At 39.1% G+C, this 101,820-nt stretch overlaps 1 protein-coding gene and 1 long non-coding RNA gene across 4 annotated transcripts; one reads left to right on the top strand and one right to left on the bottom strand.

The window, feature by feature from the left end:
- Positions 1–18,096: 18,096 nt before the first annotated feature.
- On the bottom strand, positions 18,097–93,996 carry ELOVL7 (ELOVL fatty acid elongase 7). 3 transcript variants are annotated; one of them, XM_087862133.1, is made up of 9 exons: positions 93,859–93,913; positions 62,563–62,726; positions 43,085–43,182; positions 34,211–34,401; positions 30,717–30,797; positions 29,778–29,834; positions 27,308–27,413; positions 22,641–22,777; positions 18,097–20,737 (listed from the first exon to the last, which is right to left on the bottom strand). In XM_087862133.1, exons 3-9 carry the CDS (start codon positions 43,146–43,148, stop codon positions 20,528–20,530), a joined length of 846 nt encoding a protein of 281 aa, XP_087718259.1. In that variant the 5' UTR covers positions 43,149–43,182; positions 62,563–62,726; positions 93,859–93,913; the 3' UTR covers positions 18,097–20,527. The 3 variants fall into 3 exon arrangements, with proteins under 3 accessions (XP_087718259.1, XP_045650262.1, XP_087718260.1); XM_045794306.2 differs by lacking the exon at positions 62,563–62,726 and having other exon boundaries at positions 93,859–93,996; XM_087862134.1 differs by lacking the exons at positions 43,085–43,182; positions 62,563–62,726; positions 93,859–93,913 and adding an exon at positions 40,824–43,049.
- On the top strand, positions 93,970–101,616 carry LOC148110084 (uncharacterized). The gene is made up of 2 exons (XR_015724516.1): positions 93,970–94,364; positions 99,843–101,616. It is a non-coding gene; the product is annotated as an uncharacterized LOC148110084 (long non-coding RNA).
- Positions 101,617–101,820: the final 204 nt, after the last annotated feature.

Genomic DNA, 101,820 nt, shown 5'->3' with positions numbered 1-101,820 from the left:
ATGTAAAACCATACTCTTTCATTGAAACTGTTAAATCATATTTTTATTTCAGCATTTAAAAAATAAATACCACAAAAAATAGAGATTTACATTCATTCATTCACTTATTCACTATGTCTGAGTTCCTACAATGTGCCGGGCACTGTTCCAGTCACTGGAATATTTTAGGAGAAAAGACAAAGTCCCTGTTCCTAGGAGCTAGTAGGGGAGGAGATGGCAAACCAACTATATGCATAAAAATAGATATAATTTATCAGGTGGTAATTTAGTGTCAGGAAGAAAAGTAGAAGAAAAAGGAGAGGATGGTGGAGACAGGGATGCTATTTTGGCTCAGGTGGCCAGGGGAAATGACATTTGAGTCAACAATCTGAGTCAAATAAAGAAGTAGCTGTCTGGGGGGGCGCCTGGGTGGCTCAGTCATTAAGCATCTGCCTTCGGCTCAGGGCGTGATCCTGGCGTTCTGGGATCAAGCCCCGCATCAGGCTCCTCTGCTGGGAGCCTGCTTCTTCCTCTCCCACTCCCCCTGCTTGTGTTCCCTCTCTCGCTGGCTGTCTCTCTATCCGTCAAATAAATAAATAAAATCTTAAAAAAAAAAAAAGTAGCTCTCTGGGGGAGGACCTTCTAAGCTGATGGAATAATGGCCATGTGAAAGCATGAGGTGGACACATGATTGCCACATCCAGGGAACATTGGAAGGAGGTCTGTGTTCTCTAAAGTGGAGTGAATGGGAAGGAGAGGGGAGGAGATGGGTTTGGACACAGAGAGAAGAAGAGCTCTTTAGGTCACATTATGGGTCATGGGGTTTGGATTTTACTCTGAATTGGCTGAAAATGTATTAGAAAGTTTTGAGAGTGTGTCAAGATCTCAATAGGTTTTTTAAAGCATCTCTGGCCACTGTGTGGGTAGCGGATTGGAATGGGGGTAGGTGTGGAGTGAAAGCAGGAAAACCAGTTCAGAAGCTTGCAATACTTTAGGAAAAAACAATAAATAAATGTGGTTGATACAATGCTTGGCATATGGTGTCATTCAACAAGTACTTGTTGAAGGAGTAAAAGGATGAGCAAGTAAAACTAAGCTTCGTAATTTATTCATCTCCTAAAGATTCATTCAATTCATTCTGTCTCTAAATATATCTTACATGCGTATGCTCTGCAATATAATATTTTATATTTTCAGTATGACCTATAAAATTTGCTACTAAAGCTACTATTCTGTTTTGTCTTAAAGAATTATCCACACTCGCTCCTCCCTTTTGAGTCTGAGAAGACACAATCCATATCCGGTGCTTTGTGTTATAATCACAGACACACACACACACACACACACACACCCCTTCCCTGCCACTTCACAATCAAACCATTACAGTTCTAAGATAGCATAATAAAACCTTTGCCAGAGATAGAGTTGAATTGATTCTTAGATTTGGGCGTAAGTTCAGTTTCTCGCACATCAGGATAGGGCTTCCTTGTTGCTATCGCTAAGTATACTTCTTTGTATCTAGGAAAGCCACTTGATGACAAAAAAAAATTTAACCAACATTGGTCTGGCCAAGGAGTATCGGATATATTCAGGGAAGAAGACCATGGAGACAGGAAAGCCATTTAGAAGGTAGTTGAATGAAAACAGACATGAAAATCCAAAAGCAGTGGAGTGTTATGAAAACAGCTGTGTAACCGTGGGCAAGCCTCTTCTCCTGTGTGTCAGTTTCTAATTTTTTAAAAAATGGAATTAATGGTATCTGTTTCATAGGGCTATTGAAACAAGACTTACTTAAGGAAATACACGCAGATTTGTTAGAATTCTGCTTCCCTTGTGTACTAGGCAGAATTCCAAGATGGTCTCCAAGATTCCCAGACCCGGTGTATCTACTCCTCCCATTTTTTTCAGTCAAACACGACCCCAGGTGCTGCTGTAAAGGGAATTTGCCGATGATATTAAGATTCCAAATCAGTTGACCTTGGAGTAGGGAGATAATCTAGATGAGCCTGACTTAATCACCTGAGCCCTTTAAGAGGAGAGTTTTTTCTCCAGCTGGTGGCAGAGTCAGAGATTCGATATGGTAGTGAATTCTGTCACCCTGAATGAATGTGGAAGCAGATTTTTCACCAGAGCCTCCACAGGGGAACTCAGCCTGGCTGAGGTCTTGATTTCAGGCTGCCAACACCTAATAAACTGAGCAGAGAGCACGGCCATCCCCCTCCAGACTTCTGACCTGCTGAACTGTGAGCTAATAAACCAACGTTATTTTTAAGTGTTCAGTGTATTGTAATTCCTTATATGACAATAGAAAACTGATACATCTTGTATACACAAGCTCTCAATTAATGTTTGTTCTAGCTACTGCATGGCAGGAGAGGGCATAGTAGAAATGTCAGGACTTAGCGAATGGTTAGCTAGAAGGGATGAGGGAGAAGACAAAGCCAGATGCGGCTCTAAATGTCACCTAGAAGACTGGCAGAAAGATTGCACCATTAGTCACAGTGAAACAGGCTTTGTCTGGGTAAGCAAGAAGGAACAAAGAGAAGGGACTTGGCTATTCATAAGAATCACCACAGTTGCTTGTTTAAACTTCAGTTTTATGGATTCCTCCCAGAGGTATCTATATCCCATATATCTATATGGTTTGACTCCTTAGCAGTGACTCCAGAGATCCGTGACTTGCACAGATTTCTAGTTTTGATGAGGCAAAACCTTAAAACTCCCACCTTGGAGGCTGGTATAGGAGCATGTCATCTAGCTCAGAGTGAGCCTGGGCCACCACCTAGGATTCGCCCACTCAATATGCCTCTGACATTCTCTCCCCTTCGTGTTTATGCACATTGTGGGGAAAATATTTACTGGTTTTGAGAATTCACCTGAGTCACTGGACCCGTTCCTTCTAAACGCCAAAGGCCAAAAGAAGTTGGGTTTTGGACATGCAGCATTTGACTGGCAGTGAAAGATCCAAATAGAGGTGAGGGGTGTCCCAGGATTGAAAATATTGGATTGAAAGGGCAGAGGAGATAGAATTGGGTAAGCTGGAGCCCTACAGGTACATGAGGACTTTGAGGAAGGAAGAATACAGAGAGAACAGAGGGCTTCTCCCCCGTTCCATTTCAGCCCTAGGTTTCCCTGCCCACTCCTGTCACTTCACTTACCTTATTTCCCCAGCCTGCCCTGAGCTGGCGACAGCTTGATTAGGAGCTTGTCCCATTCTCGGTCCCCTCGCTGTAGGCTTAAGTTCTGGACCTACATCAAAGACCTTCTCTTCTGTCTTACTGCCAAAGGCGCCAGATTCCAGTTCTAGGCTCAGCAGAATTACAAATCAATACATGCTTCTGAACTTTGGGGTAGCTCCCAAGTAGTCAAATGATAAACCCCAGTATTAGCAGATCAATTCTCTTGACCGGTAGCACCTAAGCTCCCTTTGAAGAAATGTCTCAAAACTAGGATGACATCATCCGCCTTTTAAAAAGATTCATCACATACAGCCCGTGAAATAGCAACTGTAGTTAATATAGCCAATAAGAACTGAAGGTACAACAACAACAACAACAATAAAAAGTAGAGGAGGGGGAGAATGTGCGGAACTTTCAGAAAACACGGCTGCCAGATCTCACCACCACACACTTGGAAGTCGTGCTCACGGCAAGGTAAGCTCTTTGACCAGGTATTTCCTGCAGCAGCAGCAGCAGCAGCAGCAGCAGCAGCAGCAGGCAATCCTGGAATGTTCACAAACGAACACACCCTTGCAACCAGCACTCCAATCAAGAAACAAATCATGGCCAGCACCTGAGCAGACATTCTAACACCCCCTCTGGTCTCCACCCCCCAAGAATAATTGTCACAGGTCTTTGGCTATGTGAGAAAAAAAAAAAAGAAAAGAAAGAAAGAGTGTACCCCAGACCAAAGAGGGAACATGAGCCATCTCACAGATTACTAAGAATTTAGTCCATCTACATGCTGATCCAAACACCAACTATGAAAGTCGAGGGGGAAGAGATCAAAGGATTTTATTTAGTGGGCAAAACACAGCATTCAGTTTCCAGCTTGACTGGATATACCATTTGTGACTTTTCATTTAAAATTAAAGAGACTTTCTAGACATTCAAACCTGTTTGACTAAATTTTCTTATCTAGCTCTCTCTGGAAAATCTCTGATTGGGTTGCACCTGGAATTAACAATGGGACAATGTTTTGATTCCAGCTCCAAGGAGGGAATAGGAGGGAGAGTGTCCACGCAGATTTCACTCTCAAGTGGCCCCCCAGCCTGTCCACACTCCGGAAACCTCAAAACTTATGAAAACACAGACTTCAGTCCTGACTCCAGGACCCCTGAACGTAGCTGTTCTGGAGAGAAGGGACAAGAGGCTCAACCACAGAAACACTACTCTCTGATCCCCTCCCACAGGCCAGCTGACCACAGCAGTAAGGTTCTGCAGGCCCTCCAAGAAGTGTCCTGAGGGCCTGGGCAGCGAGACAGGAGAGAGTGCCTCCTGTGTGTTCTATGCTGAAAGCTGAAGAAGTTACCAGAAGTAGCACCCTAAAGGAATGTTCAATAAAGGCCATAAGCAACACTGGTCAGGTCTCCAAAGTAGGCCAAGAAAAGTAAAGAACTCAAGGAGATGGGAGCAGAGGAGGTACAATGAAATAGGCTTGAGGCAGAGCCTAGAGAAACAACAGAACCGCAGTGCAAATAGCCAGAACCAAGTTTGGGCTGGGAGCTTTTTAAAGAGATAAGAACCACAATACCATGTACCAAGGATTCTTGCCTCCTGCCCCCCAAATAGAACCTAAACCTGACCACACCTCATTGTTATTATCCAGCTACCGATTTTTAGGAAATACAGAGGATGGGAGAATATGGGGGGGTTGCAACCAGCAAATCTGGAATGTGGGAGAGTCTATAATGAGCAGCTGCTTGCAATTACAAGGAAGGGGGAGAGTAGAGGATGGAGGGAGAACCCAGAAGATAAAAGACAAATGAACTCATCACAGTGTGTGGGCATGATTTGAACTATAATTCCACCAACTGTAAAAATAATAAAAACTAAAAAATTTAAAAAACAGTTATGAGACAATTGGGAGTTGGCACACTGGGCAGGTAGTTGAAGATAATCAGAAATTGCAGTTTAAAATTTTAGCTGTGATCATAGTATTGTAGTTATCTTTCCAAAGCCTCCTTAAACTCTTCTAGGGCAGTGGTTGTAGAATTTAGCATGCGCCACACCCACCTGGAGGACTCATTAGTCCACAGATTACTGGACCCTCCTCCCAGAGTTTTTATTCTGTAGGACTTTTTGGGGGCCTGAGAATTTGCATTTCTACCTAGGTAGATGATGGGTACAGGAGGATTCCTTATTACTATTCTGACTACTTTTGCTATGTTGGAAATTTCCATTTTTAAACGTTGTTTTGTTAAAATAAGGGAAAAGAAAAAAAAATTTGACCATATCCAACATCCATTCCTGATTTAAACACACACACAACCACACATACACACACCTCAATAAACCAGAGAATAGAAGGGAGGTTTCTCAACTTAATAAGAATCTATGAACATCCTACAGCTAACCTCATAATTAATGGTAAAAGAGTGAACACTTTCTCCATGAGAACAGCAACAAGACAAGGATGTCTGCTCTCATCATTTTTATTCAGTATTGTGCTCGAAATTCTAACTAGAGTAACGAGGCAGGAAAAAGAAATACAAAGCATCCATTTTAGAAAGAATAACTATAACAATTTTTATTTCTAGACAACATGATTGTCTACGCGGAAATTCCCGTAAGGTCTACCAAATAGCTGCTAAAGCTAATAAGAAAAGTTTTTCCCGGGGCGCCTGGGTGGCACAGCGGTTAAGCGTCTGGGGTCGCCTCAGGGCGTGATCCCGGCGTTATGGGATCGGCCCCCACATCAGGCTCCTCCGCTATGAGCCTGCTTCTTCCTCTCCCACTCTCCCTGCTTGTGTTCCCTCTCTCGCTGGCTGTCTCTATCTCTGTCGAATAAATAAATAAAATCTTAAAAAAAAAAAAAAGTTTTTCCCTTCTAAGCCTGTATACTACCCACAGCCTGGGGCCCCAGGTGGGTTGCTTTTCTTCTCTGACTGATGTTGGGAGTGAATACTCCAGTCCTCACTTAATCCTAGTCCCACAGAGACAGACTTCTTTAGGGTAGTGGTTCTCAAGTTGTCTGTACATTGGAGCGTCAAAGATTACTGGGGGCACCTGGGTGGCTCAGTGGGTTCAGCTCAGGTCATGATCTCAGGGTCCTGGGATTAAGCTCCGGATCGGGCTCCCTGATCAGTGGGGAGTCTGTCTGTCCCTTTGTCCCTCCCGCTTGTGCTCTCTCTCTCTCTCAAATAAATAAATAAAATCTTAGGGGCGCCTGGGTGGCACAGCGGTTAAGCGTCTGCCTTCGGCTCAGGGCGTGATCCCGGCGATCTGGGATCGAGCCCCACGTCAGGCTCCTCTGCTATGAGCCTGCTTCTTCCTCTCCCACTCCCCCTGCTTGTGTTCCCTCTCTCGCTGGCTGTCTCTATCTCTGTCAAATAAATAAATAAAATCTTTAAAAAAATAATAATAATAAATAAATAAATAAATAAATAAATAAATAAAATCTTAAACAAACAAACAAAAACTACTGATGCCTGGATTCCTTTTCCATACTTTGTGCTTTAATTGTTCTGGGAATGAACAGCCTGGGTATCAGAGTTTCAAGAGGTTCTAATGTGCAGTCTAGTTGGAGCACCATTGCCCTGGACGCATATTTCTGGCCTTGGAACTTCTCTGAACAGTGAGTTTAGGCAGTGAAACCGCAAGCATGTCTCAGACTCTGCTGGGTTTTCTTTGGGATTTGCCTGCCCGCAAAGTTGACCAAATCTGTTCAGCTACTCTGAACCATCACTTTTATAATAATGGGCCCTGTGGCAAGAGGCACAGGGAACAGAAGCTGGGAGAAGCCTGCGGTTGTCCAGGGGTGACTAGGACAAGGTGAGTCTATTTAATCTAGGGGTAAGGAAGCTTGCTTCATGAACAGGCTTAAAGCCATCTTGTCCTAACACTTACCTCCCCAACTTCTATTTGGAAATATTTCAAACCTACAGAAAAGTTCAAAGATTAGTCCAATGACACCTACATACATTCATTCATCAGATGTTAACATTGTGCTCCATTTGCCACCCCCCAGCCTCCCCTGCTGAATCCCCATAGTTCACTGGTATCTCCTAAAAACAAGGGTATGTGTCTACTTCACCGTGACACCATTTTACCCTCAAGACGTTTAACACTGATACATTAATATTACCTAATCTATAATCCATATTTAAATTTCTCCAATTATCTCAACATTACTTTTATACCTATTTTAAGGAACCCCCTCTACATTTACCTGTCTTGTCTCTTTAGTCCCATGATCTAGAATAATCTTCCTCCTTTTTACAAGACATTGACAAACGTGAAAAGGCCAGAATGTGTTGCAGAATACGCCAAACATAATGAGGCTGCCTTATGATTAGACTCATCTTCAATATTTAGCAAGAATACCATGCTGATGATGCTGGGTGCTTCCAATCACATCAGCTGATGATGCTGGTGCTTCCAATCACATCAGGAAGATCATGTCAGTTTGTCCCATTATCTCTGATGCAGAGTTTAATCACTGAATTAAGTGGCTCCCACCTGAATTCTTCATTTTAGAGGTATCTTTTTCCTTCATGCTTAATAAATAAATAATCTGTAGGGTGAGTCTATGAGACCATATGAATATCCTGATCCCCTCCAAACTTATACCCAATGGTTTTAACATTCCGTTGGTGATCAGTTATTATAATGGTGGTTGCAAATAGCAATTTTCTAACGCTACCATTTCTCCTACATGTTTTAGCTGACGTTCCACTATAAATAAGAGCTTTTGTTCCCTCTACTCCACTTCTGGCGGTTTTTTGTTTGTTTGTTTTTGTTTTGTTTTTTCCCATCTGCTGCTTTTTTGAGTATCATTATGGACTCATGAATCTTCGCTTATTTAACAAATTATGATTCATTAGTTATTTGTCTTTTTGAAACCAGCACTTGTGTTCTTTCAGTATGTCCCCTTTAGTTTTTAAGTAGCTTTTATTTTTACTGCGAGATATTTCAGGCTGACTTTGTATACACTGTGCAGGGTTAAGCTAAGCACCCAGGATAAATCTGAAGCAAAACAAATGCACTTGTGGCTTTCATGGTGCTTACAGTCTAGGGCAGAGGGCAAATATGAACCAGACGATCATACAAATATTTAAAAATACTGTAAGCATGCTAAAAATAGGCACTCTATTCTAGAGTTCTAAGTGTACTACAGGGAATCTGATATACTCTGAGTAGTTGGAAAGGCTTTTAAACATATGAACTGAAAAATAGGAGTTACTCAGTTCAAGGGTAAGGGGTTTGTGTATATGCTGGGGGCTGTGGTGGTGGAAACAGAAGATAAGGGAGATAGTCAGTCAAGCAGGTTCCAGACGGAGGTTAAGAGAGGAACTTGAGAAACCAGAAGGGGGTGGAGGTCCTTATGCAGCCAGGAGCTACAGTAAGGGACTATCTGTGTGGCAGGAAGGCTGGGCAGATGCTAACTCTGTAGGGCCCTGAGGGCAAGTTAGAGGTTTTCATCTTTATCTTCCAAGTCATGGGAAGCCATTCAAGGGCTTAAGCAGGAGAGAGAGTCATAATTAGATCTGCATTTTCAAACGAATAATGGCTAATACAGAAAAGATGGACCGGGGAAAGGAGGCATGTTAGCATCCAGATAGAAGGCTCTCTGCGGTAGTGCACAGAGAGCTGCTGAGTAATGCGTTATGGGGTGGTGGCTGTGACACATCACTGTCACTTCCTGTCACTTCCTGCCACTGCAGCTAGCACACACCCATTCTGGGCTCTCTAAAGATTTCTACAGACAATCGGGCATCTAACTAGATTAACTAATGGGCTCCTCCCTAAGCTCTCCCTCCCCGCCCCCACTCTCTCTGCTCCCTGTTACTCTTTTATATCCAGTAGGAAAATACAAAGGTGAGATTAGAGTTGATCCCGGTGAGAGTTTAGGAGCAGAAAGGTACACACAGGCAAAAAACAAACACTTCAAAAGTAGGGTGGAGGTCTCTGGAGGAAGGGAAAGAGATGGGATGGGGCTAGAAATTTGGCTCTTCTGTGAGAAGGGAAGGATGGATGAGAGGTTAACAGGGGTGCTGAGCACATTTACCCAACCCTTACTCCATAGGACCTGCTCTTCTGCCACCATAAGATGTGGCATCACTCCAAACCCGGTCTGTCCCAGCTGTGGAAAAGGTTTGAAACTGAGAACAGGGGTAATGGTGAAAGAAAAGCAGGAAGGAATGGGGTCTATAGTAAGGTGGGGACAGGGAACGTGAGAGAGATGAATTCTAGCAGTGATGGCTGGGAGGAAGGGAGCCAGAGAATAACTTGAATGATTCCTTCAAACCACATACAATTCATACGCTATTTCAAAGTGTTGTAAAAGATTTTGAAAGGCTTTCCCACTCCTCTAAACACACAAACCACATATTTCTGCCTTATCTAACAACTTTTTTCTTCTTTTATTACAAACATAAGGAAAGGAGATACTGTGAAGGAGCAATACATTATTCAAACACCAGCTACTTAGAGGGAAAGAATTAAAAATGTAGCCCTCACAAAACTGAAGAATCACACCCACCTGTTCATAAGCCGTGGTAACTCTCTATCCCATCTTCTCACTTCATGTATCAGAGTAAAGAGTTATTTATCTGTATAGTCCGTGTCTTTTTCCACATTAGCCCATTTTTGTCTTTGGTTGTAAGACTGTCTTATGTAGGTCTGCCACTTGGGTATGTATAGCCATAAAAACATATTCCCTACAAGGATACATTTGAAAATTAATTTAAGAATGTTCTATGATTTAGGGCACATGGCTGCCCCCTCCCCTCCATTTGTGCGCTCTCTCTCAAATAAATAAATAATCTTAAAAAAAAAAAAAAGAGCAACTCATGGGGGTGGGGAGGGCTTCTCTGTAGGTCAGCTCCAATCTGGCTCAAACTGGCTCATATAAGGGATTACCCAGCAAAACACCCAGCAAGGGACTATCAGGTGAAACACCTAGCTGGGCATCTCCTTGGCTGGAGCTGTTGCTTCTGCAAAACAAAACACATTCCTTCCCTGCTTTGGCCCCTTCCCCTCCTCCCTTCTGCTGATAGCTTTTAGTTAGCCCTGATTTGCGTTAACTTCCCTAGTTACATCCTGGCTCACAACATCATTGTGCAATTGTTAGAATGGCATTATCAAAAAGACAAAAAAGAACAAGTGTCGGCAAAGAAGTGGAGAAAAGAGAACACTTTCACAATGTTGATGGGAATATAAATTGGTACCATCGTTATGGAAAGCAGTATGGAGTTTCCCCAAAAAATTAAAAAAACTACCACATGATCTAGCAATCTCATTTCTGAGTATATATTAGAAGGAAATGAAATCATTATTTCAAGAAGATATCTTTTGACTCCCATGTTCACTGCAGCATTATTCTCAATAGCGAAGATACAGAAACAACTTAAGTATCCACCGACGGATGAATGGGTAAAGAAAATGTAGTATGTATATATACAATGGAATATTATTGAACTTTAAAAAAGGAGCTCCTGTCATTAGTGACAACATGAATGAACCTAGAGGATATTATACAAAGTGAAATAAGCCAGACACTGAAAGATGAATACTTCATGATCTCACTTACATATGGACTCTGAAACGGTCAAACCCATAGAAGCAGAAAGTAGAACGGTGGTTGCCAGAGGCTGGGGCTGGGGATTGTGGGGAATGGGGAGATATTGGTCAAAGGGAACAAAGTTTCAATTACGCAAGACGAACAAGTTCTAGAGATTTAACGTACAGTGTGGTGACTATAGTTAACAGTACTGTATTGTATACTTGATATTTACTAAGAGCATAGATCTTAAGTATTCTTACCACAGGAAAAGAAAGAAAATGATAATTATGTGAGATAATGAATATGTTAATTAGCTTGTTTGTAGTAATCAATTCATAATATACAAACATCAAGTTGTATACCTTAAATATGTACAATTCCTATTTGTCAATTATACCTCAATGAAGCTGAAAAAAGAAATGGAAAAAATTAAACAAGCATACAATAATGAATTAAACAAAGATAAAGTTAATCGTAGTACAGGTCTCACAACCCTAAAGTATTAGAGACTATTAAGGAATGACAACAAAGACGCCATACAAAATGACAGTGTGATTCTGAATCACAGATAATGAAAGATTCTAAAAGCAGTGATTATATTCAGTTTGGAGATGTATGTGTCCCACCCTGGGAGAGAAGACCAAGAAGAGTCTGCATCATTCGTCCACAGTAGTCAGGAGTAGCCCAGAAGGAAGAAACTGGCAGTTACCAAGGTGGGGAAGGAGGCCACTAGATACAAAAAACAATCACGTATCACACCACCACCACCACCATCCAGTTGCAACAGACACTCCCCTCCTTCCTGTAGCTAGGAACAAGAAATTTAATGCTATTACCTTAAAGTAACTCTGTTTGATTTGACTAGGACAAAATATATTGCAGTTTTACGCAAAAGTGCTCTTCAGTGAATGAAGTAAATGATGCAAAGGGAATGTTGCAAAGATTTATTTATTTATTACAGAAAGAGAGAGAGAGAGAGAGCTCATCCATGAGTTGGGGCAGGAGAAAATCTTCAAGCAGACTCCCCTCGGAGCCCAACACGGGGTTGGATTTCACAACCCATGAGATCACGGCCCAAGCGAAACCAAGAGTAGGACATTCAATCAACTGAGCCACCCAGGCGCCCCCAGGGAATATTTTAAATGAGGAATTGCCACGCTAGGCTACTTTGCCTGTAGGTATGAAACTGATTCATACTCTTAAAATCAGTCTTATAGCACCTTCCCTGGCAATTGTGATTACTCTTACAATGAGTAGGGGAATTGTGGAAAGAATTTATCTTGATTCACCTGCAAAATGGTACAAGGAAGAAAGTTGGAGAATTACACGCTACACAGGTGGAGAAAAATACATGAATCAGAACCATAATGTAAGCAATCAGTCCACAGGACACTATAGGGCTATGAATTAACAGAAACCAGAAGAGACTCATTGAGCTCTCAATTAGTAGCCTCAGGTTTGAATGCTGATTCGAAGACCTCCAAGAGGTGAGACCCAGAGCAGTTTATTTCAATAAAATGCAAAAAATAAGACCAAGAATAAAATCCTCTCTGTGAGGACTAGATGTAATTTTACCTTTATATGTCAGACGTAATTCTTAGTCCACAAATTCGTGATTCCAAAAAATTAAAAAAAAATTTTTATCCAGTTTCTAACCTTGACCTTTATTCTTACTGGCTTGACCTTATTTATTTTAACAAATGAAAATATACCCTCTGTCCTTTCCAGTTTTCTCAAGGTATGGGAAGGGGGGCAGTAGGGTGGGGAGGAGGGGTGGACAGGTGCCTTTTGTCATCTGACTTTCCAGATGGTCCTTGTGATGTCTGTTGACCTTCTCTCCCTCTCCCTATGGATTCAACAGCTCCTCTCTACATTAGGACCAGTCTAAAAGCCCAGGATCTTCCTGGCCCTGTTTGACCAAATGCCCCTTGTGGCCATTTCTCCTGGAGTAGCACGTCTCCAGAAATACTATCAGAAGAAAGGTGAAGGTCCCCTCTGCTCTCAGGAGCCAAAGGTATCTCTCAGCCTTTTCAGGTTCATTCCCTATCTGTCCCTAGAAAATTAAAATACTTCAATTCCCCTGGGGATTATTAAGTGCATTCTAGGATCTTTCTGAGGGGATTATGTTATACATATACCATATATTATTCAATGTCACAGGAGGGCTCAGGCAGCATCCCACACTCAAACACATTCATGTTTCTGCAGTGAAATATATTAATAGTCACTCAGTGGATGAATAAAAAGACAAATGATCTCTCAGTACCCAAGTCAGGCCTGACCATCAAATATTTGTGCTGCCAACTTATAAGCTTTGGGTTTCGGGGACTTTGGGATTTCATAATCACAGAAGAAGATTGTGAATCTGTAACTGAGTTTGAGTGACTTGGATATGGGATGACTAACTGTGGTATAGTGCAATAGAAATTCAAAAGAGGAAGGTGTTGCTAAGAGGGCTAATAAGATCTGTAAAGATTTCATTGAGGAAAAAGCACTTGAACAAAAACTGGAGAATCTATGGAAATTGGCAAAGATCAGAAAATAAAAGGCATCCCATGTGAAGAAGAAAAAGAACTTGATTATACTAAATCATTTGTCATGGGGAAAATGTAGTAAAATAAATAAAATAAAAACAATACAAAACTATAGAGACAACACTGATGGTCACCAGAGGGGAGATGGGAGGGGCAATGGGTGAAGTAGGTGATGGGGATTAAGGAGGGCATTCGTTGTGACATATGAAGTGTCGAATCACTACTGCACACGTGAAACTAATATTACACTAAATGCTAACTAACTGGAATTTAAATAAAAACTTAAAACATTCCCATTTATATGACATTTTAGAAAAGGCACGACTATAGAGATGGTAAACAGATCAGTGGATGCCAGGGCCTCAGGATGAGGAAGGGTTGAATCAATGAAGCACAGAGGATTTTTGGGGGGGCAGTGAAACTATTCTGTACGATACTGTAATGATGAATATATGATGTCACACATTTGTCAAAACTCGAAGAGCTTTAGGGCAAAGAGTCAAACTTAAAAGATGCAAAACTTGTAAAAATCATTTAGAAGGTGAGAGAGTCCTAGGAAGGAATGTAGAACTGTAAAATAACCTAGCTGTATTATAAATATATGAAACAACCTCATTGAACAGGGTGAGGGGGAAAGGTGCTGACCTAAGTAATTTTGGAAATGAGTGGAGTCCGTAAATGAAAAACAAAAGGAACTCTAGTTCATAAAGTGTGCAAGGGGTTAACAATTCTGAAATCATTTTACATGTATATTAGAATTGAACTATTAAGTAAATTCATGGCAGATGTGAGAACCAGGTTTCTCACTACTGGAGTTACAGGCAAGCAAGGGGCAAGGGCTAGAATGATCTATGTGGTAATAGATTAGAATTGGAGATACCAACACGAACTCATGTTTACTTAAGATGTATACCGATGGTTACATATAAAAATATTTACAGGTATGTGTCTATGTACTAGTTAGTATACACACATACAATTCTGTGCTGTCAGCTAAGAGGGCCTAGAAGCAATGGCACTCCAGTAGCCATGAGCACACCTACTGCCTTACTAATACCATTCCCCAGTGAAAGGAATCAGGACCCCTTGGAGAATGGTTGATTCTAGAACTAGGGCAGGAAATATTCAAGATGAGCCTGGAGCATCTTGCAGTGCCAGAAGGTAAGAAAGAGGGAATATGTCAAAATGACACAGAAGCCATGCAGAAGAACGCTTAATGGCTAAAGGTGGAAGAATTTGAGCAATTAAATAAGTAACGTAGTATTGGATTATATTCCAAAGTAGCAAATAGATATTCATGAGTCCATATTAATGTAAACAGATCATTGAATAAATAAATGGGAGAGAACAGGCAACTAACCTAGGCAGAAGAATTCCAAATTTGTGTAGATACTTTGCGCTCAAGGAGTTATCCTTAAGTGTGACTACAGAGTGACTCCCTTCCAAAGAACAAAGCATGAAAGAAGAAAAAGAGTAACATTACCTCAACCAGGTGACCAAGGTTAACATCAACAGTGAAAACTCATATTGTTAGTATATACCCTTGATATGATGTGATAAGAATAGTACTTGACCTCTACTGTCTTCCACCTAAAAACTAATAACCCCTGTCTAATCACGAAAAAACATCAGACAAATTCTAATTGAGGGGCATTATACAAAATACTTGACCAATATTGCCCCAAACTGTCAAGGTCATCAAAAATAAGAAAAACCTGGGGTACCTGGGTGGCTCAGTTGGTGAGTGTCTGACTCTTTGATTTCGGCTCGGGTCATGATCTCAGGGTTCTAAGATGGAGCCCCACTTTGGGCTCCCTGCTGGGGATGGAGCCTAATTAAGATATTTCTTTCCCTCTTCCTCTGCCCCTCCCCCGTTCCCCTCCCTCTCTCTAAAATAAATAAGTAAATCTTAAAAAAAAAAAAAAAAAAAAAAAGGAAAGTCTGAGAAATCCTGACAGCCAAAACGAGCTTAAGGACACAGGACAACTAAATATAGTGGCATCCTGGATGGAATCCTGGAACAGAAAAAAGACATTAGGTAAAAACTGAGGAAATCTGAATGAATGGACTTTAGTTAGTAATAAAGTATCAACATTAGTGCATCAGTTGTAATAAATGTACTATATTTATGTAAGATATTAATAATAGGGAAACTGGGTATGCATATATGGCAATTCCCTGCACTAACTTCATAATTTTTTGTGAATTTGAACTATCCTAAAATTAGGTTTATTTTTAAAAAGTACTCCATTCATGCACAATCCCAGATTTTGAGTCCTGTGTCACATTGCTCTTCTCATCATTGTCACCCACTATCTTCTTGGAGATATACCCATATTCAGAGTACTTTCTCATCTAGCTCATCTTCATTCCAAGACTCTTCATCATCGAGGCTCTTCCACATTCATGTGGACATTCCATCCAACACCACACTTAATGCTTCATCCATCTGTTCAATTCCTATAACCATCATACACTTTCTGTATTAGCCACTCACTTCCAGAGCCATTACCTCTACACTTTGAATTGCTGACCAGACTATAGCCGCCACTATTCCCATTCATCTCCTTCTTCCAGAGTCATAGAATCCCTGACTTCAACTTGAGAGTCGCCTAGGATAGGTTATATTTCTCCGCTTTCTGACCCATAAGACTAAATTCTGGCCAGTGATGTATCAGGTTTTTTATAGGTCCTTAAATGTAGAGAACAGCTCCTTCTCTTATTTTCTTCCTCTTTCATACTGACCGAAATGTGTATTAATGGCTGGAGTTCCAACATCCATTTTGGATCATGAGGTGACTATGGGAATGAAAGCCACATATGGCAGAACTACGAGACAAAATCCCTGGGTCTCTGATACTATAGTACAACCGACCCAACTCTGACTCCATACCTCTGGAACCTTATATTAGAAAAAACTTCTATCTTAAGTAACTGTTATTTTTAGGTTTTCATCAATCCCAGTTAAACTTATGGAACAGTTCACTCCTTATTCCATCAACTTTTCTTGGCAGTATAGCATGATGGTTAAGAGTAAGAGCTTTGAAATCAAAACAAAGTTGGTTTGACACCCAGCTCTAACAGCTAATAACTTCTTCCTGATCTTGGTCAAAATTTATGTAAATGGTGTAAGCATCAATTTCCTTATCTGTAGCCGCCTCATTATATCTCTCTTGTAGGAATATTGTGAGGATCTCATTGCATGAGAAATATAAGGAGCTTAGTAAGCACCATTGTCCTTTGAGAGTCTCAGTCTCAGCTCCCACAGTGCATCACTGCATCCAGTCTTGCTGGTGTTCTCAACGTCCTCCCTTGTCCCGCTGCATTTTCCTTGCAAATCCCTACCTTGGTCAGTGCAAGCCTTCTCCATGCCCACATGATTATAGGCCTAACAAAATTATGCATATTGGGATCACTATAAATGTATGGTCTCCAGCCTAAACGGGGCTCTGCTAAAGGCTGGGAAATATTTGAATTGTGTCTATCCCTAAGCACATCCATCTCCCGCAGTTCATGCAACTTTTTCACTCTTCAAATCATTCCTAGAATAAATATGTTTATGCTGCTTCTTTAAAAGAAAAAAAAAATTCTCTCAATCCATTTATCCCATCCCCTCTGCAATCATCACATATCTTATTCCACCTAAAGTAGAGAGAACCATAAACTTTGTTCTCTTTTGAGCTAGGGACTCACATTTTCCTCCCCATTTAAATCTACTGAGTCTGTATTCTCTGTGCGTATGTTCATATTTTTACCAATCACTACAATGAAATACATTATTTCATTTAAGCCACAGAACAATCCAGCAAGGAAAACTTGTACTATTGTTCTCATTTTATAGATGAAGAAACAGAAGCTGAGAGAGGTTAACTGGCTTGTCCAAGGTCACCTGCCATTTAACATCCAGGCCTCATGGCTTTAGATTCAGCCCACTTTCCACAGTACCCCATGGCTTCGTTGGACACTGCTAGCCATCCTATCCATGGTCAGTCTAGATGAGAGTCTCCCTTCCAAAGCTTTCTCACATCCACCTTTCTTTCTGGGCACACATACTAGCTCTCCTTTACTCATCCTTAATCAACCAATTTAGCTCTGCCGTTAAGTGTCTAAAGCCGCCACCTCACCCCACCAGATGACTCTTAAGGTACTACTTAGATCAAACCTCACCTCCCTCAAAACCACTGAACGCTTTCAATTTCCTGCAGAATCAAGCCCAGATGCCAAAGCCACGTGCCTCCAAGGTCTGAGGCCACCTCCCCTTCTGGTCTCATCTCTCTGTATCAACTGCAGGAGGCCTTTCTCTAATTTGGTCTATTGGCCATTCCCTAAACTTTCCTTTTCCTAGACCTTGATTTGTTATCTCTTTTCACTTACACCTTGCCCACTAACCCACCACCCATTTTGAAGTTCTATACATCTTAAACACACAAGTTCTAATTCCTTCATAGAGCCTTCCCTGCTGTCTAAGTGACAGAACTTCCACTCATATGGCACCGAACTGCCCTGTTACATAACTTCCTCTGTCAGTCTGTAAGTTTCAGGAGGCCCCAATTATGTCCGAGGCATCTTTGTATCACTCTAATATCCAGCAGGGGCTCTCAATATATCAATGTTCAACAACTGTGTAAAATGCTTTGGTTAAATGAGTTTTCAGGATTAAAACCACCTACCCATGCAAACATATGCAGTTATATTCCAAAATAAAAGACACACATACACCCACACTACCACAAATTTATTATCACACACACACACACACACACACACACACACACACACACACACACTTTGACAATATCCACAGAGTTTTCCATAGTCTTTAAAAATTTAACAGAAATAAGAGATAACTGAGGAAACATAAACTCATAATTTTATAATTTAGGTAACAATGTAGTCCACTCAATTAAGAATTCAACACAATTAAGACTGTAAACTGGCAATGTTCCATAGATACTTAAAATTTTGTATTTGTATTTATTTATAGTAGACATAGGTTTCAAGGATTCATAGAACTTCATGTCATAAACCAGATTTTGTAACTGGTCTCTTTAATTGTTAGGTAAGCAACCCAAAGGCAAAAAGTCCTGAAAAGTGGATGAAACCCCAATAGAAACTCTATGTGACCCATAGATCCCTTTAATAAAATACTGTTCATGCACATCCTACATCCAGTGATATGCATTTTGATCTAATGACGTTTATATGAAGGATACTTCTGCTAGTTGTGATTTCTTTTCATGTAATATTCCAGCTCTCCACTTTTATTCACATAATTTAGAACATGGTTGCAATACACGCTGCTGTTAGTTCAGAGGCAGGTCAGACATTGTAAAGACTACAGTGAGGTTAGGAGAGGTTGTACAACGCAGGACAGAAAGTATTGAGAAAACCAAACTCTCCTGTTTCATCTTCTCTTTGTGCTTCCTTTTGGTCTTTACCCTACTTGGGTCTGTGGAAATCATGCGCATTGTGTAACAGCACCCACAACACTGTCTCCTTTTAGCGCAGGTTAGATGTGAAGAGCCAAAACAGGAAAAGAGTATAGGAACCCTGAGACCCTCGGGGAAATAAATTATGACTGCTGTTCTTTTAGCTCTTTTTGCTTTCTTTTCTTTATTTGAGAAAAATAAGATCTTTCCCCCATTTATCAACCCTCGTCTTCTCGTATTGTAAGCAAGTGAAATCAGTAAAGGTCACTTAAAAGCAAATAACCTTATAAATCTGGTGAGTGTGAGAGAAAAGGCCATGGTATAGATTAAATGCCTGAGGTGACACATCGAACTACAGGAGTTTACAGTGAGGAAAAACTCAGGCTTTGATGGACAATGCTATCACTGTGTGTTACATAACGGAGACCCATAAGTACTAATTGTTTAAAGTCATATAAGCATAAGCAGTCCTTCAAAATCAAGTAGAGATATAACAAGAAAGAAAAGGGGAAAATTCGGAAATGTCCAAATATCATTGTTTCTGGGACAAAACTCTATTGACCAGTAGTTTCAGTTTGCCAACAAGAAAATGTGAGAACAAGAGAATTTTTAGAAAGCAGTAATTGTGGAAAAACAAAAGTAGGCAAAATGAATTTCAGGTCTTCATTATATAGTTTATAGGTTTGAAAAAACGAAATCCAGGCTATTAATTAATTCATAATTCTGGGAATGTTTTTCCATGCAGTGTATCTATAATGACTATTAAATAGGTTCTCTCTCTCTCTCTTTACTAAGAGACCTTTACGTAACCAAATAGTCCCTGGAGAATTTCTGTGCCACCATTTTCCTCCAGTTGCTTCACAAACGACTCTAACACATTTCTGGAAACTGTGTATAATGGGAGGTCTGAAATCACTTATGATTCAAGGGTACCTGCAGTGAGCTAATGATATGAACATTTACATATCTAACCAATACATATTTAACAAGATAATCCTATAAGCCATGACAATATGAGAGAGTGACATTATAATACAACAGACAACAGATTTTTCCCACTGAACTAGAGTACTTTTTCCATTGACAAATTTCACCTCTTTCCAGAAATATACAAAGTTAACTGCAAAACAGTAATACCACAGTGCTCGTTAAGCCACAGAACAAATCATCTTGTTTTCAGAATAGTAACTTAACCTTAGTGTCAAGTGCATCAATGTACTAACCCCCCAAATTGTTACTTTCAGACAGTATATACGACAAAAGTATTGTAGGAAAGTCTTATCAGCAAAACTGGTGGTGGCTACACGAGAGATCCATTAAAAATTATTGTTAGTGATGTTAAATGACAACTTATCAAAAATTCACTTCATGTTCAGCATTAGCTCTTTAGAATGGGAATTTAACTTTGGAGTAAATATAGTGTCTCTGAATATATTCAACAAGCAACAAAGCCAGAACTCCCAGTTAGAGGTTTTCAGAGCTGGCAGAAGGAATCTATAGTAGTGCATGGATCTCTGTCCACGGTCAAAATATCTGATGATATTTTTCATCTGTACTGGACTTCTTTGAAAAGTACTATACTGTTTCATATCCTCCTTTCACTATAACAAAATGTATTAAATAAAACCTTAAGATTAGGTTTAAAGGCAGCTGAAAAACTGCCTGCTTTAGGCTCTAATTAGACTCTGTTATCTGGGAGCTTTGGGCTCTCAAATATCAGAAACCCCAATAACTTATCATAAAAATACAAGCTCTTGGTTTTGAAAAATATACAAAATGCACTTCACATGGAAATAGCTCTTGATTGTCAAGGAAAGTAAGATACCAGTCTCAGTCATAGATTCATGTTGTGCTTGCATTTCAGTGATCTTTGTTTTTGCAGGTTCCATTTTTCACAGTTTTGGGCAGCCGCTGGCCTTTGGTGTAAGCACGGTACCAAAAATGGAGAAAGAGCAGCAGAAAGATGCACCCATAACTCATAATGATGTATAGAAAGACCGGAAACTGGTACTTGCAATCTTCCATGAAAAAGAACTGGCCTATATGGATGGTGACAATAATGAACTGGGCCTAACAGATGAAAGAATGAGAAATATTATTCAGGTACGAAGTCACAAAGGAGCACTCATTTAATGCATTCTTTGGCTGCTTATGCTTAAACAGTCTGCAACCACAGCTAGGCTACTGTTGGGTAGGAAATTTTATCTTTCAATCTAGCCTCCGTGGGTGTGAGAGTGGGTGGGACAGTGTCAAAATCCAGACGGGAATGGGGAACCACTATTCAGTCCTGCCCAACTCTACAACTCCAGCAGCCCTACGTAAATGGCCCGGGAGCTGTGCGGTGCAACAGCTCTTTCGTCCCCAGAGAAAGAACCATCAGACCAGGTTGTCTTGGCAAGTCTCTGTCTTGAGTCCTTGACTTGATGAAATACACATGGGACCACTATCTTACGGCTTAATTTTCTAGAAGATTCTCAATTTCAAATATTCTGTCTTGTGGTTAGACGAGGTATTTCAATTTTGGGGAAACACAAACATTCTAATTAGAGCCCCAGCAATTCTGTAGGAGCCAAAGCATCCCTGAGTCCTGGTATCTGCCACTTGTCACCCACACTTAGATCAGGATAAAAATATATCCTGCCAATGGCAGCAGAGACTCTGTAAGGAGTAACACAGTACTGATGACCCTTCTCGTAATGCTCAAGGGCTCTTTGCTCCAGAACATTATACACAGTCTTAAGAGGAACACTTCCCAGGCTAATGTCCAGATTTTTTGCATATCTTTCTTCTCCTGATTAAAAGGCAACATGTGCTCTGTGGGAATGTTAGAAAAGTAAGATTCCATAAATAAAAATAAATAACAATTACCTATAATCTTCCAGTTATAACCATAGTTAAGCTTTTCACAGTTTCTTTTATGATCATCCTCAACTTCCCTTGCATTACCTTAAGAAACTTCTATGACATTCTTGTGCAGTAACTACACTTACTTCTCTCATTTTGCAGACAGGAAGATGACACCTTTGGAAGCCTCAGTGACACCTTCAATATCCGACACAGGCATGTTTGTGTATAACCAACATGTTCGAGATAATAATAAATATCTATTCTTTCTTCCATTTTAGTATTTTGCCACATTATTAAAAAGTTTTTACATTTAAGAGTAGGTAAGTGAAAAAAAGCCCAATACAAAATTGTCCGTGTGGTATAATGCAAATCATGCAACAGGTATACACATAGATGTGGAATTATGCCTATTCTTCTTTCTCTTTGCTTAATTAGATGTTCTGATTTCTTGGCGATGAGCACATGTTACTGTACGGTCAGAAAAAATACTTAAAAAGAAAGCAACTGTGAATAATTTTCTTGATTTCATAATATCACAAAGTAGGAATTAAAATAATTTATTTCACTACTTCCTTACACTTGGTTATTTAGAGCATTGTCAATTTTGCCAATATATACAATATACCGTCCCCCTACCCTTTTCATCTGCATATATATTTACCATTTGGAGGAAAAACAGACTTAGAGGCAGGCATACAGGAAGACACATAACGCCCTCAGTTACGTTCCCTCCGTCAAAGTCATTTAGATCTAGAATATGGAATTTCTAACTTCTAATTTAATATTATGCCTGCTGCAGTTCAAATAACTGTGAGATTATCTTGATCATAAATATATTTATTTTATATAAAAGCATAAAATAGTATAAAGATGGCCTAAAGATACACATTCTGGCTTAACCGTCTGAGCCTCTTGGCTACCAAATACACTTTGTTTTCAACACAGTTCTTCACAAAAGTTTAAATAACATGGAAAAGATAATGACGGGATGCAATACAGGGGCCACACACTCTATATTCCTATTGTTCTGTAGCTTTTGTTCTTTAGTTAGTATTCTGATTCATGGGAAAGAGAAATGACTCTAGTTTAGTTTTATGTCTGGTTTTAAAGAAAATGAATTACTCACAAGCTGTAATGATGTCAAATATTTTTTCCACCACAGATACTTCTGGAAGGCTGGCCCCAGTGCAGATAGCCCATAGTAGGAATACATGACTACGTGTACAGCTGTATTTAGAAAGGCGTGGAATGTTCCCAAACCACCTGGAAAATAAAATTATTGTAAAATGGGGGCAATGTTCCTTAAAATGAGATTCATTTTTGTCTGAACTGAGATTTTAGAATAATTATTTCTTTAATTTTAGTAGAAAGAAAAACATACATCACATTAATATTGTTAAACAGCTACCAAATTAGAGGGAGCTGGATAACACATTCATTCAGTAAAATATAAGATGCAAATTTCCAAAAATAAATTAGAATGCTTTTATTTATTGTTATATCTTAACCTTAAGATGGTCTTTTGGTTTGGGTTCACTTTAACAAACTAAGTTGAGTTGTTTTTTAATGGTAGATGCTTAATAATAGTGATCAGATTCCTCTTTTTAGTGAGGGTTGACATATATAAAGCACACAAATGCACTAATCTTAGGTGATGATTGTGTATGCAGGTATACACCCACATAGCCATCCATCAAAGTCATGATATAGAACATTTCCAACATCACGTATGGTTCCTACATCCCCCTTCCAAGAATATACCCCTCTCAACGTGACCTTTATGCTGACTTCTGTCATCAACTATTAGTTTGCCTGATATTAAACTTCATATAAATAGAATTATACAGGATAATCTTGTAGGCCTACTTTCTTCCAATCAACATAATGTTTTTAAAATTTATCCACGTTGCTGTATTAGTAGTTTGCTTTCTTACTACTGTTCAGTAGTACAGCATTGCACTGTATGAATGTATCACAATCCGTTCTCTTGTGCTATAAAACTTTGGCAGTAAATACTGGCTTTCATTAGTAGGCTATGCTAAGTTTGCTTTAATTATTTAAAAACAAGTATTGTTTTTCCAAAATAAACCTTTATTAATTGTTAAGCCATCTTTGTTTACGGCTTCCATTTGATTATTATCAATTGTGTCCTCCTATCTTGATTTTCCTCTTCCAGCCACTACGTCTCCTACTGATCACATTCAATTTAGAGTAGAAGCAAAGAACCCTGGGGGAACAGAAGCAAAGATCATTTCAACTGTCTTTAGCGGGACCTGTAGCACAGTGGAGGGGGTAGCAAGGTGACTAGCTGATAGCAGGGGAAAAAACCAAAACACTCTTCCTTAGCATCTTTCCTAAAAGGCACGATCTGCAAGAAGCTGCATTCTTTATGTATAGCCTGATTCAGCTTAGTGATGCTGACCTAGGATTTAAATTCTTCTCCAAAATATTCTACTTTCTTTATTCCAGTATTCTTTAATTACAGAAATAAAGTGAAACCCTGCAAATGTGGAAAAATTACCTTAGAAAAGGGACTAAATTCATAAACACTATGTATTATAGAAAGTTTAAAGCAAAATAAAAATTGTTGCATAATAGAAACTAATTACATCTTAATAATCATTCATAATTCCAGAAATTCCAGATACTTCTAGACACTACCACTGCTAAAGTACTCCTTTAAAATAACCTGTTGGAAATAATTATTTCTGAGTAATTTAAATATTCCCCCAATGCCTCATTTATGCTATACTGTGCTTCATAAACTTTCTCTCAGTAGAATAAATAAAATTGCAGCCAATTATCATAAATTTCAAGTCAGAAGAAACTGAATTAATGAAGCTTGTTAACAACCTCCCACCTTTCATTATTTACATTTGGATTAGTCTTTTTTCCCCAAAAGAAACTTGAATAAATAAATTATAGTTGTGTTAAAACACATTTTCTAGGGTGATTTAAAAATATAGTAGTTGTGTATTTCTGATAGTTTAGGAGTCAAGCTGCTTAACAGGAGCATAAGCCAAATACCTCTCATGTCCATTTGTGTCTTATGATTATATAAACACAGAGGACACAAACTACATCAGGCTTTTCTCACTAAGATACCTGTCCCATTTTTTGGTAGAAGACTATTTTTCCATCCAGAATCTTTTATTATTTAAATGTCCTAAAATGAGGATCCTATGGACAAGAATTTAACAAAGCACTAGTGTAGCTAACAGGGTTTAGTAGGGATTACTAATCAAAATCAGCTATCAAATAAAATTAACTTGCTGATTTTGTCTAGTTATGATTATTTTTTCAGATATGTTAATAAGTTCATTCATAGAACAGTCACATTTTAATTAGCAATGTTTTTCACATCTTCTTTGGAAGCCTTTCCTAATAAAGTATTTTCTAAGCTTGCTTTCTTCTTTACAACAATAGTTTTGCAAAGCTAACATCTTGGAATGAGTTGCAATTAGTGCCATTTCATTTTATTCCTTTTTAGAGAAATAAAGGAATCACCTGGGTAATTATCACAATTCTCCATATCTCTGGAAGGGAGGATGTGCATAATGAATATAAAAACCTGCCAGAGAAACATCTGCATCATATTCCAAAGAAAAGTTGGAATACTTTTTATGCCAGAGAATTGTACAACAGGCAAACAGGAAATTAAATACTAGACAGAGATCAGTTGTGCTCAAGTCTTTGAAAGAACAGTGTAAACCGGACAGTTTCATTCTAGGAATGAAAGCCAATGCCAGACCACATTTCTGGAAATATCTCAGCTCTTATTGCTGTACTTGTCACTAAATAGATATTAGGTGTACAAGTATCTACCAGATTCCACATGCAAGACTGAACAGAAATGCCAACTCATGGGACGTATAAGAGAGAAGAAAGTATTTACGCTTTGTAAAGCAGCAGGGGGATTAAGGTGTGGACAATGAACCCGCCACAATGTGTTTGATGTCCATAAACAGGGTAACATTAAAAAACCAAGGAATTTCATGTTTAAATTTTCATTATTGAAAGCAATGCTTGTTTGAAAATGGAAGCCAGATTATCAATGGGCTCAAAGATAGACATTACAAAAGTGCTCAACTTTATTCTTCAAATAAACTTCGTTTTTCCCATTGTAGAACTTATAGCTATTCAAATACAGAAAAGTTAGAAAATACAGAGAGGCTAAAGATGTAGAGAGAAGGCACTTTCTGTGTTAGTACCTCTAAATCACTGTATTTTGGGGTATTACCTCCCAATCTTTTTCCTATTTATATTTATTTTTCAGTGTTGTGATATAATATTTGGTCTCAGAGAAGAAATCTGAATAAATAAATTATAAGGGTGTGAAAGAACTTTTTCTAGCATACTTTAAAATAGAATAGACACCTATTTCTGATAATTTTGGAGTCAAACTGCTTAAAAGAGAAGATGAGCTAAATGTCTCTCAGTATCATTTGCATTTCACAATTATATATACACAAGAATTCATAACCATCTTATTAATGGATGGTTAGGTATTTTCCAATTTTTGGCCAACACAAATAAGATGTCAATGAATATCGCTATACAGAGAACTGATGTGAGAGGAAAAAAAACATATAAAGAGAAGTAAAATAATGGAGATAAATAATCGCTATCCTTAATTTATAAAATGGACACAGATGAGACTATCTTCTCATAATGTGGGTTACATTTTTACATTAACATACATTATAAGAAAAATCAATGACAATTATTTTTTAAAAATCCATGACATACAAATGCCAATCTGGGGAAAGAAAACACCTCATACTGGAAAATCTGATGCCCGTAGGCCACAGTAGGGACAGTCTTCCTGGCTCCTCCAGGTTCTGGTATCTCATGCCAATGGCTTATTCATGCCTTCTCATGCTCTGAGACATGAAGATTTTTTCCCCATGCCTAGAGACTATAAAACTCAAACAAGAGTTCCTCAATTGTGGTTTCTCTTTTTCGTCCTACAAAGTCAGAATACCTAATAGAAATGAGCTATTCACAGAAATTTTAAAGCTTTGTCTAACATGGGCTGCAGATCTACTCAGAGACTTCTTAAATTTAGAATTCTTAAACTCGATAAAAAAATTTCCCAACCAACTTCTGCTAATAAGTATATGTTCTTGGAGACATCATTTATTTAACAAGTTATGATAGGGTAAAGTTGCTTAACCTGTTTTTTCCGATTCTAGATGTTCAGAGGCATAAACCAAAACCAAACGAACAAAAGAGGCTCTCTGCCAAGCTTTTGATTTAAACCAGTTTTGACTTCAAAAAATATCAAAACAATATCCCTCAACCACAATTTGACACATCTTTAAAGACTTGGTAGGGGATGAGATATCAGTTATTGGAATTTTGAATGCAAAGATGACTGGAACTTGAGATAAACATTCTAACTTCCTGGAAAGCTGTAAGTTATAGATATCTAACTATATTTCTATAAAACTAAGGCTTCTACCATTTTATTTGTTTATTGTTTGTTTATTTAATAATATTTAATAGAACTATACAGGAAGAGAGTAAAATCCAAACCAAACAACTACAGGATATGGGTAGAAGGCTGTACCCAAAAGTCATGTGTATCTAAAGAATGAAGGGTGGGGGAGGGACCTGGGTTAAAGTCTTAACATTTATGTTTCAGGTAATAATGAAAGTCGGAAGTTCGATCAAAGTCATCCTTTGATGTTTTGAGTTTCTTCTAAATCACATTTAAGGACAGAATTTGTGTTTACAACATACAGAAATGTAATCGTTTATAACACACGATCCCAACTCTCCCTTGGCTACCTGCGGCAAATTTGACTCCAAACCACCAGGTCCATGGCATGATGGTATGATGGAAGACATGCAGGAAAGTCACTTGGCTATTTTTCTTACGCAGAACAAAAAAGATCTGAAATAATTTTAAAAAAATCAAGTTCATAGAAAATCATGCAATGATTGATCTACTGATTTATCTACAAAAATATTTGCAAAGTACAAACTATTTTACACCATAATTTGCATTGAAAGGCCTGCCTTAGAGAATGCTCATAGAAACAGCTGATTCTCCAAGCGGCAGCTAAAAAGCTAATTAGTATGAAAGAACTTAGGTATGATGACTAGTCATGGGAGAATCAATAAAAGGGTGTTAAGGAAAATGTATGCAGATTTGAAAATCAAAAATGGAAGGTGAGGAACATAGCCAAATATTGAAAGAAATGTTACTGGTAGGAAAACATCCATGTAGATTTTGAAGTATGTGGGAAAGCAGAGAGTCTCAATTCTTAGGACAGAAACTATTCTATATTGCTCTCTAAGACATCCTACTAATTTAGATGAGGGATTAAGCAAACTGAAAAAAGGACTTGCAACAAAGCAAAAGTAAGCATATTATTACTAAAAAAAGATGAAAAGGGAAAAACTTGAGGGGATATGGAAAAATAGGATGGGGGGAAAATGCAGCCTAGAAAAAGAAGAAAGGCAACAAAGGCACCATCCAGACTGAATGTACCCGTGGTTTGCAGAAACCCTACAAACAAACAAAGAGGAGAACAGGAAGGCTTTTGCAGGGAGAAATTTTTTCCAAAAAAAAATTCAAAAGCAGAATTAAGTGTTCAAAAAATATTCAAAATTCATAATACCAGTGATGAGTCAGACTTCTAAATATAGAACTAAGCAGAGCACCACAAACAAAAGTATCCATAACAGTATTTGAGAAATGTGGTTTAGGTAAGTACATAGAGGTAGCATCAGTTTCCTTGTGGAACCTGGAAATGAGAACATGCAAAGCAGAAACAATGAAGCCAAAATGCATTTGCTTATGCACATGGAAGATGGCAGCATGATGCAATGAAAAAGCCCCAAACTAACTATCTGGGGTCCCAGTCTCAGGCAGTAGTGGCATTCCTCTGGGTGAGTTACTTACCTTTCTGGCTTCAATTGTTTTGGACCAGATCAGTGGTTCACAACCCTGGCTGCATATTACAATGTCCAAGAAGCTTTATAAAAATCGCCATGCCTAGTCTCTAACTGTAGACCACCTGGTACCAAATCTCTGGAGGTGGGGCCCAGGTTTTTGGGTTTCTTCCTAATGCAGTTAATGTTCCTGCACCATGAAGGCTGAGAAGCACTGAACTACAGCAGGGGTGTCCAAGTGTGGACACTGGACCAACAGCAATAACATCACCTGAGAACTTAAAAGAAATGCAACTTCTTGAGCCCAACACACTGCATCAGAAACTTTAGGAGTGGGGTCCAGACATCTGTGTGTGTTTCACACAGGTGATTCTAAGGCAAGCCCAAGTTTGAGAACCACTGTATTCTATGCTCACTAAAGTCCTTTCCAATTCTAACATTATGCGATTATTCAGCTGAGAAGGTGAAGCATGTTGAGATTTGCTACAAGAAATATGTACTCTGTCACTGACCATTACCTCTGAAACTAGTATTATGTTATATGTTAATTGATTGAATTTAAATAAAAAAATAAAAATAAAAAAGAGAAGAAATATGTATTCTGTAATATGTAATTGCAATATGTATCCTGAAGAGAGAACACACTTGTCTTAGATCCAGAACTGGTTCCAGATAACTGAAACCTACATGCCCCAAAGATAAATACCCCTTTCCGAAGCTACTCTGAAAACAGAAGGACACAGTTGTCCCCTCTCATCAAGGATCCTAATCCATGGCACCTGCTTCTCCCAGAGCCTGTCACCCAAATTCAGAGTCGATCCTCAACAGGATCTTAGTTGGAAGAGAGAAGATGTAGTAAGTATAAACTTCAGAAAGGCAGCTAGAGATAGTTTTGATATTACGAAAACTACTGATATCCCAGGGATAATATCCTAATGTAAGTTTATGAATTTTGAAGCACTTACCCTCTTAGACAAATATGGATGACTTAGTGCTTTGGTTTATACCAAAAGAGCCCAAGGTAGAACGTTCTCTGCTCTTTGCTTCATGAACTTGCTTCCCTAAACACCTGTCACCCACCTCCATAAAGATGCACAGTTTTGCAGTGTATGTGACAGTTACATGCTTATCTTCATCAGATGGTGGGTACATAAGAAAACCTTCTGGAGTTTGCAAAAGACTGAAAAAAAATGCTTATCCTATCTACTCTCTAAAATTACTGATGATAAAAGGTAAAAGATAATAGGAGGTCTGCCTGAAGTGGAGAGATAACCAGAGTTATCAGACAACTGAACTCTAGCAGTTTATTGCTTCTACTGAAACATCAAACATTTACCAAGTGTGGTGACCACATACTCACAGTATCTAATAGCTCAATAAATTTGGAGAAGTAATAAAGCCAGCAGGTGCGTGCCATCTGCAGGAACACATAGATACAAATTTATTTTATTTTTTTATATGGAGCAATTTTTATCTTTTTAATTTTGGCAAAATATACATAACCCAATTTACCATCTTAACCATTTCTAAGCGTTCATTTGGCGGTATTTAGTACATTCACATTGTTGTGCAACCATCACCACCACCCATCCGTTGAACTCCTTTCACCTTGCAAAAGTGAGACTCTGTGCCTATTAAACAATAACTCTTGATCTCCTTTCCCACCAGCCCCTGACAACTACCATTTTACTTTCTGTCCCTGAATCTGACTATTCCAATTACCTCATGTAATAGAAGCATACAGTATTTGTCTTTTTGTGCCTGGATGATTTCACTTAGCATAATGTCCTCAAGGCTCATCCATGCTACAGCACATATCAGAATTTCCTTCCTTGCTAAGGCTGGATAATATTCCATTGTACGGATATACCACATTTTCTTTATCTGTTCATCTGTCCGTGGACATTTGGGTTGCCTCTACTTTTTGGCTATTATGAATAATGCTGCTATGAATATGGGTGTACAAGTATCTCTTTGAGTCCCTGTTTTCAATACTTCCAGGTATATATCCAGATAGAATTGCCAGATCATATAGTAATTCTATTTTTAATTTTTTGAGGAACCAGATATGAATTTATTTTTAAATCCAGGAAATTAAAAAATAAAAGCACCAATTTTCATTTAACAGAAAACTATGCACCTGACTTATTCATTCTGATAATTTTTAGCTTTTTTTCTCTCAGTCCATATAGTTTGGTAATTGAGTCATTTACTTCTTCTGAGTTCACATTAAGTGTTAATAAAACACAGTCTAAAAAGTTTTAATATTTGAGTTACAAGTTTTTCCAAAAAGACTCACCCTCAATGCTGAAGGTGACTGTGAGTAGTCAACAATTTCGCATCGAAGTGAATAACCTGTACCCCAGCCAGACATCACAAACTGTAAGAGAGCACATGTATATTAAAGAAGGAAGAATTTGCTCAACAGCTACAACAATGGTACTTTTGATTGTGTCTCTTTACCACAATCTCAGCTGATTCAGTATGCAGTGCAGAAGAAAAGGCAGGCTAGAATAATTACAAACTGGGAACTTGCTTGATAAAGCAACAAGAATTTTCAAAATCATATAGTCATATATTATTTATATCAACTGTGTTCTGACTCAAATGTCCATTCCTTAGGATGATTATTCTAATACAGTGGAGAATAAAACACTAGGAGTGTTTTGATTAAATAGCAAATACTGGCAGGTGCATGCCGGCATATATACATATATATGTATGTATGTATATATGTATATATGCTCACGAATATGTTTGTGTACTCTGAAGGGAATAACAGTCTGAAAACAGTCTTTTCTGGTAATTTCTAATCTCCATCCCTCAGTAAATGAATGCGCAAACCAAAACTCCTCACTGTACTATTAGACGGCTGCTACAACTGGGTTTTCCTGTCCTCGGCTAGTGCTTATAATGTGAAGTGGTAGTCTTTGGCTCTTAAAATCAAGATTGATTAAACACAAGACTCAGAGATTAGTTCAGTTTGGAGTCACATGACAAGTAAGAGACGAAAATGTTAACAATAAGAGTGCAATCTGGCATGCCCTAATTCCAGCACACCCACAAAGTGACCTTAGACTAGTGGTGAGAAGAAAGAGCCTATTGTTTTTATCTGAACCTTTATTCAAAGATTATATTGACATTCTTTTAGTATGATGGTGGGAAGTTCTTCTTTTAAAACAGTATTTGATTCAAATAAAAATTTCAAAAAAACTAAAAAGAAGAATAAAACAGTATCTGAAAATGAAAAGCTAAGGGTTCTAATTTTAAATTAATGTATATATTAAATGGTTGGCTTAACTGAGTGTTCTGACAATATGATCAGCTCTTCTCTGACATCCTCTTCTCACAAGTGCCAACATCTTCCTCGGAGTGTCTTCTTTCTCAGTATAATGGTTTACATCATTTTCTGCCATTAGTGCACAGTTCAAATTTCTATTTTTAATTACTATTAAAGCTAAAATGAAAACTCTACCATAAATTAATTTTAAAAGCAAAAAGTTATGGGGCTTATCAGAATGATATTTTAATGGTCAAAAACAAAAAGAAGCAAAAGAAGAAAGAACAACTGTTTAGACTGTGGTATTCAAAATCACACCATCCTTTCCTGATATTAGCTCCTAGCTTGATTCACAAGATGTTTAATCCCACTGTTAACTTGGTAAATGATGAAATCTTAAAAAAGATTATCTTAAGATTCAGAAAAGTATAAAACATATTTTATGGGTAAGAAAAATGACTTACAAAAACAAGTCAACAGATATTTCTCAAAGGAACAAGGGAATGTGGTAGAAAAACATCTAATTCTACAAAATCCTGATCTGTCAGTGAGCGCCATATTCTCTTCTATTCAGACTCTCTACTGACTGCTGCAAGTAAAACCAAAAGTCCCCTTACTTAACTGGAATGATGGGTTCTCCACTTTACCCTACCCCATTTAAGGACAGAGCTGAACAATAGAAGCTCTGTGCCATGGCCTTCTGTGAGATCTTCAAGAGTCTCTCTTCATTAATGTCTGACTAGTGTCAAGTAACTAGCCATCGCTATATGATAAGGAATGTGGGTTCCTTTAGTCTGATGTACTTCCCTTCCACCTTGTTCATATTTTCCCTAACATTCGTAAGTAGAGGTGTTTCCTCTGTATTTCTACTGCAATTGTGCTCTATCCACTAAACCATGTGATGTGTTCAGTGTCCTGGAGATGACATGCTGACTGGCTGCCAAAACTCTTTGTTTAAAGAGAGAGTGGAAATTAGTGCTTCCCCAATATTAATTTTAAGAACATTCTAATAGTCTATGAAGCTCTTAACATTCCTATATTTCAGGTTATCAAGAAGAACGAGCGATAATTTATATTTGGCAGGTAATAAACATTGGCATATAAGTAACTCTGGTATGAGTGATTAATGAGAGACAGAAACGGCTACATTCAGCATTTTCAAACTTCTTTTACATTGTATTTGCTAAAACAGGAACACAAACTTACTGGCTATAATTAAATTCCTTCCTGAGAAACATATTTGGGGACATACATTGAATGACATAATCAGACATGGAGCATAAAGGGACATGAGAAATAATTTGGTTTAATCATGACTCTATATAATGGGAGAACTAAGGCCCAGAGGTTAAGTAACCTGCTCAAAAATCAGGCAGCTGGTTAGTAGCATAACTGGCACTAATTAGCCCCTGGTCTCCCGGCTTCTAGGTCTGCACTTAACACTGTCCAACAGGCTATTTCCTCTCTGTCATAACTTGGTAAAAGCATGTATTTTTTCTGCTCCCCACCTCTGTTACTCCTTCCCTTTCAGTTACTCATGATCCAGAAGGGACAATAAGATAGCTTGTAGTTAATTTTGGTAATAAAATAGAAGAAATAGAAGGTAGCAAGGTTAGTCCAGACTTGAACGAGGCCAGTGAGACATGAGGCTATAACACATGTAAGGTGACTTATTCAGGTGGCTTTGCAGCAGGAATCAAGTTGGAGGGATGCATGTGGAAAGGTCAGAGTGTCAAGAGGGGCCAGAGGGGTCATGGTGGGCCCTCGAGAGTTCCAGTTATGAGGAAGCACAAGCTATGTTGCAAAGAAGAAAATAAGTAGTAGAAGATGAGGAAGCCAGCCAGTATTGGAAAAGAAGCAAGGAATCCCAGAAAAGCAGGTAAGTGAGGCTGGACGAAGGTTGTTAACAGTACAGTAGGTGAGAGAGAATCCATGAGTCTACTCTTGGGTCCTGGAAGATCCCCATCTCTCTTACTGACAGTTAAGGGACAGGCTCCCTCACCTACTGCTTTGTATGAGTTTAAATTCTCTGTCCCCTCAAGGCTCAGCTAAACCAAACCTGAACAATCTTACAGCTTATCTGAGGTTCCCACAATGATGATGATAACTCATTACAGAGTCAAGATAAGCTCCCAACGTCAGACAGACCTGGATTCAAAAATCAGTCCTTCAATAACCAGCTATGTTACTTTGAGTAAGTACTTAATTTCTCCGTGTATGAGTTGCCTTAAAAGTAACACTTACGGATTCATTCAATCATCTATTAACTACATGAAAGTTCCTGGACTTAATGTTAATTTTTCTCACTACTTGTGAGGTAGACTATACTGAGATCCTCTAAATAGGTCAATATCACGTCTATACATAACAATTTTTTGGCAAAAATTTAAGCTAAATTTCTAAAATTCCTTAAATTTCAGAGTTACCATTATAATCATAACAAGAAACATAATGACAGAAAAACAGGAAGATTCAGGCAAAATACTCCCATTAGGAATACTGAAGACACTTGCCTCGTAACACATATACACAGAAAAGAGAACTATGGAAAAATTGTATGTTATCATCGCTTTCTTGAGTTCAAAGGGCTTTCGATTCTCCATGAGCTTTGGTCCTAGAGAAGTGACAAAATAGACATAGAGTCCCAGGATGAAGGTTTGTGGCAGAGGTGAGGACATGAGGAACCAGTCTTCAACTCTTGGATCTAAAAACAAAAAGTAAGTGCACATCCATTTAGCCAAGAAATAACTGACAGCAACCAGCATTTCTTTAAGCAAGCACCTAGATCTTAATGTTGACAGCAGACTAGTCAGTCAATGATCTACTACCTTAAAGAAGGATCAAGGGAAATCACCAGGGATGGTGATGGGGCTAGGAAGAGTGGGGCTGTTATCACCACAGGCCTCAAAGGGCAAAGGGAGGTAGTGGTTACTAGAACCCAGGAGTCAAATGGAGAAGCTCTCCTGGAGAAGAGCGGTGACCTTCCGTGGAGGGACTGGGCCAGAGCAAGGCAATTCTGGAAATAAGTGGCTGGGGAATCAATATCTCAGTACCACCACCCCCCCAACCCCCTAGGACTCTCCATTGGCTGAACCCAACCAGAAACCAGAGGTTAGGGAAGCAAGCCCATAGTTATAATCTATACTGGTCATTCCCCAGGGTCCAGCACAGGGTGCAGGATGGATCTGGGGAACAGAAGACACATAGCAAAGTTCCACCATGCATCTATAACCACTAGTAACATTTTAGAGTTTCTCTACTCAGATCTTCTTTTAGATACAAAAATATGTCTGTGTTTGCTGTTTCTTAACTTTCTTCTTTCCCCCAAGGAAGCTAGGACATTTCCATATATGCTGTATCATAGAATCATAGAATTGAAAGGGACCATAGCATCATCTACCAAAAGTATGGGTTCTAGGTGTCCAAAATAGGTTAATCAATGTGAGCACAAAAAACAAAACAAAACACATGGCCTCACAGCCATGTAAAAAGAAATTCACCTGGTCACTACTCATTCCAGGACAGGATAATTATATCAGTTAAAAATTACAACTCAAGATAAAATGTGATTTGGAAATGAAAAGTACAACATAGGGTATAAAGTCAATAATGTTGTAATAATACTGTATGGTGACACTTATCATGGTGAGTGTTGAGTAATGTATAGAATCGCTGAATCAATATCTTGTACCCCTGAAACTAATATAACACTGTATGTTAATTATTCTTCAATAATGAATTTTTTAAAAAAGCGTTTGAGAAAAAAATATATATGCCAAATAAACAGAGGACTTGCAATTATAATAGGTATTCTCGAACAGAAGTAAAATAGAAAAGAAAAACAGAAAAATATTCAAATAGGTCATAAAATATTTTTCTGAAAAATGAAAATCAAAACTAAATCTTTGTATCAAAGTACTTATCCTGTACCAGCAAGTAAATACTAATGAATAAGCAAATCTGGCTGTATGTAGGTAAAGTTCTTGTGTTGCAAAGATAAAAATTCCATAAGCATGATGAAAGAAGCAACAAATCTCAAAATGGAAAAATGTCAGACTTATTCCAGAAGTCTCTTAAGACCACTTGACCACAAAAAAAGGATCCATGTATATAGAGACTTATAGAAAAATTGATGTAATCTAGGCATGTAATTATATTACATCTAATTGATGTAATATATTAAGAATGTTGTTCAAGTAGAAAAGGAAAAAAAATAAAGTCAAAATTGTTATTATTACTTCTAACTTGGGCTATTATTTCAGGATAAATCATCTGAGTAATTATTTTAATGCCTCAAATATAAAAAGTGACGAAGCTAGCAGTTAAAAATACTCTTATGAGATACGTGGGAAAATATGAATACTGGTTGAATTCTTGATGATCATGTTTTATTTTGGTGTGATTATAATATTATGGTTATGTTTTAATGTCTGAAAATAAATTTTTACATATTTATTTATTTGAGAGAGACAGAGAGAGAGAGAGAGCAAGCATGAGCGGGAAAGGCAGAGGGAGAGAGAATCTCGAGCAGACTCCCCACTGAGTGGGGAGCCCCACATGTAGCTTGATCTCATGAGCCTGAGATCATGACCTGAGCCAAAACCAAGAGTCAAATGCTCAACCGACTGGGCCACCCGTGAAAATATTCTTAAAATAAAGAATGACACTATTAATAAAAAAAATGTGATTAATTCTATAATCTTAAGTAGCTCAGGTGTGATTTTACTAAATTGCCTCCTGAAACCAGAGCATTACAAAGGAAGGTAAGTATGAACAGGTTTCTAAGTATATCTGACTAAAAACTGAGTCTTGACTAACCTTAGGTTGTTAAACACCATCACTTTTGTTGATTGGAAAAGAGGGGTGGGAAGAATAGAGCCCTTGCTCATTTAAACTGCTACTGATGTAGCCAATTACCAAAACACTTTGAATACCCCTTCAAGTCTGACTTCCTACCCAGTGTAAAAATTTCTTCAACAGCCTTCATGGTTGAGGACTCACCTGGCCTCAATTTTACTACTATAGAGCTCATATCTGTTACTTGGATATATGAAGGCACGGCTTTAGCTATCAAAGATGATGTGTTCTATGTTCACATGGATTTCCATCAAAAATACCAATAGATGCCCTATCTTAAAAAAATAAATTAAAAAAAACCAAATGTCAGCTCTAAAACAGACCCCAAGATATTTAGGAATTTAATATATAATAAAGAAAGACCCATAAACAAGCAGGGAAAGGAGAGATTATTCAACAAATGTTGACAGGAAAAAATGAATACTTGGAAGAAAAAGGAGTATGTTCCTTACCTCACATACTATACAACCTTGGCCCAATCTTTACAATGGAAGCAAGACATTTAAAATCCGTTCCCAGAAAAAGTAGGGTGAGGCTAATGGGAATGCTAAACAAGCAAACTGTTTTTCTGCAGGGTTTTCGTGCTTCGTGTTCATTGTGAATTGCCAAGATGAGAATGGTGGTATGCAACATTCCTCAAACTTATTTGGCCATTTCTCAAACTGATATTTTGTAGAATACCATTTAACACCTTATGGAACGAACACTGTGGAACACAGTCACGGAAAGAGCTCTCTGCTGAAATAAATCTTTAAATTCAGTCAGTCATTAAAAATAAGGCAGTGTGGGGCACCTGGGTGGCGCAGTCGTTAAGCGTCTGCCTTCAGCTCAGGGCGTGATCCCAGCGTTCTGGGATCGAGCCCCACATCAGGCTCCTCTGCTATGAGCCTGCTTCTTCCTCTCCCACTCCCCCTGCTTGTGTTCTCTCTCTCGCTGGCTGTCTCTCTCTCTGTCAGATAAATAAATAAAATCTTTTAAAAAAAAATAAGGCAGTGATTTAAAAAATTAGGTAGTGATAGGGGATTACGAGTACACTTATGATGAGCACTGAGTAATGTATAGAATTGCTGAGTCACTGTATTGTACACCTGACGCTAATATAACACTGTATGCTAATTATACTGGAATTAAAATTTTAAAAATCAGGTAGTGATGAAGATAAATATAGGATCTGATCATTTTGAGATATAGTAAGGAGGCAGAAAACAAAATTTTGTAAATGGTTAAACACAGGGAATGAGAAACAGGTGGAAGTTAAGGAAAAACTGAGATTTTTGTTTAGATAACTGTACTATTGCTGAGACTGGGAATGCAGGATATGGAGCAAGACTGGTCAGGGAGAGATGGCTTACGTTTTCGAACATCTTACATTTGGCCTACCTCTAAAATATGTCTATGGGGAACCCCAGAGGCACCTGGAGATTTGAATGTGGAAGTAGGAGAGAGATCTGGGCCAGAGATGTACTATTTGGGACCTTTATCACATAAAAGGTGAACAACAGAGCCATGAAAGTGGCTTAGGAAAGTGGGTAGAGTAAGGAGAGTAAGTGGTTCAAGTCAGAATCTTGAGGACTTAATCTTTGTAGGAGGGATGGTAGATGAGAAAACTATTAAAAAAAAAAAAAGACCAACGAGGGGCCAAAGAGGTAGAAGGAAAACCACAGAAGTGAGCTATCCTGAGGCTAATGGAAGAGTGAATCTTTGGAAGGAGTCAAAAGACAAAATGAAGCAGAGACAGAAAGTAAAATGTAGTCTGAAAAGTGACCCTGGCTTTAACAAAAGAAAGTCACTGATGCTCTTAGCAGGAACAATTTTAGTAAAGTATCCTGCATGAGATAGAAATTCAGGGGCGCCTGGGTGGCTCAGTCGTTAAGTTCTGCCTTCGGCTCAGGGCGTGATCCCAGCGTTCTGGGATCGAGCCCCACATCAGGCTCCTCCACTGGGAGCCTGCTTCTTCCTCTCCCACTCCCCCTGCTTGTGTTCCCTCTCTCACTGGCTGTCTCTATCTCTGTCAAATAAATAAATAAAATCTTTAAAAAAAAAATTTAACAAAAGTTTGCTGACAGGTATTCATAAAAACACAAAGTTCTCAAAATTAAATTTTTTCCCTCATATTAAGATTGTCACAGCTTAAAATCAGAATAAGCTTCGAAATCAGCTATCCAGGTACATGTCACTGAAGTCTTTTATTGCTTCTATTAGTTACCCTCCTTCCCTTCCACAAGTTCCCCAGGACATCTGGGCCAAACATGCAGTTTCAACGGCCACAGGTTGGTAACTCACCAGGGAAGTCACAGTAAATAAAAGTCACACAAATGGGGACTAACGGGCGGAGTCAGAACTGCTCCAACTGTCTTCTATCAGTGGGTAATCCGAAGTTTGAATATAGGAATATCATAAGCCATATGAATATGTCTAGCTTTTACCTCCAATGAAATAAGGACTTTCAGCCAGTACCAAAGAAGACCACTGGGAGGATGTTAGTTAACATGGTCACCTTTGGATGGTGACAGTATGGATGATTTTAATTTTTTTCTTCTCCTCTTTAAGTAATTTAAAATGTTTCTATGCTTAACAGACATCATAGCTATGACTGAAACCTAGTTTTTTGTATGTCCGTAAAGGAATTCCTGAATTAAAGATATATTTTATTTTACTCTTTTATTGACTCAACAGGGGGAAAAATATCAAATGATATCATCTTTCTGTTCTTCCTCTGGTAGCAGTAGAAAGAAAACAAGTCAGGAAAAGCATGCTGGGTTGGCTCAGGAAGCAGAAAAAAAAATAACTTTAAAATAAATAATTTTTTCCCGTAATTTAATATTTTACGCATACACCTTTTAAAATCTTATGTGTGACTTTCAAGTTCTATAAATTTGAAAATATCATTGTATTTTTTGGGAAAAGCTGAATAATTTCATGTTATTTTCATAAAACAGTACATCAAGTTAGTTGGTTTGTTTGTTTTTAAATATCAGCCAAGCTTTGGAGTCAGCTGGCCTGGGTTCTGATCTTGGCTCTCCCACTGACTCATGGGATCTGGGGCCACTGACGTCACTTCTCTGTGCTTACTTTCCTCACCTGTGAATTGGGCATAAAGCAGTATGTATCTCATAGGGGCTTTAATGAGTTACTATATGTAAAGAGCCCAGCACAACCTAAGGGCTCAGTAAGTATGCATTGCTACTATTACAGCAGATGTGAATTCTGTCAGTATAGCAGAATCACCTCTGTAGTATTCACAAATCAAATGGTTAAAAAAAAATGACCCTGTTCTAAGTGCATTAGAATCCTAGGGCATGGGTCCCAGGCATCCACAGATACTGAGGTAACCACGATGAACTGTCAAGAGTTAAGAACCAGGGGTTCAGTGGGGGCCTCAGCATCCCTCACCTACACTGGGGGCCTCAGCATCCCTCACTAGGTGCTCTGCAGTTGTCTTTTATGTGGTTGCCCTGCCCCTGATCCAATCTGCTACACCTTGTCTTCCATACAACTGCCAAAGTCACTTTCGAAAAGTACAGCTCTGCTCAGATCATTCCTCTGCTTACATCAGCTCTCCCTACTGAGCAAACGAAATTCAAAGTCTTCAATATGATGTTCATGACTCTGGCTATTGTTAATGACTCTGACAACTGTTCGTGCTGCCTGCCTTCTTGTTCAGTAACGGTTATACCTTTCTGAATAGGGAGCCCACTTGCATGTGAGGTAGGAGGCTCCCCCTGACAAGATGCCTAAAATTCAGATATGGAGGTGACTTGATCAGGGAAGCTGTAGGGGGGACTGCTCAATGACTTTTAAAGTCTGTGATCAGACTACACTTAAAGTCTGGATAAAGACTCACTCTGTGATGCCACAAATTACAAAAAATTCAGGGGTGAGGTGAACTCTGTTTTCCCCAGACACAACAGGCTGAGGGAAGAGTGTTTCATGTACCTTCTATTTGGCATCAGGGTTGGGTTTAAGTGTCATGAGTAGAGCCAAGATGAAATAAGAGGATGGGGAGGCAGGTTGTCTGAAGTCCATACCCCAGTCATTACCGAAGTTCTGATTTATTGCTAGCCTAATAATTCTTTTCTAAGAGAGTTCCAGAGAGAGTACAGGGAAAGTAGAAGTGCCACAAACGTAGAATTTTAATGAGCCTTTCCATCAATTCCTTGTAAGGGAGGGTTCTCTTCTTAAGTAGCATGTACTACTAGCTCAAGTACACCCTTTAAAACTCAATGCACCACCAAGATGAAGACGCTGGGAGGAAAAGCAAACACGCACCTCCAGCACTTTGTGAAGTACTAAAGGTTCAGAATGTCAGCAATCCGATTCATACTCCAGCCTCTTGTAAGAAGATCATAACTAGGTTTGAAAAGCCATTATTACTAACCAAACACAAGGAAAGTTGCTTTTAAAACATTAACAAGTTTCCATTTCTCTACAGTCCAAAATGCTACTAGAGCATGACTTCAAAATTTGACATCTCATATCCAGGAATCATAATAAAGCCTCTTATAGCTTAGATGTTAATTAAACCATATTTAAATCTGTAGCTGTGGAATTTTCCACATGAAATAATTATGCAAGACCACTACTTCTCTAGCAATCAGGAAACCAATGAATAACAGTAGGTTTCCAGAATGCTACTCAGGAATAGGGCCAAAGCCAAGAATACACTGGAAATTCTTGGCCCTTGACCATGGGTTCAGACCTTCCCAGGGTAAGCAGAGTAAAACTGGACTAAGATGGCCAGGAGTGATCTCTAATGGCTCTCTGAGATCAATACCACCCTAAGCAGAAACAAAAAAACCTCTCCTGTTATACCTGATAGTGTTCTCACAAAGCTGTAAATCTAACACAAAACATTTTAACCCTCAATTAAAATATTAATATTTTAAAAAATACAAACAAAAGTGAAAGCCATTAAAAGAAGACAAATAAACTGTTTAAATTAAATACTGAATTTATGAGAACTACTGTAAACCTTCCAAGAAGGGTGCCTCTTAAGAAATCTATATGTTCTCAAAATCATTATATAAGTTGAAAAACTAAGAAAAAAAGGAAGAAACAAGGAAATAGTCATTCTCCATTACCCTACCAGATTGGAGCTTCACTATTCACAGGATACTAAAAAAAACCCCTTGGCACTTTTCCAGGGCAAATCTGTTGAGATCTTTTTTAGTGAAATAAAATCGGTCTTTAGCAGTCTCCTGAGAAAGATGGCAACCACCATGACACAGTGTATCTTTGCTGAAATCTGCATAAATTGGAAAATAATTCCAGTTGTGTTAAATGACAAGAGGTGGCACTTTTTCTTCCTGAATTTGGAGAACATGCAATTTCTGATTGATAGGGAAGAGCTAATGTGAAGTGGTGATGCTAGTGAATATATGTAAAACAATTCAAATGTGAAATACTAGAAATCTAGTCAAAACCAGAAAACATAGGTTCTGGTCTTTCCTGGCAACAATTAACCAAATTCTCAACAAGGTCACATCTCTGAGCCTCAGTGTCTTTAATTCTAAAATGAGGAGTTAGCTTTGACGATACTACCTTTGATGAGGTCTGCCTCAGCTCTACAACATTGATTCCTTGTTTATTTAAAAATTGTTTCACCTTTGTCATATATATGTATGGGGGGAGTGGCAGTGGGGAGGGATAGAGAGAATCTTAAGCGGCCTCCTCGGGGAGCCTGGCACAGAGCCCAATGAGGGGCTCAATCTCATGACCCTGAGATCATGACCTGAGCCAAAATCAAGGGTTGGATGCTTAACTGACTAAGCCACCCAGGAGCTCCACCTTTGTTACATTTTTAAAATGTTCTGTGATGGTTATAAAAGCAATACACATTTGAGTGGTATAAGAAAATAGACATAGATAAGTAGATAAGTAAAAAGAAATTACCCATAATCCTATCACATAGAGACAATGGCTCTCACAGAAGAAATGTATGTGCTGTTTCATAACCTGCTTTTTATGTAACGTATTTAAACTTGATTTGGCATTAAATGTTTTCCTAGAACATTGATTTTTTTTTTAATGGGTACAGCAAGAAGCCAGACATTTCAGAATTACTTAGGGATGACCCTATGAAACACTCCCTGCCCTTTCTTATATACTCCTGAGGGTGCAGCCCCTCCCATTCAAGAATTATCATTGTTGGCAGTAACTGCTATTTCCCTTAGGAACATGAGGGCAGAAGCAAGCCTAAGAGCACTGTGCTTCCAAAAATCACTTTTAATGACTGCTGAGTTGGAATGTACCATCATCTATTAACCAATTTCCTTCACTGGATATTAAAGCTATTTTCATTATTATAAACATCATAATAAACATCTGTGTAGCTCTATCTTTGTACATATTTGTCATGAGAACTTTGATACTTCCCCTTTGTTAACTAGTAATAAAAATTAAGATTTGAGGTGTCTATGAGGGAGTGTTAAGTTGCAGTCTCTCATTCTGTTTCACTGAAATCCTTTTAAATATTGGAATCTGACGTAAAAAGACAAGATGTACCTTAAGTAGGAAGTTTGGTTACTTACCAGCATCTTTGATCCAATTATCATAAAGACGCACGGTTCTTGATGTAAGATCACTGAAGGCCATTTTCAACAGGATTTACTGGCTCTTACAATGGGTTCTTCAGTACAGGAAAAAAAGAAATGAGTTTATGATCTATAAATGCAAATAAAGCCAAGTTCTAATAAAACAATATGATAAATGCTAAATATTTAATAGGAATATGGCAAAACAACAAACTTGTACTGAGGGTAAATGCATTAGTGAACCACATTAAACCCTGATACAGTGGGAAACGTTCAAGATTTTTCATCATTAGAACAATGCTTACTTTGCTGAAAAAGGCTAACATTCTATGTACAAGATATAAAAGGAGTAAATGATTCCAAGAACTTTCATAAGTGCATCTCCTTTTTATAATAACAACTCAGATCAGGAAAGGACCGCCTCCCATGGCAATTCTGAAATAAAAACCCAGTAGAAGAAAGTCAAGAAGATATACAAACATTCAGATAAGTTACTCTGAACCAGGACTTATAGCTGATCTTCAGGCATAACAAGGTTTTCTGTATGCAAGTCTCTACAATTTAAGTGGAATATAGGTAGAAAGAGGGAAGGAAAGAAGATCTATAACAGCAAAGCAAAAGCAGCCTCGTTTATCTGGACAGATAGCTAAATATAGTTGGAAAAAGAAGTCTTCTGAAAAAAAACAAAAACAAACCCAGTGAAAGGAAACTAGCTCAATTATATATTAAAAGATAATCTAAATCTTCAATAATTAACACAATGTGACACTGACACCTCCGAAATCAGCATACGTCGTATGAATGTATGGTGTGTCATAAGATGAACAGTGTATTTGATTCAAAGTCATAGAGTGGGAAGATTAAAGAGCTCTGGAGATGGATGGTGGTAATGATTGCACAACAATGTAAGTATACTTAATGTCACTGAACTTCACACTTAAAAATGGTTAAAATGGTAAATTTTACATTACGTAGGTTTTATCACAATAAAAAAGAAATCCTTTAGGCCTGCAACAGGAAGATTCAAACTTCCTTCTAGCATTCTGAAAGCAATTTTAGAATATAAATATGATATATTTAGAATATAAGATATTTATTTTTCAGACATATAGTATATGATAAAGGTGGCATCTCAAACCAATGGGCACTGAATTACCAGCAAAAAATGGTCTGACGCAACTAGATAGCCAGCTGAGGAAAAAAAGTTGTATCCAAACATTATATTATAAACCAAGATAAACTTCAAGGAGATTGAAGATTTAAATAAGAGAAATAGAAAAAAAATAAAGAAAAGAAAAACAGAACCATGAAAGTACTAGATGACAACATAGAGAACACTTTTCTAGCCTTGGAGTGGGAAAGGACTTTCTAACTTTGACTTAAAATACAAAAGACGTAAGAACAGAGTAACAAATATAACCACATGAAAATCAAGAGGAAAAAATTAAAAAGTAAAAAATGACAAACAGGAAAAATATGTTCAGTTCATACCACAGACAAATGCTACTCTCCTTAATATATAAAAAGTTCTAAGAAATTGATAAGAAAAAGACCTGTAAGCCAAGAAGAACAAGGGCAAATTTTATGGGAAAGGAAATACCAATGGCTCTTAAACATATGAAAAGTTGCTTACCTTTAATCATAGTAAATTTTATTGCAGTGGATAGGCTAAAGTCCAAACATTTTTATCAATCCAATTGGCCCAAATCCAAAAATGTGTTGAGAGGACTAAGGCAAACTCATACATTGCTGGTGAGAGTGCAAATGATCATAATCCTTAGTAATGCCAATGTAGCACTATCACTAGAAAGTATAAATGCATATTTTTTAACCTAGCAATGCTACTCCTAGAAACTCATCCTATAGATACACATGCATATATGCAGAATGACACATATTCAACGTCACTCGTTCCATCAGTTAGTAACAGCAAAAGACTGGAAACAAGCCAAGTATCTAATAAGAGTGGACTGGTTAATAAATGATAATACATCTAAACCATAAAATATTATGTTAAGTAAGAATGAGGACGTTCTCCATGTGCTGATATGGAAATGAATTCAAGATAAATCTCTATGTGAAAAAACCAAAGGAAGGTACATAATTTTAAACTGACTTTTATATAAAAAAGGAGGGAAGGAATGAGAATATAAATTTGCATTTATTTATATTAGCACAAAACAAATTCTGAAATGATATCCATGGGTAAGTGAATAAGGTACAAAGTGGGCTGAATGGAGAGAAGGCAGACTTTATATTGTTTGGTTTTTAACTAATGTGAATACATTACCTAACCAAAAATAAAGAATTAAAATATTTCAAAGGAAAAAAAAATAGGATCACCTGCACCTTTGCTGGAACATTCCAACTTAAACATCCATACACAAATGCACATACACACAAAAGAGAGATTTTTATATTAATTCCTCAAGGGTCCATCCCCTCCAGAGGATCTCTCCAACGTCAGGGAAGTCTCTCAGCATGGTTTTGGTACATCTTATGTCCTCAAGCTGAGTTGAGACTCAAGATTGGCTGTGGTGATGCCAGGGTCTTGCTCGAGTCAGCCTGGGCTCTTGCGTCCCTATGGATCCTTCCTACAATGAAGGTGTGATGTGGGCCCAAGAGCAGGGGCTCTAGGGTCACAAAGGCCTTGATTTGAATCTTATCATTTAATAACTATATGACCCTGAGCAAAATGAAAACTCAATTTCCTAATCTGTAAAATGGTGATTCTACAACCTACCAAAATTAAAATACATTAACTCAGAGTTGTTTGGAGGACCATGTGAGATAACATATATTTGCGAAGTTTAGAGCATAGATGTTCTCCGGGGAGGTGAGAGATGGAGCACTGGTGAGGTAGGAAAGGGATCCACTAGCCCAAGTTCCTGACTTTGGACTCTCTCACTGATCCTTTACTTGTATATAACCTGATATTCAACAGTCCTTAACACCTGTGGACCTACCAGAAGAGAAGGAGGAGTGAGCATAATTGTGTAGGGATGAGGCATGAAAAAAAATTCTGATCCTTTAACCTTGCTGGACGTGACAACACAACAGTACTGGACTGGACGCCAATATTACATTGTAGGGAATTGGTCTAGAAAATTGTTAATAACTGAATTTGGGGCAACCTGGGTTGTCCTGCAAAAGATACAGTGTTACTCTTAGACTAGAGTCAGGCATCTCCTTGACCCCTAATTACAATATGACTTAAATCGGACCCTTGACTGCTAGATAGTGTGGTACATAGAGATAAGAAGAAACTTACTCCATGTGGTGAAGGTATAGAGGTATCTTCTAGCTAACAGCAGAACTGGGACCTTAATAACCAATTAAAAATGCTTAATAGCATAAAATTTCAGGGCGAGTGATGTCACAAAAATCAGCATTCTCCTGTAAGTGAAGCAGACTTAAAACTCAAAAATGGTAGACAAATGACCACACCTCCATCAAGGGAAGAGACAAAGGAGGCACTGGAGGGGCCCACCTCCAAGGGCCTCAAAACTATGTGGCAGTCAATGGGAGCTTGTTGATGGAGGACTGGAATTCCACTACCTACCACTGACGTATGAATTCTCCTTGTTTTCGACAGTATCACGTGGTGACTGGGTCATTTGGTAGAGAAGAGGCTGAAACTGCCCAGACTAGCTTCGTTAGTTAAAAACCATTAGTTAAAAAGCCTATATTAAAGATGTCAAGTTCAAATGTGAGAAATGTGCCTGCTGCCAACAGAAGCCCCTTCCCATGGGTAGCTTCCCTGGAGACTACCCAAAACCACAAGCGGCTTATTGTCAGTGCAGCATGGATAGAACACCAAAACACAGGGTATGCTTGAGAGATCTGATTATTTCATCCATTTGGCTCAAAGCCCTTTTAACAGTAATCGCAAGGCAGAACTCATCTGAAAGAACTTCTTGGTGGAATGCACCAGACGAGGATGGGACCTTAGAGTTGCCTGTGATAGGAAGTACCTACCAGAAGTCCAGAAATCTAAAACCATGGCCCACCATTTCCAGGTGAACCCTCATGTGTAGAGATTTATCAAAACCCAGTAAAATATGTATGGGATACCTTCTCTGGGGGAAAGGAGTGGTAGAGTCAGCATATGGCTTTCCAAGGGCATATCTAAGATCCAGGAACAAGGCCATAAGGTTTCCCTTTCTCTTGGATGTTTGGAAGGTTCTGGGCTCCCCACTGATCTTTGCTTTGGAAATCAGACATCAGGGACAAAACCTGCAAGAACACATCTGGCTAGCCACACATACTGCTGGGGGACACAAAAGGAGCTACAGGAAGGTACCAGCATAGGGATGGAGGTCTATGGTGGAAATGATGACAGCAGGGTAAGAACAAAGCAGCTGACCTTCCTGTGGAAAGCCCTATCTGGCCCCACAATGAGGTGGTGGTTTGAAACTTTAGCCTTGTACAAAGCAAGGAAGTAGAGAGGGACAGGCCAAATCAAGCTCTTTCATAGAAATCATAATTGCTTATCAGAGAACTGATAAGAGAAACGTGCCTTCAAATGGAGATGGTGTTACAAAGGAGGAGAGCAGAGCCAGTTGGGAAGCAAAAGGAAAATGCACTTAATCCTGACTCATTAGAAGAGGACAGGGGGGTTTCAGTAGTGAATCAGAACTGGGCGTTGGGATCTTAGCCTACTGGGTGGTAAAAGGTCTTCAGGTGAAAAGTGTCAGACAGCCTCTCTCTGAGTAATGACGCTGGAAAACCAGAGTTCATAGGGAATGTTGAAAAGAAAATATGGGTATTAAGGAGGGCACGTATTGCATGGTGCACTAGGTGTTATACGCAAGTAATGAATCATGGAACTTTACATCAAAAACTAGAGATGTACTGTACGGTGACTAACATAATATAATAAAAAAATGTTATTATAAAAAAGAGAAGAAAAGAAAAAAACTCTGAAATAAGAGGTAAAAATCTCAGGAAGAATTCAAAGACTGCTAGGGAAACCTCCACCTAGATATTAATCTGCAGGCTTCCTGTGTATTCCCCACCCTGCCTGTTTCCTCCCTGGATCCAGTTTCCCCTTCCACCCCCATCCTCTCTACGTAAGCAGAAAGAAAGCCTAAAAGAGGTCCTGAGTCTAAGTGTGGATGGAAGGTTTGGGTGCCCGAGTTTGTTCCAACCCAATGGTTTAGCTAGACTGAGGCTGGGAGAAGGGGATCAGAAACTTTAAAGCACGTTAAAATGTGAGGAATGACTATAAAATAATAATTTATTTGTTTAAACCTGGATTTCTCAACCTTGGTTGTACTGACATTTGGAGACAGACAATTCTTAGTTGTGGGAAGCTGTCCTAAGCATTGTAGGATTTTTTTTTTTTAAGATTTTATTTATTTATTTGACAGAGAGAGACAGCCAGCGAGAGAGGGAACACAAGCAGGGGGAGTGGGAGAGGAAGAAGCAGGCTCCCAGCGGAGGAGCCCAATATGGGGCTCGATCCCAGAATGCCGGGATCACGCCCTGAGCCGAAGGCAGACGCTTTACCACTGAGCCATTCAGGCGCCCCTAAGCATTGTAGGATGTTTAGCACCAACCCTGGCCTTCACCCACTAGAGGCCAAGAACTCCCCAGTTGAAGACAACCAAAAATTTTGAGAAATTGCCAAATTGCCAATCCCTAGTTGAGAATCCCTAGTTTAAACTAAACTACCCACATTTACTCACCCAGATAAGAGTAGTTGGTTTAGAGTCATCACTTGAGCAATTATACATCTATTTCAGTGATGCTGTCATTCAAAAAAGATTTTGAGCTTTTCTTCACAAAATGATTTCCGAGTTTTTCGGAATGTCATTTGAACAGCTCTAAGGGAAAAAAAAATCTTTGCCTACTACTTCTAAAACTCAGGTCATAACCAATCATAAGTTAACAATGATTCTGGGGGTGCCTCAATGGCTCAGTCAGTTAAGTGTCTGACTTTGGCTCAGGTCATGATCTCGGGGTCCGAGTCCCACATTGGACACCCCGCTCAGCAGGGAGTCTGCTTCACCCTCTCCCTCCACTCCCCCGCCCCTTCCCCTGCTCCTTCTCTCTCTCAAATAAATAAAATCTTTTTTTTTTTAAAGAATGATCCTGAAGGTAAATGGGTGAAGCTGAGCTCCACCTTGTTAAGTGGGGTGGGAACAGGAGCATCGGAGTAGCTTTACTCATAATTCACTACTAACATTTTCAACTGGTGCTTTGTAACATTAAGACAATTTCAAAAAAAAAATCCAGAAATGTTTAGAGTCATAGCATTATTAGTGGAATAAATGAATAGTAGCCTGAGGTAACTGAAGAAACACTCATTTATATGTATACATTCCAGCATATTAGTTTAAATATTTTTCTCTATCATCTACTATGAACTCAAAAGAAAGTGAATTTAGGGGTGTCTGGGTGGCTCAGTCGTTAAGCGTCTGCCTTCAGCCCAGGGTGTGATTCCAGGGTCCTGGGATCGAGCCCTGCATCAGGCTCCCTGCTCTGCTGGGAGCCTGCTTCTTCCTCTCCCACTCCCCCTGCTTGTGTTCCCTCTCTCGCTGGCTGTCTCTCTCTGTCAAATAAATAAATAAAATCTTAAAAAAAAAAAAGAAAGTGAATTTAGAACCTGAAATAGACGCAGTGAGAAATGATTTCAAATGATAGATTTTCAATGTTGTGAATTACAATATGGGTGTGAATGTACTATAATACACATATACACACACACACTGCAGAAGCAAAAATACATGTTTGACACACCTTCCATACAGGATTTTGCATTTTATTTTAAGGTTTCATATATATATGATTCTTCTTGGAATTTCCTTTATCATGTCCCCCCTCCCTTTTTTTTTTTGCCATCTCTATTCCATAGCTACACTGTATAAATTTTCTCAGGAGTGAAACAAAAGAGCAGAAGGCAGAGAAACAGAAAGTTTTGTCCTGGCTTTGGAGTTAGGAAAGCTCAGGCACTTTAGCCGTACAGAAGAACCAAAAGACATAAACAAGAGATCTGAGAGGAGACATCTGACGTTTCCAGGCCTCCTAGCACAGAACAGACAGCTTCAGGACTGAGGGAGGAAGAAGTGGAGGGAAAGCAATTAGAGCCGATCTCAAAGAGAAGGACAAGAAGCCCAAGCAAGATGCCAGGGAGGATTATGGGAGGAGAGAGCAGGAGGGGTCAGGCTCAGTTGCCCGGGTAGAGGGGGAACAGGTGGCTGATGGGGCCTTAGGGTGGCGTGGAGAGTTTCTCTTACTGCATGGAGCAGGAGCAGCAGAAACACTTCCGAGTACCCTCGACAGACCCGGAAGAACCGCAGAAGAGGTGTAGAAAATGAAGCAGTCCTGCAGCGAGCAACAGCACAGATCTGTGGGGACAAGTGGCCAAAGAGTGGATGGGACCCTGAATGTCTCAGGGGATAGCAATGTTGACCAAGGACATCAAGGACTACAGGGATCCTCCTTCCAACTAACTTGATCTTACATAAACTTGTTTTAATTTGCTGGGGGATGGAGTGGGGTAGCCATATTTAGAATTGCTTGAGGGGCGCCTGGGTGGCACAGCGGTTAAAGCGTCTGCCTTCGGCTCAGGGCGTGATCCCGGCGTTCCGGGATCGAGCCCCACGTCAGGCTCCTCCTCTATGAGCCTGCTTCTTCCTCTCCCACTCCCCCTACTTGTGTTCCCTCTCTCGCTGGCTGTCTCTATCTCTGTCAAATAAATAAATAAAAATCTTAAAAAAAAAAAAAAAGAATTGCTGGAAATAGGTTCCTGCCACCCAAAAGAATAAAGAAACCTTTATTTAAAAAAATTAAAAATTGAGCTATAAAGAAATAAAATTTTGTTCTTACATAGCTGACTTTGTCAGTTGAAGTTTGGAAACATTTACTTTAGGTATGGAATCAGGTCAGTACAATTTCTCTCCTTTCCCTATCCCTTATCTCAGTGGTTGCCAGACCTGGTTGAAAATCAGAATTACCTGGAGAGAAATCTGGATTCAGTTAGTATGTTTGGGGAGATTCTGGGGATGGGACAGGTTTGGAAACCTTTCTCAATGCTGCATAAGCCATTCTCAGACACAACACCCACAACATGAGGGAATGGCATAAAATTCAGTTAACGAATGTCACCTGGATATGATAAGGCATCTGGGTCAAGAAGGGCAGGAACAGGAGGTGCAATCAATACTGGGAAGTTTTCTCTGGTGATGCAAAACATCCCATAAGAGATGTGAAATCTGAGAGACCTTTTAGTCAGCACATACACCCAAGATATAAGGAAACTAACCTCCTAATTTTGAGAGCGAAATAAGCTTGAAGTTCCCAAACATCTGGGAAAGGGAAAATCATTGCTACATCTTAGGTCTTGGCAAATTACAGAAAATTAGAATATAAGCCTTGTCTTTTGGCAAACAAAACTGACCCCAAATCTCAAATAAAGAAACTATCTAACCTTCTGTTTTGCAAACAGGAATGTTATGGTATCAGGGAAGAGATTTTTGTCTGTAAGAGAACGCTCAATTTGAAGTCGCTTAAGCAGTAAGAGGATGAGTTCTAGAAAAAGAGGCTGAAGGTAGGGAAATGTCTTCTGAGTTGATTAATATCTGTTTTGTCGTTTTGATGGAAAAAGATAGTGGCAGTCATTCCAAATATCACATTCTCATACACCTTCATCCAGACCAGGAAAGGGGACTTTTCTCTGTGTCTCTTTTTAGGAGCTTCAAACCCCTTCGCAATGGTCCCCAGAAGCCCTTGAAACGTCCCTTCCTGGAGGTGCATCCCACGTCAATATCTAAGCCAAGCCCTGAGAAATGATGGGGACCCCAGTGGTTTCTTTAGGGTAACTGGTACTCGTTTACCACAACCCCACAGTGACATGGGGAAGCACAGGGCTTCAGAGAGGAAGAGGAGCCTGAAATAAGAGAGAAGAGTGGTTATCCCACAAGGAAGAAAAGGGGTTAGCTTTGAGAAACAATGGCTGCTGAAACTGTGTGTTGAAGGGATTACTCTGTAGTGACATTTCTAATCTGGACTGGAGCTTAGAGAGTGAGCCCATCCTTCTAAGGGCTGCTTGTCCTGCTGATAGGTGCTCAGGATAAGCTAATCTTGACTTTGTTCAAATAAGACATGGTTATTATGTTAAGCATGCTTTGCAGCACCATAGAAGACTTTCTTGTGACTTTTTTTTTTTTTAAAAAGACTTTATTCATTTATTCGACAGAGACAGAGACAGCCAGTGAGAGAGGGAACACAAGCAGGGGGAGTGGGAGAGGAAGAAGCAGGCTCATAGCGGAGGAGCCTGATGTGGGGCTCGATCCCATAACGCCGGGATCACGCCCTGAGCCGAAGGCAGACGCTTAACCGCTGTGCCACCCAGGTGCCCCCTTTCTTGTGACTTTTAATATATCTGCTCTTTAGAATTTTCTTGTATCACAGTCTCTTTGGTGATACAGATGACACACTGTAAATTCATAAACACAGGACAGCATAGGGTTGAACTTACAAGTGTAATTGTTATGCCACTTCCAGGAGCTTACGTTTTTCTGACTGGTATATAGCATGTTTAAATAAAATGGGTGTTTCTCACCCCCAGTAACAATGACATGGTACATAGTCACACTCTCTCTATATGGGTAGACTCAGGCCTGCCCTTCAATCAGTTTTAAGAGTTGTAATTTCCATGTCAACCAGGACCTCAAAACAAGTATCTTTACCATCCACTCCACTCCTTACTTCTATTATTTCATCTTGATTTCCACTTCTTTACTTTCCCTTAGTAGAGGGACTTTTTAATATTAGATGCCTCTGGAAAATATAACACCATATATGCTAGACCCACCAGACTAATTCAGATTACCTTTCTGTTCGGCTTGAGCTCGGCAACTTTATCAGTACTCATGAGTTTGAACAAAGAAGCAGGTAAACTTTAGACACTCATTTAACAACTTCAACATGTTAATACGACAAGAAACCAGTGATATTAGCAACAGGGTGCAGCAGGAAACAGAAGTCATGTAAACCTTTAGCACAATGCTAAGCATGCTATTTATTGTGCTTACTGTCACTCTTGTGATAACAGAGGGCTTCCCAATCTAGGCAGAGCCATTAGTATCCTTGCCAAGTCTCTGGCCCCAATTCAGCATTTATCACTGGAAACACCAAGCAAATTTAGAGAAGACTCAGAGAACATTTAGGGTAAATAAGGAACTTGCTTAAATTATTAGCAGGTCTAAAACTCAGTCCAACGCACTAGGGAACGGGACAATGAAAACGGATATCCTGCCCTCAGACAGCCTCAACACGTGGAAAGATTCTAGAAAATGAGATGAGTAAGTCTGAGAAAAGCATCCAAAAAACTGTACAGATGGAAGTGACCACCAGGACCCAGAGGACTTGATTCTCTGTCAGAAGAAGTGAGGAATACCTCCAGGACAGTTTAATTCCTATTTGTAACCTAATTCCTAGAACAATGCCTTGAGTAAAACAGGTGCTCGATAATCACCTGCTGAATGAATTTTTGAAATGTTGTAAACTCAGGAAAAAAAAAAAAGAAAAGAAAGGCAAGGCAAGGGGGCCAGACCAAATACCCCACCCCTTAGGCCTTCTCCACATTTTCCCAATGAATGCCATACTCCCCTCGTTCATTTTCTCTTCAAACCAAAGGTATTTTTTGAGCATTTGTTATTGTGCAAGGAAGTGCTGACCAGGATACAAAATTATTTTAAAACCGTGGTCCCTCAATTCAAACAACTTTCGATTTGGCAGGAAAAATAAGTGCCTACACAGATATCTAAAATGCAAAGCAGAACACAGGGTCAGGCAAACAGTTGACAGAGAGTACTGCAGCTTCTAGGAATAAAGGTTCACTTCTGACACATGTGACCAGGAAGAAAGGCATGATGGATGGGAGGATACATGACCTGAGCTTTGAGAATAAGATTTCAATAGGCAAAAATGTGTGCACCTGGCAGAGAGGAGGAACACGCACTTCAAGCAGAGGGACCTCTAAGGGAAAACTCATTCGTTTACTCAGCTAATATTATTGCTTTTTTTTCTTTTTGCTGCATAGGATTGATTTTTACTTATTAAGGTATAACTGACATATAATTGACATACAATTGACAGTTTTAGGTGTACAACATTGTGACTTGACGTTCGTATACATTGTGTAATGGTTACCAAAATAAATCTGGTTAACCATCTGTCACCTTACAAAGTTAATACAATGCTATTGACTATATTCCCCATGCTGTACATTTATATTCCTGTGACTTATTTATTTTATAACTTAAGTTTGTACCTCCTAATCCCCTTCACCCATTTCACCCCCCAACCCCCTCCCTGTGACAATGACTAATCTTTTTTCTGTATCTGTAAGTCTGCTTTTGTTTTTTTAGATTCCACATAAAAGTGATATCATGCAGTATTTATTCTTCTGTGTCTGACTTATTTCACTTAGCATAGTACCCTCAAGTTCCACACACACACACACACACACATATATACACCATATCTTCTTTATCCATTTACCTGTTGATGACTGATGAACACTTAGATTGCTTCCGTATCTTTTTTTTTTTTTTACTGGATATGACTGATTTTTATTTATTGTGGTTTAATTAACATACAATATTATATTAGTTTTAGACATACAACACAGTGATAAGAAATGCTGCAATTAACATATATATATTTTTTGAATTAGTGTTTTTGTTTTCTTCAGATCAATACCTGGTAGAATTGCTGAATTATATGGTAGCTCTATTTTTAATTTTTTGAGGACTATTTTCCATAGTGGTTAAACCAATTTATGTTCCCATAACAGTACCCAAAGATTTCTTTTTCTTCACATCCTGGCCAATACTTGTTATTTTTTGTCTTTTTGATGATAACCATTCTGATAGGTGTAAGGTGATATCTCATTTTGGTTTTGATTTGTGTTTTCTTGATGCTTAGTGATGTTGAACATCTTTTCTTGTGCCTGGTGTCCATTTGTGTCCCTTCTTTGGAAAAATGTCTGTTTAAAACCTCTGCCCATTTTTAACTGGATTGTTCATTTTTTGTTGAGTTGTATGAGCTCTTTATACATTTTGGATATTTATCTCTTTTCAGGTATACGATTAGCAAATATCTTCTCCCATTCAGTAGGTGGCCTTTTCATTTTGTTGACAGTTTCCTTCACTCTGTAGAAGTTTTTTTTTTTTTTTTAAGATTTATCTTTTCTTTTTATTTTAGATTTTTTATTTATGTATTTGACAGAGATAGAGGCAGCCAGCAAGAGAGGGGACACAAGCAGGGGGAGTGGGAGAGGAAGAAGCAGGCTCATAGCGGAGGAGCCTGATGTGGGGCTTGATCCCATAACGCCAGGATCACGCCCTGAGCCAAAGGCAGCTGCTTAACGACTGCGCCACCCAGGCGCCCCAGATTTATCTATTTTAGAGAGAGAAAGCAAGTGAGCCAGGGGAGGCAGAGGGAGAGGAAGAGGGGAAGCAGACTCCCCACTGAGCAAAGAGCCTGACACGGGGCTCAATCCCAGGACCCTAAACTTCACCACCTGAGCCAAAACCAGGAGTTGGATGCTCAACCGACAGAGCCGCCTGTAGGTGCCCCCTGCAGAACCTTTTTAGTTTGATGTAGTTCTGTTTCTTTAATTTTGCTTTTGTTTTCCTTGCCTTTGGAGTCAGAACCAAAAAACAAAACAAAACATACCGAAGACTGATGTCAAGGAGTTTACTGCCTATATCTTCTTCTAGGAGGACTATGGTTTCAAGTTTTATGTTCAAGTCTCTAATCCATTTTGAGTAGATTTTTGCATAAAGTGTAAGATAGTGGCTCAGCTTTCCCAATACAATTTATTGAAGAGACAGTCCTTTCCCCATCATATTTTCTTGACTCCTGTGACCATATATGTGTGGGTTTATTTTTGGGCTCTCCATTCTGTCCCACTGATCTATGTATCTGTTTTTATACCAATATCATACTGTTTTGATTACTATAGCTTTGTAGTATAGTTTGAAATCTAAGCATGTGATATCTCTGGCTTTGTTCTTTCTCACAATTGTTTTGGCTACTCAGGGTCTTTTGTGGTTCCATACAAATATCATTATTTGCTCTAGTTTTGTGGAAAATGTCACTGGAATTTAGATAGGGATTGCATTGAATCTGTAGATTGCTTTGGTAGTATGGGCACTTTAACAATATTAATTCTTCCAATCCATAAGCACAGGATAACTTCAATTTCTTTCTTCAATGCCTTATACTTTTCAATGTACAGATCTTTCACCTACTTGGTCAAATTTATTCCTACATATTTTATTCTTTTTGATGTAATTGTAAATGTAACATTCCTTGATTTCTCTTTCTGATACTTTGTTATCAGTGTACAGAAGTGCAACAGATTTTTGCATATTAAGTTTGTATCCTGAAACATTACTGAATTCATTGATCAGTTCTAGTCGTTTTTTAGTGGAGTCTTTACGGTTTTCTATACACAGTATCATGTCATCTGCATATGGTGGCAGTTTTACTTCCTCTTTTCCAATTTGGATGCCTTTTATTTTTTTTTTCTTGACAAGGTGATGTGACTAGGACTTCTAATACTATGTTGAATAAAGTGGGGATAGTGAGCATCCTTGTCTTGTTACTCACCTTAAAGGAAAAGTCTTCAGCTTTTCACAGTTAAGTCTGATATTAGCTATGGGTTTTTAATATATAGTCTTTATATGTTGAGATATGTTCCCTCTATATCCACTTTGTTGAGAGCTTTTATCATAAATGGATGTTGAATTTTGTCAAATGGTTTTTGTCCATCTGCTGAGATGATCATATAATTTTTACTTTTCATTTTGTTAATATGGTGTATCACATTATTTTGTGGATGCTGAACCATCTTTGCATCCCTGGAGTAAATTTCACTTGATCACAGGGTATGATCATTTTAATTTATTGTTGAATTCAGTTTGTTAATATTTTGTTGACAATTTTTGCATCTAGGTTTATAAGGGATATTAACCTGTAATTCCTTGTCTGGCTTGGGTATCAGGGTAATGCTGGCCTTGTGAAATGAGTTTGGAAGCCTTCCCTCTTCTTCAAATTTTTGGAAGAGTTAGAGAAAGATGGGTATTAAATCTTCTTTGAATGTTTGGTAGAATTCACCAGTGAAGCTGTCTGGTCCTGGACTTTAGTCTGTTGAAAGGTTTCTGACTAATGATTCAATATCCTTACTAGCAATTAGTCTATTAAGACTTTCTATTTCTCCCTGATTCAGTCTTGGAAGACTATAAATGCCCAGGAATTTATCTCTCCTAGAATGTCCAATTTGTTGGTGTATATCATTCATAATGGTCTCATGATCCTTTGTATTTCTATGGTATGAGCTGTAACTTCTTTTTCTTTTCTGATTTTTTTTTTTTTTAAACTTGCATCCTCTCTTTTTTTCTTGGTGAGTCTAGTTCAAGGTTTGTCAATTTTGTTTCTCTTTTCAAAGAAACAGCTCTTAGTTCCATTGACCTTTTTGGCCTTTTGTCTCTATTTCATTATTTCTGCTCTGATCTTTATTATTCCTTCCTTCTACTAACATTGGACTTGATTTGTTCTTTTTCTAATTCCCTTCAGTACAAAATTAAACTGTTTGAGATTTCTCTTGTTTCTTGAGGTAGGCCTGTATTGCTATGGACTTCCCTCTTAGAACTGCTTTTGCTGCATCCCAAAGTTTCGGTAGGTTGTATTTTTGCTTTCATTCTAGGTGTTTTTATTATTTCTCCTTTGACTTCTATCACTTAGAAGTTGTTCAGTAACATGTTCAATCTGTGTGTATTTGTCGTTTTCCAGTTTTCTTCCTTTTTTAAAAAAAAGATTTATTTATTTGAGAGAGAGAGAGAGAGATAGCAAGAGAGAGCATGAGTGGGGAGGAGAGGGAGAAACAAGCTCCCCATGAGCAGGGAGCCCAACATGAGGCCCGATCCCAGGACTCTGGGATTATGACCTGAGCCAAAGGCAGACGCTTAACCCAATGAGCCACCCAGGTGCCCCTCCAGTTCTAGTTTCATACCATTGTGGTCAGAAAAGGTGCTTGATATGATTTCAACCTTCTTGAATTTACTGAGACTTGTTTTGTGGCCCAACATGCGATCTATCCTGGAATTGTTCCATATGCACTTGAGAAGAATGTGAATTCTGCTGCTTTTGGATGGAACGTTCCATATATATCTACTAAATCTACCTGGTCTAATGTGTCATTTAAGGCTGATATTTCCTTATTAATATCCTGTCTAATTTATCCATCGATCAAGTGGGATGTTAAAATCCCCTACTATTATTGTATTACTGTCATTTTCTCCCTTTTGATCTGTTAATATTTGCTTTCTATATTTTGGTAATCCTATGTTGGGTGCATATATATCAACCAATATTTTTAAGAATCTGTTACATGTCAAGCACTGTTTTAGGTGCCAGTGATATAATAGAAAACAAAACAAAAATCCTGCCTTCATGAAATTACAGAAGAGCTCCTGGTGCATTTCGAAACTGTTTGTTAGTCTATTTTGATAACACATAGAATTAAGGAGGGGAACAAAAGAAAGATCAAAACAGGATTGGTAGATTCCAGTGGTGGTACTTGATTGTGGAGGCACCAAAAGCCAGGGTAATTTTTTCGGAGTTAGTTCTGTTGACGATGAGGAGTCATTAGAGGTTTCTCAACCAGGGAATGTCTTAATGAAGGTGGTACTTGGAAAGATTAACTAGGTGGCAGAGTCCAGGGCTGGGTAACTGAGGGTGTGGTTTGGAAGGAGGGAGAACAATTATGCAGCTATTGCATCCTATTGGGAAGGATCCAGCATAAACATCCCTTCCTCTGAGATGACATCCCTGATTTAATCAGTCAGGATTAGATGTCTCATGGAGGTGTTCTCATAATAAGTTGTCTTACCTATGATAGCACTTATTGCATAATATTGCAAATGCCTGTTTATTAATTCTTGTTTTTCTATTCATCAAAAGGGAAGAAACTGAGCCTCATTATCTTTGTGTTCCTAGTGCCTAGACTAGTGCCTGGCATGTAGCAGATAATATTTATGGTGTAAGTGAAAAATCAAGTGTTATACATTGAATTGTATCCCCTTAAAATTTGTATGCTGAAGTTCAACCCCCCAGTACATCCGCATATGATCTTATTTGGAGAAAGAATCTTTACAGAAGGCAAATTAAATATATCCAGATAATATACACATAAAAACCTATATAAAATGCTTATGGTGACTTTATTCATAATCACCCCAAACTGTAAACAACCCAAATGTTCTACAACTAATAAGTGGATAAACAAAGCATGGTATATCCTTTCAATGAAATGCTACTCAGCAATAAAAACAGAGACTGTTGATATTCACAGCATGGATGAATCTTAAATATGTTTATGCTAAGTAAAATATACCAGACTCAAAAGACCACATAATATATGATTCCATTTATGATATTCTGAATAAAGCAAAGATATAAAGAGAGAACATATTAATGGTTGCCAGGGGATGGAGTTTGGAAGAAGGGGTAATTACAAAACACAACAAGGAAATGTTTTAGGGTGATAGAAATATCTGTATCTTAACTCTGATGATGGTTACAGGACTCTATGAGTCAAAACTTCTCACAGAACTATCAACCAAAAAACAATGAATTTACACAATGTAAAAAAAGTTAATTTACTGAATAAAAATTTAAAAGATTTTAAAATCACCCAAGAAGCAAATCATATACAAAAGAGAAGACATTTAGGATGCATCAGACTTCTCTAAAGCAACATTCAGTGAATGATAAGGATTAACACAACATTTTGAAAGAAACAAAGTATAACCCAGGAATATTATACCTAACTAAGATCTTGCTGAAGTACAAAAGCAGCAGAAATACCTCTTCAAAAATGGAAGAACTTAGGGACTATAACATCAGCTTTCTTGAAAAAGCTATAAGGTAACAAAATCAAGCCAGTATAGAGATGAATAAGAAAATGCAGAAATAGAGAAGCCCTTCTAAAAAGACTAGTTGGTGGTGAGCAGAATCCATTTAAATATGGAAAGAATGTCAGGATTACAAAACAATGTAAATATTATAATCCCTAAAACATGAAGGCATAACCATAAATAATGTATACTGAATGCTTACTATACACCTGATTTCTTTATGTCAATCAACTCATTTACATTCCCTAACAACTCCATCCTGCTTTGTAGATGAGGAAAACCAAGACACAGAGTTGAGTAACCTGGTGGTCTGGTCACTGAACCCAAGTTCCACTAACCACCACATTACACTGACTTTCCAAATTAAAATAATTGAACTGACAAAAAGCTGAAGGTGGGAGAAGGAAGGGGAAAGAAATGTGAGATGTCAGTATCCTCATATTTTATATTAGTAAGTCAATTACTGTGGCCCAAAATTACGATTGCCAAAATTTTTTTAAAAAGAGTAACTCTAACCTTTTCATGTTTTTCGCAATCTCTTCATAATTTAAGGGCTCATTTAAGAAACCGATCTGTGTGGAAAAACATTTGTTTGAAGTTCAGCAATCTTTTCAGGTTCACTTCAGGTTCTTTTTTGCCTCATAAAGTCAAGCAGAATTAAATTTAATATGTTTTTATTTACAAGTAGCATAAATGATCAACTTTGTAAAATTGTATCTGTCTAGCTATCCAGCTATTCAGCCAGAACCAGCATTTCATCTGTACACACGCCTAGAACAGATATCTGGAATGATGTTGATATAATAGTAACATCTAATAATAATATTTCTATGATTATATTATTATTTCTGGGTGGTTGGATTTGAGGTGGTTTATTTAAAAAAAAACCACATATTTTTCCTTGGGTTTTCCTCCATTGCTTAAATCCTCTAGAATGAGTATATACTATTTTATGAGAAAAAGATGATTTTTTTTCTTTAAAAAATGATATTAAGAAACTGGCAAAATGTTGATAATTTTCGAGGAAATGTGCTGGCACGTGGATATTAATTATATATCTCTACTTTTCTGTATATCTGAAAGTTCCACTTTAAAATGTCTTTTAAAAAGAAAGAAAAGAGGGGGCCTGGGTGGCATGGTTGGTTAAGCAATGACTCTTGGTTTCTGTTCAGGTCACGATCTCAAGGTTGTGGGATCGAGTCCCGTGATAGGCTCTGGGTTCGGTGCAGAATCTGCTTGAGATTCTCTCTCCCTCTGCCCTCCCTGCCCCTCTCTCAAATAAATAAATAAATAAATAAATAAATAATCTTAGAAAGAAAGAAAGAAAGAAAGAAAGAAAGAAAGAAAGAAAGAAAGAAAGAAAACGAACGAAAGAGAGGGAGGAAAAGGAAAGAAGGCAGGCAAAGCAAAGAATGTTAAGCCAACAGCTAGTATGGGTAGTGTGCAAGAAGCCACAAATGAAAACTAGCTCTTCAGTGTGAGAACTAGTTAAAATGAATTAAAATGAAGAAAAAAATAATGAATTATGAAACTAGCACATAGTTTGGAAACTTTTAAGTATACTGCACAGTTGAGTGGTAAAAATCAAATCTAGGTCTCTAAGTGTCAAGGAGGAACTGAAACTAGTTAGCATAAATATACATAAATTTTATCCTTGAGGAAGATTTAAGCTGGAGGGACCTCCAAGAGTTGGTCCAGTTGTGAGGACTGAAGCTCTGAAAAATTTTCTAAAAAAGAACTGGGCTCCATTCTGAGCTCAAATGACTTCTGGGCTCTTTCCCATCCTATGCGGTCTGTTACTCAAGATATTTATTTATAGGAGGAAGGAGATAAAGGGTGAAAGATTTATTTCAAACACAAAAACATCCTGAATACATTTGGAGGACCAAGAAAAGTTGTTGGTAGAAGAGAGGCTGAAATAGTGTGAATATGTGTGTATATACATCAGACGTGAATACGGATTTCACAGGAAGTCAGAACAAAGTAGGAAAAAACTGAAACCAGAGCCCCAAGTAAAGATGTACTGGCCACATCCGCATGAAAGTCAGGCAAGAAGAAGTCTACATTTCAATGCCTATAACTCAACCTGTAAGGAGCTGGGTTTCTAAAGTGCATTTATATTTTAGTTGTTGGGAAATTCAAAGTATTCCATCAAAACAAAAGTATAATGGACACTTAGTTTTCTAGAAAAGTGACAAATACTGTCTTAGCCCACAAAATGAGTAAATAAAGTTTTAACTGGAGTTCTAGCTCTGAGAAACAGATACTTCTGGTGCAACAGAGGAGAGAGAATACCTTCCCTAGGTCCTCGAGATAAATTATACCTGGGTACATCTTATGCCCAGAGCATTCTGCCCTAAATCCCCCAGTACAACTATCTACCAGGGCCTTAATCCCACCAAAAATGTTTCAAGTACACAATTACCTAATCCTTCAACAACAAACAGAACAATTCATTAAATTACAACTCATGTTGGTTAGATACTGGAAAGAAAACAATTTCATCATTATTTAGAATAAGAGTAATTCTTGGGACACCTGGGTGGCTCAGTTGGTTAAGCATCTGCCTTCGGCTCAGGTCATGATCCCAGGGTTCTGCGATCAAGTCCCACATCAGGCTCCTTGCTCAGTGGGGGAGCCTGCTTCTCTCTCTGCCTGCCGCTCACCCTGCTTGTGCTCGCTCTCTGATAAATAAATAAAATCTAAAAAAAAAAAAAGAGAGAGTAATTCTTAAATATTAATGTGCCTTAGACTTTCCTAAGATACTTGTTGAAAAGGCATATTTCTAGGGCTCCCCCACTACCACCACCATGGCAATCTCATTCCAATGAGCCTTCAATCATATTCAGGTAATACTGCACTCTTATTTTCTGATTTTAAGACAATGCTTGGTAACACAAATGAATGTTTAGCTGAGTGTTCTAGATACTTAAGAAAATGAAATAAAGCATTTCTTACAGTGTGAAGAAAAATGTTTTGGGACAGAACTAGAGAAGCAGGTTGGCCCAGCCTAGGGCAGTGCCCCTAGGATCCTCTTTCTGCTATGTATTAATACTTAATACACACCTTCATTTCACATTCATAGGTGAGGACCCTGACATTTGAATTTCATATGAAAGGGGAAGGCAGAAGATGAGTTCATTCATTCATTGGAGGCTTTTCACAGGGGTGTTTCTAACCCTGCTTGCTTAGCTAATCTCAACTTCTGCTTAAAGAGATTCTATGGAGAATTCATGAAGTTAGAAATATTGTTCTAAAACTGAAGACGGACTAGTTTAGTACCATATATTATTATTCAGATGAATAAATTACTAAATTATACAAATTATATGCAGTCCTACAGCACAGTATATAAAAACGAGTACTAACACTCTGCTTTTCTGCATTGGGACAGCCAGGTCAGTTTTTCATAGCTGGCATCTTATGTGATAGGTTGGACATCCATGCCATACTGGTTGTTAATATTTTGGTTCTCACTCATGCATGTACTTCTATATTTGGTAGCCACCATACTGCATTTTATGTTACTTGCAAACTTGTCTTACATCACCTAAAACTCTGTAAGTTCTTGTGGGGTATGGCGGCAGGGATGTTGCATACAAATTCATACCTTATACAGAACTAGCTGAGGGGTGGTGAAGCAAGAAAGGTCTATGGTATTAATCAATAAGTAAAGAAAACTATCATAGCTGATGATCACATTTTGTTGAACTAGCTAACAGGAAGACCCAATTTTCTGAGCTTCAAATTTAAGTTACAAGCACAAGCCTATAAGACATATTTATCTGTGAATAACTCACATGACAATGTATATTTTTATCATTTTGTTGTTTAATTTTTTTGAAAGATTTTATTTGTCAGAGAGGGAGAGAGAGAGAGAATGAGCACAAACAGGAGGAGCAGCAGGCAGAGAGAGAAACAGGCTCCCCACCGAGCAAGGAGCCTGATGTGGGACTGGATCCCAGGACCCCGGGATCATTAGCTGAGCTGAAGGCTTACGTTTAACCAACTGAGCCACCCAAGCGTCCCTTGTTGCTTAATTTTATTCTGCTTGTGTGCTTGACTGTTACTAAGAAGCTATATTTGATCTTCTCAAAAGATTTCCTTCAATGGGATTTGATTCTTGAGGAATGCGTTTTCATTAAGGTCAGATGTCATTTTTTTTTTTAACTCTAGGGATAAGATTAGTTGCATTTTACTCATTTGAATTATGACCATTTAATTAAATCCTCATGGCTTAAAGGGAGACATAATGCATTTAAATTACAGTGTGTGTGTGTGTGTGTGTATATACAGTATATATATATATATATATATATATATATATATATACTATAATCATACGTACTGTATAATATGTATATTTGCTATAACATAATAATAACTATACTGTATAACAATATGTATATATACAATAGTATACATATAATATAAAGTATATGTATTTAATCTTGTATGCTTAATATTATGTAAAATAATAGTCTAGAAGATAGTATTGTTGAGCTAGTGTACTGGGAATTCTAAGCTTTCTCTTTACTGGCTTCAGTGTCTATTAGTTCATTTAAATTGGTTCCTGATAAGCAGCAAGACTAATATGAGTTTTCTTTCTCTCTTTCCCACTCTACTTTGTTAGAAAGGCTAATGAATAATGAAAACACCAAGAATAAAGATCAGAAACTGAGAAACTGGGGCCTGGATAACTTATACAAAGGGAGTCAACCTTTGTTCTTCATTGGACTTCACCTTTGAGGTTTACTTGCAAAAATACAAAAAGGTACCAAAATTCAGTATTGCTACACACAGGATTTATCAGAAACACATTCCTTCCCATTGCCAATATAAATTTCCCCCAAATTTGGTGTGTTTCCCCTTTTGGACAATAGTCGAAAGATAGAATATTATTACAAATCTGAAGAACGCATAATTAACCGAATTGTACATAAAAATGTTTCTTTACCGTTTGTTTACTGTGTATTACTAATGTGACCAAACATAAGTCCAGTATCTATCTAAAATTTTTTAAAAAGTGAAATTAAATCTACAAAAATAATTTTGGCGTAAGTTACAGAATCTTCACCGTAACTAAGGCCATACAAGATCTTTTCAGAATAGCTTTCTACAGAGATATTTATCACCTACAAATTACCAAATTTCAGGTATCCATATAGCATGGTAGCTAGCTACATTTTTGTCATCTAGAACTTCTTTTTAATAGACTTCAGTAGCTCAAATAATCAATCATTATATAAAAATGCAACCCTACCAGTAAGCCACACCATTTAAACTACAAAGGATTTCACTTTTGCTCTTTCACTTTTTCCCATGCAAGACAGGTGCAGTATTTATTGGATTTCCTCCAATGTGTCATCTGAGCTATAGGGTTTGTGATTCTTCCAAATAAAATTTAGGAATGTAACTCTGAATCACGCTTATATTAAGTGTGTTGATTTCTATTTCTCACTCAAACATCATTCATGGGGTTCTTAGAAGGCTGAGCTACAGTTTTAAGGGTAGTAATCAAGCAATCTCCTCCTCAATTCTATAAAACCCCTTCCCCGAGACACCACTGTCATCCTACCCTTCTCATGACCCTAGCTCCCCTTTATTCTCTACTGAGAATGCTTCTTTATTTACCTAGTTTCAATCTTAATCTAAGACAAGTCCTAGAAAAAAGCAAAAATGAGAAATATAAACAATAAAAACTTATCTTAAGAGGAAAGGAAAGAGCACAAAGTAACAGAGGGGTCCTTGCCAGTAAGTTTGACAATGGAGAGCCAAACTTATTGTTTGGTATCTATTTACTTTTCATTAAAAAACATGGGTTGTGATAGGACAAAGTTTAACTGTTTGTGGCCTATGTTGGTAAATCAGTATCAGCAGGGACAAGACCCTCACTGGGTTGGAGCAGGCCAGCTGCTCAATCTAAATGGAAAAACTAAGAATAGGCATATGATGATAAAATAAGAAGAAGGGATTGTTCCTGAATAGATCCAAAATAACTGTGATTCATCACAGTGGGGATTCTGGACCCCCGCATCTCTAGGCGGTGCTTAGAGGAGGGTGTGACTGCCCTCAGATAACCATCTTGCTTGGTTAAAGGTGTCCTCTGTCGCTGAAGTTGTACACAAAGGTTAGGGACCTTCCTCTTGCTAAACTCAAAGGCTTTTCTAGAGTTCTTACCTACCCTAATTTCCCTGCAGTCCCACACTGTTGACCTCTTCTTCCTTTCTGAAGCCCTGACTCTGGCTTTCAGAACATAGCACTCTTCTAACTGGCCTCATGCCTGCTTATCCGTCAGCCCTTTATCATTTTGCTCTGCTGGGTTTTTTCTTCATACTCCCATACTGGGGGTTTCTCCCCTCAATCTGTGGCATTTAAAAAAAAAATCTACTTGTTTCTACTACTATGGTAACATCCCAAATCTACACTCTGAACCCCAACCCTGTACCTATGCTGGAGTTCACCATTTCCAACTGCCAATAAACAGTGTAACTTGGTCATTCCACTGTCACATGAAACCTAACTAATCCCAAAAGGAACTCATCTTACCCAAACTAATCCCAAAAGGAACTCATCTTACCCAAACTAATCCCAAAAGGAACTCATCTTACCCAACTCCTCCCACCAACTGGCTTCTTTATCCAACACCGATATTAGTGGCTTGTCTTTTCTTCTGATCCACAACATGACAATCATATTCGACTCTGCTCTTTCACCTCTAACCTGTGAACTGTTACAAATTCTCTGACTTTTTTTAGATGACACCTTTCCTAACCATTCTCACTGCTAATACCTAGAACCCCACGGCATACCTGTCTTACTGCAACTGGGCCTGGATAACTCCTGCCTCCACTCTTATTTCCTTTGGTTAATATTATTACCAGGAAAAAAAAGAAGTCATCCTAACATATCACTTTTATCTTCTTTTCCTTCTATTCTAGAACCTATAACGATGCCCTATTATAAATCACATCAAGTCCCAAGTTCTCAGCTCCATTATCTGAGTCTACTCTTCCCATTGACATTTACTTTCCACCACTCTCTTCTAGTCTTTGATGTTAAAACCCCTTTCCCCCCCTTTTTTATCCAGTAAGCTATTTCCCACCTGTCCTTGCCCGCCCCTCCCAACACCAAAAGTCATCAATTGTTTGGTTTTGTTCCTATCACACTTCTTCTTTTTATGAAAATGGGGATTTGGCAATTTCAGAGGGTGCCTGTTCACAGGCCATGAGCCCAGTTGTAGCACATGAGGATTTGGAAAGAGAAGCAGCAGCTAATCTGGACAGGCAGATCGGGGCTGAATAATGAAGATCTCTAAGGGCAAGAGTGCCATATTTATTTCTCTTAGAGACTTAGCTCTCAGGTAAAAACACTGATACGATCATGAAATCACAATAAAGCACAAACAAGTAAAACAAAATACCATCTCCCTTGTGACCATTATATATGAGACTGGTACGAGCAAACACTTCCTGCCATGGGAACTTTGCCACTGCGTGCCTCAGATGAAAGCAGTTCCTCTGCTTTCATAAATTAACCAAAAGTTTCAAAAGCAAGGCAGCAATAAGCTGTACTAGCCCAAGCAGACCTTTACTTTGACAAAGGTCAGAAAGATGTTTCTCCCAGTGCCCAAATCAACCTGTGACAACCTGGACTCCTTACTGGGGACTTTTGCCATTAAAAAGCTGTCTTGATTAAAGTTTTAAAAGTTGGTACTCCTGAAAAGAATACCATTTTAGTAACGAGTTAATAGAGACAAGCAAATTTGTGAAACAGTTGGTTAAAGCTTGACTAGGAATTGATAAAGAAGCAGCAGAACCACAGACGATAATCGGCTCTCATCAGGCCTCAGGAGTCTTGGAGCATTGCTCAAAAACCAAAGAGATGTTAACAAGTCCTGTGAGGAGGGAGTCCTCTTGAAGAAACAAAGGGAGCTGACCTCACATACCACTGGCAGCGCAACCAGGCACATCTGAAATCGAAGTTGCCTCTATATCCTGAGGCAAGGGAGAGCCAGTTGCCCCCCCCCCCCCACGTAATCCAAGAGAACAACAACAGCGCCCACTTGTCCAGCGCTCTGTATCAAGTACTACACTAGGTGTTTCACTCATATCATCTATTTAATCTTCATAGCAACACTACGAAAGAGATCTCACTATTTCTATGTCACAGGTAAGGAAACTGAAGCACAGAGAAGTTAAGTAACTTGCTCCCAATCACAGTTATTACGTCGCAGAGCAGCTGTTCAAAATTCAGCAGGACTCTAGCCTTTGCTCATCCGCTGCTGCACACAGCTTTCCAGTGTTGAGGGTGGTAAGAGGAGCAAGACGGCAAAAGACTTAGCCAATCAACCAACATTGGTTAACCCCATAGTAGGCCCTATGCTGGGGATTCAAAAGTGGACTAAACAATCACTTTACGCCCACTAGGATAACTGTAATAAAAAAAGACAGACAATAATTAGTCTTGGCAAGGATGTAGGGGGGGAGAGGTTGGAACATTCATGTATTGCTGCTGGGATTGGAAAACGGTGCAGTCACTGTAAAAAACAATTTGACATAGAGTTACCACATGAGCCTACTCCTAGGTATGTCCCTAAGAGAACTGAAAACATGTGTCCACACAAAAACTTATACCTAAATGTTCATAGCTGCCTTATTTGTAACAACCAAAAAGTAGAGACAACCCAAATGTCCATCAACTGAGCCAATATATATATAATGTGGCATAGCCATACAATTAAATATAATTGGGCGATAAAAAGGAATGAGGTACTGACTCCAACTACAACATGGATGAACCTTGAAAACATGCTAAGTAAAAGAAGCAAGTCACACAAGATCCATACTATATGCTTTCATTTACATGAAATGTCCAGAAAAAGCCAATACGTAGAGATGGACCATAGACTGGTAATTTGCTCAGCTGGGGAAATGGAGGGAGAAGTGAGGAGTGACTGCTAATGGGCACTGGATTTCCTCTGGGGGTGAAGAAAATGTTCCAAAGTTGATTGCAGTACTGGCTATACAACTCTGTGAGCAAACTAACAACCATTGATTTGTGCCCTTTGAATGGGTGGATTGTGTGGTATGTGAATTGTATCTCAATGGAGTTATTTTTAAAATGTAGACTAGACAGAGTGCTTGCCCTCTTGGAGTGCATATACAAGTAAACAGTTATACAACATACGCTGTACAGTAGCAACAAGTCTAGAGTGCTTTTGGAGTAAAGAGGAGATGGTACTTAATCCAGCCTGGTAGCTAGAGTCATGGGCAGAGATGAAGAAAGTCTTCCTGGAGGAAGTCATGTCTGAGCAGATCTTTGAGAGGATAAATAGGAGCAAGGCTGGTGTATCCTGCAGAAATGTAACCTGGGGATATCCAATATGAGAAAGTTAATACACACTAGTCCTGCTGAGACTTTTATACCTGAGATGGCTTGTGGTTCTCCTTACTGCTAATTTCTCTAGTCCACCATATGGAAAAGTCTCAAAAAGGAGTAAAGGTAGACTCAGGGAAAGAAAGTTCAAGTCCCCTAGTGGGACAAATCTCCAAATTCGGGAACAAAATCTAGAAGTGTCGACCACCCACCCTCACACAGGGGTTAACACAGAGCCAAAAGTCATTGCATAAAGAGGCCTGTCCATACAATAGATGGGGAAAGAAAGACAGCCTGCTTATATTAGCAATTAGGTGCCACCCTTCATAAAAGAAATAATTTAAAATTTATGAGGTGACTAACTTTAGTAGACTGTGATAGTTCTGTTAAAATTACAGAAGCTGATGTGAAGCTGAATGCAAACTGTAAGATAGAAGTCTCTTTAAAATCTCAAAAACACAGGGGCACCTGGGTGGCTCAGTCAGTTAAGTGTCCAACTCTTGGTTTCAGCTCAGGTCATGATCCCATGGGTTGTGGGATTAAGCCTTGTGTTGAGCTCTGCTCCGAATCTGTTTAAGACTTTCTCTCCCTCTGCCCTTCTTCCCCCCTTCTCTAAAATAAACAAATCTTAAAAAATAAAAAATCTCAAAAACACAGTTGGTTACTCACTGGAGTTATCTAGCACTCCACAGAATGGTGTGCAGAGTGAAGGTTTTAAAAGACATAATGACCTCTGGAGAGGAGAATGAGATTACCAAGCTCTTTTTGCTTTAATTTCACCAACTTTCTCATCTAGCCCTGGAACTCCTAAGCAGAATTACCTACTTGCAACTTTGCTCAATCTTCACTTTTTCTACATATATAACCAATTTTAAATGAATGGGGGATTCTAGTTTATAAAACAGTTTCCTGAGTGTGGCTGGCCTTGCATTTAGGCCCTAAGAATATATTTTTCCCTTCCAAGCGCACTAAATGACTTTTGTATGTAGGTATCCAAATCGGCCAGTTTGAGGGCTGTCCTTGGAGACCTCACACACAGCTTCCAAGAGAAGTGGGTAAAATGATCTGGAAGACCTTACTTTGCTAGAGCGATAATTCTTAACACGTAAGTGAAAATTCAGAGCTGGAGACCCACCTGCTTCACTTATCCTAAAACCCCTGTCTCGTGAGGAGCATCACATCGATTACACTGCAGCTAACAAGAACCTAGAGGATCTTAAAAGGGTGTGTGAACTGATAACCTTGGACTCAAGCTGCATACAGAATTTTAAGTGGTGGTCTTTAAATTCTAGCAAGCTAACATAATGAACTAAAATTAAGAGTACTTTTTATTATACAATAACCAGCCTACATGACTTCTCCTAACAGATGTGATTTCTAATTGGATTAAAGAATTTCTACCATGTTTTCCCTCTAAATAACCCACATGAAAATACTTGTCATTCTTTAAATGCTTTTGTTCACTTCCTCCTGTATGAGAACATAAAACTACAGAAAATACGAGCGAGATAAAAACACATATATCTAGAATCATAGAGCTGGGGAAGCATTTAAGAATTATCTAAATCTACCCCCTATGTTCAGACGACCAGATGGGCAAATGAGTATTTTATTTTTCCTTTAGCATTGTTCAGCGAAGTCAGAAAAGCCTTAGAAAACTCATCTGTCTTCCCCTAACCTTCCCACTGAAAAGGAGGAGCTAAAAATGGTCAAAGCCTTTAGGTTCACTAAAGCAGAGGTGGAACAGTGGAGTTACGTTCTAGCCCAGGAGTTACAGTAGTTTTTATTTCAGATCACTGAAGAGAAGAGGCACTCGGGCTGATTTGTGGCATGTCCTCGAATACTGTGTGATAATGCCAATCACAAGCCCATGACCATCTGCATTCTGCCAACTTGCTCTATGACCCGAGGTCTGGGCAGTTTTAATCTTTCTGAGTCTCTATTTTCTATCTACAAAACAAAGATAATATACACCCCCTGAAAGATTTTGCAAGGATTAAGTGCATGGTTAACCTTAAGCACTACATAGGGTAAAGGCTTTACATTAATAGAGTGGGATCAATAAGCTAAGATGTACTCCTGGAGGCTAAGAACTGAATGTTATTTACCTGTACCCTAGCATAACCCACAACGCCACAAAGTCAATTCTAGACAAATAGGCCAAATTACACCATGATACAATTCTTTTTTTTTTTTTTAAAGATTTTATTTATTTATGTGACAGAGAGACAGCCAGCGAGAGAGGGAACACAGCAGGGGGAGTGGGAGAGGAAGAAGCAGGCTCATAGCAGAGGAGCCCGATGTGGGACTCGATCCCGGTATGCCGGGATCATGCCCTGAGCCGAAGGCAGACGCTTTAACGACTGCGCTACCCAGGCGCCCCCATGATACAATTCTGAAAGAGGGCCAGCCCTGGTCATCTCAACACGGAGCTCTTGGAAAAATATACAGTGACATTTCAGCTTCTCTGCAAGTTGTGGTACTTTAAATATTTTTTAAAAAATGACCAGTGTACTTAGGAATTTAACACATGATTGATACATATTCATTTTACATTACTGGAGAAAATATAGATTATTCAGTAAATGATATTAGGATGAATAGGTAACTAAGAGGAAAAAAATAAATTGGAATCCATATCTCATCTTTTACCAAATGAATTTCAGATGCATCAACAATTTAAACACAAAAAATAAAACCATAAAAATATCTGGTGGTTAGGGGAACTGAGTAAAGGAGAGTACAAGCAATCTTTCTGTACTAACTTTACAAGTTCCTGTAAATCTATAATTATTTCAAAATAAAAAGATAAAAAAACATTTGGTGAAACCTGAGATAATTATTTTCTAATACTGAAATAAGGAAGGCCTTTCCAATAATAACACAAAGCACAAAGACAAAGATGTTAAGATTAACTAAATATGCCCACCTACAATTAAATGTTTATGCATGTCAAAGCCTAAAAGCATACAAATCAGAAGACAAAACAAAAAAATAATATATGCATCTTATATCCCATTTCATATCCTGAAATACATGTATCTCATAAGCTAATTTCCTTAATATATAGACAACCAGCAAATTACTAAGAAAAAAGCCAACACCCAACAAAGAAATAGGTAAGATATGAACTGTTTATAGAAAATGAAATAGAAATAGCTCTAAAAAACATGCAAAAAAGATGACCAACCTTGGTCAGCCATGTGACAAATGCAAATTCAAGATAGAAAAATAGAAATACCACTTTTTCTAATCAGATTGGTTAAGACCATAAAGTTTGATGACATACTTTGTTGGCCAAGGTGTAGAGAAACAGTCATACATTGCTGATGGGAATGTGAATTGGCACAGCCTCTAATTTGGCAATAACTGTTGCAATACAATTATTCTATGTGTATGCATAACATTGGTGTGAAAGGTGTATGTACAAGATTTTTTATAATAATCTTTTAATAGAGAAAGAAGTAGAAACTATCCAAATGTTCACCAAGGTGAGACTTCTTAACAAGCTGGTATATTCATGCCAGGTACTCCTATGTAATTATAAAAAAGAATTAAGTAGCTTTACCTATCTGCTATGGAATAGCTGCTACAACGTAAATTAATGCCCAGTACAAGACAAACACTTCTGTTACATGCATAAAATATCTCTGGAAAGATCAATAAAAAACTGGTAACATTGGTTACTTATTTGAATAAAGTTAAAAACTAAAACAATGATATATATTTATTAATGTTTCCTACATTTTATGGCCAAACATAGAGGGAGTGAATCAAGCAGCAATGATCAAAATTATATACATTTACTGAGTCCCTGGTACAGGTTTGAAGCCACATCATACTAAACACAGATGATTCACTAAATAGGGACAGTAACATCACCCACACAAGCCAAAGTCATCAGTAGATGGCGTGGATTTAAGAAAATTTGATGGGAGACCCCAAAATATTGAAAATCAGCTGACACAAATCAGGTGTTATCTTTGTAGCTCACCTTCTTCCTCATTTCCCAAACTAGCACAGACCCTTGAAATAAAGCTTATGAATGAATGAATGACAGAAAGGATGAATGGATGGGATAGAGAGACAGACAGATGGATGGGATGAATAAACAGATGAGTGATTAGAAGAAAGAACAGAACTGAAGGCTGTGATCCACCTCTGCTATTTCCCTGTGACGCTGGGTAAGAATTACCTTCCTTGTACTTCCCTGTACAAATAGAAGGTGCCAGAATGTGTGTTTAAGAACCATGGTGATCCCTACATGACTTGATGGATAATAACTAATATGGTTGGCAAAATAATCTCAAAATAATGCCCCTGAAATGTTCATGCCCTAATCCTTGGAATCTGTGACTGTGTTACACTGCAAAAGGGACTCTACAGATATAATTAAGGTTACAGACCTTGAAGTGCGGAGATTATCCTAGATTATCCAGGTAGGCCCAATGTAATTACATGAGCCCTTATAAACAGAGAACTGTTTCTGGCTGCAAGAAGAGAAAGACAAAAGATATGTGGCAGAAGAGGGAGGCAGAGAGATTCAAAGCATGAGGATCCAAAGCACAATTGCAGGCTCTGAGATGTAGGGGCCCACATTTGAGGACTGGAGACAGGCCCTGAAGCATATCCTTTAGTCGACAGCCAGCAAAGACACAGGGACCTCAGTTCTGCAACCACGAAGAACTGCATTCTGCCAGAAACCTGAAGGAGCTTGGAAACCGATTCATTCTAGAGCCTTCTGAGAAAAAGCCAGATGGCCAGTACCTTGTGAAACACAGAGCAGAGCAATCACCCTTGCCAACCTGGACTTCTGACCTACAGAAGATAATAAAGAAATAATATGAGTTTTAAATTTGTGTTGTTTTAATCCACTAAGTGTGTGATGATTTGTTACTACACGTTAGGCCCTGTGCCAAGTATTTAGGATAGAAAACTGGGTACACTTTCTCAAGGAACTCGCAAATCCTGAAATCCACTGACCAATACAATGACAGAGGTTAGCACAACACACTCCAGGACTACAGAGAGCAGGCACCTAACTGGTACCACCTCTTCAGATAGTTTGCTTATCACTGCTCTAATCCCTTCCCCACCTAAAAAGCCCTTCCCCAATGAATTATACCATCAACCTTATGACAAGTCAGAAATTGCAAGCCATCCTCAACTCCACTGACCCCTCAAGACCTGTGACTTATATCACCCTAATAATATTTCTCATAAAAGTCCCTTTCCTTACTACTTTCCTCAACCCTAGACTCCTCCTTCCTGATACTGATCATCTCTTACCTGGATTACTTACTTCTCAACTAACTTTCCTTAGCTACCCTTAGCAACACTTCTAAACTCCAGTAGGGCAAAAACTGCCTCTCCTTGGCATCTAAACCTGGGGCCTAGGAAGGATCTGCTATAAAGCTGACTCTCAGAAAGTATTTGTTGAATTAATAAAATCAACCCCTGACTCCAGCCTCATCCCTTATCTTATAGCAGCCCCCTTGCACAATGCACCTACGATAGACTCAGCAGTCCCAGGCTGCTCCATTTGCCCTCACTCTATGCTCTAATTTATCCTCATAGCTAAAAAGCCATGTTCCTCTAGCTGGTAAGCAGATCTCATTTTTTAAGATTTTGCCCTCCTCTAATAGGATTTCTCCTGCCCTTATAGCTCAACCATTCAGGAAAAGTGTCTGGTCTTTTCTGAGCCCCTGCTGTAAGCTGTCCTCTCTTCTACTATCACACTGACAGCAACCTTCTAGTGCAATGCTACTCAAAGGTGGCCTGTGGACTGGTGCTAATGTACAAATGGCTTAGCTTATTACCTGTCTGGATCAAGCTAAGTTCGGAAATCAAGTGTAAGCATTTAGAAATGTTTATGGCAATTGTAATTGCAGTGACATCCAAGTATGCAATACTTGTTAAACAAGATAGAGACCAGTTTGGGTGTTGTTGAATTTGTGTGGTGAGTCACATGTGGCGTAAACTGCATTTTAATCATGTTCAACAAGACCACTTCTTGGTCCATGACAGAACAAAACCAACCAAACAAAAGACCCAATCTGTCCACTACCACAGATAGTCTGAAAAGCATTGCTCTAATGCACTCAGGTATGTTCTCATCTCCCACTTTCTGGGATATTATTGGCTGCCTAAAACAATACAGTTGTCCAATAAGTATCAGTGAGAAAATCAATAAAGACATGAATGATTAGAAGACTTCCTGAAAGACATGAGATCTAAGCTACTTCTTAGTGATGGGGAGGAAGTGATGAGCACTTTGAGGTACCAGGATGGGAAAATGCACTGAGAAAGAAGTGCCAATGAGGCATAGCGGAAAAGATACTGCACAGGCAGTGGAAAACTTTCAAAAGGTGAAATATTATACAGAAGCATAATTATGTAAAATAATTCAACTAGATAGTTCTGCCAATGTCCTACCACCCTGACCCCCCAAAGTTTACCCCAAAAGCAACCCCTCAGTGCTCACTGCAAGCCTTAGCCATAGGCAGAGGGAGCCTCTGATGGGTTTTAAACCAGTGCTGTAACCTAGCTGTGTAAAGAATGAATGTGATGGGGTGAGCCTAAGGGTAAGGACACCAACTGGGATTTAACTACAAATATCCCAATGAGAAATGCTTGAGGGCTTCAACAAGGGTAGAGACAGTTGGGTGATATGCAGTAGTGGTAGACACAAAGTCAAGAACTATTTATGAGTCAATACAGGAAGGGTTAGGTGATTCACTAGACAGGATTAAGGGATAGGGTACCATGACCCAAGTTTCTGGTTTGGTTTGAGTGACAATATGCATGGTTGTACCAGCAGACAAGAAAAGGAACACAGGAAGAGGAACAAGTTTAAGTGGCAAAGGATTCCTAAATTTCAGTGTGACAAACCTATGGAACATTTAGGTGGAGATGCCTAGTAAGCACTGGGGCAAAAGGTCAAGGTGGAAGATACAGATTGTGGAAGGTTTCACACCTAGATGGTGATTAAAACCACATTAATCAATGAATGAGGAAAAATAGGTGCATAAGGACAAACCAATGGAGAATACCATTCTTTATAAGCAGTGGGCTGAAGGAAGGACTCTTACAAGGAAGATGATATCAGAAGAAATGAGCACACGCAGAATCACAGAAAGAGAAGTGCAGAAAATTCTGAAAAAGAAAGAGTGATGAACACAGCCATAACCACAGAGAGGCTCAGTGTGACCGAGCTGAATGGTCTCCACCAACTTAAGTCAACCCAGAAGCCCCTGTGACTTTAGGAAGATAAAGCTGAGTGATGAGGCAGAAACCAAAATATAAAAGCTGGTGAATAACAGAAGACATTGGACAGGCCGCTCTTAAGTGGCTTGCTTAAGAGGCCAGGAAAAGAGAAAGGAGATGCAAAATCAAGCTTTATCATTTTGGTAAAACCTTAAGTGTGTTTACAGTGAAAGGAAGAAGCAATAGAGAGAAACAAGGAGGAACAACCAAAGAAGGTCTGGAGGAGAAATGGAGAGAACGGAGACAGATACAAGATGGAGCTCTTCTTCCACTGGAGCAGGATGACACCTCATCCTCCAAAAAGGGAAAAGAGAAAGGAGGGCAAGATGTAGAGGAGTTCGATGAGAGGAAGGAAGTCTTCCCCAGGGCCCATGTTTGGATTAGGGTCCTACCTATGTGCTTCGATAACACTTTGCAGCCTTCCACAGCACTTACCATGCGCTGTAACTGCCTCATTTATCTGCCTGCATGCAGCACTGGACTGTCCACTCCAGGAAGGCATGGGCTGTATTTGTCCTGTTCACCACTCTAAGCTCAATATCTAGCAGAATGCCTGGCACAAACTATGCTCTAATTAAATGTTTACTTGACTAAATGGGGACAAAAAATTCAAAGAGATTCAGCAACAAAAGCTTCAATTTTTCTAGCAAAGTAGGAAGTGAGGCCAATTGCTGAGAGTTTATAAAATCGGGTTCATTGGGCGCGGTTCTGGAGAGCATGGGAAGAATAGGATAGCTTTTGAGAAGAATGGAAAAATGAATACCCTTCAAGGACAAATTTAAAGCAGTGGTTTTCAATCTTGGTTGCACAATGCACTCACCTGGAGCTTAAGAAATACTGATGTTTGAGTTCCACCTCCAAAGTTCAGATTTACTAGGACTTGGCAGCCCAGACATTGGGTTTTTTAAAGTTCCTAAAGGCTTCTATTATGCAATCAAGGTTGAGAGTCACTGAGTGGAAGGATGAGGTAATTGGATGGAAGTCAGAGTTAAATGGAGACTGGAAACCATGAACTGATAGATTCACCATTCCACCCAATTTTCTGCAATAAATGTGCAGAGGATGACTATAGGGTCAATTTTGGAGTTGGTGCTTTGCCAGATACATATGAGTGTGAAACAAGTATATTGCTGAGAAACTGAGGGAAAACTAAGGTCTCTCTGAACATGAAGAGAGGGAGGTGTAGGACAGCTGAAGAGAGGGTTACTATGGCTGAAAGAAGGGATAGTACAATTATTTCTTCTTGGCATATGTTCAGATGATAAGGTTCAGAGAATGGCTATGAAAGCAAGTGCTCCAGGGCTGTAGACATGATCACAGTTGGGTGAGACAGCTACTGACACGCTGGCATCAAAAAGGATTTTTGAAGTCTCTCAGAGCGACAGTAGGTGTGGGATGGAGAGGTGGACAAGTCAAATGCCAAAATCCACAATGCATTATTGGACTGAAGAGGAAAACGATAAACAAAGAGGGTTAAAAATTGCAGAGCGCAGAGAGCCTGAGAGAGAGACATTCAGAAAAGGAGAAGAGTTTTATTTTATCACGAAAGTGAAAAAGTAACAGTTTGATTCACATGTGGCAATGGGAAAAGAGGGAAATTCTGGCCAGTCTACCTTAGTACATTTCAATATGGGAGAAAGCCTCCATTTCTTTCACCTCCGCATCAAACCCATCAGGAAATCCTGACAACCCTGTTTTCTAAATGTATTCTAGAATCCAGCCATTTTTCATTCCAACTGTCATCCAAACCACTGTCAGTCCCTTGTCTGATTTACTACAATAACCTCTTAACTGGTCTTCCCAATGTCACTTTTGTCCTTCTTCAACACTAGAGAAAACAAAACAAAATAAAAAATACCGAAGTCCTATCACTTCTCTGCCTAAAACATGGCGATGTCTTTCTACCTTATAATGGGCCAAATGGCTCTCCACCATCTGGGCCCTGACAACCTCTCTGACCTTCCCTACTTCCCACTTCTTTTCTTAGCTTCAGCCGCATTGGGTTCCTTGCCCTTCCGTGAACACATCAAGAATGCTCCTGCCTCAAAGCATCTGAAACCACTCTCCCCACTACCTGGAATTCTCTTCTTCAAGTTATCTGCCATGGCTGTGGCTTTACTTCTGTCAGATCTCTGCTAAAATGTCACCTTCAGCACCCCACTACTATGTACTTCCCCATCTTTATCACTTTTATATTTTCTCCCTAGCACTTTTTAACATTATTTATCTATATCTCACCAATATTCTGTATTTATTTGTTTGTGTGATTCCCCGTACTCCTCCATAACACTCTAGAATATAAGCTCTTCAGAGGCAGGGATCTCTATCCATTTTGTGCATTGCTGCCTCTCTAGTACCGAGACAGTACCTGAGATGTGGCAGACACTCAAATATTTGTTGAATGGATGAATGGATGAAACTTCTCTTAGCACTGCATGGACATGGGGCATAGAGAAAGAGCCATATTCATATGCATGGAAGGTGATGGGACTGAGGAATGAAGAGAGTTTGTGAACACAATGGACGATGGTTTCAAAGGATAGAAGACAGAGATGAAAGTGTGGTTAATGGTAGGAGACAACAGAAAGGCTGTAATACCCAGTAAGGGGTTTCTCCTTTAGGCCATAACTGAGAATTACAAGAACGAGAAGAAGAGTGAGAGTCAAGTGGTCTCCAATACCTTGCCTTTCAGACAAACCAGAATTGGCAATAACAGATTCAGTCCAGGTGGGAAGAGGAATAGGGCAGGAGCCCTATTAGGGGAGGGAGATGGTACCCAAAGGTGGGCCATGTGGATTGATGAACCCCGGAGAACACAATAATCATACTTGTCTTACCCATTACACATTTAAACATGGGGAAATTATTATACAATACATAATAATACACATCCATGAAAGACACAGATAAGTCCATAAAAGGAAGAAAAACAAGTGGTCCCAATGAAAATTGTGAATAAGAAAAGTAACCAATAGTAAGATTAAATTACTTCATCCTCTTTTTCTATGTATGGGTACAATTCATTTATTCAGCCTTACCACTGGAATGCAGTGTTCCATGGAAGTAAACATTTTAGATAACAGAAATACTTATCTGTCGGTGTGATTACTTTAAAAAGTACTTCTGAAAAAAAAAGGAAAACATCTTTTGAAAGATTACAATCATCTTACACAGTGCGCTTAAGCCTGGATGATTTGGGGATATTATTGAGAGCAATGGTATCACAACAGTGCCCTCTGTGACTACCAGGGCTGGAATTATGACCTTTGCCCTACACTAAAAAGTTCCAAATTGCCAGCATTTCAAATACCTGCATCTGCTTTTAATAGATTTCCTGTCTCCTCCCTATCAGCTGCTTAGCCACCACACTTGGCTTGTTACCAGCATTCCTGTTTCTACAAGATCATACTTACTCTCATTTGTAGTCCTTTATCTGCTATGGGACAGGAAATAAAATAACCAAGGGTGTTGGAATATTTAAAATAATGTTAAATAGACTATGATTAAACACCAGAAGTTCTCCCTATGGGTCAGATACAGATTTACTCAATGGACTTCAGGACACAGATTTCTCTGCTCAGGGATGATTTCTCTGCTTTCTTGCTGATTTCCAACAGCATTTTAGGTACTAAAGCTTCATGATAAACGTCCTCTGAGTTAGCAGGCTGTTCCTGTATCTACACAACCTTCTTCATTCAGTTTTAATAAACTTATTATTATTAAGGTGTCTCAGTTTTGTTTAACAAATTAAAAACTAATACAGATTAGGATAAGATTTGCATTTATTCCATGTCTGCAAAAGACATCTCCAGTTGAAAACAAAATCTATAATTTGGTTATTTTAACCAAAGAAAAGATTTTCCCAAGGAAAGAGCAGTTACACTCCTGGGCAAGTAGACATATTTATTTAATGCATAATATATATAAAATATATTTGTAATACAGGATAGTATAGCTAAATAGCATCACTTAATTTTTAGGTAAAATAATTTTGGTATGAAAGATTCCAAAAGCAACAACTTACACTAACATTTCCCCCCACTATTCATCTGGACAGAAAAATATAACTTAGTTCAATATCGTCTCAATGTGAGCCTCTCCAGGTATGGCCCTTTCAAACAATAGCCCAGCATCAGCAAACAGAAATGACAGGTAATACAAGATAAGAACAACCACCACCCTATAAAAGTGGTCATGGTGAATATTTACAAATGTATTTCTAGGTAAACAAAGACTTCTCTTCCTAGTTAGTTTTATATGAGATACTTAAATAACTTCCATGGATGCTCCTCCTGGTAGGAGAGGAGAGAGGCAAAGGAGAAATTCTAGTTTTTCTGGCTTTAGCTACCATTATGAGTTTTAACCACCTGACTTGTGGAATATCTCACAGGAACAAATTCTAACTGCCCCACATAAAAGAATTGACTGGAAGAGGCCACCTTGGTTAAAAGTCTCAAATTCTACAAATGAGCTTGTTCACTTAACCTGCAATGATTATCAATGAACAGAAATGAAGAAATTTCCAGAATCTCAAACAAAGCGTTTCCCAACCCAGTTTCCCCAAGACCAATTTGGGCACCACAATTTACCCGTTTCTAGGCTTGGAACCTTAACCTCCTAATCTTTCCCTCATCCAGACTTTCTCAACTTTTCCTGCACTGTCTCTGCCCTTCTCAGAACGGGCTTTGTGCTGCTTCAAGGGATCAACGTCCTCCATTTTACACTCTAGTTTCCACTGACAATGTGACAAGCCAGCAACCTGAATGGCCCAACTCAGAACGCTCTGACCAGGTCTTTTCAGAATCCTCTCGCAATATGTAATGGAGTTTTGAACCAAGCTGGAATTCCTGATCATAGACTAGATTAACTGGACCCCACTTACCCTTTACCCTCCCCTCTCACTCTGATTCCTGATCAAATTACTTTCTTGGCCAAGCAGATGTTCTTGCTGTTTCCCAAATTCTCTCTGATACACCCTCACAATAATTGAAACAGATATAAATTATTCAGAGATTCTCAGGATTTTGCCCTTTTTTCCTTTAAAGGTTATCATGTATCTTTAAGAGCATAAAAAAAATTTTTTTTATTACAAGGTATAATAATTGTAGTAATTTTTTAAAGTCCTTATCTTTTGAAGATATACTGAAATATTTACAGATGAAATAAGTTTAGCCATGAGCCTGGGTGATGTGTTCATCCAGTTCATTATATTATTCTCTCTACTATTATAAATGTTTGGAAATTTCCTTAATATGCGTTTCTTTAAAGGAAGAAATAAAATGTCGATGTTGCAAATGCTTGTAAAAATTTTTTTTGAAGTATACTAGATGACTCTTACTCTTCATTTAAATAGCCGTCAATTCTTTTCCCTCAAGAAAAACTTCAACATTTTAAAAATGCCTTTAAGAGGCTGCAAAGCAATTTATCAAAATGTTAGCAATGGTAATTTCTGGTTGATGGGATTATGGGTGAGGTCTGTTTTTTGTTACAAGCTTTTTTTTTTTGGTTTTGTTTTGTTATGTTTTCCAATCTAAAATCAGCATATACTATTATCATAGTCAGAAAATAATCTGATTTTTCTGATTATATGAAAGTATGATTTTTCACAGCAGGCATACATAGAAAATGTGTCTGTGTCATAAATCTCTATACTTTCTTTTATATTTCCCATGAAAAACATTAATGAAAAACATGAATATGAAACTCCAGTTATCTACAAAATGGCCTGTAGTTTGACAGGAGGATGGAAAGGGTGAGTTCTGATGGTCACTGGGGAAGTGCGTGCTAGAGTAGATAAGTTTGGAATGATAGAAAGATTGGTAAGATTATGGACTCATTTTGGCAGGACAGTCATTGCCTAATACAAATGAGGGCTCATAAGGGATCCTCTATGAGCAAGTGGTCCAGAGGAGTCAGGCATTTCTGGGAATGTGATATATGATATCACATACGATTTTCATTTTAAGCTTGGTTTAGTCAGGCTTCATGCTTGGATACTGATATGTAGCTAAATTTTTGTTTTCTCTTGTGCTTTTTTGTTTTTGTTGCTGTTGTTTTGTTTTGTTTTTTTTTTAGGTGAAGAGGGAGCTAGAAGAGAGGAAACCTTGAATGAAAGGAAATAGTTTATGTGTTTTTTGACTCTTTTGGCCCCAATATCATTCTCTCCTCTTCCTCTTCCCCTTCCCCCTCCTTCCCCACATCATTTTATTTTGTGCAGAACTAGTTACCCATTTTCTGTGTGAGACCTGGCTGAGAGGCTCTCAAAGACCTTGCTCAGAATCACAACTGAGACTGAGAATCAGTAACAGGAACTGCAAGGTCCTTGGGGGAAGGGACCACATCTCCACTCATTTATTCAATAAATATGTGAATAACCTACTATGTGCCAACCACCCTTCTCCACACTAAGGATACAGCAAGATCTTTATTCTCAGGCAGTCTACTTGTACGGGAAGATACACAAGTAAACTAAGACAGACACAAACATAAATAAGACAAACCGTGGCAAAAGTTTGGAAGAAAATGAAACCGAACAGAGTGATAATGACAGGGTTACCAAGGGCAGAGGGCTGCAACAGTACAAGGGTAATCAGAAAGAGCTAGAACATTTGAGAAGATCTGAAGGGCAAGCGGTCCTGGAGAAGGCAACGAGGGCAAAGGCCTGGAGGCAGGAAGAAACTCACTAAGTCAGAGTAACAGAGAGCAGAGCACAAGGAGGAGAGTGATCTGGATGCCTTGGGGATGTGGACATGCAGGGTGGACATGCAGGGTCGAGGCCTCAGTTAAAGAGCAGGGGTTTTATTCTAGGTCCATCTAGGGAAACCACCAGAGGTTTTTTGGTTGTTGTTGCAGATTATTTATTTTCCTTTTTTAAACTTATGGTAAAATACACATAACATAAAATTTACCATCCTAACCATTTTTAAGTATATCGTTCGGCAGTATTTAGTAGATTCATATTGTTGTGCAAACACAGCCACCATCCATCTCTAGAAATCAACATCTTGCAAAATTGAAACTCTCATCAGAGGCTTTTAAGCAAAGTAGTGATAGGATCTTTTAAGCAAAGGAGTGACAGGACTTACATTTTTGGTTGCTCTGTAAAGAATTGATTGTAGTGAGACAGAAGGATTAGGAGCTTATTGAAGTAGATAGATTCAGGATATTTTGTGGATGTAGCTGACAAAATTGCTACTAATGTGGATGTGGGTATAAGATAAAGACAGAAATGAGAAGAGAATGTGACTTCTATATTTTTACCTCTCAGTATCCAGCCCATAGCAAATAGGCAATGTTTAGTTCATAAATAAGTAGAAGCCTTTATTCCCAGAGAGTTAGGACAACAGAAATGAAAACTACCATGCATGCAGGAGATGGTATCTTTTTTCGAGGGTCTAACTACCTGTACTAATTGCATCCTTGTAACATGGATGAAGTCTACACAGTTGGGTCACGTCGACATTATATGCTTAAATCCACATTCACATTAAAGGCTAATCCTTTTCCATGTACACAGTTAAATTTTATTAAGCATTTTACATACATGAAATATATTATTTCATGTCTTTCCTAAATCAATAGCTTTTATCCTTTGAGACTCAAGTGCTATGGGCCACGTTTCTGATCACACGTGTGTACAAATCTATGTTTTGGAGAGTTACGGACCTTCTGAATTCCATCCATAGGCCAACCTTAGATTAAAAAGCTCTGCTCTTCCTCATGTGAGTTATTATTATCCATCATTAGGAGAATCTAGACTTTATTAGCTCAGCCCTGGAGACTCTGGAGAAACATTTCAAAGAGTTTATTTTCATTAATATCCACAATAAATGAGTTATCAAGAACCAATACTAATTTAAAAAATATCTTTGCATCTTTAGCAAAACTGTTAATTAAAGTATTACACATGGAGTTATTCAAGATCCTCTTTCAAAGGACCTACATGACAAATCCCTTCTACAATTCATTTCTGGGGGGAAAATATTATATGACACATTTATGTTTTATTTTTTAAAAAACAAACCATTAGAATTGTGAAAACATTTTCTTACTTTCGCAATATGAGCACCTAGCTAACAGTTAAAATTTAGGGTTCCCCTTACCACAACTATGTTACCTACATTTTCCATTTCCATGCTTGGATCTTACTATATTATTATGAGCATTTCAAATCGTTTTGGAAAAAGTGGAACATAAATTATTTATTATCACATGCAAACTTCACAACTGTCCTATTTCCTACGCATATCCTCTGCCCTCCTCCATGCTATTTTTCTAAAGTTGTGGAAATCGACTCAAAGGCCACACACAGTCAGTGGCAGGATGTACAGTCAGAACATCTGTACTGCAGACCCAGGTTTACCACTCACCACCTAAGTGAACTTGGCAGAAGTCATTGACATTTCCTGGAGTCTCAAATTTTTGGTTTCTAAAATTGAGCTAAGAGCACACATCACACGGGGTTGCAGTAAGGACTGAGATGATGCATGCAAACAGTTTTCTGGGACACACAGAGGCAAAGAGGGAGAAGGAGGAGAAACAGCAAGAGCTGCTGCAGTACATACGTGCCTGGTAATAAGGAGATGACCAACATCTATCCTTGCTCTGTCTACTGATGACATGGTGAAGATCAAGGGTGGGGGTTGGCAGATTTTTCAGGGGGTACCTAGCAAAGCAGTGGGCACTAACTCTCCACCGAGATTACCCTTACCCAGCCCCATAGATGCTACTTCTCTGAGATTGTCAGGCAGTCACCTATAGGGGATGAACTTGGGCTAAGGAAAGAAAATGAGCACAGGAAGGGATTGCTAAATGAGACAACATGGCTTGTGCTGGATGGTTTAGTCATCTTTGCTAACATAATGCATTTTTCTTCCTTTACATTTCCAGTCATAGCTCAGGGTTGGGTTTTATAATACATGGGCCTGAGGACATCACTGTGTTGCTTTGAGCTTCAGGCTTTCCATACGTAACACAGGGGAAACATGATCCTTGCCCCATTCGTATTCTACAGTAAGGTATAGGGAGTAATCAATATTGTTCCTTGTAGACAAAGATGGGGTGGGGTAATTTAGGTACTTCAAAATTCAGGAGTAAAGGCATGTTCAGAGTTAAGGTTAACTAAGAAAAAATAATGAGGAGGTTAGAAAAGCACCTGGACTCTAATAAGGAGACTTTGTTTCTGGCCCCAGGATGATAAACAGGCCTGTGGCCTTGCTAAATGGCTTGTCCTCAGGTTCCTCATCTGTCAAAGAGGAGGTTGGCCTAAATGATCACAAAGTCCTTTCCAGGTCAAAACACTTTAACATGTTATTAGTAAATTACCTACATGCTCATGTCCCAGCAAAGGTTCTAGCTCTTCACCCCTTAGGTGCTAGGACAATGATGAGGCATAACCCGGTGGGAGTGAAGCAGGTGCCCACAGGAGCGTGAGGAGCGTTTTCATGAACACATCCTATACTGGCTGCCTTTCTCTCTTCCTGCTGATAATGTCTAGAATCACCTCTCCAATAAACTGCTTACCAAAAAACCCCCAAAAAACCCTACGTTGAAAATTCAGGTGAAAAGTACTACCTTATTAAAGTGGTAAGAGCAGGGGCGTCTGGGTGGCTCACTGGGTTAAGCATCTGCCTTGGGCTCAGGTCATGAGCCCAGGGTCCTGGGATCAAGCCCTGCATCAGTCAGTCACCCCACTCAGTGGGGAGTCTGCTTCTCCCTTGGCCCCTCCCCCTGCTCACGCTTTCTCTCTCTTCCTCTTTTCCACTCTCTCAAATAAATAAAATCTTTCTAAAAAATGGTAAGGGCATGGGCATATGGGCACTAGGGTTCAGAATGAAATGGATCTGATGCCCAGTTCTGCTACTAACCACTTGACTTCGGGCATATTTCTTAACATCTATACTGTATCAGTTTCCTTGTCTAGGAAATGGGAACAACATAACCTTCTCAGTAGGGCTGCTATGAAGATTAAATGGGAGAAGGCATATGTAAAATTTATTCCAATGCCTGGCATACAGCAAGTATTCAATAGATGCTATTACTATAAAAATGTACTTTTATTTTTTCTATTTTACAAGTTTGGTCTTTTTTCACTAACTTGTAACGCTTCAGAAAATAATTATTATACTTCTAAAATTAGTATTTGAATCTAGAATAAGTTACACCCTGCCTAATTCAACTTGTCCAGCTTGGTAACACTAAGAAATTTATTAAGTTTAATAGACTCTAGCTAATACTACACTATGGATTTTTTTTTCAATTTTTGTTTTCAATTTTTATGGAAGACACTTAAAGGAGGTAGAAATCAGCCCTAGGATCTACATACTGGTTCACATTATTAAAATAAACTTGAATGTTATATGGTTGCTAAAAGCTTAATTTAAAATAAGAAATGTGAGTTATGTGACATTAGCATGACATGGTAAGCAAAGAAAAAAAAATCTCCATGTGCCCTGCTTTTCACATTCCCAATGGCAAAGTTTTCCTTTGTTAACGTGGGCCCATAGAATAACTACAGAGGCAAAGGCTGTGACTGCTCAGCATGCTATGCCATTAACTGCACAGTCAGACTAATAGCAGCAGCAACTTTGACTAGTTCTGATTGGTTAATCAAAAACATTGTTTGGGGCGCCTGGGTGGCACAGTTGCTTGAGCATCTGATTCTTGATTTCAGTTCAGGTCATGATCTTAGGGTTGTGGGAAAGAGCCCTACATCAGACCCCACGCTCAGCGCAGTCTGCTTAGGATTCTTTCTCCCTTTCCTCCCCCCACCCTCTCTGCGCACCATGCATGCTCACTCTCTCAAATAAATCAATCTTTAATAAAAAAAAAAATCTGTTTAGGGACACCTGGATGGCTCAGTTGGTTAAGCGTCTGCCTTCAGGTCCCAGGGTCCTGGGACTGAGTCCCACATCAGGCTCCTTGCTCAGCGGGGGGCTTGCTTCTCCCTCTGCCTGCTTCCACCTGCTTGTGCGCTCTCGCTCTCTCTCTCCCTCTCACACAAATAAATTAAAAAATCTTAAAAAAATGTATTTAAAGAATTAAAAAATTGTGCATACCCCATAAACATTTACTTTACCTTAAGACATATAAACATGCATTGATTCCCCAATGTCCCAAAGTAATTCCAACATATTCCTTGAAGAATTCTTCCCCCCCAATTTTTTTTATACAAACCACAGTCAGAATTTATTTTCTATAATTTCTGGTTTTAATTTTCTAAGTGGGCTGATAACTAAAAAACAAAGACAAAACAATAAACTTGTAAAGCAAGGTCAGGATATTTTCTTTAAAATGTTCATGATATTCTCTCTAATCTTTTAGTTTTCCTGCCCGCTTTTTTAGTTGCTTGCTTTTATGGGCTCTTTCTAAAGAATTCAATATTCTTTTCACAGAAACAATACTCTTTCCTTTTGCACTTGCGTTTCATAGATTTACACAACTATTACTGGTATTTAAATGATCTAATCACAATAACAAGTGTAGCTGGCACCAACAGGTTTATGATAAATACAATAGACTGCTGTTGAGCCAGTAACCCAGCAGCTGGATCCGGGAACAGGCTACTAGCAGCCGTGTTCACCAGGCCTGGCTGCACTGTCTCCTGCACTCAGTCTGCTTTAAGGGGAAATGAAGAGTATAGGCTCAGCTCATTGGGTCAACCTGTGAGATGTCAAGAGGACTGTCTTTTATTAGGATAAACCATATGCAATTGCCAACATCTGTCTTTTACCTAGAGAAATGGCAAGTGCCTATGTCTAACCCAGTATTTGTTAAGAAACATGAGCTACGATTCACTGTGAAGTATTATCTACTACCTATTTATTTTTCTCCTTTTGAACAAGGAATAGTACTTCCTGCAACGTTTTTTAAATACCACTCTACATATACCCAGGAACTCACTCTAAGCTACTGAATAATCGTTATCTGGACTCTGGTTTCCTAGGAATGTTACTTCTACCTCGTATCTTTCTTCAAGTTAACGTCACACCTGTTAGAATTTCAGAGACCGAAGGTATCAGCAGGTGCCTTCTGGCTAACCCGAATGAAAACCAGCAGAGGGATTAAAATGTGAGGTCAGCACTAGTTTGTTTGCTTATTTGCTTGCTTCTGAGACGTAAATCTTTTTAACTCATGGGAACCAACACAGCACCGTCTGCCTAGAGAAGGCAGGAAAAAGATAGATAAGAAGGGGAGTGGGCAGAGAAGCCCCCAGAAAGACCTACGATAAGTTATCCTTAAATATGAGCACACTTTACTGTCCTTATTCTGTCTCTGTTCTATCATTTGATTGTAATAAACAAATACATCACAGATGTGCTATTAAGACAAAACCCAGAAATTTGGGACAGAAAGGAGAAGGGGCTGTATTTACATGAGGAACTACTAGCCAAACCCTCTTTTTCTAGTTCTCCCATTTCTACCAGTGACCCTGAAAAATCTAAATCTGTTTTATCTTTAGGGTTGCCCTTATGCCCTCACCAAACTACCATAGCATATCAGAACCCTAGTGTGTCTTATACCCTCTAAAATATCAACCCACAGATTTAGAATGCAGAGTGGGAAGAGCCTAAACATTGTAGTTTCACCTGGGTTCAGTCCCTGGCTGCATACTTCCAACAGTGTATCCTGAGCACCCTGTCTGCTTTCTTCACCTGAGCACCTTTCTTCACGTTTCTGCACCCATGTGCACCACAAGAATCATGGTACAGACCTTGCCAGTCTCTGAGGATTCATGAGAAAATGCATGTAAAGTGCCTTGTTGCAACTATCATGATACCTAAAAGATGTGAAAATTTTCGTCAATAGAAGATTGAAAACTTAAATGCAAGTTTGAGCATTTTATAAACATGTGGCACAAGGACACTCATAAAAGCTTATTTTCTGTTCCAAAATTGTTATGCCAACAGAGCATAATCAAGATATCTAACATAAACACTGAAGGTGGCTGTCCTTTCCAAAGAGAAACGAGCTATGAACTAGTTGTCAGGTAGAGGAGAGAGAGAGAGAGAGCCTCCAGTAGGAGGAGATGTTTCGGAAAGGTGAAGATACAAATGTCAGAGGGATGCTTTTAAAATTCCAACGTGAACAGACCCTTCACCTTCTTGCATGTCTCTGATTTTAGGAGAAAATCCAAATCCTTCAGGTCAAACAAGGCTCTCAGCAAACTGCAGGCTTAGGCAACCTCACCTCACACCCTCCTCTGCACTTGTTTCACACTATTTCCACTCTCTGCAAGGCATCTGCCTTCTCCCAGCCTCAATCTGATTTCCTGCCCTCATCTCATTTCTCTGCTGCCCTAACTCCCACTCTTTCTTCTTTTGGCTCAAGAGGACGATTGTGTCTGCCTTCTTCCACTTGGCTTCCCCAACAATCTGTGTTGCTCATAGTTGATCGCACTGCACCATAATTGTTTACCTCCCTGAAACCCTGACCTGGCTTTGGCATTTTGCTGATCACTTTGCCTGACACAAAACTGGCACTCACTTAAATGTTTGTGGAATACACAACTTCCAAAACTCCCTAATTTCAGCTAGATTTAGCTCTATTACCTTATCTCAGAGAGGACGAAGAAGCTAGACTGCTTGTGTTCAAAGGCTGTGAGGCTGCTTCTCAAGACGGATAAAGATTTGTATTTTACACGGCAGACCTGTATGCTATATGTGATATGGTAACTTAGTTCATCTCAGTAATAGCCTGTTTAGAAGGATTTATGATGGTGCGGCTACTTCTATCATTAGCCAAACAGATAATTTTACTTCCCAATGTAATAACAGGTGTTTTTAATACATTTAAATTAGGAATAATTGGAAATTGCGATTTTTTAGAAGATCAGTCTTAAAAATGCTAAATTTGCATTCATTTTCAACTTTTTCATAACTTGTGAGTGGTCCAAATTGGATGAGTGACAGAAACACATCTAAGATTTACTCCTCTCTCAAAATGTATTTATCGCAGGCTTCTTTCCATGCTATATGATGTTAGATTAAAATTCAAGGTTAGTTCTCAATTTAACATGCTAATAGACATACAAAGTCTCCAAAATTATTTGTTTGGTAAATAGCATTCTTCTATATCCTAAAACTGATGTTTGCATACATAGCATACCAAGGAGAATAAACAATTTAACAAATTAGGAAAAGTCCTATTTCTTCCACTCAACTACAAATAATTTGAGGACAGGGATTTTCTTTTACGTACATTCCAATGAGAAACAAACCCCAATTCATAAAGTGACACAACTGCAAAGGTAAGTATTACTGTAATAATACTGTAAGTATTATTGTTTGTAAGTGTTGCTGATACCTGTTCAATAGTAGAGGATTAGGACATTACAACTGCTGGAATATAACACAAACAGAAGGAGTTTTGGAAATCAGATTTGCTAATTAGCTAATAGAAAAATATTAGCTAATAGTTAGAAACATCAGATAATAATTAGAAAAAATGTAGAGAGACAAAGGCAAAATTGCAACACATCACTGTGGTAGAATGGCTCTCAATGGGTCAAAACTCTCTTTGGTTCCCTAGTCTCACTTTAAGTACCTCCTTGGTTTCCTCTTCTCCTCATTTCAAACCTCTGCAAGCAGAGCCAGTTCTTTCGTGACACCCTCTTGGGACTAGTCCAGGCACACATCACCTTTACAGAGCTTTTGGGAAAAAGTTCCTATTAGGCATGTCTGCAGTCTCAACCCACTATCATCACATCTCCTGCCAGAATAAGAAGACAGTCATTCCACTGCTAAATATGCCTACTGTGGTCACCTCTTCATCTATGTTTCATGGATTTATATGTATGTGTTATATTTTGCAATAAAAGATGGCTTTTTCTTTTATAAGTTACTGTGGTTGGTTTCATGTCTTGTTTTGCTAAGGTAAGATTAGGATTCATAACTGTCCACTGATACGGTCCTACGGCTACATTACTAACTAATGCTTATCCAGGATAACTGGATTCCTAGCTGCAGCAACGAAGTCAGCAGAGGCTTTTCTCCTCTCCCACAATGTCTGCCAGCTCCTCCATTTCTATGAACGCAAAATCCTTAACACCCTTTAAAACCTGGCTTAAAATTTTCAAAAAAGTTTCTACCATCATCAACTGCACCTGTGTATTACCTTAATTCATATTGCATCATATCCTGCAAATGTTTACCAAGCAACTACTACATGTAAGGCCTGAAGATTTAATGTCCTAAGCTGTTTACAATATTTCCGTGGACATGGAACATTTACAAGAGAAGATACCCAACAGGAGAAAATGACAAATGACAGGTGATAAATGAGTGTTCAGAGGTAGGGAACAGGGAGACTGGGGAAGAAGCGTGAGGGAGGGGGTAAGGCTCAATGAAAGCCAGAAGGAAGAGACAAGGTAGAAGTTGAAGAGGTATCATGATCGGGAGAGAGATGACATGAGACAGGATCGCTGAGTTTTGCACCTGAGTGACTAGGATAATGATGGGGCCCCTGACATAAATGATATTAACTCAAAATGCTTTGAGGCAAAAGAGGGCAAGTCCACAAGGAATATTACAGTATAAACTGACAGATGCTACTCTAAAATTGATTAAGACACATGAAAAGCACAGAATATTAAATCACATAACTAGAGGTGAGAACTGAAAAGGGTTCTGTGAAATCTCTAAATAAATAATGATAAATAAATAAAAAGAACCTAGACTAGTACAAAGCCACACAAGAGCGATCCGAGAATGAGAACCTGGTCAATGATGCTTCAAAGAGCTCAGGTCAGGACTTCAGGAAATAAAGAGGAAGAAAGGAATGCTAGATGAGGCAGTACGCACGGTGGTTGGTCCAGAGCCCCTGAGTTGGAATCCCTTCCTGCTACTTGTGTGATCACGGGCATTTACGAGGTATCCGGTTCCTCATCCGTAAAATGAAGATAACATAATCCTTTAACCTCACAGGATCCTTGCGAGGATTAAGAGTTAATGTAAGTTCTTAGAACCGTGCCCGTCACATAAACACTAAATAAATGCCTGCCGTTGAGAGGAAAAGATTTTGCTAGTCCTCGGTGACCTTGGGGAGAACAATTTCTGGCCAGTAGTAGGAGCAGAAACTACAAAGTGAGGGAATTAGTAAGGAAGCGAGCAGTAAGAAGGCGGAGGTAATCACAGAGTATGGATGCTTGTCAGCAGCTGAAAGATAAATGGGAGTTGTGAAACAAAGTAACCTGCGAGTATGCGGTTAAGTAAAAACGCTTTCCGAGGAGCTATCTCAGCCAGAGGGGAAAGGCTTGGCTCGCCGAAACGATTCTTCAGTCGGTGTGGGCCGTGTTTCCCCAGTCCCACCGGGAGCTGGACAGGGGTAAGACCGGACCCTTCCTGTCCCGGCTCCCCAGGGAGCTCGAAGGAGCGCTCGCTCCGCATCCGGGAAGTTTGAATCAGCGCTGACTGACGAGGGGGGAAAGGCCAATTTCCTAACCAACGATACCTTGGAAGATGAAACAACAGGCTTTCCCATCTCCATCTCCAGCACGACCTGTTCTACGGCTAAATACTCATCACCCTCCTCAGCCAGGGGCAGTCGTCGGGACACAGTCCAGCTCAGGGAGCCAAAGAGGCAGCGCCACGCTACGAGAGCAGCCCCCCAAGTTCATTCCGGCCTCGAGGACACAAAAGCGTCCCAGAGGGTAAGGAAGCAGAAAGAAAGGAGCTCGGGAATTTGGGGGGTGGGGGGCTTGCGAGGCCAGATCCCGGAGCTGGGAAAGTGACCTCGGCGGCCAAGGTCGAGCAGGTCCTTCTCCCAGTCCCACCAGCGAGCCCTCCCGGCCGGAGTAGCAGGGTCCCCGCCCCGCGGGAGCGCTCCGGGAGGCTCAAAGCCCCGAGGCGGCCCGGGAGCACCCGCCCTTTGGGATGCCGAGGCGGCGGGGGGCTCCCAGGGAGCGTGCAGGTGAGCGCGGTAGCTCGCCCTCACGCGGCAAGGGCCTTCGCCCTCCGCACCCACAGGCCGTGGTGCGAGAACTTCCGAAGCGCCTCCCCACAGCCCGCGGCGGGCCTGGCCAGGATCCCCGGTCTCCCGCACCCGGATCCCGCTGCCCGCGCGCCGCGCCGAGGTCCCTCCATCCGGCTGCTCCGGACCCCTGCCGACGGGGTCTCTTTCCCTTCCCCCATCGATTCTCCGCGCCCCGGAAAAGTTTGGCCCCAGCCCGCGGGCTTGGAGTCCCGCACTCACCCCGCGGGGAGCGGAGCCGAAGCGGCCGGCGCGCGCGGGAGCAGAGGGCGGCGGCGGCGGCGGCGGCGGGCGGCTGCGCGAGCGCGGAGCTCCTCACAGCGGCCCCTGCTGCCCCTGCCGCCAACCGAGCTGGAAAAGGGGAGGAGGCGCCGGGGTGTCACCTGCCCGCTCTCCCACCCCGCCACGTGACGCCGCGCAGCACCGCCCCCGCCCGCCGCCAGGTACCCGCGAGGGGCGGGAGGGAGGAGCTAGCCGCTCTCCCGGAGCGAGCGCCCCGCCTCCGCCCTCCTCCGCGCCCAGAGCCCCGGTGCGTGGCCGGCTACGAGCGACTGCGGGCCACTTTGGGATATGGGTTCTGACCTTTGGACTGTTACATTTCTTTCTGATCACCCCTGCCATCACCTGAGGTCATCTGGAGACGTAACGTAAATTGTGTGAAAGTTGTCGTCATGCATGACTCAGGAATGAATTGTAGAAAAATGTGAAATGAGGAAAACCTGGCCAAGGTGAGGCTGGCGGGGGGGGGGGCGGGGGGGGGTTGTTCCTGCTTCTGATAAAGCTTTTCGGAGGGTTAACTCATATCTAAAATGGAGGCCAGACCCAACCAAGGAGAGAAGCCCAATTTGGGTCAGCTCCATCCCTGCTTAATAAGAAACTGGACAAAATTGCTGCAAATACTGGGGAGTGGAGGGGGTTTTTAGAGCAGTGGAAACAAATATAAAATCTGAGTTAACTTTTTTCCTGGTTAGTCACACTAGCTGCTGCAGAGAACAAAGTCTAGCAAACTGATTTCTCCCTATCTGCTACTGTGGGCTTGGGGAGTGGAGCGAGGATGAACTTCAGGTATGTGTATGCGTGCTCCATTATTTTTTAACTTACCTGGCCTTGTGGCTAGTTATGATCCTCTTAACCTCTGTTAAGTTTTGGGGTCATGGCATCAACAGCTGGGAGGCCAAACAGAAGTCCGAAGAAGTTCCGTGCTTAGGAAGCAAAACCAAAAACTGGAATTGAGTTGTCTTCTAGAAACTTGAAAAATAACCTGACAGGTTGCAGTCCTGACCCAAGCTCCTCACAAACATGGCCTCTGGGTTTGTGCTCTAAGTTTCAAGCATGGAATCCTGACAAAGGATCCAGACGACCAGGAATGGTGGATAGGGAGAACATTCAGTGGGCCAGAAGCGTATTTTCCACACATATAGTTTGCCTTCTACACCTAACCCTATTGCATTGAACAAGAGGCTTTAAATGTTTTGTGTAAAATGTTGAGAACGCACATAGTAGCCATTGAAAGGAATGCAAAACAGATGAAAGCTCAAGATTAAGAGAATGTTGAAGTCGAGGAGACTCAAGAGTTCTCCTTCCTTTTAGGTAAACTCCGCTTTTATAATAAAAACATAAATACAGTTTAGTAGATTTGGAAGATCCTTTGTGAATTGGAGACATTTACTTAATTGTATTTCCCTTTGAGTCTATCTCTCTATAGTCTATCTCTAAATATCTACATATATTGATGAAATTTCAAATACGTAGAATGTCAGACGGATTCTTTCATTTATCAAATGTTTATTAAGTACTGCTATATTCCAAGCCCTCAAGATTCAACAGACAAGAAAACAGATGAAAAAAAAATTATCTCTTCTTCTGGAATGTACATTCTAATTGGAACCATAGATGAATAAATAAAATATGTGGTGTTCATGTTATGGTAACTGCTATGAAGAAAAATAGAGAAGAAAGGGGAGAGGGAAGTTGGAGATAGGGAGGTGCAATGTTAAAGTGGTTAGGGAAGACCTCAATGGAAGGAGGCATTTGAGCCAAAATATTAAGGAGGTGAGGTGGGCAAGCCTGTGTGTCCAACTGGGTAACAGCATTCTAGTTGGTGGAACAGCAAGGCCAAAGGCCCTGGGGCATGAGTGTGCCTGGGATAGTTATGTTCACAGAACAGCAAGGAAGCCAGAGTGGTTGAATTGGTGTGAGGGCATCAGTAATAAATGAGATCAAAGAATTAAGGGAAGCATTTTTTAGTAGAGAAATGACATCATATGACTCAAATTTTAAAAAAGAAATGCCCACAGTGGAAGTGTGAGGGGTAGTTGCTAAACAATAACCCCAGCTTTTATTACAGCAAGGGAAGAAAGTGTTTCAAGGTAGAGGAAGTGCTTATCTGTGTCAAATGCTGTAAACTGAAGATCAGAAGTTGACTATTGATTTAGCAATATGGAAACCATTGGTTGACCATGGTAAGAACAGGTTTGGAGGAGTCCAAGGAATGAAAATCTCATTTGAGTGAGTTTCAAGAGTAAGTGGGAAGACAGAAATTGGAGAAAAGTTTAGACAATTTCTATCAAAGGCTTTTGTGATGTAAACAAGCAAAGAAATGCACTCATGGCAGGAAGGGGAATTGGATCTAGAGTTTTTGGTGTTTTGTTGTTGTTGTTGTTGTTAAAGATAGTGGCGTTTACAGTATGTTTGTATACTTCAGAAGGCCAGAAAGAAGACAACTCTTGTAGTGATGTCCTGGAGTATATGAGAGGGGTGGGATTTGGTACACAGGTAGAGAATTTGACCTTAGATCTGAACATGCACATTCACCCTAGGTAACAGAGGGAAGGCAGAGTTACTGGCATGTGTTGGGGGAAGTAGGAGCTTGTGTTAATAGATGGTCTTATCAAGTTCCCCAGAGGCAGACCTGAGACAGAAAGTTGTGTCTGAGTTGACTTATTGAGGCCATTAAGTAATCCAATGGGATCTGGGTGAAACTGACATCATCCACAATCCAAATATGAATATTTTCCAAATTTTCCTTTTTTTAAAGAAATAAAGTGTTATGGTTAAAACTACCCTAACCCCTCTCTTTTTCTCAAAGGTATGCTGAAGTAGCTATGTATCATTTCCATGAACGTGTTTCTTATTTTATATATATATATATATATATATATATATATACTATAATTTTACATATGGTTAAATTTTATGTAAATACTATCATACGGTGTATTCTTCTGCAACTGTGTTTTTTTGTCACCACTGTTTTTGAGGATTTATTCATGTTGATACATATAGATCTTGTTCATTCATTTAATTACAATATAGTATTATACTGTATGAGTAAAACCATTTATCCATTTGCTTGCTAATGAATGAAACTGGGTAACTTCCAACTTTTCCCTTTTGGAGACAATGTGGCAGTGAATATATGAGTAAATATTTGCTTGAACACATGTAGCAAAATTTCTAGGTTTACACTCAGAAATGGAATTGCTGGTCATGGAATAGATTGTTCTTTTCTATGGAATTTGGTATTTTTTCGCTGCCCTGAATCTGAACCCTCTTCCTATATTTGAGGAAGCTTCTATTATAAGACTTCATAGGAGGCAGAGCTCACCTCCCATTATAGAAGCTGAAGTGTGTGATACTCTGCCAGCCCCTTGGGCAGCTAGAGCACAAGGCTGTGACTAAAGCTGGGCCAAACAGATATCTCCCACTCCCTTCCCCCACTCAGGACACTGATGTTGAATCTAGTGACACAAGAAATTGTGCTTGTTAGAGGCATGGACGACGGCTCCCCAGACTGGTTCACTGGCATAAAATTCGCTCTGGATTGTCAGCAGGGCATTCCTTTGTTCTCTTTTTCCAAGCCTGTTACCCAGGCTTTGTGGAAGTCTGTAAGCTTCTTAGTACTTTTTCAACAAACATAAACACCTTTTCTTTTTAAATTAGTCATTTAGTTTTTTTGCTTCCTATTGAGGACCCTGACTGACTTACTTCTAAGTGGTGCTAATTTACACTCCCACCACATTATAGAATAGTTCACCTTTCCCCAAATCCTTGTCAACATTCCATGTTTTTAAACCTTCTATTTTTGCCAGTCTGATGGGTGGGAAATGGTTTCCCACTGTTGTTTTAATATATATTTTCAGGATTCCTTGGATACTAAACATTTTTCATATTTTTTTAGCCATTGAGATGTCTCCTCTGAATTGCTTTTTCATGTCATTTGCTTATTTTTACATAGTTATTTATATTGTTCTTGTTAATTTGTGCTAATTTTGTCAGTTATAGGTTTTACAATATCTTTTCTCAATCTAAGGGTTATATTTTAATTTATGAGGATTTTTGTTTTTCATAAGTTTAAAAATTTTTAATGTAGTTAAGTTGATCAATATTTTCCCTATTTTTTTTTGCATTTTGCCTCTTATACTAGAATTATTTCCTTTTTCTGAAGTCATAAATGTACTCATTTTTGTTTTCTAAAATCTAGGTTTTCTTTCTTATTAAATTTAGATCTTTAATCTGTCTGGAACTGCTTTAAAATTATTATTTTTGAACAGGTAACACATTCACATAACTTTCATATCAAAAAGGCATACAGTGAAAAATCTCCCTCCACCTCCTCTCCCATCCATGCCTATTTTTTTAATAAAAATTTATTTATTTATTTATTTATTTATTTATTTATTTATTTATTTAAGAGCGAGAGAGTGAGCAGAAAAGGGGCAGAGGGAGAGAGAGAATCTCATGCAGGCTATGTGCTGGGCATGTAGCCCAATGAAGGACTCAATCCCCAGGACCCTGAGATCACGACCTGAGCAGAAATCAGTAGTCAGCCGCTTAACCAACTCAGCCACCCAAGCACCCCTTCATGCCTTTCTTATATACTTCTAGAGATGTAAAAGATTTTTTTTTAAAAGCTTATTCTTCCTGTGTCTTTCTGAATACAAATACTAAATACCATATGCATTACTGTGTACCTATTTTTTTTCACTAAATATATCTTGACAATACAAATACTAAATACCATACGCATTGCTGTGTACCTGTTTTTTTTCACTAAATATATCTTGAGATACTTCCATAGAAAACTTATTCATCTTTTACTTCTATATTATATGACTCAACCATAATTTACTTAATCAGCTCCCTATCAATAAACATGTAGGTTATTTGCAGTCTTGTAGTGTTAACATCAATAGTTAATACATACACTGTTGCTAGGTAGTTGTATTGTTTACATAGAGTAACATTTGTAAATTTTAAGAGCAGCTTCCCCCCCCCCCCAGTCAAAATCTATGGGAGGATTTTTGATTTTAAATTGTTTTGAAGTTTAAAGATTGATTTAGTGAGAACTGCAGGAAATGGTTACCTCTTCCTTTGGCCTCTCTTTGGTATTTGCTGGATAAGACCTGGCAACTTCTTGGGTAATATGCCACCTCTCTTTCTCTCCTAACACTCTCCTTTTCGCTTACTCTGATCTAACCACACAACTTCCCTGCTATTTCTTGAACATGGCCAGCGTATTCTTGCCTCAGGGCTTGTGTTTTGTTCCCTCTGCCAGTCATGTTCTTCCAGGTACCCATGTGGCTTGCTCTTTGCTCAGACAGACCTTTTCTGAGCACATTATTTAAAATTATAACTCCTTATATTCCTTATACCCCTTCCCTGTATTATTTTTCTCCATAGTACTTAGTACCTTCAACATACTATACAAATTTTCTTTTTAATGTTATTGTCTGTGCCCTCCCCTCCCCCATTAAAATGAAAGCTCCATGAGAAAGGATTGTTGACTTTTTGTTAGACTGCCAGCCTAGAGTAGTACTTGGGGAATAATAAATAATAGCTATATTTTTGTTGAATGCTTAAATGCTATTATATAGATATGTGTTACATGCCAAAGGAGCACTAAACTGGGATCTGGCAAGGAAAAATCTTCTGGAGAAACTTGCTCTTCTTCCAGGACTGGAAGCTGATGTGGTTGTTGAGAGCATGAGCCAATGGTCCCTTTTTAGTCCTCATCTTAGCTGACCTGTCAACATCATTTTGACAGAGTTGATTACTGTAACACACTTGACCACCTCTTTTCCTACTTTCCTGGCCATTCCTTCTCAGGTCTTTCAGCAGTTTCCCTCTCATCTGACCTTTAAATGTTGGGGTGCCTGGGTTTCAACCCTTGATCTTTTTCTCATCTCTGTACACTCATTCCACAGGTGATCTGAACCAGTCTTGGAGCTTTAAATACCATCTGTCTACTCATGGTACCCAAATGTGTATCTCCAGCTTGTGACTCTTTCCTGAACTCCAGACCTGTATATCTCAGTGCCTACTGGGCCTCTCCTATCAGATGTCTAGTAAGTATCTCCAATTTAAATGTCCACAATACAGTCCCTGATATTTCCCCCTTCTTTTGTGTTGTCTCATTTAATAGCAACTCTATTCTTTTGGTTGCTCAGGCCAAGAATCTGGGCATCATCTTTGACTCTTCTCTTCTTTTCTGCCAACTCTACCTTCAAAATATATTCAAAACTACTTTGGGGTATCTGGGTGGCTCAGTCGGTTAAGCATCTGACTTGATTTCAGCTCAGGTCATGATCTCGGGGCGGTGAGACTGAGCCCCACATCAGGCTCCACAATGGGCATGGAGCCTGCTTAAAATTCTTTCTCTCCCTCTTCCCCTGTCCCTGCACTGCTCCCCCCCCACAAATTAATATGGATATAGTTCTTCACTGTATCAATACCTAGTAAGGGGCAGGTGTGTCTCCCGTCTGAGGATAAACATTTGTTAATACCTGCAACTTCATCCTACCAAGATAAATCCTTTTTTGCCTTTTGCATAAATGTTGCAACATGAAGACATGTAACAGATCTTTTTCATGATTTTCTATACTCTCATCTACATAAGAGATAGGATGTAGACCACAGATATTTTGATTCTCAAGCTATGAACATTTTTTGAATCACGTGTCAACATAAAAAAATTATACCATTTCACATAAAAATATGGATTTTCACTTCTCTTGAGTAACTAGCATTTCGTCTCAATAGGTCCACATTTGCACATGGCCTAAACTAGCTGGAGCCCAGTAGTCATGTGGCATAGGCAGTTAGTTGTTTTCCAGGATCCGTTTTCCTTTTTGTTAACAGTAACTGTTCTCCCAGTTTTTGGCTGAGCACATGGTCACCTAAAGACTCAGCTTCCTTTTCAGGTGGGTGTGGCCAGGAATTCTAGCCAATAGGATGTCAGTGAAAGTGGTGTATGAACCTTCTCAGAAGTGTTCTCAAAGGGAGGGAGCATGCTTTCTTCTTCCTTTTCCTTTTACTGTTGGGAGGAATGTGGATATAATGGCTAGAGCAAGCATGCTGAATCACAAAGGGGAAGCTGCTGATGGAGGGTGTGAGGGCAGTTAGGAGAAAAAGGGCCTATTTTCCTGATGGCATACTGGCTGAGGTCTGCTTTCCTGGACTTTTATTAAGAGAAATGCATTTATATTTTTATTTAAGCTCTGTAATTTTGGGCTTTCAGGTAAATCTAACCCTAATTCATAAAAGCTGCTGCCCTTGGGCAGGTGTTCTCAGATTTATCACAACTGCCATTACTACTGGATGTCTACCTTACATTGCCCAGGAGTTGCCATTTATCATCACATCACACTGCTTTTCTGTGCACTAAAAAGGAGAAAGTGAAAGACTGATAGAGCCATGTATTTCAGGAGTAGTTGAAGAGCGTATGTTACTGTGGAAGTAGACTATTCCTATGTGACAAATACTGCACACCAAATATTAATGCACACTGTATTAAATTTACATGACTTAAGAAGCTATTATGAAATGAACCACAGTAAGAAGTATGACCAGAATAGCAAAGACATGTTAATGACAAAGTTAACTTGATGAAAAACTTAATGGACTGGAAACAAGGGCTGGAATTACAGTAGTGTTACTGGTGTAAAATGTATTAAGTAAAAAAAAAAAAAAAAAAAAAAATCTTGGCATGAAAAGCTTTTACCAAGGATGGGTTTATAAAAAGGTTGACTAGAGCAGAAAGTGCATCCTGAACAAAAACTACCATTTGTAAATATAAGTTTAACATAACATTTCTTAGCATGTTGAAGCTGGGGTGAAGAGACATAGAGCACAAAGTTACCTGAAAAGATGCAATCATTTGTAGCCCTCCACACCCATCAATGA

This window comes from Ursus americanus, chromosome 5 (assembly GCF_024610735.1).
Source record: "Ursus americanus isolate L20-20 chromosome 5, mUrsAme1.1.p, whole genome shotgun sequence".
Classification (NCBI taxonomy): domain Eukaryota; kingdom Metazoa; phylum Chordata; class Mammalia; order Carnivora; family Ursidae; genus Ursus; species Ursus americanus.
This window is presented reverse-complemented; position numbering and strand designations above follow the sequence as displayed.

Bases quoted from the DNA above. Each gene is read 5' to 3' on its own strand.
- ELOVL7 (XM_045794306.2), bottom strand. From the start codon at position 43,148: ATGGCCTTCAGTGATCTTACATCAAGAACCGTGCGTCTTTATGATAAT. The intron at 30,798-34,210 runs GCAAGTGTCTTC...GCTCTCTTACAG, and splicing joins CTGTGTATATGTGTTACGAG to TTTGTGATGTCTGGCTGGGG. The intron at 22,778-27,307 runs GTAGCCAAGGGA...TTTATTTTCCAG, and splicing joins TGGAGTCAAATTTGCCGCAG to GTGGTTTGGGAACATTCCAC.